General features: G+C 48.0%; 2 protein-coding genes and 1 long non-coding RNA gene across 3 annotated transcripts; all 3 read right to left on the bottom strand.

Annotated features, from left to right (window-relative positions):
* Positions 1-67,409: 67,409 nt before the first annotated feature.
* LOC138770918 (uncharacterized) lies at positions 67,410-70,043 on the bottom strand. The gene is made up of 2 exons (XR_011359526.1): positions 69,980-70,043; positions 67,410-67,913 (listed from the first exon to the last, which is right to left on the bottom strand). It is a non-coding gene; the product is annotated as an uncharacterized lncRNA (long non-coding RNA).
* A 1,596-nt stretch (positions 70,044-71,639) lies between these two features.
* LOC138786509 (phospholipid scramblase 2-like) lies at positions 71,640-136,686 on the bottom strand (the record flags this gene model as incomplete). The annotated part of the gene is made up of 8 exons (XM_069963494.1): positions 136,591-136,686; positions 133,553-133,598; positions 120,887-120,967; positions 112,981-113,144; positions 112,149-112,176; positions 107,645-107,829; positions 71,902-72,063; positions 71,640-71,771 (listed from the first exon to the last, which is right to left on the bottom strand). Coding segments are annotated over exons 1-8 (879 nt in total), but the record flags the coding sequence as incomplete, so codon positions are not given.
* On the bottom strand, positions 113,277-115,124 carry LOC138771162 (uncharacterized). The gene is made up of 3 exons (XM_069950687.1): positions 115,077-115,124; positions 114,805-114,931; positions 113,277-114,765 (listed from the first exon to the last, which is right to left on the bottom strand). Exons 1-3 carry the CDS (start codon positions 115,122-115,124, stop codon positions 113,720-113,722), a joined length of 1,221 nt encoding a protein of 406 aa, XP_069806788.1. The 3' UTR covers positions 113,277-113,719.
* Positions 136,687-144,179: the final 7,493 nt, after the last annotated feature.

The following is a 144,179-nucleotide window of genomic DNA, read 5'->3' as shown; positions in this document are numbered from 1 at the left end:
TAAAAGTTTAAAAGACCCCCTGGCCCAAACATATTACATATCGTAGCGTGCGGAATTGTCCGATCTATTAAAATATAACATTATTGTTCCCACATGGTGAATGGCGTAAACGGAAACAAAAGAAAAAACGCCCCGGGATTGCTGATTTTATCAAATAATACATCACAAAAAAATGAATAAAGAGCAAACAAAATTTTTCTGCTACACCAATATGATATTAATAAAAACTAGAGATCGTGGCGCAAAAAATGACACCTCAACCAGCCCTGTGGAAAAATAAAAGCGCTATAGCTCTTAGAAGGCGGGGAGGAACATTGCGTTAATTTGACCCGGACTTTTGTGCATTAAAGGGCTCGGGCTTGAAGGGGTTAATAATGTTCATAATGGCCAATCCCTTACATAAACTTTAATTTAAAAAAAAAAAAAGGAGAGGAACCATGGAGAGGAGAGAACGAGGAAGAAAGAAAGACAAAAAAAAGGAGGTTACATTCTGTACCGAGCACATCTGCTGTCTGAGGTTCGGCCTTCGCGCTCCTCTAAGCCTCCAAGCTTTTCCTATGGATGAGATAGGAAACCTGCCAAGGCCCCTCCTGCTTGGGTTTCTTCATCTACGGTAGATACGGCCATAGTGGATTCTCCAGAAGAACCCTTCTGCCTGCTGATGATGGTTCCAATTTAAAGGAGCCTGTGGATCGCAGATTAGATTCTTAACCCCTTAAGGACGGGGCCCATTTTCGTTTTTTTGCATTTTCGTTTTTCCTCCTTATGTATATACGGCCATACATACATACATAGCAGTTGCGTTTTCCACTTAGAGACCCACATGACCCTTATCCTTATTTTTTGCGTCACTAATTGTACTTTGCAATGACGGCTGAATTATACCATAAAGTCCCTGCGAAACCAGGAAAATTATATGTGTGGTGAAATTGGAAAAAAGAAAAACGCATTATGTTTATTTGGGGGGTATTTGTTTTTACGCCATTCACCCAGGGATAAAACTGACTTGTTATATATGTTCCTCAGGTCGTTACGATGACAGCGATATATAACACGTATAACTTATATCGTTACGATGACAGCGATATATAACACGTATAACTTATATCGTTACGATGACAGCGATATATAACCTGTATAACTTATATCGTTACGATGACAGCGATATATAACACGTATAACTTATATCGTTACGGTTACAGCGATATATAACACGTATAACTTATATCGTTACGGTTACAGCGATATATAACATGTATAACTTATATCGTTACGATGACAGCGATATATAACATGTATAACTTATATCGTTACGATGACAGCGATATATAACACGTATAACTTATATCGTTACGGTTACAGCGATATATAACATGTATAACTTATATCGTTACGGTTACAGCGATATATAACACGTATAACTTATATTGTTACGATGACAGCGATATATAACATGTATAACTTATATCGTTACGATGACAGCGATATATAACATGTATAACTTATATCGTTACGGTTACAGCGATATATAACATGTATAACTTATATCGTTACGGTTACAGCGATATATAACATGTATAACTTATATTGTATCTGATGGAAGACATTCTCACCAGTGTTACCAAATATATGTTCCTTACAATCGCTCCATTCCCAGGCTTATAGCGCTTTTATCCTTTGGTCTATGGCGCTGTGTCAGGTGTCATTCTTTGCGCCATGATGTGTTCTTTCTATCGGTACCTTGATTGCGCATATACGACTTTTTGATCGCTTTTTATTACAATTTTTCTGGATTTGATGCGACCAAAAATGCGCAATTTTGCACTTTGGTTTTTTTTTGCGCTGACGCCGTTTACCGTGCGAGATCAGGAATGTGATTAATTAATAGTTCAGGCGATTACGCACGCGGCGATAGCAAACATGTTTATTTATTTACTTTTATTTATAACCTGGGAAAAGGGGGGTGATTCAGACTTTTATTAGGGGAGGGGGGTTTTATTATTAATGACACTTTTATTTTTTTTCCTCACACTTATACTAGAAGCCCCCCTGGGGTTAGGGTTATTCCCCCTGGGGTTAGGGTTATTCCCCCTGGGGTTAGGGTTATTCCCCCCTGGGGTTAGGGTTATTCCCCCTGGGGTTAGGGTTATTCCCCCCTGGGGTTAGGGTTATTCCCCCCCTGGGGTTAGGGTTATTCCCCCCTGGGGTTAGGGTTATTCCCCCTGGGGTTAGGGTTATTCCCCCCCTGGGGTTAGGGTTATTCCCCCCTGGGGTTAGGGTTATTCCCCCCTGGGTTTAGGGTTATTCCCCCTGGGGTTAGGGTTATCCCCCTCTGGGGTTAGGGTTATTCCCCCCTGGGGTTAGGATTAATCCTCCCTGGGGTTAGGGTTATTCCCCCTGGGTTTAGGGTTATTCCCCCCTGGGGTTAGGATTAATCCTCCCTGGGGTTAGGGTTATTCCCCCCTGGGGTTAGGGTTATTCCCCCCCTGGGGTTAGGGTTATTCCCCCCTGGGGTTAGGGTTATTCCCCCCTGGGGTTAGGGTTATTCCCCCCTGGGTTTAGGGTTATTCCCCCTGGGGTTAGGGTTATCCCCCCCTGGGGTTAGGGTTATTCCCCCCTGGGGTTAGGATTAATCCTCCCTGGGGTTAGGGTTATTCCCCCTGGGTTTAGGGTTATTCCCCCCTGGGGTTAGGGTTATTCCCCCCTGGGGTTAGGGTTATTCCCCCCTGGGGTTAGGGTTATTCCTCCTTGGGGTTTGGGTTATTCCCCTCCTGGGGTTAGGGTTATTCCCCCCTGGGGTTAGGGTTATTCCCCCCTGGGGTTAGGGTTATTACCCCCTGGGGTTAGGGTTATTCCCCCCTGGGTTTAGGGTTATTCCCCCTGGGGTTAGGGTTATCCCCCCCTGGGGTTAGGGTTATTCCCCCCTGGGGTTAGGATTAATCCTCCCTGGGGTTAGGGTTATTCCCCCTGGGTTTAGGGTTATTCCCCCCTGGGGTTAGGGTTATTCCCCCCTGGGGTTAGGGTTATTCCCCCCTGGGGTTAGGGTTATTCCTCCTTGGGGTTAGGGTTATTCCCCTCCTGGGGTTAGGGTTATTCCCCCCTGGGGTTAGGGTTATTTCCCCCCTGGGGTTAGGGTTATTCCCCTTCTGGGGTTAGGGTTATTCCCCCCCTGGGGTTAGGGTTATTCCCCCTGAGGTTAGGGTTATTCCCCCCCTGGGGTTAGGGTTATTCTTCTTCTGGGGTTAGGGTTATTCCCCCCCTGGGGTTAGGGTTATTCCCCCTGGGGTTAGGGTTATTCCCCCCTGGGGTTAGGGTTATTCCCACTCGGGGTTAGGGTTATTCCCCCTGGGGTTAGGGTTATTCCCCCCTGGGGTTAGGGTTATTCCCCCTGGGGGACTTCTAGTATAAGCACACTGATCTCTCATTGAGATCTATGCTGTGTAGATATACAGCATAGATCAATGAGATAGGTACTGGATTTAGGGATGGTCCGAAAACTGCCGAGGTTCGGGTTCGTATGAACCTGAACGCTCGGCAATGATTCCTGCTGTCTGCCCACTCTGTGGAGCGGGTGGATACAGCGGGAGGACCGCCTGGAAAACTGGGATACAGCCTATGGCTATGGCTGTATCCCAGTTTTCCAGATGGTCCTCCCGCTGTATCCACCCTCTCCACGGAGTGGGCAGGTAGCGGGAATCATTACCAAGAGTTCGGGTTCGTATGAACCCGAACCGAACTCGGTTCGGACCATCCCTAACTGGATTGCTTTCGGCTGCTGCAGCCGAAAGCAACCGAGTGCTGACGTGGGATCAGCGGCATTACGGCGCAGACCCCAGCCGGCAGCAGACACAGGGATCGCTCCTCCGGGTCAACGTCCCAGGGGCCGATCTCCACCACTAGACACCAGGGAACGGCTGCATCAGGTAATCAGATGCAGCTTTCATCTTTGACAGCTGCATCTGATTACCTTATTAGCGGGTACGGAGATCGGACCGAGCCCGCTAATAGCCGTGGTCCTGGACTACATGCCGCACCCGGGACCCCAGCAGCAGTTCAGCACGGCCCAACTCTGAACACCCTTAACGACCGCAGGAGGTAAATATACACCTGCAGTCGTTAAGGGGTTAAAGACGGCCTATTCTACTGCTGCGGGGCAAACCTCTATTATTGCCTCATCTAATCATGAGGTTGTGCCCAAGATGATACAGAGTTAACTGAGATACTATCCTGTGGTGTCCTACCACTGGTGCTGTCTAGAGCACCTAAGTAAGTCACTCTCGCAGGTTCACAAGTGGGAGATGTAGTACTGTGTTATCTCCACTAGGTGTCAACACTATTTCGCTACACCTGTTGCACAGCTGAAGTACCAAGGGTTAATGTTATATATTATCTGTTGACCAATCACAGGTGCTTGTCTTTTTTTGTCCTATCCCCTCTTTTCTCTCTCACATGCACTCAGCCCCACCACTCACACGAGGGTTAAGTTTTAGCCCCTGTAGGAAGAGTAAGCTTTGGGGAGGAACTGACAGAGAGTTAGTAGTTTGAGGTCCAAACGGACAGATTTGTTCGGGACTAGCTTCTTCTAAAGTCTTCCTACTAGACACTAAAGTGAGTATGCAGTGCTAAGCTCCACTTAGGGGGAGAGATACCACCTAGGATAACCCTTTCCCATGCCAGGAACCAATCTAATCCATGCAGGGCAGTTTCCTGAAACAAGAGTAACTGACCCCAGTAGGACAAAGCTACCATGAAAAGGTGTATGTATCCTACTGCGCAGTGCAAGACAACTGGGAAACCTCGGAAGTCTGCTACACCCACATAACTGACAACTGGGGCTCGTGCTACCCACCTATGATGGGTACTTTGCAACTAGGGGGCATAAGGCGGTTCAGAGCCACTACTGGCATCCGTGAGTATGAGTATCTTCTTATGTCTACCTCTACACCTGTTCTGGCAGAGCACATTCACTACATTGGGCAGGGATCCTCTGGCAACTCCTCTCCTCTTCTTCTTCTCTCCCTACAAAGCACCTTCTATTTCTACAAGCACTGGTTACCTCTGTGTCAAGATTTGCACTACTGTATCTATCACATGTACTTTTTAACCTGAACCTTACCTCAGTAAAGTGTTCTATTTTTTGACTAAACGCACAAGACTCTGGTGTACTCTGTCGACCCCTGCACCAGGGCCGTTTTAATACATTGGTGGGCCCAGTGCACAGCCCTCAAGAGTGGGCCCCCCCCCCTTCCCTTTCGGCACATTGTATAATGTACTGAATTTGCCCCCACACTGTATCAGGAGCCCCAATACATACAGTAGTTACCTTATAACACTCCTACCACCATACAGTGATTACATATTACATAAAAACTGCACTAAACAAAACAGAAAGCTATCACCAATGATGCCATTACATAATACCGCCACACCATGACCCCTAACACTACAATCCTATAACAGAGTGCAGTTACATCCAGTGACTCACCGGGGGCGTCTTCTCTGATCAGAGTCTTTCACCTTTTCTTTTTCTCTCCATCCAGCCTGGGCCACCTTGAAGTCTTCTCCTGGCTGTGAATCTTCTCTCCAGAATCTGCCAGACAAATATTTTAGGCTCCAACACATACAGTAGTTACGTCCCTTGTACCCCTATACAGTAGTTACACCCCTCTGTACCCCTACATAGTTACACCCCTCTGTGCCTCCATAGTTTTAAGGTGTCCCTGTAGTATATAGCCCCTCATGTGCTCCTCCAGTTATATACAGCCCTCCTGTGCGCTCCCCCATTAGTATATAGCCCCCCTGTGCACTCTCCCCAGTAGTATATAGACCCTCTGTGCTCTCCCACAATAGTATATAGCCCCCCTGTGCTCTCCCCCAATAGTATATAGCCCCCCTGTGCTCTCCATAATATATAGCCCCCCTGTGCTCTCCCCCATAGTATATAGACCCCTGTGCTCCCTAATAGTATATAGCTCCCTGTGCTCACCAATAGTATATAGCCCCCTGTGCTCCCCAATAGTATATAGCTCCCCAATAGTATATAGCTCCCCTGTGCTCCCCAATAGTATATAGACCCCTGTGCTCCCCAGTAGTATATAGCTCCCCTGTGCTCCCCATAGTATATAGCCCCCTGTGCCCCCCATAGTATATAGCTCCCCTGTGCTCCCCTATAGTATATAGCTCCCCTGTGCTCCCCCATAGTATATAGCTCCCTGTGCTCCCCCATAGTATATAGCCCCCTGTGCTCCCCCATAGTATACAGCCCCCTGTGCTCCCCCATAGTATATAGCCCCCTGTACTCCCCCATAGTATATAGCTCCCCTGTGCTCCCCCATAGTATATAGCCCCCCTGTGCTCCCCCATAGTATACAGCCCCCTGTGCTCCCCCATAGTATATAGCCCCCTGTGCTCCCCCATAGTATATAGCTCCCCTGTGCTCCCCCATAGTATATAGCCCCCTGTGCTCCCCAATAGTATATAGAGCCCCTGTGCTCCCCCATAGTATATAGCCCCCTGTACTCCCCCATAGTATATAGCTCCCCTGTGCTCCCCCATAGTATATAGCCCCCTGTGCTCCCCCATAGTATATAGCCCCCTGTGCTCCCCTATAGTATACAGCCCCCTGTGCTCCCCCATAGTATATAGCTCCCCTGTGCTCCCCCATAGTATATAGCTCCCCTGTGCTCCCCCATAGTATACAGCCCCCTGTGCTCCCCCATAGTATATAGCCCCCTGTGCTCCCCCATAGTATATAGCTCCCCTGTGCTCCCCCATAGTATATAGCTCCCCCATAGTATATAGCTCCCCTGTGCTCCCCCATAGTATATAGCTCCCCTGTGCTCCCCAGTAGTATATAGCTCCACTGTGCTCCCCAGTAGTATATAGCCCCCTGTGCTTCCCCATAGTATATAGCTCCCCTGTGCTCCCCCATAGTATATAGCCCCCAGTGCTCCCCAATAGTATATAGCCCCCGTTCTCCCCCATAGTATATAGCCCCCCTGTGCTCCCCAATAGTATATAGCCCCCGTTCTCCCCCATAGTATAAAGCCCCCCTGTGCTCCCCAATAGTATATAGCCCCCGTTCTCCCCCATAGTATATAGCCCCCTGTGCTCCCCAATAGTATATAGCCCCCGTTCTCCCCCATAGTATATAGCCCCCCTGTGCTCCCCAATAGTATATAGCCCTCGTTCTCCCCCATAGTATATAGCCCCCTGTGCTCCCCCATAGTATATAGCCCCCTGTGCTCCCCAATAGTATATAGCCCCCTGTGCTCCCCAATAGTATATAGCTCCCCTGTGCTCCCCCATAGTATATAGCCCCCTGTTCTCCCCCATAGTATATAGCCCCCTGTGCTCCCCAATAGTATATAGCTCCCCTGTGCTCCCCCATAGTATATAGCTCCCCTGTGCTCCCCTATAGTATACAGCCCCCTGTGCTCCCCAATAGTATATAGCTCCCCCTCCCATAGTATATAGCTCCCCTGTGCTCCCCCATAGTATATAGCTCCCCTGTGCTCCCCAGTAGTATATAGCTCCACTGTGCTCCCCAGTAGTATATAGCCCCCTGTGCTTCCCCATAGTATATAGCTCCCCTGTGCTCCCCCATAGTATATAGCCCCCAGTGCTCCCCAATAGTATATAGCCCCCGTTCTCCCCCATAGTATATAGCTCCCCTGTGCTCCCCAGTAGTATATAGCCCCCTGTGCTCCCCCATAGTATATAGCTCCCCTGTGCTCCCCTCATAGTATATAGCCCCCGTTCTCCCCCATAGTATATAGCCCCCCTGTGCTCCCCAATAGTATATAGCCCCCGTTCTCCCCCATAGTATAAAGCCCCCCTGTGCTCCCCAATAGTATATAGCCCCCGTTCTCCCCCATAGTATATAGCCCCCTGTGCTCCCCAATAGTATATAGCCCCCGTTCTCCCCCATAGTATATAGCCCCCTGTGCTCCCCAATAGTATATAGCTCCCCTGTGCTCCCCCATAGTATATAGCTCCCCTGTGCTCCCCTATAGTATACAGCCCCCTGTGCTCCCCAATAGTATATAGCTCCCCCTCCCATAGTATATAGCTCCCCCTCCCATATAACATTGAAAAAAACAAACACTGTTACTCACCTAGGTCCTCGCGTTCCTCTTCTCTTCCCTCTTGAGGCCGCACTTCCTGCGGTCACAAGAGGCTGCACTCCCCTTACCCTCGCGCCGACCCTCCAGTGACGTCGGGCGCTAGAGGGAGAGTGCGGCCTCTTGTGACCGCAGGAAGTGCGGCCACAAGAGGGACTGACAGGGAGGGAGCCAATGGCTCTCTCTCTGTCAGTGTCGCTGCTGCTGCTGCAGCGCTGAAGCGCCGCAGCAGCAGCGGGCGGGGGCAGCGGCGAACGGAGGGGGGGCCCTGCAGGGGGTGCCATGGAGGGGTAAGTAGATTACCCATCCATGACGCTCCCCCCTGACAGGCTGGTGGCTGGAACCCTGTGCGACTGCATTGGTCGCACATAGCAACGGCCGGCCTGCTCGGGGGGGGGCCCCTTTAACCAGTGGGCCCGGTGCACGTGCACCATGTGCCCTCTGGTTAAAGCGGCCCTGCCCTGCACCCACACATACAAACACCATCGTCTACTTGGGTTATTTCTCCGTTCTGTGAGTGGCAGTACCAACTTCCCAGGTGGGTCTGCTACTCCTCTAGGTTACCGTGACAAGTGCCCAAGTGACCCTAAACACTCCCGGAGGTTACCGACCATTGGGGATAGTAGGTCAGCTAAAGCAGGTTACCGCATCACAACACCACTGGACCCATAACGGTCTACCAACCAGTCCATCACCGGTCTTTATGATTCGGCTTCTCATCGAGCTACATTAGCCTCTAGAGCTATGGCTCTTTCATCTGCTCCCGGAGAGCTCTATGGTCTGATGACAACCCCTCTAGAGTTATATCAGATGCTTGGGAGAGTTATATCAGATGCTTGGTAGAGCGTTATATCAGATGCTTGGGAGAGCGTTATATCAGATGCTTGGGAGAGAGGGATATCAGATGCTTGGGAGAGCGTTATATCAGATGCTTGGTAGAGCGTGATATCAGATGCTTGGTAGAGCGTTATATCAGATGCTTGGGAGAGCGTTATATCAGATGCTTGGGAGAGAGGGATATCAGATGCTTGGGAGAGCGTTATATCAGATGCTTGGGAGAGAGTTATATCAGATGCTTGGGAGAGCGTTATATCAGATGCTTGGGAGAGAGTGATATCAGATGCTTGGGAGAGTTATATCAGATGCTTGGGAGAGAGTGATATCAGATGCTTGGGAGAGCGTGATATCAGATGCTTGGGAGAGTGATATCAGATGCTTGGGAGAGAGTTATATCAGATGCTTGGGAGAGAGTTATATCAGATGCTTGGGAGAGCGTTATATCAGATGCTTGGGAGAGCGTTATATCAGATGCTTGGGAGAGCGGGATATCAGATGCTTGGGAGAGAGTTATATCAGATGCTTGGGAGAGCGTTATATCAGATGCTTGGGAGAGCGGGATATCAGATGCTTGGGAGAGAGTTATATCAGATGCTTGGGAGAGAGTGATATCAGATGCTTGGGAGAGAGTTATATCAGATGCTTGGGAGAGCGTTATATCAGATGCTTGGGAGAGCGTTATATCAGATGCTTGGGAGAGTTATATCAGATGCTTGGGAGAGAGTTATATCAGATGCTTGGGAGAGAGTTATATCAGATGCTTGGGAGAGAGTGATATCAGATGCTTGGGAGAGAGTTATATCAGATGCTTGGGAGAGAGGGATATCAGATGCTTGGGAGAGCGTTATATCAGATGCTTGGGAGAGAGTGATATCAGATGCTTGGTAGAGCGTTATATCAGATGCTTGGGAGAGTTATATCAGATGCTTGGTAGAGCGTTATATCAGATGCTTGGGAGAGCGTTATATCAGATGCTTGGGAAAGAGTTATATCAGATGCTTGGGAGAGCGTTATATCAGATGCTTGGGAGAGAGTTATATCAGATGCTTGGGAGAGCGTTATATCAGATGCTTGGGAGAGCGTTATATCAGATGCTTGGGAAAGAGTTATATCAGATGCTTGGGAAAGAGTTATATCAGATGCTTGGGAGAGCGTTATATCAGATGCTTGGGAGAGAGGGATATCAGATGCTTGGGAGAGAGTTATATCAGATGCTTGGGAGAGCGTTATATCAGATGCTTGGGAGAGTTATATCAGATGCTTGGGAGAGCGTTATATCAGATGCTTGGGAGAGCGTTATATCAGATGCTTGGGAGAGTTATATCAGATGCTTGGGAGAGAGTGATATCAGATGCTTGGGAGAGCGTTATATCAGATGCTTGGGAGAGAGTTATATCAGATGCTTGGGAGAGCGTTATATCAGATGCTCTGGAGAGAGTTATATCAGATGCTTGGGAGAGCGGAATATCAGATGCTTGGGAGAGCGTGATATCAGATGCTTGGGAGAGCGTTATATCAGATGCTTGGGAGAGAGTTATATCAGATGCTTGGGAGAGCGTTATATCAGATGCTTGGGAGAGTTATATCAGATGCTTGGGAGAGAGTGATATCAGATGCTTGGGAGAGAGTTATATCAGATGCTTGGGAGAGCGTTATATCAGATGCTTGGGAGAGCGTTATATCAGATGCTTGGGAGAGCGTTATATCAGATGCTCTGGAGAGTTATATCAGATGCTTGGGAGAGAGTTATATCAGATGCTTGGGAGAGCGTTATATCAGATGCTTGGGAGAGTGTTATATCAGATGCTTGGGAGAGTTATATCAGATGCTTGGGAGAGCGTGATATCAGATGCTTGGGAGAGCGTTATATCAGATGCTTGGGAGAGCGTTATATCAGATGCTTGGGAGAGCGGAATATCAGATGCTCTGGAGAGTTATATCAGATGCTTGGGAGAGAGGGATATCAGATGCTTGGGAGAGAGTTATATCAGATGCTTGGGAGAGCGTTATATCAGATGCTTGGGAGAGCGTTATATCAGATGCTTGGGAGAGCGTGATATCAGATGCTTGGGAGAGCGTAATATCAGATGCTTGGGAGAGCGTTATATCAGATGCTTGGGAGAGTTATATCAGATGCTTGGGAGAGCGTTATATCAGATGCTTGGGAGAGCGGAATATCAGATGCTCTGGAGAGTTATATCAGATGCTTGGGAGAGAGGGATATCAGATGCTTGGGAGAGAGTTATATCAGATGCTTGGGAGAGCGTTATATCAGATGCTTGGGAGAGCGTTATATCAGATGCTTGGGAGAGCGTGATATCAGATGCTTGGGAGAGCGTAATATCAGATGCTTGGGAGAGCGTTATATCAGATGCTTGGGAGAGTTATATCAGATGCTTGGGAGAGCGTTATATCAGATGCTTGGGAGAGCGTTATATCAGATGCTTGGGAGAGAGTGATATCAGATGCTTGGGAGAGCGTTATATCAGATGCTCTGGAGAGTTATATCAGATGCTTGGTAGAGCGTGATATCAGATGCTTGGGAGAGAGTTATATCAGATGCTTGGGAGAGCGTTATATCAGATGCTTGGGAGAGAGTTATATCAGATGCTTGGGAGAGCGTTATATCAGATGCTTGGGAGAGTTATATCAGATGCTTGGGAGAGAGTGATATCAGATGCTTGGGAGAGCGTAATATCAGATGCTTGGGAGAGTGATATCAGATGCTTGGGAGAGCGTTATATCAGATGCTTGGGAGAGCGTTATATCAGATGCTTGGGAGAGTTATATCAGATGCTTGGGAGAGCGTGATATCAGATGCTTGGGAAAGCGTGATATCAGATGCTTGGGAGAGCGGCATATCAGATGCTTGGGAGAGAGTGATATCAGATGCTTGGGAGAGCGTTATATCAGATGCTTGGGAGAGCGTTATATCAGATGCTTGGGAGAGCGTGATATCAGATGCTTGGGAGAGTTATATCAGATGCTTGGGAGAGCGTGATATCAGATGCTTGGGAGAGCGTGATATCAGATGCTTGGGAGAGCGTTCTATCAGATGCTTGGGAGAGTTATATCAGATGCTTGGGAGAGAGTTATATCAGATGCTTGGGAGAGCGTTCTATCAGATGCTTGGGAGAGTTATATCAGATGCTTGGGAGAGCGTGATATCAGATGCTTGGGAGAGCGTGATATCAGATGCTTGGGAGAGCGTTCTATCAGATGCTTGGGAGAGCGTGATATCAGATGCTTGGGAGAGCGTGATATCAGATGCTTGGGAGAGCGTGATATCAGATGCTTGGGAGAGCGTTATATCAGATGCTTGGGAGAGTTATATCAGATGCTTGGGAGAGCGTGATATCAGATGATTGGGAGAGAGTTATATGAGATGCTTGGGAGAGCGTTATATCAGATGCTTGGGAGAGCGTTATATCAGATGCTTGGGAGAGCGTTATATCAGATGCTTGGGAGAGCGTCATATCAGATGCTTGGTAGAGCGTTATATCAGATGCTTGGGAGAGTTATATCAGATGCTTGGGAGAGCGTTATATCAGATGCTTGGGAGAGCGTTATATCAGATGCTTTGGAGAGCGTGATATCAGATGCTTGCGAGACCGTTAATATCTTATGCTTTGGAGAGCGGGATATCAGATGCTTGGGAGAGAGGGATATCAGATGCTTGGGAGAGCGTGATATCAGATGCTTGGGAGAGCGTAATATGAGATGCTTGGGAGAGCGTTATATCAGATGCTTGGGAGAGCGTGATATCAGATGCTTGGGAGAGAGTCATATCAGATGCTTGGTAGAGCGTGATATCAGATGCTTGGGAGAGCGTGATATCAGATGCTTGGGAGAGCGTTATATCAGATGCTTGGGAGAGCGTTATATCAGATGCTTGGGAGAGCGTGATATCAGATGCTTGGGAGAGCGTGATATCAGATGCTTGGGAGAGCGTTATATCAGATGCTAGGGAGAGAGTTATATCAGATGCTTGGGAGAGCGTTCTATCAGATGCTTGGAAGAGCGTGATATCAGATGCTTGGAAGAGCGTTCTATCAGATGCTTGGGAGAGAGTTATATCAGATGCTTGGGAGAGAGTCATATCAGATGCTTGGGAGAGAGTTATATCAGATGCTTGGGAGAGTTATATCAGATGCTTGGGAGAGCGTTATATCAGATGCTTGGGAGAGCGTTATATCAGATGCTTGGGAGAGTTATATCAGATGCTTGGGAGAGCGTGATATCAGATGCTTGGTAGAGTGTGATATCAGATGCTTGGGAGAGCGTTATATCAGATGCTTGGGAGAGCGTTATATCAGATGCTTGGGAGAGTGATATCAGATGCTTGGTAGAGCGTTATATATGATGCTTGGTAGAGCGTTATATCAGATGCTTGGGAGAGCGTTATATCAGATGCTTGGGAGAGCGTTATATCAGATGCTTGGGAGAGCGTTATATCAGATGCTTGGGAGAGCGTTATATCAGATGCTTGGGAGAGCGTTATATCAGATGCTTGGGAGAGCGTTATATCAGATGCTTGGGAGAGCGTGATATCAGATGCTTGGTAGAGCGTGATATCAGATGCTTGGGAGAGCGTTATATCAGATGCTTGGGAGAGTGATATCAGATGCTTGGTAGAGCGTTATATATGATGCTTGGTAGAGCGTTATATCAGATGCTTGGGAGAGCGTTATATCAGATGCTTGGGAGAGCGTTATATCAGATGCTTGGGAGAGCGTTATATCAGATGCTTGGGAGAGCGTTATATCAGATGCTTGGGAGAGCGTTATATCAGATGCTTGGGAGAGCGTGATATCAGATGCTTGGGAGAGAGTTATATCAGATGCTTGGGAGAGAGTTATATCAGATGCTTGGGAGAGCGTTATATCAGATGCTTGGGAGAGTTATATCAGATGCTTGGGAGAGCGTTATATCAGATGCTTGGGAGAGCGTTATATCAGATGCTTGGGAGAGCGGAATATCAGATGCTTGGGATAGTTATATCAGATGCTTGGGAGAGCGTTATATCAGATGCTTGGGAGAGCGTGATATCAGATGCTTGGGAGAGCGGAATATCAGATGCTTGGGAGAGTTATATCAGATGCTTGGGAGAGCGTGATATCAGATGATTGGGAGAGCGTTATATCAGATGCTTGGGAGAGCGTTATATCAGATGCTTGGGAGAGCGTTATATCAGATGCTTGGGAGAGTTATATCAGATGCTTGCGAGAGCGTTATATCTTATGCTTTGGAAAGTTATATCAGATGCTTGGGAGAGCGTGATATCAGATGCTTGGTAGAGCGTTATATATGATGCTTGGTAGAGCGTTATATATGATGCTTGGTAGAGCGTTATATCAGATGCTTGGGAGAGCGTGATATCAGATGCTTGGGAGAGCGTGATATCAGATGCTTGGTAGAGCGTTCTATCAGATGCTTGGGAGAGCGTGATATCAGATGCTTGGGAGAGCGTTATATCAGATGCTTGGGAGAGCGTTATATCAGATGCTTGGGAGAGCGTTATATCAGATGCTTGGGACAGAGTTATATCAGATGCTTGGGAGAGCGTGATATCAGATGCTTGGTAGAGCATTATATCAGATGCTTGGGAGAGTGATATCAGATGCTTGGTAGAGCGTTATATATGATGCTTGGTAGAGCGTTATATCAGATGCTTGGGAGAGCGTGATATCAGATGCTTGGGAGAGAGTTATATCAGATGCTTGGGAGAGCGTGATATCAGATGCTTGGGAGAGTTATATCAGATGCTTGGGAGAGCGTTATATCAGATGCTTGGGAGAGCGTTATATCAGATGCTTGGGAGAGTTATATCAGATGCTTGGGAGAGAGTTATATCAGATGCTTGGGAGAGCGTTATATCAGATGCTTGGGAGAGCGTGATATCAGATGCTTGGGAGAGTTATATCAGATGCTTGGGAGAGCGTGATATCAGATGCTTGGGAGAGCGTTATATCAGATGCTTGGGAGAGCGTGATATCAGATGCTTGGGAGAGCGTGATATCAGATGCTTGGGAGAGAGTTATATCAGATGCTTGGGAGAGTTATATCAGATGCTTGGGAGAGTTATATCAGATGCTTGGGAGAGCGTGATATCAGATGATTGGGAGAGCGTTATATCAGATGCTTGGGAGAGCGTTATATCAGATGCTTGGGAGAGCGTGATATCAGATGCTTGGGAGAGCGTTATATCAGATGCTAGGGAGAGAGTTATATCAGATGCTTGGGAGAGCGTTCTATCAGATGCTTGGAAGAGCGTTATATCAGATGCTTGGGAGAGCGTGATATCAGATGCTTGGGAGAGCGTTCTATCAGATGCTTGGGAGAGTTATATCAGATGCTTGGGAGAGAGTCATATCAGATGCTTGGGAGAGAGTTATATCAGATGCTTGGGAGAGTTATATCAGATGCTTGGGAGAGCGTTATATCAGATGCTTGGGAGAGCGTTATATCAGATGCTTGGGAGAGTTATATCAGATGCTTGGGAGAGCGTGATATCAGATGCTTGGTAGAGTGTGATATCAGATGCTTGGGAGAGCGTTATATCAGATGCTTGGGAGAGCGGCATATCAGATGCTTGGGAGAGTGATATCAGATGCTTGGTAGAGCGTTATATATGATGCTTGGTAGAGCGTTATATCAGATGCTTGGGAGAGCGTTATATCAGATGCTTGGGAGAGCGTTATATCAGATGCTTGGGAGAGCGTTATATCAGATGCTTGGGAGAGCGTTATATCAGATGCTTGGGAGAGCGTTATATCAGATGCTTGGGAGAGCGTTATATCAGATGCTTGGGAGAGCGTGATATCAGATGCTTGGTAGAGCGTGATATCAGATGCTTGGGAGAGCGTTATATCAGATGCTTGGGAGAGTGATATCAGATGCTTGGTAGAGCGTTATATATGATGCTTGGTAAAGCGTTATATCAGATGCTTGGGAGAGCGTTATATCAGATGCTTGGGAGAGCGTTATATCAGATGCTTGGGAGAGCGTTATATCAGATGCTTGGGAGAGCGTTATATCAGATGCTTGGGAGAGCGTTATATCAGATGCTTGGGAGAGCGTGATATCAGATGCTTGGGAGAGAGTTATATCAGATGCTTGGGAGAGAGTTATATCAGATGCTTGCGAGAGCGTTATATCAGATGCTTGGGAGAGTTATATCAGATGCTTGGGAGAGCGTTATATCAGATGCTTGGGAGAGCGTGATATCAGATGCTTGGGAGAGCGTGATATCAGATGCTTGGGAGAGCGTTATATCAGATGCTAGGGAGAGAGTTATATCAGATGCTTGGGAGAGCGTTCTATCAGATGCTTGGAAGAGCGTGATATCAGATGCTTGGAAGAGCGTTCTATCAGATGCTTGGGAGAGAGTTATATCAGATGCTTGGGAGAGAGTCATATCAGATGCTTGGGAGAGAGTTATATCAGATGCTTGGGAGAGTTATATCAGATGCTTGGGAGAGCGTTATATCAGATGCTTGGGAGAGCGTTATATCAGATGCTTGGGAGAGTTATATCAGATGCTTGGGAGAGCGTGATATCAGATGCTTGGTAGAGTGTGATATCAGATGCTTGGGAGAGCGTTATATCAGATGCTTGGGAGAGCGGCATATCAGATGCTTGGGAGAGTGATATCAGATGCTTGGGAGAGCGTGATATCAGATGCTTGGGAGAGAGTTATATCAGATGCTTGGGAGAGCGTTATATCAGATGCTTGGGAGAGCGTTATATCAGATGCTTGGGAGAGCGTTATATATGATGCTTGGTAGAGCGTTATATCAGATGCTTGGGAGAGCGTTATATCAGATGCTTGGGAGAGCGTTATATCAGATGCTTGGGAGAGCGTTATATCAGATGCTTGGGAGAGCGTTATATCAGATGCTTGGGAGAGCGTTATATCAGATGCTTGGGAGAGCGTTATATCAGATGCTTGGGAGAGCGTGATATCAGATGCTTGGTAGAGCGTGATATCAGATGCTTGGGAGAGCGTTATATCAGATGCTTGGGAGAGTGATATCAGATGCTTGGTAGAGCGTTATATATGATGCTTGGTAGAGCGTTATATCAGATGCTTGGGAGAGCGTTATATCAGATGCTTGGGAGAGCGTTATATCAGATGCTTGGGAGAGCGTTATATCAGATGCTTGGGAGAGCGTTATATCAGATGCTTGGGAGAGCGTTATATCAGATGCTTGGGAGAGCGTGATATCAGATGCTTGGGAGAGAGTTATATCAGATGCTTGGGAGAGAGTTATATCAGATGCTTGCGAGAGCGTTATATCAGATGCTTGGGAGAGTTATATCAGATGCTTGGGAGAGCGTTATATCAGATGCTTGGGAGAGCGTGATATCAGATGCTTGGGAGAGCGGAATATCAGATGCTTGGGATAGTTATATCAGATGCTTGGGAGAGCGTTATATCAGATGCTTGGGAGAGCGTGATATCAGATGCTTGGGAGAGCGGAATATCAGATGCTTGGGAGAGTTATATCAGATGCTTGGGAGAGCGTGATATCAGATGATTGGGAGAGCGTTATATCAGATGCTTGGGAGAGCGTTATATCAGATGCTTGGGAGAGCGTTATATCAGATGCTTGGGAGAGTTATATCAGATGCTTGCGAGAGCGTTATATCTTATGCTTTGGAAAGTTATATCAGATGCTTGGGAGAGCGTGATATCAGATGCTTGGTAGAGCGTTATATATGATGCTTGGTAGAGCGTTATATATGATGCTTGGTAGAGCGTTATATCAGATGCTTGGGAGAGCGTGATATCAGATGCTTGGGAGAGCGTGATATCAGATGCTTGGTAGAGCGTTCTATCAGATGCTTGGGAGAGCGTGATATCAGATGCTTGGGAGAGCGTTATATCAGATGCTTGGGAGAGCGTTATATCAGATGCTTGGGAGAGCGTTATATCAGATGCTTGGGAGAGCGTTATATCAGATGCTTGGGACAGAGTTATATCAGATGCTTGGGAGAGCGTGATATCAGATGCTTGGTAGAGCGTTATATCAGATGCTTGGGAGAGTGATATCAGATGCTTGGTAGAGCGTTATATATGATGCTTGGTAGAGCGTTATATCAGATGCTTGGGAGAGCGTGATATCAGATGCTTGGGAGAGAGTTATATCAGATGCTTGGGAGAGCGTGATATCAGATGCTTGGGAGAGTTATATCAGATGCTTGGGAGAGCGTTATATCAGATGCTTGGGAGAGCGTTATATCAGATGCTTGGGAGAGTTATATCAGATGCTTGGGAGAGAGTTATATCAGATGCTTGGGAGAGCGTTATATCAGATGCTTGGGAGAGCGTGATATCAGATGCTTGGGAGAGTTATATCAGATGCTTGGGAGAGCGTGATATCAGATGCTTGGGAGAGCGTTATATCAGATGCTTGGGAGAGCGTGATATCAGATGCTTGGGAGAGCGTGATATCAGATGCTTGGGAGAGAGTTATATCAGATGCTTGGGAGAGTTATATCAGATGCTTGGGAGAGCGTGATATCAGATGATTGGGAGAGCGTTATATCAGATGCTTGGGAGAGCGTTATATCAGATGCTTGGGAGAGCGTGATATCAGATGCTTGGGAGAGCGTTATATCAGATGCTAGGGAGAGAGTTATATCAGATGCTTGGGAGAGCGTTCTATCAGATGCTTGGAAGAGCGTTATATCAGATGCTTGGGAGAGCGTGATATCAGATGCTTGGAAGAGCGTTCTATCAGATGCTTGGGAGAGAGTTATATCAGATGCTTGGGAGAGAGTCATATCAGATGCTTGGGAGAGAGTTATATCAGATGCTTGGGAGAGTTATATCAGATGCTTGGGAGAGCGTTATATCAGATGCTTGGGAGAGCGTTATATCAGATGCTTGGGAGAGTTATATCAGATGCTTGGGAGAGCGTGATATCAGATGCTTGGTAGAGCGTGATATCAGATGCTTGGGAGAGCGTTATATCAGATGCTTGGGAGAGCGGCATATCAGATGCTTGGGAGAGTGATATCAGATGCTTGGTAGAGCGTTATATATGATGCTTGGTAGAGCGTTATATCAGATGCTTGGGAGAGCGTTATATCAGATGCTTGGGAGAGCGTTATATCAGATGCTTGGGAGAGCGTTATATCAGATGCTTGGGAGAGCGTTATATCAGATGCTTGGGAGAGCGTTATATCAGATGCTTGGGAGAGCGTTATATCAGATGCTTGGGAGAGCGTGATATCAGATGCTTGGTAGAGCGTGATATCAGATGCTTGGGAGAGCGTTATATCAGATGCTTGGGAGAGTGATATCAGATGCTTGGTAGAGCGTTATATATGATGCTTGGTAAAGCGTTATATCAGATGCTTGGGAGAGCGTTATATCAGATGCTTGGGAGAGCGTTATATCAGATGCTTGGGAGAGCGTTATATCAGATGCTTGGGAGAGCGTTATATCAGATGCTTGGGAGAGCGTTATATCAGATGCTTGGGAGAGCGTGATATCAGATGCTTGGGAGAGAGTTATATCAGATGCTTGGGAGAGAGTTATATCAGATGCTTGCGAGAGCGTTATATCAGATGCTTGGGAGAGTTATATCAGATGCTTGGGAGAGCGTTATATCAGATGCTTGGGAGAGCGTGATATCAGATGCTTGGGAGAGCGTTATATCAGATGCTTGGGAGAGTTATATCAGATGCTTGCGAGAGCGTTATATCTTATGCTTTGGAAAGTTATATCAGATGCTTGGGAGAGCGTGATATCAGATGCTTGGTAGAGCGTTATATATGATGCTTGGTAGAGCGTTATATATGATGCTTGGTAGAGCGTTATATCAGATGCTTGGGAGAGCGTGATATCAGATGCTTGGGAGAGCGTGATATCAGATGCTTGGTAGAGCGTTCTATCAGATGCTTGGGAGAGCGTTATATCAGATGCTTGGGAGAGCGTTATATCAGATGCTTGGGAGAGCGTTATATCAGATGCTTGGGAGAGCGTTATATCAGATGCTTGGGACAGAGTTATATCAGATGCTTGGGAGAGCGTGATATCAGATGCTTGGTAGAGCGTTATATCAGATGCTTGGGAGAGTGATATCAGATGCTTGGTAGAGCGTTATATATGATGCTTGGTAGAGCGTTATATCAGATGCTTGGGAGAGCGTGATATCAGATGCTTGGGAGAGAGTTATATCAGATGCTTGGGAGAGCGTGATATCAGATGCTTGGGAGAGTTATATCAGATGCTTGGGAGAGCGTTATATCAGATGCTTGGGAGAGCGTTATATCAGATGCTTGGGAGAGAGTTATATCAGATGCTTGGGAGAGCGTTATATCAGATGCTTGGGAGAGCGTGATATCAGATGCTTGGGAGAGTTATATCAGATGCTTGGGAGAGCGTGATATCAGATGCTTGGGAGAGCGTTATATCAGATGCTTGGGAGAGCGTGATATCAGATGCTTGGGAGAGCGTGATATCAGATGCTTGGGAGAGCGTGATATCAGATGCTTGGGAGAGTTATATCAGATGATTGGGAGAGCGTTATATCAGATGCTTGGGAGAGCGTTATATCAGATGCTTGGGAGAGCGTTATATCAGATGCTTGGGAGAGCGTTATATCAGATGCTCTGGAGAGTTATATCAGATGCTTGCGAGAGCGTTATATCAGATGCTCTGGAGAGTTATATCAGATGCTTGCGAGAGCGTTATATCTTATGCTTTGGAAACTTATATCAGATGCTTGGGAGAGCGTGATATCAGATGCTTGGGAGAGCGTTATATCAGATGCTTGGGAGAGCGTTATATCAGATGCTTGGGAGAGTGATATCAGATGCTTGGTAGAGCGTTATATCAGATGCTTGGGAGAGCGGAATATCAGATGCTTGGGAGAGCGTTATATCAGATGCTTGGGAGAGTGATATCAGATGCTTGGTAGAGCGTTATATCAGATGCTTGGTAGAGCGTTATATCAGATGCTTGGGAGAGTGATATCAGATGCTTGGTAGAGCGTTATATATGATGCTTGGTAGAGCGTTATATCAGATGCTTGGGAGAGTGATATCAGATGCTTGGTAGAGCGTTATATATGATGCTTGGGAGAGAGTTATATCAGATGCTTGGGAGAGAGTTATATCAGATGCTTGCGAGAGCGTTATATCAGATGCTTGGGAGAGTTATATCAGATGCTTGGGAGAGAGTTATATCAGATGCTTGGGAGAGTGATATCAGATGCTTGGGAGAGCGTTATATCAGATGCTTGGGAGAGAGTTATATCAGATGCTTGGGAGAGAGTTATATCAGATGCTTGCGAGAGCGTTATATCAGATGCTTGGGAGAGTTATATCAGATGCTTGGGAGAGCGTTATATCAGATGCTTGGGAGAGCGTTATATCAGATGCTTGGGAGAGCGTTATATCAGATGCTTGGGAGAGCGTTATATCAGATGCTTGGGAGAGTGTGATATCAGATGCTTGGGAGAGTGTGATATCAGATGCTTGGGAGAGCGTTATATCAGATGCTTGGGAGAGCGTGATATCAGATGCTTGGGAGAGCGTGATATCAGATGCTTCGGAGAGTTATATCAGATGCTTGGGAGAGCGTGATATCAGATGATTGGGAGAGAGGGATATCAGATGCTTGGGAGAGTGTGATATCAGATGCTTGGGAGAGCGTTATATCAGATGCTTGGGAGAGCGTTATATCAGATGCTTGGGAGAGAGGGATATCAGATGCTTGGGAGAGCGTGATATCAGATGCTTGGGAGAGTTATATCAGATGCTTGGGAGAGCGTTATATTAGATGCTTGGGAGAGCGTTATATCAGATGCTTGGGAGAGCGTGATATCAGATGCTTGGGAGAGCGTTATATCAGATGCTTGGGAGAGAGTTATATCAGATGCTTGGGAGAGTTATATCAGATGCTTGGGAGAGTTATATCAGATGCTTGGGAGAGCGTGATATCAGATGATTGGGAGAGCGTTATATCAGATGCTTGGGAGAGCGTTATATCAGATGCTTGGGAGAGCGTTATATCAGATGCTTGGGAGAGTGTGATATCAGATGCTCTGGAGAGTTAAATCAGATGCTTGCGAGAGCGTGATATCAGATGCTTGGGAGAGCGTGATATCAGATGCTTGGTAGAGCGTTATATATGATGCTTGGGAGAGCGTGATATCAGATGCTTGGGAGAGCGTTATATCAGATGCTTGGGAGAGCGTTATATCAGATGCTTGGGAGAGCGTTATATCAGATGCTAGGGAGAGAGTGATATCAGATGCTTGGTAGAGCGGGATATCAGATGCTTGGGAGAGTTATATCAGATGCTTGGGAGAGCGTTATATCAGATGCTTGGGAGAGCGGGATATCAGATGCTTGGGAGAGAGTGATATCAGATGCTTGGGAGAGCGTTATATCAGATGCTTGGGAGAGCGTTATATCAGATGCTTGGGAGAGCGTGATATCAGATGCTTGGGAGAGAGTGATATCAGATGCTTGGGAGAGCGTTATATCAGATGCTTGGGAGAGCGTTCTATCAGATGCTTGGGAGAGCGTGATATCAGATGCTTGGTAGAGCGTTATATCAGATGCTTGGGAGAGCGTTATATCAGATGCTTGGGAGAGCGTTATATCAGATGCTTGGGAGAGAGTCATATCAGATGCTTGGGAGAGAGTCATATCAGATGCTTGGGAGAGAGTTATATCAGATGCTTGGGAGAGAGTTATATCAGATGCTTGGGAGAGAGTTATATCAGATGATTGGTAGAGCGTTATATATGATGCTTGGTAGAGCGTTATATCAGATGCTTGGGAGAGCGTGATATCAGATGCTTGGGAGAGAGTTATATCAGATGCTTGGGAGAGAGTTATATCAGATGCTTGGGAGAGCGTTATATCAGATGCTTGGGAGAGCGTGATATCAGATGCTTGGGAGAGTTATATCAGATGCTTGGGAGAGCGTGATATCAGATGCTTGGGAGAGCGTGATATCAGATGCTTGGGAGAGTGTGATATCAGATGCTTGGGAGAGCGTTATATCAGATGCTTGGGAGAGCGTTATATCAGATGCTTGGGAGAGGTATATCAGATGCTTGGGAGAGCGTGATATCAGATGATTGGGAGAGTTATATCAGATGCTTGGGAGAGCGTTATATCAGATGCTTGGGAGAGAGTTATATCAGATGCTTGGGAGAGAGTTATATCAGATGCTTGGGAGAGAGTTATATCAGATGCTTGGGAGAGCGTTATATCAGTGACTTGGGAGAGAGTTATATCAGATGCTTGGGAGAGTTATATCACATGCTTGGGAGAGCGTTATATCAGATGCTTGGGAGAGCGTTATATCAGATGCTTGGGAGAGCGTTATATCAGATGCTTGGGAGAGCGTTATATCAGTTGCTTGGGAGAGCGTTGTATCAGATGCTTGGAAGAGTTATATCAGTTGCTTGCGAGAGCGTTATATCTTATGCTTTGGAGAGTTATATCAGATGCTTGGGAGAGCGTTATATCAGATGCTTGGGAGAGCGTAATATGAGATGCTTGGGAGTGAGTCATATCAGATGCTTGGGAGAGTGATATCAGATGCTTGGTAAAGCGTTATATATGATGCTTGGTAGAGCGTTATATCAGATGCTTGGGAGAGAGTTATATCAGATGCTTGGGAGAGAGTTATATCAGATGCTTGGGAAAGCGTGATATCAGATGCTTGGGAGAGCGTTATATCAGATGCTTGGGAGAGCGTGATATCAGATGCTTGGGAGAGCGATATATCAGATGCTTGGGAGAGCGTGATATCAGATGCTTGGGAGAGTTATATCAGATGCTTGGGAGAGAGTTATATCAGATGCTTGGGAGAGTTATATCAGATGCTTGGGAGAGCGTTATATCAGATGCTTGGGAGAGAGTGATATCAGATGCTTGGGAGAGCGTGATATCAGATGCTTGGGAGAGAGTTATATCAGATGCTTGGGAGAGCGTGATATCAGATGCTTGGGAGAGCGTTATATCAGATGCTTGGGAGAGCGTGATATCAGATGCTTGGGAGAGTTATATCAGATGCTTGGGAGAGCGTTATATCAGATGATTGGGAGAGTTATATCAGATGCTTGGGAGAGAGTGATATCAGATGCTTGGGAGAGCGTTATATCAGATGCTTAGGAGAGCGTGATATCAGATGCTTGGGAGAGCGTTATATCAGATGCTTGGGAGAGCGTGATATCAGATGCTTGGGAGAGAGTTATATCAGATGCTTGGGAGAGTTATATCAGATGCTTGGGAGAGCGTTATATCTTATGCTTAAGAGAGAGGGATAGCAGATGCTTGGGAGAGCGTTATATCAGATGTTTGGGAGAGCGTGATATCAGATGCTTGGGAGAGCGTAATTTTAGATGCTTGGGAGAGCGTGATATCAGATGCTTGGGAGAGCGTTATATCAGATGCTTGGGAGAGAGTTATATCAGATGCTTGGGAGAGCGTTATATCAGATGCTTGGGAGAGCGTTATATCAGATGCTTGGGAGAGAGTCATATCAGATGCTTGGGAGAGTTATATCAGATGTTTGGGAGAGCGTTATATCAGATGCTTGGGAGAGCGTTATATCAGATGCTTGGGAGAGCGTAATATCAGATGCTTGGGAGAGCGTAATATCAGATGCTTGGGAGAGTTATATCAGATGTTTGGTAGAGAGTTATATCAGATGCTTGGGAGAGTTATATCAGATGCTTGGGAGAGCGTTATATCAGATGCTTGGGAGAGCGTGATATCAGATGCTTGGGAGAGCGTGATATCAGATGCTTGGGAGAGAGTTATATCAGATGCTTGGGAGAGCGTTATATCAGATGCTTAGGAGAGAGTTATATCAGATGCTTGGGAGAGCGTTATATCAGATGTTTGGGAGAGCGTGATATCAGATGCTTGGGAGAGCGTGATATCAGATGCTTGGGAGAGTTATATCAGATGCTTGGGAGAGCGTTATATCAGATGCTTGGGAGAGCGTTCTATCAGATGCTTGGGAGAGAGTGATATCAGATGCTTGGGAAAGAGTTATATCAGATGCTTGGGAGAGCGTTATATCAGATGCTTGGGAGAGTTATATCAGATGCTTGGGAGAGCGTTATATCAGATGCTTGGGAGAGCGTGATATCAGATGCTTGGGAGAGCGTTATATCAGATGCTTGGGAAAGAGTTATATCAGATGCTTTGGAGAGCGGAATATCAGATGTTTGGGAGAGAGTTATATCAGATGCTTGGTAGAGAGTTATATCAGATGCTTGGGAGAGTTATATCAGATGCTTGGGAGAGCGTCATATCAGATGCTTGGTAGAGTTATATCAGATGCTTGGGAGAGCGTCATATCAGATGCTTGGTAGAGCGTTATATCAGATGCTTGCGAGAGCGTTATATCTTATGCTTTGGAGAGTTATATCAGATGCTTGGGAGAGCGTTATATCAGATGCTTGGGAGAGCGTTATATCAGATGCTTGGGAGAGCGTTCTATCAGATGCTTGGGAGAGAGTCATATCAGATGCTTGGTAGAGCGTGATATCAGATGCTTGGGAGAGTGATATCAGATGCTTGGGAGAGTGATATCAGATGCTTGGGGGAGCGTGATATCAGATGCTTGGGAGAGCGTGATATCAGATGCTTGGGAGAGCGTGATATCAGATGCTTGGGAGAGCGTGATATCAGATGCTTGGGAGAGCGTGATATCAGATGCTTGGGAGAGCGTGATATCAGATGCTTGGGAGAGTGTTATATCAGATGCTTGGGAGAGCGTAATATCAGATGCTTGGGAGAGTGTTATATCAGATGCTTGGGAGAGCGTTATATCAGATGCTTGGGAGAGCGTTATATCAGATGCTTGGGAGAGCGTTATATCAGATGCTTGGGAGAGCGTTATATCAGATGCTTGTGAGAGCGTTATATCAGATGCTTGGGAGAGCGTTATATCAGATGCTTGGGAGAGCGTGATATCAGATGCTTGGTAGAGCGTGTATCAGATGCTTGGAGATGCGTTATATCAGATGCTTGGGAGAGTGATATCAGATGCTTGGTAGAGCGTTATATATGATGCTTGGTAGAGCGTTATATCAGATGCTTGGGAGAGCGTTATATCAGATGCTTGGGAGAGCGTTATATCAGATGCTTGGGAGAGCGTTATATCAGATGCTTGGGAGAGCGTGATATCAGATGCTTGGGAGAGCGTTATATCAGATGCTTGGGAGAGCGGAATATCAGATGCTTGGGAGAGCGTTATATCAGATGCTTGGGAGAGCGTTATATCAGATGCTTGGGAGAGCGTGATATCAGATGCTTGGGAGAGCGGAATATCAGATGCTTGGGAGAGTTATATCAGATGCTTGGGAGAGCGTGATATCAGATGATTGGGAGAGCGTTATATCAGATGCTTGGGAGAGCGTTATATCAGATGCTTGGGAGAGTTATATCAGATGCTTGCGAGAGCGTTATATCTTATGCTTTGGAAAGTTATATCAGATGCTTGGGAGAGCGTGATATCAGATGCTTGGTAGAGCGTTATATCAGATGCTTGGGAGAGAGTTATATCAGATGCTTGGGAGAGCGTTATATCAGATGCTTGGGAGAGCGTGATATCAGATGCTTGGGAGAGCGGAATATCAGATGCTTGGGAGAGTGATATCAGATGCTTGGTAGAGCGTTATATATGATGCTTGGTAGAGCGTTATATCAGATGCTTGGGAGAGTGATATCAGATGCTTGGGAGAGCGTTATATCAGATGCTTGGGAGAGCGTTATATCAGATGCTTGGGAGAGTTATATCAGATGCTTGGGAGAGCGTGATATCAGATGATTGGGAGAGTTATATCAGATGCTTGGGAGAGCGTTATATCAGATGCTTGGGAGAGAGTTATATCAGATGCTTGGGAGAGCGTTATATCAGATGCTTGGGAGAGCGTTATATCAGATGCTTGGGAGAGTTATATCAGATGCTTGGGAGAGCGTTATATCAGTTGCTTGGGAGAGCGTTGTATCAGATGCTTGGGAGAGCGTTATATCAGATGCTTGGGAGAGAGGGATATCAGATGCTTTGGAGAGCGTGATATCAGATGCTTGCGAGACCGTTAATATCTTATGCTTTGGAGAGCGGGATATCAGATGCTTGGGAGAGCGTTATATCAGATGCTTGGGAGAGCGTAATATGAGATGCTTGGGAGAGTGATATCAGATGCTTGGGAGAGCGTTATATCAGATGCTTGGTAGAGCGTTCTATCAGATGCTTGGGAGAGCTTGATATCAGATGCTTGGGAGAGAGTTATATCAGATGCTTGGGAGAGCGTGATATCAGATGCTTGGGAGAGAGTGATATCAGATGCTTGGTAGAGCGTGATATCAGATGCTTGGGAGAGCGTTATATCAGATGCTTGGGAGAGCGTGATATCAGATGCTTGGGAGAGTGATATCAGATGCTTGGTAAAGCGTTATATATGATGCTTGGTAGAGCGTTATATCAGATGCTTGGGAGAGAGTTATATCAGATGCTTGGGAGAGCGTGATATCAGATGCTTGGGAGATCGTTATATCAGATGCTTGGGAGAGTGTGATATCAGATGCTTGGGAGAGCGTGATATCAGATGCTTGGGAGAGCGTTATATCAGATGCTTGGGAGAGCGTGATATCAGATGCTTGGGAGAGCGTGATATCAGATGCTTGGGAGAGCGTTATATCAGATGCTTGGGAGAGCGTGATATCAGATGCTTGGGAGAGCGTTATATCAGATGCTTGGGAGAGAGTTATATCAGATGCTTGGGAGAGCGTGATATCAGATGCTTGGGAGAGCGTGATATCAGATGCTTGGGAGAGCGTGATATCAGATGCTTGGGAGAGCGTTATATCAGATGCTTGGGAGAGCGTGATATCAGATGCTTGGGAGAGCGTTATATCAGATGCTTGGGAGAGAGTTATATCAGATGCTTGGGAGAGTTATATCAGATGCTTGGGAGAGAGGGATATCAGATGCTTGGGAGAGCGTGATATCAGATGCTTGGGAGAGCGTGATATCAGATGCTTGGGAGAGCGTTATATCAGATGCTTGGGAGAGCGTTCTATCAGATGCTTGGGAGAGCGTGATATCAGATGCTTGGGAGAGCGTTCTATCAGATGCTTGGGAGAGCGTTCTATCAGATGCTTGGGAGAGAGTTATATCAGATGCTTGGGAGAGAGGGATATCTTATGCTTTGGAGAGTTATATCAGATGCTCTGAAGAGTTATATCAGATGCTTGCGAGAGCGTTATATCTTATGCTTTGGAGAGTTATATCAGATGCTTGGGAGAGCGTTATATCAGATGCTTGGGAGAGCGTGATATCAGATGCTTGGGAGAGAGGGATATCAGATGCTTGGGAGAGAGTTATATCAGATGCTTGGGAGAGCGTTATATCAGATGCTTGGGAGAGTGTTATATCAGATGCTTGGGAGAGAGGGATATCAGATGCTTGGGAGAGCGTTATATCAGATGTTTGGGAGAGCGTTATATCAGATGCTTGGTAGAGCGTGATATCAGATGTTTGGGAGAGCGTGATATCAGATGCTTGGGAGAGCGTGATATCAGATGCTTGGGAGAGCGTTATATCAGATGATTGGGAGAGTTATATCAGATGCTTGGGAGAGCGTGATATCAGATGCTTGGGAGAGCGTTATATCAGATGCTTAGGAGAGCGTTATATCAGATGCTTGGGAGAGAGTTATATCAGATGCTTGGGAGAGAGTTATATCAGATGCTTGGGAGAGCGTTATATCAGATGCTTGGGAGAGAGTTATATCAGATGCTTGGGAGAGCGTGATATCAGATGCTTGGAAGAGTTATATCAGATGCTTGGGAGAGCGTTATATCAGATGCTTGGGAGAGCGTTATATCAGATGCTTGGGAGAGTTATATCAGATGCTTGGGAGAGCGTGATATCAGATGCTTGGGAGAGAGTGATATCAGATGCTCTGGAGAGTTATATCAGATGCTTGCGAGAGCGTTATATCTTATGCTTGGGAGAGAGGGATAGCAGATGCTTGGGAGAGCGTGATATCAGATGCTTGGGAGAGCGTTATATCAGATGCTTGGGAGAGCGTTATATCAGATGCTTGGGAGAGCGTGATATCAGATGCTTGGGAGAGCGTAATTTTAGATGCTTGGGAGAGCGTTATATCAGATGCTTGGGAGAGCGTTATATCAGATGCTTGGGAGAGCGTTATATCAGATGCTTGGGAGAGCGTTATATCAGATGCTTGGGAGAGAGTCATATCAGATGCTTGGGAGAGTTATATCAGATGTTTGGGAGAGCGTTATATCAGATGCTTGGGAGAGCGTGATATCAGATGCTTGGGAGATAGTTATATCAGATGCTTGGGAGAGCGTTATATCAGATGCTTGGGAGAGTTATATCAGATGCTTGGGAGAGTTATATCAGATGCTTGGGAGAGAGTTATATCAGATGCTTGGGAGAGTTATATCAGATGCTTGGGAGAGAGTTATATCAGATGCTTGGGAGAGCGTTATATCAGATGCTTGGGAGAGCGTGATATCAGATGCTTGGGAGAGAGTGATATCAGATGCTTGGGAGAGTTATATCAGATGCTTGGGAGAGTTATATCAGATGCTTGGGAGAGAGTTATATCAGATGCTTGGGAGAGCGTAATATCAGATGCTTGGTAGAGCGTTATATCAGATGCTTGGGAGAGCGTTATATCAGATGCTTGGGAAAGAGTTATATCAGATGCTTGGGAGAGTTATATCAGATGCTTGGGAGAGCGTAATATCAGATGCTTGGTAGAGCGTTATATCAGATGCTTGGGAGAGCGTTATATCAGATGCTTGGGAGAGTTATATCAGATGCTTGGGAGAGCGTAATATCAGATGCTTGGTAGAGCGTTATATCAGATGCTTGGGAGAGCGTTATATCAGATGATTGGGAGAGAGTCATATCAGATGCTTGGGAGAGCGTTATATCAGATGCTTGGGAGAGCGTGATATCAGATGCTTGGGAGAGCGTTATATCAGATGCTTGGGAGAGTTATATCAGATGCTTTGGAGAGCGGAATATCAGATGCTTGGGAGAGAGTTATATCAGATGCTTGGGAGAGAGTTATATCAGATGCTTGGGAGAGCGTGATATCAGATGCTTGGGAGAGCGTTATATCAGATGTTTGGTAGAGTTATATCAGATGCTTGGGAGAGAGTTATATCAGATGCTTGGGAGAGTTATATCAGATGCTTGGGAGAGCGTGATATCAGATGCTTGGGAGAGCGTTATATCAGATGCTTGGGAAAGAGTTATATCAGATGCTTGGGAGAGCGTTATATCAGATGCTTGGGAAAGAGTTATATCAGATGCTTGGGAGAGAGTTATATCAGATGCTTGGGAGAGCGTGATATCAGATGCTTGGGAGAGCGTTATATCAGATGTTTGGTAGAGTTATATCAGATGCTTGGGAGAGAGTTATATCAGATGCTTGGGAGAGTTATATCAGATGCTTGGGAGAGCGTTATATCAGATGCTTGGGAGAGAGTTATATCAGATGCTTGGGAGAGCGTTATATCAGATGTTTGGCAGAGCGTGATATCAGATGCTTGGGAGAGAGTTAGGGCCCTATTCCACCGGACGATTATCGTTCAGATTATCGTTAAATCGTTTGAATCTAAACGATAATCGTTAGCTTGAAATGCAGTTAACGATTAACGACCGAACGAGAAATCGTTGATCGCTTTATAAGACCTGGACCTATTTTTATCGTTGCTTGGTCGCAAAACGTTCGTAAATCGTTCGCATTGAATAAGACATCGTTTGGTCGTTCGCAATAGATACGAACGCAATTGCGGAGGAATAGTGAATAAAAACTATCGCAATTAGGATCATAAGTAACGACTATCGTTCCATGGAAATGAGTGAACGTTTTCAGGTCTTTCTCAATAGCGGTCGTTTGAGAACGTTAATCGTTAACTAATATGCAAATGATAATCGTCCGGTGGAATAGGGCCCTTATATCAGATGCTTAGGAGAGAGTTATATCAGATGCTTGGGAGAGAGTGATATCAGATGCTTGGGAGAGCGTCATATCAGATGCTTGGGAGAGAGTTATATCAGATGCTTGGGAGAGAGTGATATCAGATGCTTGGGAGAGAGTTATATCAGATGCTTGGGAGAGCGTTATATCAGATGCTTGGGAGAGTTATATCAGATGCTTGGGAGAGCGTGATATCAGATGCTCTGGAGAGTTATATCAGATGCTTGGGAGAGCGTTATATCAGATGCTTGGGAGAGAGGGATATCAGATGCTTGGGAGAGAGTTATATCAGATGCTTGGGAGAGTTATATCAGATGCTTGGGAGAGCGTTATATCAGATGCTTGGGAGAGCGTTATATCAGATGCTTCGGAGAGCGTTATATCAGATGCTTGGGAGAGTTATATCAGATGCTTGGGAGAGCGTGATATCAGATGCTTGGGAGAGAGTTATATCAGATGCTTGGGAGAGCGTTATATCAGATGCTTGGGAGAGTTATATCAGATGCTTGGGAGAGCGTTATATCAGATGCTTGGGAGAGTTATATCAGATGCTTGGGAGAGCGTCATATCAGATGCTTGGGAGAGCGTTATATCAGATGCTTGGGAGAGCGTAATATGAGATGCTTGGGAGAGTGATATCAGATGCTTGGGAGAGCGTTATATCAGATGCTTGGTAGAGCGTTCTATCAGATGCTTGGGAGAGCTTGATATCAGATGCTTGGGAGAGAGTTATATCAGATGCTTGGGAGAGCGTGATATCAGATGCTTGGGAGAGAGTGATATCAGATGCTTGGTAGAGCGTGATATCAGATGCTTGGGAGAGCGTTATATCAGATGCTTGGGAGAGCGTGATATCAGATGCTTGGGAGAGTGATATCAGATGCTTGGTAAAGCGTTATATATGATGCTTGGTAGAGCGTTATATCAGATGCTTGGGAGAGAGTTATATCAGATGCTTGGGAGAGCGTGATATCAGATGCTTGGGAGATCGTTATATCAGATGCTTGGGAGAGTGTGATATCAGATGCTTGGGAGAGCGTGATATCAGATGCTTGGGAGATCGTTATATCAGATGCTTGGGAGAGCGTGATATCAGATGCTTGGGAGAGCGTCATATCAGATGCTTGGGAGAGCGTTATATCAGATGCTTGGGAGAGCGTAATATGAGATGCTTGGGAGAGTGATATCAGATGCTTGGGAGAGCGTTATATCAGATGCTTGGTAGAGCGTTCTATCAGATGCTTGGGAGAGCTTGATATCAGATGCTTGGGAGAGAGTTATATCAGATGCTTGGGAGAGCGTGATATCAGATGCTTGGGAGAGAGTGATATCAGATGCTTGGTAGAGCGTGATATCAGATGCTTGGGAGAGCGTTATATCAGATGCTTGGGAGAGCGTGATATCAGATGCTTGGGAGAGTGATATCAGATGCTTGGTAAAGCGTTATATATGATGCTTGGTAGAGCGTTATATCAGATGCTTGGGAGAGAGTTATATCAGATGCTTGGGAGAGCGTGATATCAGATGCTTGGGAGATCGTTATATCAGATGCTTGGGAGAGTGTGATATCAGATGCTTGGGAGAGCGTGATATCAGATGCTTGGGAGATCGTTATATCAGATGCTTGGGAGAGCGTGATATCAGATGCTTGGGAGAGCGTGATATCAGATGCTTGGGAGAGCGTTATATCAGATGCTTGGGAGAGCGTGATATCAGATGCTTGGGAGAGCGTTATATCAGATGCTTGGGAGAGAGTTATATCAGATGCTTGGGAGAGCGTGATATCAGATGCTTGGGAGAGCGTGATATCAGATGCTTGGGAGAGCGTGATATCAGATGCTTGGGAGAGCGTGATATCAGATGCTTGGGAGAGCGTGATATCAGATGCTTGGGAGAGCGTGATATCAGATGCTTGGGAGAGAGTTATATCAGATGCTTGGGAGAGTTATATCAGATGCTTGGGAGAGAGGGATATCAGATGCTTGGGAGAGCGTGATATCAGATGCTTGGGAGAGCGTGATATCAGATGCTTGGGAGAGCGTTATATCAGATGCTTGGGAGAGCGTTCTATCAGATGCTTGGGAGAGCGTGATATCAGATGCTTGGGAGAGCGTTCTATCAGATGCTTGGGAGAGCGTTCTATCAGATGCTTGGGAGAGAGTTATATCAGATGCTTGGGAGAGAGGGATATCTTATGCTTTGGAGAGTTATATCAGATGCTCTGAAGAGTTATATCAGATGCTTGCGAGAGCGTTATATCTTATGCTTTGGAGAGTTATATCAGATGCTTGGGAGAGCGTTATATCAGATGCTTGGGAGAGCGTGATATCAGATGCTTGGGAGAGAGGGATATCAGATGCTTGGGAGAGAGTTATATCAGATGCTTGGGAGAGCGTTATATCAGATGCTTGGGAGAGTGTTATATCAGATGCTTGGGAGAGAGGGATATCAGATGCTTGGGAGAGCGTTATATCAGATGTTTGGGAGAGCGTTATATCAGATGCTTGGTAGAGCGTGATATCAGATGTTTGGGAGAGCGTGATATCAGATGCTTGGGAGAGCGTGATATCAGATGCTTGGGAGAGCGTTATATCAGATGATTGGGAGAGTTATATCAGATGCTTGGGAGAGCGTGATATCAGATGCTTGGGAGAGCGTTATATCAGATGCTTGGGAGAGCGTTATATCAGATGCTTGGGAGAGAGTTATATCAGATGCTTGGGAGAGAGTTATATCAGATGCTTGGGAGAGCGTTATATCAGATGCTTGGGAGAGAGTTATATCAGATGCTTGGGAGAGCGTGATATCAGATGCTTGGAAGAGTTATATCAGATGCTTGGGAGAGCGTTATATCAGATGCTTGGGAGAGCGTTATATCAGATGCTTGGGAGAGTTATATCAGATGCTAGGGAGAGAGTGATATCAGATGCTCTGGAGAGTTATATCAGATGCTTGCGAGAGCGTTATATCTTATGCTTGGGAGAGAGGGATAGCAGATGCTTGGGAGAGCGTGATATCAGATGCTTGGGAGAGCGTTATATCAGATGCTTGGGAGAGCGTTATATCAGATGCTTGGGAGAGCGTGATATCAGATGCTTGGGAGAGCGTAATTTTAGATGCTTGGGAGAGCGTTATATCAGATGCTTGGGAGAGCGTTATATCAGATGCTTGGGAGAGCGTTATATCAGATGCTTGGGAGAGCGTTATATCAGATGCTTGGGAGAGAGTCATATCAGATGCTTGGGAGAGTTATATCAGATGTTTGGGAGAGCGTTATATCAGATGCTTGGGAGAGCGTGATATCAGATGCTTGGGAGATAGTTATATCAGATGCTTGGGAGAGCGTTATATCAGATGCTTGGGAGAGTTATATCAGATGCTTGGGAGAGTTATATCAGATGCTTGGGAGAGAGTTATATCAGATGCTTGGGAGAGTTATATCAGATGCTTGGGAGAGAGTTATATCAGATGCTTGGGAGAGCGTTATATCAGATGCTTGGGAGAGCGTGATATCAGATGCTTGGGAGAGAGTGATATCAGATGCTTGGGAGAGTTATATCAGATGCTTGGGAGAGTTATATCAGATGCTTGGGAGAGAGTTATATCAGATGCTTGGGAGAGCGTAATATCAGATGCTTGGTAGAGCGTTATATCAGATGCTTGGGAGAGCGTTATATCAGATGCTTGGGAAAGAGTTATATCAGATGCTTGGGAGAGTTATATCAGATGCTTGGGAGAGCGTAATATCAGATGCTTGGTAGAGCGTTATATCAGATGCTTGGGAGAGCGTTATATCAGATGCTTGGGAGAGTTATATCAGATGCTTGGGAGAGCGTAATATCAGATGCTTGGTAGAGCGTTATATCAGATGCTTGGGAGAGCGTTATATCAGATGATTGGGAGAGAGTCATATCAGATGCTTGGGAGAGCGTTATATCAGATGCTTGGGAGAGCGTGATATCAGATGCTTGGGAGAGCGTTATATCAGATGCTTGGGAGAGTTATATCAGATGCTTTGGAGAGCGGAATATCAGATGCTTGGGAGAGAGTTATATCAGATGCTTGGGAGAGAGTTATATCAGATGCTTGGGAGAGCGTGATATCAGATGCTTGGGAGAGCGTTATATCAGATGTTTGGTAGAGTTATATCAGATGCTTGGGAGAGAGTTATATCAGATGCTTGGGAGAGTTATATCAGATGCTTGGGAGAGCGTGATATCAGATGCTTGGGAGAGCGTTATATCAGATGCTTGGGAAAGAGTTATATCAGATGCTTGGGAGAGCGTTATATCAGATGCTTGGGAAAGAGTTATATCAGATGCTTGGGAGAGAGTTATATCAGATGCTTGGGAGAGCGTGATATCAGATGCTTGGGAGAGCGTTATATCAGATGTTTGGTAGAGTTATATCAGATGCTTGGGAGAGAGTTATATCAGATGCTTGGGAGAGTTATATCAGATGCTTGGGAGAGCGTTATATCAGATGCTTGGGAAAGAGTTATATCAGATGCTTGGGAGAGCGTTATATCAGATGTTTGGGAGAGCGTGATATCAGATGCTTGGGAGAGAGTTAGGGCCCTATTCCACCGGACGATTATCGTTCAGATTATCGTTAAATCGTTTGAATCTAAACGATAATCGTTAGCTTGAAATGCAGTTAACGATTAACGACCGAACGAGAAATCGTTGATCGCTTTATAAGACCTGGACCTATTTTTATCGTTGCTTGGTCGCAAAACGTTCGTAAATCGTTCGCATTGAATAAGACATCGTTTGGTCGTTCGCAATAGATACGAACGCAATTGCGGAGGAATAGTGAATAAAAACTATCGCAATTAGGATCATAAGTAACGACTATCGTTCCATGGAAATGAGTGAACGTTTTCAGGTCTTTCTCAATAGCGGTCGTTTGAGAACGTTAATCGTTAACTAATATGCAAATGATAATCGTCCGGTGGAATAGGGCCCTTATATCAGATGCTTAGGAGAGAGTTATATCAGATGCTTGGGAGAGAGTGATATCAGATGCTTGGGAGAGCGTCATATCAGATGCTTGGGAGAGAGTTATATCAGATGCTTGGGAGAGAGTGATATCAGATGCTTGGGAGAGAGTCATATCAGATGCTTGGGAGAGCGTTATATCAGATGCTTGGGAGAGTTATATCAGATGCTTGGGAGAGCGTGATATCAGATGCTCTGGAGAGTTATATCAGATGCTTGGGAGAGCGTTATATCAGATGCTTGGGAGAGAGGGATATCAGATGCTTGGGAGAGAGTTATATCAGATGCTTGGGAGAGTTATATCAGATGCTTGGGAGAGCGTTATATCAGATGCTTGGGAGAGCGTTATATCAGATGCTTCGGAGAGCGTTATATCAGATGCTTGGGAGAGTTATATCAGATGCTTGGGAGAGCGTGATATCAGATGCTTGGGAGAGAGTTATATCAGATGCTTGGGAGAGCGTTATATCAGATGCTTGGGAGAGTTATATCAGATGCTTGGGAGAGCGTTATATCAGATGCTTGGGAGAGTTATATCAGATGCTTGGGAGAGCGTCATATCAGATGCTTGGGAGAGCGTTATATCAGATGCTTGGTAGAGCGTTATATCAGATGCTTGGGAGAGCGTTATATCAGATGCTTGGGAGAGCGTTATATCAGATGCTTGGGAGAGAGTTATATCAGATGCTTGGGAGAGTTATATCAGATGCTTGGGAGAGAGTCATATCAGATGCTTGGTAGAGCGTTATATCAGATGCTTGGGAGAGAGTTATAGCAGATGCTTGGGAGAGAGTTATATCAGATGCTTGGGAGAGAGTTATATCAGATGCTTGGGAGAGCGTTATATCAGATGCTTGGGAGAGCGTTATATCAGATGCTTGGGAGAGAGTTATATCAGATGCTTGGGAGAGAGTCATATCAGATGCTTGGGAGAGCGTTATATCAGATGCTTGGGAGAGAGTTATATCAGATGCTTGGGAGAGCGTTATATCAGATGCTTGGGAGAGTTATATCAGATGCTTGGGAGAGCGTTATATCAGATGCTTGGGAGAGCGTTATATCAGATGCTTGGGAGAGCGGAATATCAGATGCTTGGGAGAGTTATATCAGATGCTTGGGAGAGTTATATCAGATGCTTGGGAAAGAGTTATATCAGATGCTTGGGAGAGTTATATCAGATGCTTGGGAGAGCGTTATATCAGATGCTTGGGAGAGAGTTATATCAGATGCTTGGGAGAGCGTTATATCAGATGCTTGGGAGAGTTATATCAGATGCTTGGGAGAGCGTTATATCAGATGCTTGGGAGAGCGTAATTTTAGATGCTTGGGAAAGAGTTATATCAGATGCTTGGGAAAGAGTTATATCAGATGCTTGGGAGAGTTATATCAGATGCTTGGGAGAGCGTTATATCAGATGCTTGGGAGAGCGTTATATCAGATGCTTGGGAGAGCGTGATATCAGATGCTTGGGAGAGCGTTATAGCAGATGCTTGGGAGAGCGGAATATCAGATGCTTGGGAGAGCGTGATATCAGATGCTAGGGAGAGCGGCATATCAGATGCTTGGGAGACAGTTATATCAGATGCTTGGGAGAGCGTTATATCAGATGCTTGGGAGAGCGGCATATCAGATGCTTGGGAGACAGTTATATCAGATGCTTGGGAGAGCGTTATATCAGATGCTTGGGAGAGTTATATCAGATGCTTGGGAGAGCGTGATATCAGATGCTTGGGAGAGCGTTATATCAGATGCTTGGGAGAGCGTTATATCAGATGCTTGGGAGAGAGTTATATCAGATGCTTGGGAGAGCGTTATATCAGATGCTTGGGAGAGCGTGATATCAGATGATTGGGAGAGCGTTATATCAGATGCTTGGGAGAGCGTGATATCAGATGCTTGGGAGAGCGTTATATCAGATGCTTGGGAGAGCGTTATATCAGATGCTTGGGAGAGTTATATCAGATGCTTGGGAGAGCGTTATATCAGATGCTTGGGAGAGAGTTATATCAGATGCTTGGGAGAGCGTTATATCAGATGCTTGGGAGAGTTATATCAGATGCTTGGGAGAGTGTAATTTTAGATGCTTGGGAAAGAGTTATATCAGATGCTTGGGAGAGAGTTATATCAGATGCTTGGGAGAGCGTGATATCAGATGCTTGGGAGAGCGTTATATCAGATGCTTGGGAGAGAGTTATATCAGATGCTTGGGAGAGTTATAGCAGATGCTTGGGAGAGCGTTATATCAGATGCTTGGGAGAGCGTTCTATCAGATGCTTGGGAGAGCGTAATATCAGATGCTTGGGAGAGCGTGATATCAGATGCTTGGGAGAGCGTTATATCAGATGCTTGGGAGAGCGTAATATCAGATGCTTGGGAGAGCGTTATATCAGATGCTTGGGAAAGAGTTATATCAGATGCTTGGGAGAGCGTTATATCAGATGCTTGGGAGAGCGTGATATCATATGCTTGGGAGAGCGTTATATCAGATGCTTGGGAGAGCGTAATTTTAGATGCTTGGGAGAGCGTTATATCAGATGCTTGGGAAAGAGTTATATCAGATGCTTGGGAGAGTTATATCAGATGTTTGGGAGAGCGTTATATCAGATGCTTGGGAAAGAGTTATATCAGATGTTTGGGAGAGCGTGATATCAGATGCTTGGGAGAGCGTTATATCAGATGCTTGGGAGAGAGTTATATCAGATGCTTGGGAGAGCGTGATATCAGATGCTTGGGAGAGAGGGATATCAGATGCTTGGGAGAGCGTTATATCAGATGCTTGGGAGAGCGTTATATCAGATGCTTGGTAGAGCGTTATATCAGATGCTTGGGAGAGCGTTATATCAGATGCTAGGGAGAGAGTTATATCAGATGCTTGGGAGAGAGTTATATCAGATGCTTGGGAGAGCGTGATATCAGATGCTTGGTAGAACGTTATATCAGATGCTTGGGAGAGAGTTATATCAGATGCTTGGGAGAGCGTCATATCAGATGCTTGGGAGAGTTATATCAGATGTTTGGGAGAGCGTTATATCAGATGCTTGGGAGAGCGTGATATCAGATGCTTGGGAGAGCGTGATATCAGATGCTTGGGAAAGAGTTATATCAGATGTTTGGGAGAGCGTTATATCAGATGCTTGGGAGAGTTATATCAGATGTTTGGGAGAGCGTTATATCAGATACTTGGGAGAGCGTTATATCAGATGCTTGGGAGAGCGTTATATCAGATGCTTGGGAAAGAGTTATATCAGATGCTTGGGAGAGTTATATCAGATGCTTGGGAGAGTTATATCAGATGTTTGGGAGAGCGTTATATCAGATGCTTGGGAAAGAGTTATATCAAATGTTTGGGAGAGCGTTATATCAGATGCTTGGGAGAGCGTTATATCAGATGCTAGGGAGAGAGTTATATCAGATGCTTGGGAGAGCGTTATATCAGATGCTTGGGAGAGAGTTATATCAGATGCTTGGGAGAGAGTCATATCAGATGCTTGGGAGAGCGTTATATCAGATGCTTGGGAGAGAGTGATATCAGATGCTTGGGAGAGCGTTATATCAGATGCTTGGGAGAGAGTCATATCAGATGCTTGCGAGAGCGGGATATCAGATGCTTGGGAGAGCGTTATATCAGATGCTTGGGAGAGAGTTATATCAGATGCTTGGGAGAGAGTTATATCAGATGCTTGGGAGAGAGGGATATCAGATGCTTGGGAGAGAGTTATATCAGATGCTTGGGAGAGTTATATCAGATGCTTGGGAGAGCGTAATATCAGATGCTTGGGAGAGAGTTATATCAGATGCTTGGGAGAGAGTTATATCAGATGCTTGGGAGAGAGTTATATCAGATGCTTGGGAGAGTTATATCAGATGCTTGGGAGAGAGTTATATCAGATGCTTGGGAGAGCGTGATATCAGATGCTTGGGAGAGTTATATCAGATGCTTGGGAGAGAGTTATATCAGATGCTTGGGAGAGAGTTATATCAGATGCTTGGGAGAGTTATATCAGATGCTTGGGAGAGCGTAATATCAGATGCTTGGGAGAGCGTGATATCAGATGCTTGGGAGAGCGTGATATCAGATGCTTGGGAGAGAGTTATATCAGATGCTTGGGAGAGTTATATCAGATGTTTGGGAGAGCGTTATATCAGATGCTTGGGAGAGTTATATCAGATGTTTGGGAGAGCGTTATATCAGATACTTGGGAGAGCGTTATATCAGATGCTTGGGAAAGAGTTATATCAGATGCTTGGGAGAGCGTTATATCAGATGCTTGGGAGAGTTATATCAGATGTTTGGGAGAGTTATATCAGATGCTTGGGAGAGCGTTATATCAGATGCTTGGGAAAGAGTTATATCAGATGCTTGGGAGAGCGTTATATCAGATGCTTGGGAAAGAGTTATATCAAATGTTTGGGAGAGCGTGATATCAGATGCTTGGGAGAGAGTCATATCAGATGCTTGGGAGAGCGTTATATCAGATGCTTGGGAGAGCGTGATATCAGATGCTTGGGAGAGAGTTATATCAGATGCTTGGGAGAGTGATATCAGATGCTTGGGAAAGAGTTATATCAGATGCTTGGGAGAGCGTAATATCAGATGCTTGGGAGAGCGTTATATCAGATGCTTGGGAGAGCGTTATATCAGATTCTTGGTAGAGAGTTATATCAGATGCTTGGGAGAGCGTTATATCAGATGCTTGGGAGAGCGTTATATCAGATGCTTGGGAGAGCGTGATATCAGATGCTTGGGAGAGAGTTATATCAGATGCTTGGGAGAGCGTTATATCAGATGCTTGGGAGAGCGTAATATCAGATGCTTGGGAGAGCGTTATATCAGATGCTTGGGAGAGCGTAATATCAGATGCTTGGGAGAGCGTTATATCAGATGCTTGGGAAAGAGTTATATCAGATGCTTGGGAGAGCGTTATATTAGATGCTTGGGAGAGCGTGATATCATATGCTTGGGAGAGCGTTATATCAGATGCTTGGGAGAGCGTTATATCAGATGCTTGGGAGAGCGTTATATCAGATGCTTGGGAGAGCGTGATATCAGATGCTTGGGAGAGAGTTATATCAGATGTTTGGGAGAGCGTTATATCAGATGCTTGGGAGAGCGTTATATCAGATGCTTGGGAGAGCGTGATATCAGATGCTTGGGAGAGCGTTATATCAGATGCTCTGGAGAGTTATATCAGATGCTTGCGAGAGCGTTATATCTTATGCTTTGGAGAGTTATATCAGATGCTTGGGAGAGCGTTATATCAGATGCTTGGGAGAGAGGGATATCAGATGCTTGGGAGAGCGTTATATCAGATGCTTGGGAGAGCGTGATATCAGATGCTTGGGAGAGCGTGATATCAGATGCTTGGGAGAGCGTGATATCAGATGCTTGGGAGAGAGTTATATCAGATGCTTGGGAGAGCGTTATATCAGATGCTTGGGAGAGCGTTATATCAGATGCTTGGGAGAGCGTTATATCAGATGCTTGGGAGAGCGTTATATCAGATGCTTGGGAGAGCGTTATATCAAAAGCTTGGGAGAGAGGGATATCAGATGCTTGGGAGAGCGTTATATCAGATGCTTGGGAGAGCGTGATATCAGATGCTTGGGAGAGCGTGATATCAGATGCTTGGGAAAGAGTTATATCAGATGCTTGGGAGAGAGTCATATCAGATGCTTGGGAGAGTTATATCAGATGCTTGGGAGAGAGGGATATCAGATGCTTGGGAGAGCGTTATATCAGATGCTTGGGAGAGCGTCATATCAGATGCTTGGGAGAGCGTTATATCAGATGCTTGGGAGAGAGTTATATCAGATGCTTGGGAGAGCGTTATATCAGATGCTTGGGAGAGCGTAATTTTAGATGCTTGGGAGAGTGTTATATCAGATGCTTGGGAGAGAGTGATATCAGATGCTTGGGAGAGCGTGATATCAGATGCTTGGGAGAGCGTGATATCAGATGCTTGGGAGAGAGTTATATCAGATGCTTGGGAGAGCGTTATATCAGATGCTTGGGAGAGCGTGATATCAGATGCTTGGGAAAGAGTTATATCAGATGCTTGGGAAAGAGTTATATCAGATGCTTGGGAGAGCGTGATATCAGATGCTTGGGAGAGAGTTATATCAGATGCTTGGGAAAGAGTTATATCAGATGCTTGGGAGAGTTATATCAGATGCTTGCGAGAGCGTTATATCAGATGCTTGGGAGAGTGATATCAGATGCTTGGGAGAGCGTTATATCAGATGCTTGGGAGAGAGTTATATCAGATGCTTGGGAGAGCGTTATATCAGATGCTTGGGAGAGCGTCATATCAGATGCTTGGGAGAGAGTTATATCAGATGCTTGGGAGAGCGTTATATCAGATGCTTGGGAGAGAGTTATATCAGATGCTTGGGAGAGAGTCATATCAGATGCTTGGGAGAGAGGGATATCAGATGCTTGGGAGAGCTTTATTTTAGATGCTTGGGAGAGCGTCATATCAGATGCTTGGGAGAGTTATATCAGATGCTTGGGAGAGCGTTATATCAGATGCTTGGGAGAGCGTGATATCAGATGCTTGGGAGAGCGTTATATCAGATGCTTGGGAGAGCGTTATATCAGATGCTTGGGAGAGAGTTATATCAGATGCTTGGGAGAGAGTCATATCAGATGCTTGGGAGAGAGGGATATCAGATGCTTGGGAGAGCGTGATATCAGATGCTTGGGAGAGCGTTATATCAGATGCTTGGGAGAGCGTTATATCAGATGCTTGGGAGAGTTATATCAGATGCTTGGGAAAGAGTTATATCAGATGCTTGGGAGAGCGTTATATCAGATGTTTGGTAGAGTTATATCAGATGCTTGGGAGAGAGTTATATCAGATGCTTGGGAGAGTTATATCAGATGCTTGGGAGAGCGTTATATCAGATGCTTGGGAAAGAGTTATATCAGATGCTTGGGAGAGCGTTATATCAGATGTTTGGCAGAGCGTGATATCAGATGCTTGGGAGAGAGTTAGGGCCCTATTCCACCGGACGATTATCGTTCAGATTATCGTTAAATCGTTTGAATCTAAACGATAATCGTTCGCTTGAAATGCAGTTAACGATTAACGACCGAACGAGAAATCGTTGATCGCTTTATAAGACCTGGACCTATTTTTATCGTTGCTTGGTCGCAAAACGTTCGTAAATCGTTCGCATTGAATAAGACATCGTTTGGTCGTTCGCAATAGATACGAACGCAATTGCGGAGGAATAGTGAATAAAAACTATCGCAATTAGGATCATAAGTAACGACTATCGTTCCATGGAAATGAGTGAACGTTTTCAGGTCTTTCGCAATAGCGGTCGTTTGAGAACGTTAATCGTTAACTAATATGCAAATGATAATCGTCCGGTGGAATAGGGCCCTTATATCAGATGCTTGGGAGAGAGTTAATATCTTATAGAAACATAGAAGATTGTCGGCAGAAAAAGACCACTGGGTCCATCTAGTCGCCCTTTTAGTATTTTCTTCCTTATTATCTTAGGATAGATATATGTCTATCCCAGGCGTGTTTAAATTCTGTTATTGTAGATTTACCAACCACCTCTGCTGGAAGTTTGTTCCAGGTATCTACTACTCTTTCAGTAAAATAATATTTTCTTACATTGCTTCTGATCTTTCCCCCAACTAACCTCTCACTGTGTCCTCTTGTTCTTGAGCTCAGTTTTTTACTAAAAACACTCCCCTCTTGAACCTTATTTAGTCCCTTAACATACTTAAAGGTTTCCATCATGTCCCCCTCTTATGCTTTGGAGAGCGTGATATCAGATGATTGGGAGAGAGTCATATCAGATGCTTGGGAGAGCGTGATATCAGATGCTTGGGAGAGCGTTATATCAGATGCTTGGGAGAGCGTTATATCAGATGCTTGGGAGAGAGTTATATCAGATGCTTGGGAGAGCGTTATATCAGATGCTTGGGAGAGCGTTATATCAGATGCTTGGGAGAGCGTTATATCAGATGCTTGGGAGAGCGTTATATCAGATGCTTGGGAGAGCGTTATATCAGATGCTTGGGAGAGCGTTATATCAGATGCTAGGGAGAGAGTTATATCAGATGCTTGGGAGAGCGTTATATCAGATGCTTGGGAGAGCGTTATATCAGATGCTTGGGAAAGAGTTATATCAGATGCTTGGGAGAGAGTGATATCAGATGATTGGGAGAGAGTCATATCAGATGCTTGGGAGAGCGTTATATCAGATGCTTGGGAGAGCGTTATATCAGATGCTTGGGAGAGAGTTATATCAGATGCTTGGGAGAGAGTGATATCAGATGCTTGGGAGAGAGTCATATCAGATGCTTGGGAGAGCGTGATATCAGATGCTTGGGAGAGAGTTATATCAGATGCTTGGGAGAGCGTTATATCAGATGCTTGGGAGAGAGTTATATCAGATGCTTGGGAGAGCGTTATATCAGATGCTTGGGAGAGAGTTATATCAGATGCTTGGGAGAGAGTTATATCAGATGCTTGGGAGAGAGTTATATCAGATGCTTGGGAGAGCGTTATATCAGATGCTTGGGAGAGAGTTATATCAGATGCTTGGGAGAGAGTGATATCAGATGCTTGGGAGAGAGTCATATCAGATGCTTGGGAGAGCGTTATATCAGATGCTTGGGAGAGCGTTATATCAGATGCTTGGGAGAGAGTTATATCAGATGCTTGGGAAAGAGTTATATCAGATGCTTGGGCGAGCGTTATATCAGATGCTTGGGAGAGTGATATCAGATGCTTGGGAGAGAGTTATATCAGATGCTTGGGAGAGCGTGATATCAGATGCTTGGGAGAGCGTGATATCAGATGCTTGGGAGAGAGTGATATCAGATGCTTGGGAGAGCGTTATATCAGATGCTTGGGAGAGCGTGATATCAGATGCTAGGGAGAGAGTTATATCAGATGCTTGGGAGAGCGTTCTATCAGATGCTTGGAAGAGCGTTATATCAGATGCTTGGGAGAGAGTGATATCAGATGCTTGGGAGAGCGTTATATCAGATGCTTGGGAGAGCGTGATATCAGATGCTTGGGAGAGCGTTATATCAGATGCTTGGGAGAGCGTGATATCAGATGCTAGGGAGAGAGTTATATCAGATGCTTGGGAGAGCGTTCTATCAGATGCTTGGAAGAGCGTTATATCAGATGCTTGGGAGAGAGTTATATCAGATGCTTGGGAGAGCGTGATATCAGATGATTGGGAGAGTTATATCAGATGCTTGGGAGAGAGTTATATCAGATGCTTGGTAGAGCGTTATATCAGATGCTTGGGAGAGCGTTATATCAGATGCTAGGGAGAGAGTTATATCAGATGCTTGGGAGAGCGTTCTATCAGATGCTTGGAAGAGCGTGATATCAGATGCTTGGGAGAGCGTGATATCAGATGCTTGGGAGAGAGTTATATCAGATGCTTGGGAGAGAGTTATATCAGATGCTTCGGAGAGCGTTATATCAGATGCTTGGGAGAGCGTTATATCAGATGCTTGGGAGAGCGTTATATCAGATGCTTGGGAGAGAGTTATATCAGATGCTTGGGAGAGCGTTATATCAGATGCTTGGGAGAGCGTTATATCAGATGCTTGGGAGAGAGTTATATCAGATGCTTGGGAGAGCGGGATATCAGATGCTTGGGAGAGCGTTATATCAGATGCTTGGGAGAGCGTGATATCAGATGCTTGGGAGAGAGTTATATCAGATGCTTGGGAGAGCGTTATATCAGATGCTTGGGAGAGCGTTATATCAGATGCTTGGGAGAGCGTGATATCAGATGCTTGGGAGAGAGTTATATCAGATGCTTGGGAGAGAGTTATATCAGATGCTTGGGAGAGTTATATCAGATGCTTGGGAGAGTTATATCAGATGCTTGGGAGAGTTATATCAGATGCTTGGGAGAGCGTTATATCAGATGCTTGGGAGAGCGTGATATCAGATGCTTGGGAGAGCGTTATATCAGATGCTTGGGAGAGCGTTATATCAGATGCTTGGGAGAGCGTTATATCAGATGCTTGGGAGAGCGTGATATCAGATGCTTTGGAGAGAGTTATATCAGATGCTTGGGAGAGAGGGATATCAGATGCTTGGGAGAGAGTTATATCAGATGCTTGGGAGAGAGTGATATCAGATGCTTGGGAGAGCGTTATATCAGATGCTTGGGAGAGTTATATCAGATGCTTGGGAGAGCGTGATATCAGATGCTTGGGAGAGCGTGATATCAGATGCTTGGGAGAGCGTGATATCAGATGCTTGGGAGAGAGTGATATCAGATGCTTGGGAGAGTTATATCAGATGCTTGGGAGAGCGTTATATCAGATGCTTGGGAGAGCGTGATATCAGATGCTTGGGAGAGCGTTATATCAGATGCTTGGGAGAGCGTTATATCAGATGCTTGGTAGAGCGTTATATCAGATGCTTGGGAGAGTTATATCAGATGCTTGGGAGAGAGTTATATCAGATGCTTGGGAGAGCGTTATATCAGATGCTTGGGAGAGCGTTATATCAGATGCTTGGGAGAGCGTTATATCAGATGCTTGGGAGAGCGTAATATCAGATGCTTGGGAGAGCGTGATATCAGATGCTTGGGAGAGCGTTATATCAGATGCTTGGGAGAGCGTGATATCAGATGCTTGGGAGAGCGTTATATCAGATGCTTGGGAGAGCGTTATATCAGATGCTTGGGAGAGTTATATCAGATGCTTGGGAGAGTTATATCAGATGCTTGGGAGAGCGGGATATCAGATGCTTGGGAGAGAGTTATATCAGATGCTTGGGAGAGCGTTATATCAGATGCTTGGGAGAGTTATATCAGATGCTTGGGAGAGCGTGATATCAGATGCTTGGGAGAGCGTTATATCAGATGCTTGGGAGAGCGTGATATCAGATGCTTGGGAGAGTGATATCTGATGCTTGGGAGAGTGATATCAGATGCTTGGGAGAGCGTTATATCAGATGCTTGGGAGAGCGGAATATCAGATTCTTGGTAGAGAGGGATATCAGATGCTTGGGAGAGCGTGATATCAGATGCTTGGTAGAGCGTTCTATCAGATGCTTGGGAGAGCGTTATATCAGATGCTTGGGAGAGCGTTATATCAGATGCTTGGGAGAGCGTTATATCAGATGCTTGGGAGAGAGTTATATCAGATGCTTGGGAGAGCGTGATATCAGATGCTTTGGAGAGTTATATCAGATGCTTGGGAGAGCGGGATATCAGATGCTTGGGAGAGCGTTATATCAGATGCTTGGGAGAGAGTTATATCAGATGCTTGGGAGAGAGTTATATCAGATGCTTGGGAGAGAGTGATATCAGATGCTTGGGAGAGCGTTATATCAGATGCTTGGGAGAGCGTGATATCAGATGCTTGGGAGAGCGTGATATCAGATGCTTTGGAGAGTTATATCAGATGCTTGGGAGAGCGGGATATCAGATGCTTGGGAGAGCGTTATATCAGATGCTTGGGAGAGAGTTATATCAGATGCTTGGGAGAGAGTTATATCAGATGCTTGGGAGAGAGTGATATCAGATGCTTGGGAGAGCGTGATATCAGATGCTTGGGAGAGCGTTATATCAGATGCTAGGGAGAGAGTTATATCAGATGCTTGGGAGAGTTCTATCAGATGCTTGGGAGAGCGTTATATCAGATGCTTGGGAGAGCGGGATATCAGATGCTTGGGAGAGAGTGATATCAGATGCTTGGGAGAGCGTGATATCAGATGCTTGGGAGAGAGTTATATCAGATGCTTGGTAGAGCGTTATATCAGATGCTTGGGAGAGAGTTATATCAGATGCTTGGGAGAGAGTTATATCAGATGCTTGGGAAAGAGTTATATCAGATGCTTGGGAGAGCGTGATATCAGATGCTTGGGAGAGTGATATCTGATGCTTGGGAGAGTGATATCAGATGCTTGGGAGAGCGTTATATCAGATGCTTGGGAGAGCGGAATATCAGATTCTTGGTAGAGAGTGATATCAGATGCTTGGTAGAGCGTTCTATCAAATGCTTGGGAGAGCGTTATATCAGATGCTTGGGAGAGCGTTATATCAGATGCTTGGGAGAGCGTTATATCAGATGCTTGGGAGAGAGTTATATCAGATGCTTGGGAGAGCGTGATATCAGATGCTTTGGAGAGTTATATCAGATGCTTGGGAGAGCGGGATATCAGATGCTTGGGAGAGCGTTATATCAGATGCTTGGGAGAGAGTTATATCAGATGCTTGGGAGAGAGTTATATCAGATGCTTGGGAGAGAGTGATATCAGATGCTTGGGAGAGCGTTATATCAGATGCTTGGGAGAGCGTGATATCAGATGCTTGGGAGAGAGTGATATCAGATGCTTGGGAGAGAGTTATATCAGATGCTTGGGAGAGTTATATCAGATGCTTGGGAGAGAGTTATATCAGATGCTTGGGAGAGCGTTATATCAGATGCTTGGGAGAGAGTTATATCAGATGCTTGGGAGAGTTATATCAGATGCTTGGGAGAGAGTGATATCAGATGCTTGGGAGAGCGTTATATCAGATGCTTGGGAGAGAGTGATATCAGATGCTTGGGAGAGCGTGATATCAGATGCTTGGGAGAGAGTTATATCAGATGCTTGGGAGAGAGTTATATCAGATGCTTGGGAGAGCGTTATATCAGATGCTTGGGAGAGAGTTATATCAGATGCTTGGGAGAGAGTGATATCAGATGCTTGGGAGAGAGTGATATCAGATGCTTGGGAGAGCGTTATATCAGATGCTTGGGAGAGCGTTATATCAGATGTTTGGGAGAGCGTGATATCAGATGCTTGGGAGAGCGTTATATCAGATGCTTGGGAGAGAGTCATATCAGATGCTTGGGAGAGAGTGATATCAGATGCTTGGGAGAGCGTGATATCAGATGCTTGGGAGAGAGTGATATCAGATGCTTGGGAGAGAGTGATATCAGATGCTTGGGAGAGCGTGATATCAGATGCTTGGGAGAGAGTGATATCAGATGCTTGGGAGAGTTATATCAGATGCTTGGGAGAGCGTTCTATCAGATGCTTGGGAGAGTTATATCAGATGCTTGGGAGAGCGTTCTATCAGATGCTTGGGAGAGAGTTATATCAGATGCTTGGGAGAGCGTTATATCAGATGCTTGGGAGAGAGTTATATCAGATGCTTGGGAGAGCGTGATATCAGATGCTTGGGAGAGAGTGATATCAGATGCTTGGGAGAGCGTTATATCAGATGCTAGGGAGAGAGTTATATCAGATGCTTGGGAGAGTTCTATCAGATGCTTGGGAGAGCGTTATATCAGATGCTTGGGAGAGCGGGATATCAGATGCTTGGGAGAGAGTGATATCAGATGCTTGGGAGAGCGTGATATCAGATGCTTGGGAGAGAGTTATATCAGATGCTTGGTAGAGCGTTCTATCAGATGCTTGGGAGAGCGTTATATCAGATGCTTGGGAGAGCGTGATATCAGATGCTTGGGAGAGTTATATCAGATGCTTGGGAGAGCGTTATATCAGATGCTTGGGAGAGCGTTCTATCAGATGCTTGGGAGAGTGATATCAGATGCTTGGGAGAGTGGAATTTCAGATGCTTGGGAGAGAGTTATATCAGATGCTTGGGAGAGTTATATCAGATGCTTGGGAGAGCGTTATATCAGATGCTTGGGAGAGTGGAATTTCAGATGCTTGGGAGAGCGTTATATCAGATGCTTGGGAGAGCGTTCTATCAGATGCTTGGGAGAGCATTCTATCAGATGCTTGGGAGAGCGTTATATCAGATGCTTGGGAGAGCGTTCTATCAGATGCTTGGGAGAGCGTGATATCAGATGCTTGGGAGAGCGTTCTATCAGATGCTTGGGAGAGCGTTATATCAGATGCTTGGGAGAGCATTCTATCAGATGCTTGGGAGAGCGTTATATCAGATGCTTGGGAGAGAGTTATATCAGATGATTGGGAGAGTTATATCAGATGCTTGGGAGAGCGTTATATCAGATGCTTGGGAGAGAGTTATATCAGATGCTTGGGAGAGCGTGATATCAGATGCTTTGGAGAGTTATATCAGATGCTTGGGAGAGCGGGATATCAGATGCTTGGGAGAGCGTTATATCAGATGCTTGGGAGAGAGTTATATCAGATGCTTGGGAGAGAGTTATATCAGATGCTTGGGAGAGAGTGATATCAGATGCTTGGGAGAGCGTTATATCAGATGCTTGGGAGAGCGTGATATCAGATGCTTGGGAGAGAGGGATATCAGATGCTTGGGAGAGCGTTATATCAGATGCTTGGGAGAGAGTTATATCAGATGCTTGGGAGAGTTATATCAGATGCTTGGGAGAGAGTTATATCAGATGCTTGGGAGAGCGTTATATCAGATGCTTGGGAGAGAGTTATATCAGATGCTTGGGAGAGTTATATCAGATGCTTGGGAGAGAGTGATATCAGATGCTTGGGAGAGCGTTATATCAGATGCTTGGGAGAGAGTGATATCAGATGCTTGGGAGAGCGTGATATCAGATGCTTGGGAGAGAGTTATATCAGATGCTTGGGAGAGAGTTATATCAGATGCTTGGGAGAGCGTTATATCAGATGCTTGGGAGAGAGTTATATCAGATGCTTGGGAGAGAGTGATATCAGATGCTTGGGAGAGAGTGATATCAGATGCTTGGGAGAGCGTTATATCAGATGCTTGGGAGAGCGTTATATCAGATGTTTGGGAGAGCGTGATATCAGATGCTTGGGAGAGCGTTATATCAGATGCTTGGGAGAGAGTCATATCAGATGCTTGGGAGAGAGTGATATCAGATGCTTGGGAGAGCGTGATATCAGATGCTTGGGAGAGAGTGATATCAGATGCTTGGGAGAGTTATATCAGATGCTTGGGAGAGCGTTCTATCAGATGCTTGGGAGAGAGTGATATCAGATGCTTGGGAGAGAGTTATATCAGATGCTTGGGAGAGCGTTATATCAGATGCTTGGGAGAGAGTTATATCAGATGCTTGGGAGAGCGTGATATCAGATGCTTGGGAGAGCGTGATATCAGATGCTTGGGAGAGTTATATCAGATGCTTGGGAGAGCGTTATATCAGATGCTAGGGAGAGAGTTATATCAGATGCTTGGGAGAGTTCTATCAGATGCTTGGGAGAGCGTTATATCAGATGCTTGGGAGAGCGGGATATCAGATGCTTGGGAGAGAGTGATATCAGATGCTTGGGAGAGCGTGATATCAGATGCTTGGGAGAGCGTTCTATCAGATGCTTGGGAGAGCGTTATATCAGATGCTTGGGAGAGCGTGATATCAGATGCTTGGGAGAGTTATATCAGATGCTTGGGAGAGCGTTATATCAGATGCTTGGGAGAGCGTTCTATCAGATGCTTGGGAGAGTGATATCAGATGCTTGGGAGAGTGGAATTTCAGATGCTTGGGAGAGAGTTATATCAGATGCTTGGGAGAGCGTGATATCAGATGCTTGGGAGAGTTATATCAGATGCTTGGGAGAGCGTTATATCAGATGCTTGGGAGAGTGGAATTTCAGATGCTTGGGAGAGCGTTATATCAGATGCTTGGGAGAGCGTTCTATCAGATGCTTGGGAGAGCATTCTATCAGATGCTTGGGAGAGCGTTATATCAGATGCTTGGGAGAGCGTTCTATCAGATGCTTGGGAGAGCGTGATATCAGATGCTTGGGAGAGCGTTCTATCAGATGCTTGGGAGAGCGTTATATCAGATGCTTGGGAGAGCATTCTATCAGATGCTTGGGAGAGCGTTATATCAGATGCTTGGGAGAGCGTGATATCAGATGCTTGGGAGAGCGTTCTATCAGATGCTTGGGAGAGTGATATCAGATGCTTGGGAGAGCGGGATATCAGATGCTTGGGAGAGTGGAATTTCAGATGCTTGGGAGAGTGATATCAGATGCTTGGGAGAGCGGGATATCAGATGCTTGGGAGAGTGGAATTTCAGATGCTTGGCTTCTAAACATAATAAAGAGAGGTTATGTTTTTCTTCAGTAGCGGCACCACCTTATTCACACCCAGCTGCAGGTATGGCACCACCTTATTCACACCCAGCGGCAGGAGCGGCACCACCTTATTCACACCCAGCGGCAGGAGCGGCACCACCTTATTCACACCCAGCAGCAGGACCGGCACCACCTTATTCACACCCAGCAGCAGGAGCGGCACCACCTTATTCACACCCAGCGGCAGGAGCGGCACCACCTTATTCACACCCAGCGGCAGGAGCGGCACCACCTTATTCACACCCAGCGGCAGGACCGACACCACCTTATTCACACCCAGCAGCAGGACCGACACCACCTTTTTCACACCCAGCGGCAGGATCGGCACCACCTTATTCACACCCAGCGGCAGGACCGACACCACCTTATTCACACCCAGCGGCAGGACCGACACCACCTTATTCACACCCAGCGGCAGGACCGGCACCACCTTTTTCACACCCAGCAGCAGGACCGACACCACCTTATTCACACCCAGCAGCAGGTATGGCACCACTTTATTCACACCCAGCGGCAGGACCGGCACCACCTTATTCACACCCAGCGGCAGGAGCGGCACCACCTTATTCACACCCAGCGGCAGGAGCGCCCCCAATCTCTAACTACAACGGAAGGCGGAGCAACAGATGAAGATGATAGTGGTTCTCAGCATATAAAGTAGCAGCTCATAGATAACAATCAAGTATAAGAGTTGAATAGAGTAGCGGCACTCACCCGGCCTTCTCTTCAGGCTTTATTGTAGTATAACTACCATAAAAGTCATGCTGAATAACAAACAGGTGACTGAGGACAAACAGCCACGGCGTGCACTTGCGCACAAAACATCTCATCTGTTAGTTCATAATTTTTTTAATTTTATGTATGTGGTGTCCCATCATGGTGGTTCTTTTTCTTTTCTTTTTGTGTTTTATACACCCGTCCAAAAAGTTCTTTCGTCAGGTTAAGTAATGCTGGAGTATTTAGAAGTTATTTTATTGTCCACCACTAGATGTCAGTATTGTACATGTCTGAGTATTGCACAGCCAAAGTTACTAATGGGTTACTGTTTTTTCTCTTGTACCACATGGATCTGTGAAGCAATGGGAATATTTTCTCTTCTCTTCTCCTATCCTATCTCTCTTTTTTTTTTTTTTTTTTTTTTTTTTTTAAATTTAATATTTTTATTTTGCCACAAAAAAAAAGAAAAAAAAACCGCGACAGAAAAAACTACATAGGTACATAGTAAAACAGGCAGGAGGGCAATATACTCTCCTACCCTACCAGGGAATCGAACATGTTAGTAAAGCTCCACATGATCAGATATAAATCTCATAACAGTACATAACACTACCATGGCTAGCAAAATATAAAAAAAGTATCTATAAATACAGCATAATATACCATATAAAAGAACCCAAGGTGCTGCAGTGCAAACGTACAAACAAGTCCTTGACTCATTATAAACACCCATATAAACCTCCAACAGGACATACCAAAAAAAAAAAAAAAAAGAAAAAACCCATCCAAACGTGCCATATTGAATGAACTACATGGGAGCACCTTCCCTGGCACAGACCCAACGCCAGACCCAACATTACTAATATATTTACAATAAAAGTACCACAAAAACCACTCAAACCTCAAACCCCCCCCCCCCACCCCCAACTGAGCCGGCGGACCACGGGGGAAAAGGAAAAAAAAAAAAAAATCATCAAAACCAATTAAAATATAAAAAGTGAAATGACGGAGTGCAGAACCAAGTAAGACCTTAAATGCCCATCTATATGGTCACCCATCCCACCCAACGACGCCTAAATATGGCATCTCCTTTTCTACCCCGTTTCTTAAACCAAACTTCCTCATATTTATTTATCAGTTCAGTAAGATTAGTCCATTCCTTAACGGAGGGTGCCAGGGCCGCACCCCAGTTACGCAGTATCACTAACCTCGCCAGAAACAAGCACACACCTACAACAGTTCTATACTTGGTCTCTGTCACCTGCCCCAAGTCCCCGAGGATCGCAAGAATGGGGAGAAAGGGCAGCGAGTAATTCAGACTCCCCTGCAGAACTCCAAAAACATCCTCCCAATATCGTACTATCTTCGGGCAACTCCAAAAAACATGAGCCAAATCCGCATCCCCCAGTCCACAACGGGAACATTTAGAATCCTCCCTTATCCTCATATTCCAGAGAGAGAGGGGAGAGTAATAACTCCTTTGAATAATTCTAAACTGGGTCACTTTATGTGACTCTGCCAAAGAGACCAGGCTCATACCCTCCAATATATCTTGCCACGAGGAGTTCTCAATAGGACCCCAGTCCCTTTCCCATCTTTCTCTAGCTTTCACCGCCACCAGCTGCGTGTCACTCGAGCCTAACAACCTATAGATAAAGGAAATCCCCTTCTTAATAATGCCCATATTTTGAAGAGTCATAATCACTCTATTACGCGTGCCCACCCATAATTCTGTGGCTACAGTGCTCCTTGCTGCGTGTCTTAACTGGTAATAAAAAAAATTGTGTTTATCCGTTAACAAAAATTCCTTACATAAGTCCCCAAATTCTCTGATAATTCCTTTATTAAACAACTGTGATACATACACTAAACCCCTAGTGATCCAGAACTGCTTATTAACCAATTTATCAAATTCTGGCAATTTCCTATTACCCCATAAGGGGGTCTGATCCAAATGCCCATATACCCCAAAACGAACTTTTACCGTTTCCCATACCTTATGTATTAAGTGAGATATTGTGAAATTATTATTGGCATCCCCCAGTGCTCCTGATTCAACTAATTCAAAAATATTACTCCTATTGTGTTCACGCATCAGACAAAATAAAACTGGATCAAGTGGCCCACGTACCATCCGAGCTAAGTGAGTTGCAAGAAAATATAGCCTAAAATTAGGCAAAGAAAATCCGCCACGTGCAGACTGAGCACTAAAAATGTTATATTTAATTCGGACTCGTTTCCTCCCCCAGATCAAACCACCCAACAAGACCTCAAGTTTTTTTAACCAATTATTACTTATCCAAACTGGAGAAGCCGGAAAAAAAAACAAGATCTGGGGGAGGATAACCATTCTAATGATGGCAATACGATCTGCCATTCCAATTGGGAGTTTCTTCCATATATTAATCTGGCTCTTTAGACCCTGGAGAAGGGGATATAAGTTCACTCTGCCGTACGCTTTACAATCTGCCGTGACTCTAATTCCCAAATATTCCATTGAGTCAGATCTACGTAAAATATGTAAGGACTCTATTGGAATGACAATTTCCTCATCTAACGGAAGGAGTGAAGATTTACTCCAATTTACTCGAAGGCCAGAGAGTTTTTCATAATAGCTGAGAGAGTTAATTATTTCAGGAATCGCTTTAACCGGATCCGTTACAAACAATAGCACATCATCTGCGTAGAGCAATATTTTGTTATTCTGCCCTCCTGGGCCATACCCACTAAATCCCGGATGCCGTCGTGCCCACACCGCTAGAGGCTCAATATACAAAGCAAATAAAAGCGGGGAGAGCGGACAGCCCTGCCGTGTTCCTCTACTCAGGGGGAAGGGGCAGGAGATGGAATCATTAACACGAATTCTGGCAATCGGGAGGTTATACAGGACCTTAACAGAATTCGCAAACTGCAGACCCAGACCCATTTTATCGATTATGCACCAAAGGAAATCCCACTCTACCCTGTCGAACGCCTTTGTGGCGTCCAAAGACAGGATAGAGCGGGATCCCGGAACACTATACTGAATATTAGCAAAAACTCGTATCAGGTTGTCATGAACTGTACGTCCTGGAATAAACCCCCCCTGTTCCTCCCCTACCAGGTCCTTTATTACCCTACCCAATCTCCCAGCCATAACCTTCGCGAAAATTTTCACGTCGGTATTAAGCAAAGAGATGGGGCGGTACGAATCCAACTCATTCGGGGCCTTGTCTTTTTTCTTAATCAAAATTATATGAGCCTCCCTCATAGACTGCGGCAAAATCCCCCGCTCACAGGATTCATTCAGAACCTCCCTCAGCATGGGCAGAACGGCATCCGAGAAATTTCTATATACCTGAAATGGGAGACCATCCCCACCAGGAGAAGAGTTTCCCGAGAAGGACTTAAGAGCCTCCTCAATCTCCTGCAGGGAAATTTCTTGATTAAGCACACTTCTTTTTCCTTCTGGAAGGATCGGGAGACCCAATGAGTCCAAAAAGGAATCCATCTCCTCCACAGTTGCTCCACCCTCAGAACTATAAAGCTTCTGAAAATAATTAACAAACTCCAACTCAATAAGTTGCTTTTCATAAATGGGACCACCATCCATCCCCTTTAGCACCCTAATCTCCGGCCTACTGTGTTGACCCCGAAGTACTCTAGCTAATATTTTATTAGGCTTCCCACCTCCCGTATATTTATTCTGACCACTAAAGAAGGCTTTATGTTGCGCTTTTTCTTTCAAGAACATTTCATATTCCTTATGGGCCTGCTTCAACCTCTCCCATTCCACCTGCGACTTCCCCTGACCATACCCCCGGGATGCCATTTCAATTTCTTGACTTAGTTCAGCTTCCTTCCGGGCAAAGATCTTTTTCTTATACGAAATATGCTTAAGGAGGATGCCCCGGAGAAATGCCTTCAGGGTATCCCAGACTATTAATAAATCAGCGGATCCCTTATTAATGGACCAAAATTCTTTTATGTCTTTCATAATATTCTCGTCCATGTTCAGAATCGTAAGCCAATAAGGATTAATTCTGAACACGGAGGAGCGCTCCTTCTTCCCTGCACCCTGTACACGTATTAGCAAAGGAGTATGGTCAGAGACAGTCTTAGGCTCGATCTTAATACACTTTATATTTTTCATCGCGGAGTGATTACAAAGCACTAAATCAATTCTCGATGCTGCGTTATGAGACGTGCTATAGCACGTAAAAGCTACTCTCTCAGGATTCAGTCTACGCCAGGCATCTATCCACCCCATTTCCAAACAAATTCTATTTAGCGGAGTAATACCGGGGCGTACACTCAGTCCCGAAGATCTTCTGTCTAAATCCCTGTCCATCACACAGTTAAAATCACCCAGAATATATAGATCCTCATATTGTTTGTTCTTAATAAAACGGGTCAGTGTGACTAGAACTTCATCATTATAAGGGGGGGGGGGATGTAAACACAGGCCAAAATAGTATCAACACCCTCCAAAATCACGTGTAGAAAGATAAATCTACCTCTTACATCCTTCTTAACCTCTTTTACCTGCATACTAATCCGGTTGTGGACTAATACAGAAATACCAGAGGAATAAGCAGAACAGGTCGAATGGAACTCCACCTGTGCCCAAGTTCTTCTAAGGTACACCAGAGTCTCAGGAGTACAGTGGGTCTCAATTAATACTACTACTGCCGGGAGATGCTTATTAATTACATCAGATATTATCACCCGCTTCAGCCTGTCCGCCATCCCCCTGACATTCCAGACAAGGAACTTCACATCAGACATTCAACAAAAAGAGAAAAAAAAAAAAAAAAAAACCCGTGGTCCACCAAGCCCTTCCACCCCCCCTCCCCATTCCCACCCCGACCCCCATGACCCCCCCAACCCTATCCCCCCCTCAACTGTGGTGCATGTCTTCATGCACTACCCTACTCAAGGCTGCGCAACGCTCCCCCCCCGCTCCCTTACATAATTCATTTTCAGATTCATGACTAAAAAACTGCCCCATTGCTAACCCAGTAGTGATTAAATCCCGATACCTTCACCGTCCAACCACTTACTAATTTCGTCCGCATTCTCAAAAAATCTAACCACATTGTTATAAACTATTCGTAATTTTGCCGGGAATAGTAACGAAAAGGAAATCCCCGCTCTGGCCAACCGCCTCTTTACTTCTCTGAAAGAGCTCCTTTTAATCTGAGTCTCTCTAGAGTAGTCTGGAAAAAAGGATATCCTTACACCATTATATTGAATTTCTCCGAGTTCTCTAGTTTTCCTCAGAATGAGATCCCGGTCGCTAGAACACAAGACCTTGACAATCAACGTTCTAGGATTACCACCGACCGGGGGTCGCCTAGTAGGAATACGGTGCGCCCTCTCTAAGCCGAACAATTGGGAAAGAGGCGGCTGACCAAAGGTCTCCATCAGCCACTCACGGCAAAACTTAATGGGATCCTCTCCCTCCACCCCCTCCCCCAGGCCAATAATGCGGATATTTCCGCGGCGGGTACGATCCTCTATATCTGTTAGTTTGTTACGTATCTGAACATTTTCTTTTTTTAACTCCTTCATCTCTTTAGACATATGCTGGGTATTTTCTAGTAACACTGGTAGCTCCTTTTCAATTACGCTCATGCGATCACGCATATTCTGAAAGTCTTGTCTAATCAGAAGAATATCTGTGGACACTGATCCCACTTGCGTAGATAAATCAGCTACCGCCTTATTGCATTTTACGATCTCAGCTAGGATCTCCTCCAAACCCACCGGAGGGGATGGAGGAGTCCCCCCAAAAGAATCACGATCTCCACCCTCTGCCTCAATTGCTGCCAAACCTGATCCCGCCACCTGAGCGAATGAGGGGGAGGGAGCAGGGGTGCGAGCAACCGAAGGAGCCGGAGACTGCATATACTTATCAATCTTAGGGGAAGGAGACAGTTCTCTATTCGGGCCGCTGCCCGCTATCTTGCGGGTGTTTACCTTGGGAGGCTTTTTGCTGTTCATAGTTTATCTAACCCAAACCTCTTTATAGCATACAATAAAAGTGGATTGAGAAACAACACACAAAATGTAAGTTCAGAGAAAGAGAAGTCCAACGAGCCTGTCCACGCTTCAGAGGCTAAACGGCAGCTTTCCTCATCTTCTCTCCTGTGTGCCTTCTCTGATTGTGAATTCACAAGGAAATCCTCTCACTTTCAGCAGAGCAGAAGCTGTCCAGCTGACTGTAGGGGAGACATAGTCATATAAACATATATATATGCGCAAAGTGTAAGCGTTCCATCAGGCCCTAAGCTTGTCCGCCATGTATTAGGAAGACAATACTATGGCCATGAAATCCTCCATTTCAGTATCAGCTCTTTCGCCAGATTACTTCTTAGTGCCAAAAGTCATCTTAAACAGAAAGTCAGTGCCAGGTCGAACAATTCACTCACCCCGCCTTTATCTTTAGCGATTCGCCCCCTAAGTCACAGTGAATCCCCACATACAGGAGGAGATGGCCGCGACTTCACGGCACAACCTGGAGCCCGACTCCTTAGCATACAACGCACCCCCAGTAGCATAGTATGACCGGCATGGCCCGCCGCCTCCTCCGCAATCAGCTGCCAGCTAAATATGTGTCTCCAGCCTCACGTGGTATGGGAGGCGGAGGATCGCGCTCCCGGCTACGCCGCCTCCATCCCCACGCCACTGCTCGTCCACCGCCTGCTCGGCACCCATACATACGCCAAGCGCCCTCCGGAGCGACAGGCCACCACACGACCTCCATCCCTCGGAACCCAGCAATAGGCGTGTAGGTCCGGTTCTTCCCACCTCCTCTTACACTAGGGGAGGCATCCTAGACGGGACAAGGCATCAGAATTTCCCGGCGGTTAGCAAGGCAGCATCAGGTCCTCCGGGAGCGAGGAGAAGGAACGGTGCGTGCGGCTACTCCGTCATGCCGCTAGCCACACCCCCCTCATTCCAATCCAGCATCCTATCTCTCTTTACTTCTGCATGCACACTCCTCACCCACTCACAGCACACTTTAGATATGCTGGGGATAGGAAGTCACATGAGTAGAGGAAGTGTAGCTCAGTCTAGTTGGGTTCCTGTGCAGAGAGGACACAAGACAGGACAGTCCCTGATGCAGTCAGGGACAGCAGAACCAGTCCAGAGAGGCTTTTGTAGCTAGACTCTGCAGAGACAGGATGCAATTTACAGTTTCTCCTCAGTTTACTCTACACAACACTATGCAGTGTTAAACTCTTACAGGAGAGGACAAGTCAGAGATCATCTCAACCCAAGCCGTGGACTGGGAGAGTCACAGAGCAGGACAGTATCCACAGACAGCAGTAAGCTAGGAACTGATCCGGACAGAGCAAAGTTGCTAAGAGCCTAGGAGCTCTATCTCACAGCGCGATTGTCAGCAGGAAATCCTCAGCATTTCACTCATCCCAGGTAACAAGACCTGGGTCTTGTGTCACCCTCATCGGACAGGTCACCCGACACTGGTGAGCATTATGTGGTGCGAAGACCCAAAGATCAATACACGGGCACAGGTATTCTCTTCTTCTTCTACCTCATCCTCCAACATCCCGGCAGAGCACAGTACTACTTGGGTTGAGACATCCTCCTCTCTGCTCCTCTGATTCTTTGTATCCTTCAACACTGTACTCCTCGCTATACTCCTCTTACAGAACTGGATCATGTACTACCAAGTGTATTATCAAGTGTTTTATCAAGAGAAATGTATCCTGTCAAGGCACAGCTGTATGCTCTGCTGTACACTAGAACTTTCCGAGTAAACCAGAGATTATTTATGATAAAGAGACTCTGTGATTCTTCGCCCCGCACCGGCACAGTGTACACTACATACTTGGGACATTTCCCCTTTCTGTGGGTGGCAGTTCCGATAGTCTGGGAGGATCACTACACCACTCTGGCCCACCGTAATAACAACCCAAGGGACCCCGCAGGACACTGACCACAGGGGAACAAGGCCCTTTAAAATAAAAGCAGGTGTGCCACCATACCTGTGTGCCCAACCGTCTCTGGCGTCACTACATAACACCCTAGGGTCCGGTTACATCTCGGCCAACCACCACTGGAGTGGCATCACACCTTATCATGTAGCAAGTGAGCGGCCGTTCCTCTGCCATAGCACCGCGGGGGCATGTAACATTTATACTACAATAAAGCCTGAAGAGAAGACTGGGTGAGTGCCGCTACTCTATTCCCTCGAACCAGTACCATTCAAGGACAGGTGATCAGGAGTAAACTCTCCCGTTTTTCTAGTTCCAAAACCTTCGGAGAAATGGAGAGTGATCATTGACTGAAAGGGGTTGTCCAGCAAAAATCTTTTTCTTTCAAATCAAGTGGTGTCAGAAAGTTATATAAATTTTTAATTTACCTCTATTAAAAAATCTCAAGTCTTCCCAAACTTATCAGCTGCTGTATGTCCCGCAGGAAGTGGTGTTTTATTTACATTCAGACACAGTGCTCTCTGCTGACATCTCTGTCCGAAACAGGAACTCTCTAGAGAAGGAGAGGCTTTCTATGGGAATCCCCATAGAAAACTTCTCCTGCTCTGGACAGTTCCTGTTTCATTGTATACCTGTGGTGATGAAGGTAGTGATAAAGTTTTGCCACTAGATGTCGCTATTATAGATGTGTATATTCAGATGCTGCACGGCTGAAGTATGTAAAGGGTTATTGTTTATTTGTGTGTCACATGGATCTGTGAACCTATGGGAATCTGTCCTTCTCTCCCATCACCTCTCTCTTTACTTCTTCTGTTGCACTCTTCACCCACTCACAGCGCACCTTAGATACAAAGAAGTAAGTCACATGGGTGTGGGAGGTGCGTGGTTCTTTCGTGTTGGACATTGTAGAGGAAGGACACAGGCTAGACAGCTCTCTACAGTGCCCCTCTCTGGGCCCCGGCCCTCTGCCAGGTCCCCTACCCTAATCAGTCTCAGTCAGATCCCTGTATGGGTAGGACGCAAGACAGAACACAGCTAACAGTTTTCTTCTCAGTAACGCTACACAACACTATGCAGTGTTAAACCCTTTACAGGAGAGGACAAGTCAGAGACAACTCCAACCCACGCCGAGGACTAGGAGAGTCACAGTGCAGGACAGTATCCACAGACAGCAGTAAGTTAGGAACTGATCTCTATCTCGCAGCGCGGTTGTCAGCAGAGAACCCTCAGCATTCAGCTCATCCCAGGTAATAAGGTCTGGGCCCTGTGTCACCCTCTAGGACGGTTCAGCCAAATCTAGTAGGCATTAGGTGGTGTGAAGACCCAAAGGTCAATACACGGGCACAAGTATTCTCTTCTTCTTCTCAGTATTCTTCCACCTCATCCTCCATCATCCCAGCAGAGCACAGTATTATTTGGGTTGGGTCTCTCACAACATCCTCCTCTCTGCTCCTCTGATTCTTTGTCTCTCAGCACCCAGCGGGGGAAGCTGGAGGGGTTCTGCCTTCCATAATAATGAAGGGAATCCCCTCTGTAAATGGGTGTTCCCTGCAGCAGCAAGCGGCTGTTTGAACTTCCCAGGACACCCTTCCTTCTCTCAGCTGTGGGGAGCCCCCTGTAAAGGATCGGGGGTTCCTGTTAGAATGATAGGAGTCCCTGCTCCTTTACAGTAGTGGTTAAAGATGTGCTAGTCCTTACACTCTGTGCAGGGCTAGGACAAGGAGTTTTGGTGCCCTAGGCAGAGAAGGCAAATGACTAACACCCCCCACCCCGCCTTTGAACCCAGTGTTATCAGAATCGGTGCTCCCCACACAGTATAATGCCCTGAAAGTGCCCGCACACTGTAATAAGAGCCCCAATACATACAGTAGTTACCTTATAACACTATTTCCACCATACAGTCATTACATATTGGGGGGGGGGGGGGGGGCAGGATGGATGGGTAAGTTAATTACTTTGGGCACCCTTAGCCATCGCCTCCCCCTGCCTACTCCTTGTCCCGGCCCTGCTCTGTGCACCTGAGACCTGGAGGGTAAAGACCAATTACAGACATTTCCATTGTTCCCTATGGGGAGACACAGCTCGGTTCTAGAACAGCCTTCCAAAAGTGATTGGGTTGGAGAATGGAGGTATTACTGTAGCAGGCTCCCAAGATAGCAAATTCTCCCAGATAGTAGGGGAAAACAATGGGGGACATTTATTAGGTTTGGTGGTTCTTGCGCTGAGGCTTATGTGGGGGTGCTCTGCCAACCAACCCCCCCCCCCCCAGCTCAGAGTTGCAGAGTTCTCACTGACATTTACCGCATGTAGAGGCCGCCCTACCTCTGCGCACTGCTGTCTCACCTCCCCCCCGCCCCTCTGTGTACTGCCACACCCCCCTTTACACCCCCTCCCCGCCCCTCTGTGTACTGCCACACCGCCGTTACGCCCCTCCCCGCCCCTCTGTGTACTGCCACACCCCCGTTACACCCCCTCCCCGCCCCTCTGTGTACTGCCACACCCCCGTTACACCCCCTCCCCTCTGTGTACTGCCACACCCCCCATTACTCCTCCTCCCCGCCCCTCTGTGTACTGCCACACCCCCCGTTACTCCCCCTCCCCGCCCCTCTGTGTACTGCCACACCCCCCGTTACACCCCTCCCCGCCCCTCTGTGTACTGCCACACCCCCCGTTACACCCCTCCCCGCCCCTCTGTGTACTGCCACACCCCCCGTTACACCCCTCCCCGCCCCTGTGTACTGCCACACCCCTCCCCGCCCCTCTGTGTACTGCCACACCCCCGTTACACCCCCTCCCCACCCCTCTGTGTACTGCCACACCCCCGTTACACCCCCTCATCGCCCCTCTGTGTACTGCCACACCCCCGTTTTACCCCAGAGGGGTGGGGAGGGGGTGTGAGGCGCACATGTCCCCGCTGTAAATAAAATAATCACCAGAACACTGTTTGTGAATATTTTTCCGTGCGTTTGGCCCATCTGCGCCTTGTGGCGGCTTCTTAGCTGTGTAATAATATTACATCCACTGATATAATCTCCCCCATGTATATAACAGGAATAAAGGTATAATATATAATCCACTGTAATGTGATCATTATAGGGTCCAATGCACCAGGATGCATTCTGTATCTGGCTGGTATCCACAAAAACAAATCTACTAAACTCCACCCACTGTAACATCCAATAAATTGAATATTAAAGAGGAACTCCGATCAAATGTATACTTACCCCTGCCCGTGCCCCTGCAGCACAGCATCATCTGCTCACTGACTGCCACCGGGGAGAACCTGCCCAGCCAGTCAGTGACTGCAGCGCTATCCCACCCCAGTCACTGTCGGGACATGACTTCATAGGAGTGGGAGCTTGGTATGGGTCCATGAGCAGTGGCGCGGCGAAGCACAGGGACAGGTATAGACACTTTGGGCCACATGTATCATCCGGCGAACGGATGACTTTCGGCGGAAAGTGCCGATTTGCGTATTTTTTTATTCGCAAATGGCCGATTTGCGAATAAAATATTCGCAAATCGGCACTTTCCGCCGAGTACGCCAGGGGGGCGGAAAGGGGGCGTGTAGTGGGCGGAATGGAGGGCGCGGACTCAGAGTCCGCGCGATTTACCATCCGTTCCGCCCAAATGTACGCCGAAAACCTACTCCAGTCCTCAGCTGGCGTAGGTTTTCGGCGGTGCGCACCGGCGCGCAGGGGATTTATGTAGAGGCAGTCCGCCTCTACATAAATCTCCGTAGCGCCGGAGCTGCGGGGGCATTTATAAGTCCGGCGTAAAAACGGCCGGACTTAATAAATGCCACCCTTTGTTGTTTCCCCACCCCCTGCCGGCCCTGGATTTCCCCAGAGTTCTTCTTTAAGCTCCGCTCGACATCAGGACCTTACTGCCCTGGCAATGGTGGCAGGACGGAGTCCCTTTATATAAGTGTAGCTAAGCAAGGATTGGGGGGAAGTAAAGTATGAAGCGTGCCGACCTTTTACATCTATAAGAGTGTGCGACATTAGGGACAGGGAAATCTTTAGAGAGAAGCTGTCACTCCGAGTGGAGACTAGATTCCTAAGGATTGGTCACATGATTGGGCCCTCATGACAAAGAAACAGAAGAGAGCTGCATTAGTAATAGAGAGACAGCCTTCTACATGAGCTGCTTTACAGAGACAGCCTGCTACAGGAGCCGCTCTACAGAGAGGAGACAGCCCGCTACAGGAGCCGCTCTACAGAGAGGACACAGCCCGCTACAGGAGCCGCTCTACAGAGAGGAGACAGCCCGATATAGGAGCCGCTCTACAGAGAGGAGACAGCCTGCTACAGGAGCCGCTCTACAGAGAGGAGACAGCCTGCTACAGGAGCCGCTCTACAGAGAGGAGACAGCCCGCTACAGGAGCCGCTCTACAGAGAGGAGACAGCCCGCTACAGGAGCCGCTCTACAGAGAGGACACAGCCCGCTACAGGAGCCGCTCTACAGAGAGGAGACAGCCCGATACAGGAGCCGCTATACAGAGAGGAGACAGCCTGCTACAGGAGCCGCTCTACAGAGAGGACACAGCCCGCTACAGGAGCCACTCTACAGAGAGGAGACAGCCCGATACAGGAGCCGCTATACAGAGAGGAGACAGCCTGCTACAGGAGCCGCTCTACAGAGAGGAGACAGCCCGCTACAGGAGCCGCTCTACAGAGAGGAGACAGTCTGCTATAGGAGCCGCTCTACAGAGAGGAGACAGCCTGCTACAGGAGCCGCTATACAGAGAGGACACAGCCCGCTACAGGAGCCGCTATACAGAGAGGAGACAGCACGATACAGGAGCCGCTATACAGAGAGGGGACAGCCCGATACAGGAGCCGCTCTACAGAGAGGAGACAGCCTGCTACAAGAGCCGCTCTACAGAGAGGAGACAGCCCGCTACAGGAGCCGCTCTACAGAGAGGAGACAGCCTGTTACAGGAGCCGCTGTACAGAGAGGATACAGCCCGATACAGGAGCCGCTATACAGAGAGGAGTCAGCCTGCTACCGGAGCCACTCTACAGTGAGGAGACAGCCCGATACAGGAGCTGCTCTACAGAGAGGAGACAGCCTGCTACAGGAGCCGCTATACAGAGAGGAGACAGCCCGCTACAGGAGCCGCTCTACAGAGAGGAGACAGCCCGCTACAGGAGCCGCTCTACAGACAGGAGACAGCCTGCTACAGGAGCCGCTATACAGAGAGGAGTCAGCCTGCTACAGGAGCCGCTCTACAGAGAAGAGACAGCCCGCTACAGGAGCCTCTCTACAGAGAGGAGACAGCCTGCTACAGGAGCCGCTATACAGAGAGGAGACAGCCCGATACAGGAGCCGCTATACAGAGAGGAGACAGCCCGATACAGGAGCCGCTCTACAGAGAGGAGACAGCCCGATACAGGAGCCGCTCTACAGAGAGGAGACAACCTGCTACAGGAGCCGCTATACAGAGAGGAGACAGCCCGCTACATGAGCCGCTATACAGAGAGGAGACAGCCCGATACAGGAGCCGCTATACAGAGAGGAGACAGCCCGATACAGGAGCCGCTATACAGAGAGGACACAGCCCGCTACAGGAGCCGCTACACAGAGAGGAGACAGCCTGCTACAGGAGCCGCTCTACAAAGAAGAGACAGCCCGCTACATGAGCCGCTCTGCAGAGAGGAGACAGCCGGCTACAGGAGCCGCTCTACAGAGAGGAGACAGCCCGATACAGGAGCTTCTATACAGAGAGGAGACAGCCTGCTACAGGAGCTTCTATACAGAGAGGAGACAGCCTGCTACAGGAGCCGCTCTACAGAGAAGAGACAGCCTGCTACAGGAGCCGCTATACAGAGAGGAGACAGCCCGCTACAGGAGCCGCTATACAGAGAGGAGACAGCCCGCTACAGGAGCCGCTCCCCCTCTATGTACAGTACAGTCCTGTGCCCTCCTAAGTGTCCGCTACCCCCCTCTATGTACAGCCCTGTGCCCCCATATTCTTTACCTAGCAGGGCAAGGCATCGGCCATACAGAGCCTGGTACTTGTAGTGCACACACTTCGGACACAGCGTGTATTCCCATGTGCTGGGTAATCTGTGACACAGCACATACAGTGTTTATTCAGCTTGAGGATACAAGATTATATATATATATATATATATATATATATATATATATATAGTTCATCATAACATCCCAAGATACATGCCAGGCCCCGTACTAAGGCACTGCTCCTCATGTGGACTGTGGGGGCAATACTTCTCATCATTTGCTTTAAAGGGGAACTCCAGGTAGAGGTAAAAAATGAAACTTCTGCAGAAGCATAAAGCATTACTTACCTGTCTATCCCAGCTTTGAAACTACCAAAAATAAATTTGTTTGGATTTTTTTTTTGCTGTTTTGTGTTTCTGTTCTTCCTGGTTTGGCATTTACCAGAATGCAATGCTTTCCCTCAGCTGATCATCACAGGCCCCACCCATCACAATCAGTAAAATTAGTGCAGCAGTTGCTTCTGTTCGGTCAGAGATGGGGATTGGGTTATCCAGCCCCGCCTCCTGTGACATCACGCCCTGCCCCCTGTCTGCATCATCAGCCTGTGCTCAGCAAACACACACAATGTGAGACAGAGGCCTGGAAGATTTGTCTCCTAAGGTGGGAGCAGAAGGAGCAGGAGACAATGTGGATTGGCGCAGAGGCCTTTTTTTGCCACTTTCTGGATTTCTATCAGCTACCAGTGTGGCAGAACCGCACAGATACGGTAATACATTGTATAGACACATCTATAGAACTTTTAATGTACTTTTAATAGAAAACAAGTTTTTCTTATTCGGAGTTCCCTTTTAAGACATTAGGTGAGATGTTCTGCAGTGCGAAGATTTGATATGGTGAGACCTGTGAGATGCTCTGCAGTGCTGGCACTCTGTATGGAACAACTAGTGATGTGCCCTATAAAGCGCTGTATGAGATGCTCTGCGGGCACTTATTCCATACAAAGCGATGCATGAGATGCTCTGCGAGCACTCTGTATGGAATAACTAGTGATCTGCCCTACAAAACACTAAGTGAAATGTTCTGCGGTATAAGGGGTATTGTCCTACGAAAGCGATGTTCTGCAGTGTGAGGATAATGTGCACTGGGATGTCAAGCTCTGTAAAAAGGCACTGATACATATTGCTGCATACATGTGGTAATAGTGAGATATGCTGCAGGCGGAGTAGTCAGGGGAGACTTAGGATTTGCGTTGAGCGTTTGACTGCAGAGCCCTTCTCTTCTGTTTAATCATACTGTTCTGAAAGACAAGAGTAAAAGTCTGATTTAGAGAGAGTACAAGGAGGGAGGAAGGAGAGAAGAAGAGGAGGAGAAAGGGGCAACATGAGGACTAGGAGAGGAGGAGGAGGAAGGGGGAGGAGGTGCAGGAAGACAAGGAGGAGGAAGAGGATGGAGAGAATGGAAAGAAGGAGAAAGGGGCAACATGAGGACTAGGAGAGGATGAGGAAGGGGGAGGAGGTGTAGAAAGAAGAGGAGGAGGGAGGTGCAGGAAGAAAAGGAGGAGGAAGAACGAGGTGCAGGAAGAAGAGGAGGAGGAGGAAGAAGAGGATGGATAGAAGGAGAAAAGGGCAACACGTGGACTAGGAGAGGAGGAAGGGGCAACATGAGGACAAGGAGAGGAAGGGGGAGGAGGTGCAGAAAAAAGAGGAGGGAGGTGCAGGAAGAAGAGGAGGAGGAATAGCGAGGTGCAGGGGAGAAGGGGGGAGAAGGGGAGAGGCTCAGGAAGAAGGGGAGGAGAGAGCACAGGTGGGAGAAGAGCAGAGACTCAGGAAGAAGGGTGGGAGGACAGAGGCTCAGGAAGAAGTGGAGGAGACTGCGCAGGTAGGAGAAGGACAGAAACTCAGGAAGAAGGGGAGGAGAGAGCACAGAGGGTTCGGAAGAAAGGAAAGGGGTGTAAAGTAGCTAAAAAAGATTGGAGAAAGTGCAGAGTGTGCAATGATACGGGAAGGAGAAAGAAAAGGGGGAGAAGGAATGTGGAGGAGAGAGTAATGGAAGGAGGGGGCAGGAAGAAGAGGCAGGGTATGAAGGGGAGGAGGAAGGTACAGGAAGAAGGGGAGGAGGGAGGCGGAGGAAGAAGGGGAGGAGGGAGGCGCAGGAAGAAGGGGAGGAGGGCGGCGCAGGAGGGCGGCGCAGGAATAAGGGGAGGAGGGAGGCGCAGAAAGAAGGGGAGGAGGGAGGCGGAGGAAGAAGGGGAGGAGGAAGGCGGAGGAAGAAGGGAAGGAGGGAGGCGGAGGAAGAAGGGGAGGAGGGAGGCGCAGGAATAAGGGGAGGAGGGAGGCGGAGGAAGAAGGGGAGGAGGGAGGCGCAGGAATAAGGGGAGGAGGGAGGCGGAGGAATAAGGGGAGGAGGGAGGCGCAGAAAGAAGGGGAGGAGGGAGGCGCAGGAATAAGGGGAAGAGGGAGGCGCAGGAAGAAGGGAAGGAGGGAGGCGCAGGAAGAAGGGGAGGAGGGAGGCGGAGGAAGAAGGGGAGGAGGGAGGCGGAGGAAGAAGGGGAGGAGGGAGGCGCAGAAAGAAGGGGAGGAGGGAGGCGGAGGAAGAAGGGGAGGAGGAAGGCGGAAGAAGAAGGGAAGGAGGGAGGCGGAGGAAGAAGGGGAGGAGGGAGGCGCAGGAAGAAGGGAAGGAGGGAGGCGCAGGAAGGAGGGAGGCGGAGGAAGAAGGGGAGGAGGGATGCGGAGGAAGAAGGGGAGGAGGGAGGCGCAGGAATAAGGGGAGGAGGGAGGCGGAGGAAGAAGGGGAGGAGGGAGGCGCAGGAAGAAGGGAAGGAGGGAGGCGCAGGAAGAAGGGGAGGAGGGAGGCGGAGGAAGAAGGGGAGGAGGAAGGCGGAGGAAGAAGGGAAGGAGGGAGGCGGAGGAAGAAGGGGAGGAGGGAGGCGCAGGAAGAAGGGAAGGAGAGAGGCGCAGGAAGGAGGGAGGCGGAGGAAGAAGGGGAGGAGGGATGCGGAGGAAGAAGGGGAGGAGGGAGGCGCAGGAAGAAGGGGAGGAGGGAGGCGGAGGAAGAAGGGGAGGAGGGAGGCGCAGGAAGAAGGGGAGGAGGGAGGCGGAGGAAGAAGGGGAGGAGGGAGGCGCAGGAAGAAGGGAAGGAGGGAGGCGCAGGAAGAAGGGGAGGAGGGAGGCGGAGGAAGAAGGGGAGGAGGGAGGTGGAGGAAGAAGGGGAGGAGGGAGGCGCAGGAAGAAGGGGAGGAGGGAGGCGGAGGAAGAAGGGGAGGAGTAGGAGGGGTAAAGGAAGGGCAAAGAGATCTGCTACTGGAGACATCACTGACCCATCCCCCAGAAATAACCATAATCCAACATGGAGACAACTACTCACCAGATACAGGGAGGCGCCCAACAACAACGCCTTCACCGTCACCTCCAGGTCCAATGGGAAGGTAGGGAAGTGCAGAGTGTGCAATGATACGGGAAGGAGAAAGAAAAGGGGGAGAAGGAATGTGGAGGAGAGAGTAATGGAAGGAGGGGGCAGGAAGAAGAGGCAGGGTATGAAGGGGAGGAGGAAGGTACAGGAAGAAGGGGAGGAGGGAGGCGGAGGAAGAAGGGGAGGAGGGAGGCGCAGGAAGAAGGGGAGGAGGGCGGCGCAGGAATAAGGGGAGGAGGGAGGCGGAGGAATAAGGGGAGGAGGGAGGCGCAGAAAGAAGGGGAGGAGGGAGGCGCAGGAATAAGGGGAGGAGGGAGGCGCAGGAATAAGGGGAGGAGGGAGGCGCAGGAAGAAGGGAAGGAGGGAGGCGCAGGAAGAAGGGGAGGAGGGAGGCGGAGGAAGAAGGGGAGGAGGGAGGCGGAGGAAGAAGGGGAGGAGGGAGGCGCAGAAAGAAGGGGAGGAGGGAGGCGGAGGAAGAAGGGGAGGAGGAAGGCGGAAGAAGAAGGGAAGGAGGGAGGCGGAGGAAGAAGGGGAGGAGGGAGGCGCAGGAAGAAGGGAAGGAGGGAGGCGCAGGAAGGAGGGAGGCGGAGGAAGAAGGGGAGGAGGGATGCGGAGGAGGGAGGCGCAGGAATAAGGGGAGGAGGGAGGCGCAGGAAGAAGGGAAGGAGGGAGGCGCAGGAAGAAGGGGAGGAGGGAGGCGGAGGAAGAAGGGGAGGAGGAAGGCGAAGGAAGAAGGGAAGGAGGGAGGCGGAGGAAGAAGGGGAGGAGGGAGGCGCAGGAATAAGGGGAGGAGGGAGGCGGAGGAAGAAGGGGAGGAGGGAGGCGCAGGAAGAAGGGAAGGAGGGAGGCGCAGGAAGAAGGGGAGGAGGGAGGCGGAGGAAGAAGGGGAGGAGGAAGGTGGAGGAAGAAGGGAAGGAGGGAGGCGGAGGAAGAAGGGGAGGAGGGAGGCGCAGGAAGAAGGGAAGGAGGGAGGCGCAGGAAGGAGGGAGGCGGAGGAAGAAGGGGAGGAGGGAGGCGCAGGAATAAGGGGAGGAGGGAGGCGGAGGAAGAAGGGGAGGAGGAAGGCGCAGGAAGAAGGGAAGGAGGGAGGCGCAGGAAGAAGGGGAGGAGGGAGGCGGAGGAAGAAGGGGAGGAGGAAGGCGGAGGAAGAAGGGAAGGAGGGAGGCGGAGGAAGAAGGGGAGGAGGGAGGCGGAGGAAGAAGGGGAGGAGGAAGGCGGAGGAAGAAGGGAAGGAGGGAGGCGGAGGAAGAAGGGGAGGAGGGAGGCGCAGGAAGAAGGGAAGGAGGGAGGCGCAGGAAGGAGGGAGGCGGAGGAAGAAGGGGAGGAGGGATGCGGAGGAAGAAGGGGAGGAGGGAGGCGCAGGAAGAAGGGGAGGAGGGAGGCGGAGGAAGAAGGGAAGCGCAGGAAGAAGGGGAGGAGGGAGGCGGAGGAAGAAGGGGAGGAGGGAGGTGGAGGAAGAAGGGGAGGAGGGAGGCGCAGGAAGAAGGGGAGGAGGGAGGCGGAGGAAGAAGGGGAGGAGTAGGAGGGGTAAAGGAAGGGCAAAGAGATCTGCTACTGGAGACATCACTGACCCATCCCCCAGAAATAACCATAATCCAACATGGAGACAACTACTCACCAGATACAGGGAGGCGCCCAACAACAACGCCTTCACCGTCACCTCCAGGTCCAACGGGAAGGTAACCAGAAGTTGATCAGTCTCTGTCTTGATCATCCCAACCACATGCTGCTCATCCTGAGACTTCACCTGAGAGACGGAGAGGATGAGATGGGGTGTCTTACCAGATCATAGTGTCACCCTACAGGGGGTGGGGCAGGATCATAGTGTCACCCTGTAGGGGGAGGGGCACAGAACCTTTATATAGTACTTTATTTACCTCAAAGGTGTTGTTGCCAAAAATACTGTCCTGAAAGCTGGGCCCCAGGATGAGAAGAACCACCTCCTTGGAGAAATTCATCACTGACATGTGGGTGACCAGATTGCTCCAGTACCACTTGACAAATCCAATGGGAGTCCCGAGGGGAGAGCGCACCTCCATCTGAAACAGACGGTTGTAGCTAGTAAGTAATTTTTGCTTGTCCTTATACAAAAAAGTGATCTGAAAACGTAACATTTAATCTAAATATCTAAAATTCACCTAAAGATGAGTTAGTGATACGTAGACCATAGGTTTAAGCCCACGCACAAGAAAGCAAAAAGTCAGACGCCCCCATTCCGACCACAGGAAAAGAAACTCCTGTGGGGGATGGAGGGGAAGTGATGTAGTCGTAGTCACTAAGCACCTCTGGAGAAAATGTGATGGAGTCGTAGTCGCTCAGCACCTAGAGGGAATGTGATGTTGTCGTAGTCGCTCAGCACCTAGAGAGGATGTGATGTTGTCGTAGTCGCTCAGCACCTAGAGGGATGTGATGTAGTTGTAGTCGCTCAGCACCTAGAGGGGATGTGATGTAGTTGTAGTCGCTCAGCACCTAGAGGGGATGTGATGTAGTTGTAGTCGCTCAGCACCTAGAGGGGATGTGATGTAGTTGTAGTCGCTCAGCACCTTAGGGGGAATTGTGATGTAGTTGTAGTTGTTCAGAACCTCGGGGGGATGTGATGTAGTCGTAGTCACACCAATCCCCAGGGTATGCGGTCTGGTTAGACTTGCCCTGGATCGGATACATGTAGATAAAGGTGATACTCGGGAATAGATCAAGGAACTGTTGAGGGACCCAGGTCGCTCTTAAAGGGACCCAGGTCGCTCTTAAAGGGCCATATTTTGCTCTTAAATGGACCCAGGTAGCTCCTAAAGGGACCCATTTCACTCTTACAGGGACCCAGATCGCTCTTAAAGGGACCCAGGTTGCTCTTAAAGGGACCAATTTCACTCTTAAAGGGACCAATTTCACTCTTAAAGGGACCCATTTCGCTCTTAAAGAGACCCAGGTCGCTCTTAAAGGGACCAAGGTCGCTTTTAAAAGGACCCATTTTGTTCTTAAAGGGACATATTTCGCTCTTACAGGGACCCATTTTGCTCTTAAAGGGACCCAGGTCACTCTTAAAGGGACCCATTTCACTCTTAAATGGACCCAGTTCGCTGTTAAAGGGACCCAGGTCGCTCTTAAAGTGACTCAGGTCGCTCTTAAAGGGACCCAGATCGCACTTAAAGGGACCAATTTTACTCTTAAAGGGACCCATTTTGCTCTTAAAGGGACCCAGGTTGCTCTTAAAGGGGCCAAAATGCTCTTAAAGGGACCCAGGTTGCTCTTAAAGGGACCCGGGTCGCTCTTAAAGGGACCCATTTTGCTCTTAAAGGGACCCAGGTCACTCTTAAAGGGACCCATTTCACTCTTAAATGGACCCAGTTCGCTGTTAAAGGGACCCAGGTCGCTCTTAAAGTGACTCAGGTCGCTCTTAAAGGGACCCAGATCGCACTTAAAGGGACCAATTTTACTCTTAAAGGGACCCATTTTGCTCTTAAAGGGACCCAGGTTGCTCTTAAAGGGGCCAAAATGCTCTTAAAGGGACCCAGGTTGCTCTTAAAGGGACCCGGGTCGCTCTTAAAGGGACCCATTTTGCTCTTAAAGGGACCCAGGTCGCTCTTAAAGGCACCCATTTCGCTCTTAAAGGGACCCAGATGGCTGTTAAAGGGATCCAGATAGCTCTTAATGGGACCCATTTCACTCTTAAAGGGACTCAGGTCGCATTTAAAGGGACCCATTTGGCTCTTAAAGGGACCCAGGTTGCTCTTAAAGGGACCCAGGTCGCTCTTAAAAGCACCCATTTTGCTCTTAAAGGGACATATTTCACTCTTAAAGGGACCCAGGTCGCTCATAAAGGGACCCAGGTCACTCTTAAAACAACCCAGGTCGCTCTTGAAGGAACATATTTCGCTCTAAAAGGGACCCAGGTCAATTTTAAAGGGACCCAGGTCGCTCTTAAAGGGACCCAGGTCGCTCTTAAAGCGACCCAGGTCGCTCTTAAAGGGACCCATTTTGCTCTTAAAGGGACCCAGGTCGCTCTTAAAGGCACCCATTTCACTCTTAAAGGGACCCAGATGGCTGTTAAAGGGATCCAGATAGCTCTTAAAGGGACCCAGGTTGCTCTTAAAGGGACCCAGGTCGCTCTTAAAAGCACCCATTTTGCTCTTAAAGGGACATATTTCACTCTTAACCCCTTGCCGCAAAATGACGTTTGGGGAACGTCATGTAAAGTAGGTAGTTAATGCAACATGACGTTCCCCAAACGTCATGTTGTTCCTGCCTCCCCCCGCAGCCCGTAAGTGAGATCGGGCAGCGGGAGGAGGCAGTATCACACCACATCCTCCCGCTGCCTCTGCCCGGAGGGGAGCCGCGCTCCCCCCGGGCATTTAACCCCATAAACGCCGCGGTCGATGCGACCGCAGCGTCTATGGGGGAGATGTGGTGTTTGCCGCCGATTGGGCGGCGGGAGGAGGCTGCAGGACGTTGCCTCCTCCCACCGCCACTGTCACTGTGTCCCCCGGCCCCCCTTCCACTGCCGCCGATACCGGAGATCGCCGATATCAACATTATACCGGCAATCTCCGGTACCGGCGCCGCCGACAGCTTTCATCTCCCCCCACCGTGAATCCACGGTGGGGGGAGATGAAAATGTAATAATCAGACCCCAGATCAGCCCCCCTAGTGCCCCGATCACTAACCCGCTCCCTCCCCGGGCGGCCATCAGATCCAAGATGGCCGCCCCCATCCCTGCGAACAAACGATGTTTGTTCGCAGGGATGGAAATGAAAGAATGATCAAAGCCCCATGCTCTCCGCCACCGGAGGTAGCGGAGAGCATGGGGCAGTGATCGGGGACCCCCCCGTGTGGTCCCGGAGCAGGCGATCGGCGGTATATACTATATACCGCCGATCGCCTGTTCCCAGTGCTGCCGACACTTTTTATCCCCTGTCACCATAAATCATTGGTGACAGGGGATAAAAAGTGTTACAGTGTCGCCCCCCACCCCCCCAGTCACCCCCGTCCCCCAGTCACCCCCCCTTCCCATTATACGTTACCTGATCCTGGAGCTCCTTCCTCTTCGGTGTCCTGGCTGCTTCTGATGTGCGCATGTGCGCCAGAAGCGTCCAGCTCTGAAAATTTAAAGTGACAGAGACCAATTTGGTCTCTGTCACTGAACTATGATTACTGTGATAGAAAATATCACAGTAATCATAGTAATAGAGTTAAAATGAATGGATAAAGTACAAAAAGTGAAAAACACACAAAAAAATAAAACACACACTTTTTATTATAGTAATAATTGCAGTTTACTCCCAAATTACCCCTAACCCCCCCAGATTACCCGTAACCACCGCACGTTGCCCATAACTGCCCCAGGTTGGCCGAAATCACGCCAGATTGCACGTAACCACCACACGTTGCCCGTAACAACCGCACATTGCCCGTAACCACCGCACGTTGCCCGGAACCACCGCACGTTGCCTGTAATCATGCCAGATTGCCCGTAACCACCGCATGTTGCCCCTAACCACTCCAGGTTGCATGTAATCACAACAGATTACCCATAACCACCCCAGGTTGCCCGTAATCACGCCAGATTACACTTAACCACCGCACGTTGCCCGTAACCACCGCACGTTGCCCGTAACCACCGCACATTGCCCGTAAACACCGCACGTTGCCCGTAATCACGCCAGATTGCACGTAACCACCGCACGTTGCCCCTAACCACCCCAGGTTGCCTGTAATCACACCAGATTACCCGTAACCACTGCACGTTGCCCCTAATCGCCCCAGGTTGCCCGTAATCACGCCAGATTACACGTAACCACCGCACGTTGCCACTGACGGCCGCACGTTGCCACTGACGGCCGCACGTTGCCTCTAACCACCCCAGGTTGCATGTAATCACAACAGATTACCCGTAACCACCCCAGGTTGCCCATAATCACGCCAGATTACACTTAACCACCGCACGTTGCCCGTAACCACCGCACGTTGCCCGTAACCACCGCACATTGCCCGTAACCACCGCACATTGCCCGTAATCACGCCAGATTGCACATAACCACCGCACGTTGCCCCTAACCGCCCCAGGTTGCCTGTAATCACGCCAGATTACACGTAACCACCGCACGTTGCCACTGACGGCCGCATGTTGCCACTGACGGCCGCACGTTGCCACTGACGGCCGCACTTTGCCACTGACGGCCGCACGTTGCCACTGACCACCGCACACTGCCTCTAACCACCGCACACTGCCTCTAACCACCCCAAATTGCCAAAGACCCCCTCCAGATTGCCGTAACCAACCCAAATTACATATAAGCACTTCAGTTTATCCGTAACCAACCCAGATTGTCCGTAACCACCCCACGTTGGCCGTAACCACAGCAGGTTACCTGTAACCACCCCAGATTGTCTGTAACCACCGCAGATTACCCATAACCACCTCCAGATTACCCGTAACCACCCCACATTACCTGTAATCTAATTTTTTTATTGTATTTTAGTAACTGCGCTATTCTAATAACTGTTTCTAGCTGCGGTTTTGCTCCAGCAAATTGGCGCTCCTTCCCTTCTGAGCCCTGCTGTGTGCCCATACAGTGGTTTATGCCCACATATGGGGTACCGTTCTACTCAGGAGAACCTGCGTTACAGATTTTGGGGTACATTTTCTTTCCTGTTCCTCGTGAAATTTAGAAATTTCCAACTAAAGGAACATAGTAAAAATGAAAAACTCGAATTTTTCCAGTAATATGTTCCTTTAGTTGGAAATTTCTAAATTTCACGAGGAACAGGAAAGAAAATGTACCCCAAAATCTGTAACGCAGGTTCTCGTGAGTAGAACGGTACCCCATATGTGGGCATAAACCACTCTATGGGCACACAGCAGGGATCAGAAGGAAGGGAGCGCCAATGAGCATTTTTAGTGCAGATTTTGCTGAAGAAGTTTCTGAGCGCCAGGTGCATTTTTTAGTGCCCCTGTAGTGCCAGCGGAGTAAAATCCCGCCATAAGTCATCCCATTTTGGAAAGTACACCCCTCAAAGAATTCATCTTGGGGTGTGGTGACCATTTTGACCCCACAGGTATTAGAGGAAAGTATTCAAAAGTAGACAGTAAAAATGAAAAACTCGAATTTTTCCAGTAATGTCTACTTTTGAATACTTTCCTCTAATACCTGTGGGGTCAAAATGGTCACCACACCCCAAGATGAATACTTTGAGGGGTGCACTTTCCAAAATGGGATAACTTATGGCGGGATTTTACTCCGCTGGCACTACAGGGGCACTAAAAAATGCACCTGGCGCTCAGAAACTTCTTCAGCAAAATCTGCACTAAAAATGCTCATTGGCGCTCCCTTCCTTCTGATCCCTGCTGTGTGCCCATAGAGTGGTTTATGCCCACATATGGGGTACCGTTCTACTTACGAGAACCTGCGTTATAAATTTTTGGGTACATTTTCTCTCCTGTTCCTCGTGAAATTGAGAAATTTCAAACTAAACAAACATATTATTGGAAAAATTTGAGTTTTTCTTTTTTACTCTATACTTTAAAATACTTTCCTCTAATACCTGTGGGGTCAAAATGCTCACCACACCCCAAGATTAATTCTTTGAGGGGTGCACTTTCCTAAATGGGGTGACTTTTGGGGGGGTTCTATTCTGCTGACACTACAGGGGCTCTGCAAACGCACCTGGCGCTCAGAAACTTCTTCGGAAAAATCTGCACTGAAAATGCTAATTGGCGCTCCTTCCCTTCTGAGCCCTCCTGTGTGCCCATACAGTGGTTTATGCCCACATATGGGGTACCGTTCTACTCAGGAGAACCTGCGTTACAGATTTTGGCATGCAGCTTCTCCCCTGTTCCTCATGAAATTGAGAAATTTCAAACTACACGAACATATTATTGGAAAAATTCTAGTTTTTCAATTTTACTGTCTTATTTTGAATACTTTCCTCTAATACCTGTGGGGTCAAAATGGTCACCAAACCCAAAGATGAATTCCTTGAGGGGTGTACTTTCCAAAATGGGGTGACTTTTGGGGGGTTTCTTGTCTGCGGACACTACAGGGGCTCTGCAAACGCACCTGGCGCTCAGAAACTTCTTCAGAAAAATCTGCATTGAAAAAGCGAATTGGCGCTCCTTCCCTTCTGAGCCCGGCCACACATATGGGGTACCGTTGTATTCAGGAGAACCTGCGTTACAGATTTTGGGGTACTTTTTTTCTCTTGTTCCTCGTGAAATTGAGAAATTTCAAACTAAACAAACATATTATTGGAAAAATTCGTGTTTTTCATTTTTACTGTCTAATTCTGAATACTTTCCTCTAATACTTGTGGGGTCAAAATGCTCATCCTACCCAAAGATGAAATCTTTGAGGGGTGTACTTTCGAAAATGGGGTGACTTTTGGGGGGATTCTATTCTGCGGACACTACAGGGGCTCTGCAAACGCACCTGGCGCTCAGAAACTTCTTCAGCAAAATCTGCATTAAAAAAGCTAATTGGCGCTCCTTCCCTTCTGAGACCGGCTGTGTGCCCATACAGTGGTTTACGCCCACATATGAGGTACCATTGTACTCAGGAGAACCTGCGTTACAGATTTTGGCATGCTTTTTTTCCCATGTTCCTTTTGAAAATGAGAAACTTTAATCTAAACATTTATATTATTTGAAAATTTAAATTTTCGATTTTTTTACGGCCTAATTGTGAATACTTTCCTCCAGCCCCTGTAGGGTTAAAATGCTCATTATACCCCTAGATTAATTCTTTAAGGTGTCTAGTTTCCAAAATGGGGTCACTTATGGGGGTTTCCAGTATACAAGCCTCCTAAATCCATTTAAAAAAAGAACTGGTCCCTAAAAAAAATCAGTTTTGGAAATTTTCACAAAATGTGATAATTTGCTAATAAATTTCTAAGCCCCGTAACACCCTAAAAAAGTAAAATATGTTTCCAAAATTATGCCAGAATAAAGAGGACATATTGGTAATGTGACTTAGTAACTAATTTATGTGCTATGGCTTGCTTTTTTAGAAGCAGAGAATTTCAGAAGTTCATAAAATGCAAAATTTTCAAATTTTTCATGATATTTTGATGTTTTTCACAAAAAATACACAAAGTAGTGACCAAATTTTGCTACTAATATAAAGTGCCATATGTGACGAAAAAACAATCTCAGAATCGCTAGCATACGTTACAGCATCACTGAGCTATGAGCGCATAATGTGAGACAGGTCAGATTTTGAAAAATGAGCCTGGTCATTAAGGCCAAAACAGGCTGCGGAGGCAAGGGGTTAAAGGGACCCAGGTCGCTCATAAAGGGACCCAGGTCGCTCATAAAGGGACCCAGGTCACTCTTGAAGGAACATATTTCGCTCTAAAAGGGACCCAGGTCAATTTTAAAGGGACCCAGGTCGCTCTTAAAGGGACCCAGGTCACTCTTAAAGCGACCCAGGTCGCTCTTGAAGGAACATATTTCGCTCTTAATGGGACTTGGGTCGCTCTTAAAGGGACCCATTTAGAGCGACTTGGGTCCCTTTAAGAGTGACTTGGATACCGTCCCTTTAAGAGTGACTTGGGTACCGTCCCTTTAAGAGCAACTTGGGTACCGTCCCTTTAAGAGCGACTTAGATACTGTTCTTTTAAGAGCGGCTTGGTTACCGTCCCTTTAATAGCTGCTAGGGTACCACCCCTTCAAGAGCAGCTTGGGTACTGTCCCTTTAAGAGTGGCTTGGGGACCGTCCCTTTAAAAGCGGCTTGGGTACTGTCCCTGCTACACGGCTGCCTCAGCTCTGCTATTTTACTGGCTGAACTCTGCTACTTATAATGGTAAAGATCATTGCTCGGTTACCATGACAACCTTACTCATGTCAGGGAGACAAAATCGTTAAGGACCTTCCATGTATTACATCTTCTATTGGCCAATAGTGGACATGTGACTGTGGATGGTGTGATACAATGCATGACGAGACCTTAGAGTTCCTATTGGCTGCTATATTTCAGCTATTTGCATATGTGCTGTGATTGGCTGTTAGCGGTTAGAGTGTGGCCATTATTTCCAAAGGGCCATTATTTTCTATGGGAAATTCGGGGTCTTTAAACGTAAATTTCCTAAAAACGACAAATCTGATTGAAAATAGATAGCAAACCTCACACCGCCGAGGGCTTTGAAACACAGTTTGAACGGAGTCTGTGCGCAAAGCGGTTCGGGCTGTATTACGCGTAGAAAAATGGCTGGAAGAAGAAGAAGAAGAAGAAGCAGAAGAAGAAGAAGAAGAAGAATACGGATTACAATATGGGGATTTTCAAGCACTATAAATAAATAAACATGTTTGCTATCCCCGCGTGTGTAATCGCCCGAACTATTAATTAATCACATTCCTGATCTCGCACGGTAAGCAGTGTAAGCGCAAAAAAATCCCAAAGTGCAAAATTGCGCATATGAACAATCAAGGTACCGATAGAAAGAACAGATCATGGCACAAAAACTGACACCTGACACAGCGCCATAGGCCCAAGGATAAAAGCGCTATAACCCCGGGAATGGAGCGATTGTAAGGAACGTATATTTGGTAACAATGGTGTGAATTTTTTACCGGCCATCAGATACAATATAAGTTATACATGTTATATATCGCTGTAATCGTAACGACTTGAGGAACATGTATAACAAGTCAGTTTTACCCTGAATTACGTAAAAACAAATACCCCCCAAATAAACAAAATGCGTTTGTTTTTTTTCAATTTCACCACACATTTATTTTTTTCTGGTTTCGCAGTGACTTTATGGTATAATTCAGCCGTCATTGGGAAGTACAATTAGTGACGCAAAAATAAGCATGTATGTATGGCCTTATATACACAAGGAGGGAAAAACCGAAAATGCAAAAATTGAAATTGTCCCGGTCCTCTAAGGGTTAAGGCCGGGCTGCAATGATGGCGAAATGTGTTTTGGGGGATAAAGTTCATTTTCTAGGCAAATATTGAGTGTGTTTATACACAACAAGGCTATGATTAAAAAATATTTATACAGGTTTATTGGCATGATTTAAAATCTACAAAAAATATACATATAGTGCAAGAATAATCCAGTAGAAAAAAGGATCTCATTGCCACAGAGCTTAGTAAGTCCTATTAGTATGTATCCATAGTAGTAAGCATGGAGATCACTCATGTAGCGTAGCCACATGGCCTCCCAGGCATAAATATACCTATAAGCCTTAATCAGAAGCATGCTTACCCATGGCAATGATGTCGCTAACCCCCACGTACGTTTCGCCTACTTCCGCTTTCTCATTGCAATGGGTAAGCATGCTTCTGATTAAGGCTTAGAACCAATCTAGGTATATTTATGCCTGGGAGGCCATGTGGCTACGCTACATGAGTGATAACAGTGATCTCCATGCTTACTACTATGGATACATACTAATAGGACTTACTAAGTTCTGTGGCAATGAGATCCTTTTTTCTACGGGATTATTCTTGCACTATATGTATATTTTTTGTAGATTTTAAATCATGCCAATAAACCTGTTGAAATCTTTTTAAACCATAGCCTTGTTGTGTATAAATGGTAGTATTTATGGGCGATCAGTGTTATTACTGTATGGACTAAAATATTAAGGGTTATGAATTCTGTTAGACGGAAACCGTAATATATCGTTCAGTGTCCATTGGAACTATTGTGTATAAAATATTGACTGTGCAAGTAATTGCTGTTAAGCTGATCGCTCTGTATAACATTCTGGAGTATATGATGCACATTGACATTTTATAAACTGAAGCAGAAGACTTTGTAATAATTAATATTTCTATCATTCTCAAAACTTTTGGCCGTGAGTGTACAGTGGTGTGGTTGTCATCGAAACCATGTAAGAGATCATGTAATTTGAATGTTCACACTTTAAATCCTTTAACCCCTTAAGGACGGGGCCCATTTTCGTTTTTACGTTTTCGGTTTTTCCTCCTTGTGTTTAAAAGGTCATAGCACTTGCATTTTTCCACCTAGAAACCCACATGACCCCTTATTTTTTGCGTCACTAATTGTACTTTGCAATGACGGCTGAATTTTTGCATAAAGTCACTACGAAACCAGAAAAAAATTCATAGTGTGGTGAAATTGAAAAAAAAAACGCATTTCTTTTATTTGGGGGGAATGTGTTTTTACGCCATTCGCCCTGGGGCAAAACTGTCTTGTTATGCACGTTCCTCAAGTTGTTACGATTACTATGATATATAACATGTATAACTTATATTGTATCTGATGGCCTATAAAAAATTCAAACCATTGTTAACAAATATACGTTCCTTAAAATCGCCCCATTCCCCGGCTTATAGCGCTTTTATCCTTTGGTCTATGGGGCTGTGTCAGGTGTCATTTTTTGCGCCATGATGTGTTCTTTCTATCGCTACCTTGATTGCGCATATACAACTTTTTGATCACTTTTTATTACATTTTTTCTGGATTTGATGCGACCAAAAATGCGCAATTTTGCACTTTAGGATTTTTTTGCGCTGACGCCGTTTACCGTGCGAGATCAGGAATGTGATTAATTATTAGTTCGGGCGGTTACGCACGCGGCGATACTAAATATGTTTATTTATTTGTTTAATTTTATTTAAAACCTGGGAAAAGGGGGGTGATTCAGACTTTTATTGGGGGAGGGGGCTTTTTACTATAAACAACACTTTTTTTTTTTTACACATATACTAGAAGCCGCCCTGGGGTTAGGGTTATTCCCCCTAGGGGACTTCTAGTATATACACTTTGATCTCTCATAGAGATCTCTGCAGCGTAGATATGCTGCAGAGATCAATGAGATAGGCACTCGTTTACTTCCGGCTGCTGCAGCCGGAAGTAAACGAGTGGCGAGTCGGGGACGGCGCCATCTTGGATGAGTCCCCGGCCGGCAGCACACACGGAGATCGCTCCTCCGGGACAACGTCCCGGAGGAGCGATCTCCCCCACTAGACACCAGGGAAAGGTTGCCTCCGGTAATCGGAGGCAGCTGTCAACTTTGACAGCTGTCTCCGATTAGCTAATTAGCGGGCACGGCGATCAGACCGTGCCCGCTAATAGCGGCGTCCCGGGCTACACGCGGCACCCGGGACCGTGGCACTTCAAAGCGGGGCCGCCGCGCGGCCCCGCTTTGAAGTGCTAATGAGGACATATGACGTACCGGTACGTCATATGTCCTTAAGTATCTAAGGGCCCTATTCCACCGGACGATTATCGTTCAGATTATCGTTAAATCGTTCGAATCTAAACGATAATCGTTCGGTTGAAATGTAGTTAATGATTAACGACCGAACGAGAAATCTCTGATCGCTTTATAAAGGGCCTATTACACGGGTCGTTAGAGGAGCAAACGAGCGCTCTCAGCGCTCGCTTGCTTCTCGTTCACCGCTTGCTGCCGCCGCTATTCAACGCGGCTGCAGCGAGCGCGTGAGTGCGGGAGGGGTGGCGGGGAGCTGCGGGGGGGCTGCCCGGGGGATCGCTGATCGTCCGGGCAGCCCATAGGATACAGCAGCGTCTGCTGCCGATTCTCCTATTCAACGGAGCGACTGCAGCAGATCGCTGCTATATCAGTCGCTTGTTTTTCAACATGTTGAAAAACAAGCAACTGCAATGATCAGCCGACATGAACGATGTTGGCTGATCAGTGCACTCTATTCCACGGGACGATTATCGTCCGTAGCGGCCGATATCGGCCGAATACAGACGATAATCGTTCCGTGGAATTGGGCCTTAAGACCTGGACCTATTTTTATCGTTGCCCGTTCGCTAATCGTTCGCATTGAATAACATTGAATTGTTCGGTCGTTCGCAATAGATACAAACGCAATAGCGAATAAATAGCGAAGAAAAACGATCGCAATTATGATCATAAGTAACGATTATCGTTCCATGGAAATGAGTGAACGTTTTCAGGTCTTTCACAATAGCGGTCGTTTGAGATCGTTAATCATTAACAATTATGCAAACGATAATCGTCCGGTAGGATAGGGCCCTTAGAGAAGGCAAATTTAAATTGAATTAGATGGAAAAACAACCCACTACTACCGCCTCTACCCACCTGATTGATCCCGCCGGCTAAACAGGGACTTTTTCCACCTAAAAACACAAATGGATTTTGTGGCCCTTGGGAGTATTCAATGTGCAAACCAGCAATCACTGAGCTCAGGGAGATCAGAGAAAAAATTCCAATGAAGTATCAAGAGTCTCCACCGATGCCCCCAAAATGTCAAAATGCAAAAAGGGAGTTACCACCGGGCGCCTCAAGAATTCAAGTAAAAAAAAAATTATTAAAAAAATAAATAAAAAAAATAAATGAAAGATTTAATTGAATCTGATGAGTCATTAAGCACGCTATACAATCATTATACTTAAAGTGACACTGTCACCTCCTTTTTGTGAGTGGGCGGGGCCTCGCGCCATTAGCGCCCCCCGCGCCACCATTGGCTCTGCCCCCTCGTCGGCCATTGGAACAGGCTGGCCTAAAAGCCTAGGCCCCACCCCCTCTAGGTCGGCCCACCAATGGGCGTCAAGGGGGGGCGGACCAACGGTGGTGCGGTGGGCGGGGTTAAGTGGTGCTATTGCCACAAGGCCCCGCCCACTTAACACAGTCTGTAGTTGATAAAAGATGACTTTTTACTTGAGCAAGCACCACGACGTACGATATAAAATAAGGTATGAAAACGTCAGAATGTACAAAGGGGGGGACAGTGTCACTTTAAGGGTCCATTTACACAGAAAGATTATCTGACAGATTATCTGCCAAAGATTTGAAGCCAAAGCCAGGAATGGATTTGAAAAGAGGAGTAATCTCAGGCTTTCCTTTATGACCTAATCTCTGTTTATGGTCTGCTTCTGGTTTTGGCTTCAAATCTTTGTCCGATAATCTTTCTGTGTAAATGGCCCCTAATGCTAAGTTTACACAGAGCGATAATTCGCCCGATCATACGATTAACGTTTTCGAAGTAACGATTTTTTTTTTATAACGATCAGCGTTTAGATGGAACGATATATCGTACAGAAAATTCGTTTTGCGATCGCTTTAGCCTATCTCACACATAGGTAAAATCAGTGAACGACTGTGTACACGGAACGATCAGCGATTTTTTTGCGAACGACAAACGACGATTTATGAACATGTTAAAAGATCAAAATGAACGATTTTTCGATTGTTCGCCGCGTTTACACTGTACGATTATCGTTCGAATTCGATCGTTATCGTGAAAATTCGCCCGATAATCGCTCAGTGTAAACGTAGCATAACTCTCTGACTTTCTACAGGAAATTAATGGATAGCTGCTACTATGTGTACCTGAAATACAGAAGAGAACTGTGAGGATGTGAAGATGTTCTAAAGCATTACTATGACCATGCATTACTATGACCATGCATTACTATGACCATGCATTACTATGACCATGCATTACTATGACCATGCATTACTATGACCATGCTGCATTTTCACTGTCTGTTCTTTGGATTTGATTTAAAAGATTAAAAAAGCCGATAAAGTGTCCGTTACTGAGCTGCTGGCTTTTGCCTTTGAAACAGCTACAAAATGAAAGGAAGGCAGAGGACACCCCTCAATGGGAGATGTTTGGGTTAATTGTGACACCTATATGTAGGAGAAACTGTTATTATCCTCCAGAACAGTAAACTGGAAAGATGGAAGAACTCATAGCCTAAAATGTGGCTTTAAGAACATACATCTAACAGATGAAGAGATTATCGAAAAAAGAGTGGCTCTGCAATGCAGACTGTCACAAATGGGCTCCGTCAGGGCCGGCCTTTGGGGTGTGCCACCTGTGCGCTTGCACTGGGCACCTTACTCCTGGCCAGCTGGGGGCGCTCCGGCAGGAAGAGAGCTAGTCGGGACTGCAACTGCTGCCAGACGCCACTGTCACACACTGAAGGGGGCCATAGTCACTGACAAACACTGAAGGGGGGGGGGCGTCCCTGAATCCACCTGGTACTGTCAGTGGCCGCTGACAGTGTCAGATGGCTTCAGAAACGCTCTGTCCCTTTCAGAGCCAGCCTCCCACACAGCTCAGCTCCTATCCCCCAGCCCTGCCCCACCTGCACTCTCTTCTCTCCTGGTGCTGAAGTCACATGTCAGAGACAGGCAGGATAGAAGAGAGTGCAGGCGCCGCCGGGCTGGGGATAGGAGCTTCGGGGGAAGGGAGCTGAGCTGTGTGTGAGGCGGCTGCTCTGGAAGATCCTTGTGGAAATAGCCGCTACCGGGACCAGAACCTCAGGAGGAGAAAGCTGCTGCTGAGTAGAGATGATCGAACAGCAGAAAATCTTAGGTTCTATAGACCTCGAAGCTTGTTAAACCTTCCGCATTTGATTCCCGGTCCGTGGGGAAGGAGGAGACAACCTATTACCTAGGCTGAATCCCAGAATTCCAGGCGGTTCCCAGTCTCCTCCTTCCCCATGGACTGGAAATCAAATGCGGAAGGTTCAACAAGCTTCGAGGTCTATAGAACCTAAGATTGTTCGATCATCTCTACTGCTGAGGAGCCATGTGAGAGGTGAGTATCCTGTTTTTTTTTCTGCTACATGGGGGGGCTGGGGGTGGTAGCTGTGTGGGGAGCTGGGGGTGGTAGTTATGTGGGGAGCTGGGGCTGGTAGTTATGTGGGGAGCTGGGGGTGGTAGTTGTGTGGGGGGCTGGGGGTGGTAGTTATGTGGGGAGCTGGGGGTGGTAGTTATGTGGGGAGCTGGGGGTGGTAGTTATGTGGGGAGCTGGGGGTGGTAGTTATGTGGGGAGCTGGGGGTGGTAGTTGTGTGGGGAGCTGGGGGTGATAGTTATGTGGGGAGCTGGGGGTGGTAGTTGTGTGGGGAGCTGGGGGTGATAGTTGTGTGGGGAGCTGGGGGTGGTAGTTGTGTGGGGAGCTGGGGGTGATAGTTGTGTGGGGAGCTGGGGGTGATAGTTGTGTGGGGAGCTGGGGGTGGTAGTTGTGTGGGGAGCTGGGGGTGGTAGCTGTGTGGGGAGCTGGGGGTGATAGTTGTGTGGGTAGCTGGGGGTGGTAGTTGTGTGGGGAGCTGGGGGTGGTAGCTGTGTGGGGAGCTGGGGGTGATAGTTGTGTGGGGAGCTGGGGGTGGTAGTTATGTGGGTAGCTGGGGGTGGTAGTTGTGTGGGGAGCTGGGGGTGATAGTTGTGTGGGGAGCTGGGGGTGGTAGCTGTGTGGGGAGCTGGGGGTGGTAGTTATGTGGGGAGCTGGGGGTGGTAGTTATGTGGGGAGCTGGGGGTGGTAGCTGTGTGGGGAGCTGGGGGTGGTAGTTGTGTGGGGAGCCGGGGGTGGTAGTTATGTGGGGAGCCGGGGGTGGTAGTTGTGTGGAGAGCTGGGGGTGGTAGTTGTGTGGGGAGCTGGGGGTGGTAGTTGTGTGGGGAGCTGGGGGTGGTAGTTGTGTGGGGAGCTGGGGGTGGTAGTTGTGTGGGGAGCTGGGGGTGGTAGTTGCGTGGGGAGCTGGGGGTGGTAGTTGTGTGGGGAGCTGGGGGTGGTAGTTGTGTGGGGAGCTGGGGGTGGTAGTTGTGTGGGGAGCTGGGGGTGGTAGTTATGTGGGGAGCTGGGGGTGGTAGTTGTGTGGGGAGCTGGGGGTGGTAGTTGTGTGGGGAGCTGGGGGTGGTAGTTGCGTGGGGAGCTGGGGGTGGTAGTTGTGTGGGGAGCTGGGGGTGGTAGTTGTGTGGGGAGCTGGGGGTGGTAGTTGTGTGGGTAGTTGTGTGGGGGGCCGGGTAGGTGATGGGTGTTATATGGAGGGGTGGGAGGCTGAAGGAGCTTTATGTTACCTTAAGGGGGTGGGCACTGCATGAAAGGTTTCGCATAGGGCGCCATTTACCCTAGGGCCGGCCCTGGGCTCTGTACACACTGAGGATAAATTGGTACCATTGGTGGCAGCAAGAACTGCCCAGCAGAAAATACGGAGGTTGTGGTTCAACTAAATCAGGTAGCAAGAGAGAAAGAGGCATTTAAAAAATAACCATTTTGAGGCCTACAAAGAGGATAAGGAGAAAGAGGCTGTATGTAGTGCGCATCAAGCTCATACAGCTGTATTTTTCAAAAATATATTAAGTTAAACTACTTGGGACGCTAACTGTGACCTTGACCGTGCTTAGTGGTCCATGTGTCTGTAGTCAGATGGACCCTGGTGGACACGGATGCAGCCAACGCGCTTGAGATATTTTCTGCAACGTGCTGGGCCAGGGCAGGGACAGCCTGCTAGGCATCTGATACTGGGGACATGCCAGGGCCAGAACATGGCAGAAGCCATCTGTGTCCACCAGGCGGAAAGCCAACAGCCTGGCAACGCCGACATTGAGTTTTTTGGCTTTGGGATGGTTGGGGTGAAAGCGTTTCTTATGCTCCCACACCTGGTACACAGAAGGCTGGCGGCTGGACTGGCAGCTGTATGGCGTGCAGGCTACACTGGTGGTAGGAGAAGGTGTCAGCTGTGTTGGTGGCAGTGGGGAGCGGCCAACAGGATCTTTAAGTGGAGATGGTGCTTGGTCGTGCTGCAGCGGCACATCGGCATTAGAGGGACGCTTTGGCTTGGACGTGGAGGAGGCAGTAGATGTGACGGTAGTGCCAGGGCCAGAACGTGGCGGAAACACTACCTGGTGCACTACCTCTATCTCCCCTTCCTATGTCTGATATTGCTCGCCTACCACCTCTGGTTCTAACCATGTTCACAAGATAGATATGAAATCTTAGATAGAAGATAAAAAAAAAATATCAAAATTGGTATTAGGGGAAAGATGTTAATAACAACCCCCCACCCAACAGATAGATGCAAGACCAAATAGAAGAAAATGACTGTCCTTTATTAACCCCTTGCCCCAATATGACGTTCTGGGACGTCATGAAAAGCCAGTACTTAACGCATTATGACGTCCCAGGACGTCATGAATGTAAACATGCACCACGCGAAATCGCGCGGTGATGTGTACTGCTCCCGGCCGCCTACAGGACCTAGGGTCTCCTGGCAACAGCCAGGAGACAAACCCAAGCCCCGCCAGTCTGTTTAACCCTATAGATGCCGTGGTCAGTACTGACCACAGAATCTATAAGGTTGACAGGAGGAGAGGGATCCCCTGTCACTCATCGGGACCCTCGCAGTGCGATCGCGGGGTCCCGATGTGTTCCTGAGCTTGGTATGTACTAAATCATGCCGCCCTTTGCCCCCCCCCCATCCGGTCTCCTTATGCCAAACATTTACCCCCATACAGTATGTGGCCCCCGTTGTGTGTGCAATCAGGTTAAGAAAAGAAGGGGCTCCCCCTGTCACTCATCGGGACCCCTGCAGTGCGATCGCGGGGTCTCGATGTGTCCCTGAGCCTCCTGATTCATGGCACAAGCAACTGCTGCTACAGAAGCCTGTGAGATCGCGCCGCAGGATTTGTCTCACAGGCTAAGTGTCAGTGTAAAACCGACAGCCTGCCAGAGCCTGCGGCGCGATCTCACAGGCTTCTGTAGCAGCAGTTGCTTGTGCCATGAATCAGGAGGCTCAGGGACACATCGAGACCCCGCGATCGCACTGCAGGGGTCCCGATGAGTGACAGGGGGAGCCCCTTCTTTTCTTAACCTGATTGCACACACAACGGGGGCCACATACTGTATGAGGGTAAATGTTTGGCATAAGTAGAATGGGGGCCATGATTGAACAGGAGCACATCGGGACCCCGCAATCGCACTGCGGGGGTCCCGATGGGTGACAGGGGAAGCTCCCTCCTCCTGTCAACTCTAATGCACACATCAGGACCCTCCGATCCCTAGTATGACACATAGCAGTACATCAGCACTGCTATGTGCTATACCTGTCAGTGCAGGTATAGTACATAGCAGTACTGATGTACTGCTATGTGTCATACTAGGAATTGCAGGGTCCTGATGTGTGCCTGAGCTGTGCACTTGGCCCCCAGCACCTCCAGTATGGAACCCTCCTCAGAGAGGGAGCTGCAGGCTCCCTCTCACAGGCTGTCAGTGTAGAACTGACAGGTATAGCACATAACAGTACTGATGTACTGCTATGTGCTATACTAGCGATCTAACAATGGCAGTGTTAAGTCCCCTAGAAGAACAAAAAAATAAAGTGAAAAAAAAATCAAATAAAATAAAGTGTAAAAATAAAAAAAAATAAAGTGTTAGAACATAAAAAGTGATCATTTGATCCTTCCCCAATAAAGGCATGTATTATTATAAAAAAAAAAAAACGGGAAAAAAATACATATTTGGTATTGCCGCATTCGTAGCGACCTGTTCTATAAAACCGTATTAAGTTTTTTGATGGCTTATTTCCCTGTCTTTCTTGTGAAAATTAAATTCCAAGCCAAAAATGAATGTTACTGGGAAAAAAAATTAAATGTTCATTTTCATTGTCCACTGCTAGATACTTTCCTCAAACAGTGGAGTCCTTATACTTACTACACCCCTTGATGATTACATTGAGGGGTGTAATTTACAAAATGGGGTCACATGTGGGGGTGAACTCGGCAAGCGCATGTTGCACCCAGAAATGGCTCCATGAAAATCTGCACTGAAAATGCAAAAGGACGCTCCTTCCCTTCCGAGCCCTGCCATGGACCAAACAGCGGTTTACGCCCACATATGGGGTGTTGTTGTACTCAGGAGAACTTGTGTTACAAATTTCGGGGTTCATTTTTGCCTTTGTTCTTTGTGAAAATATGAAATTTTAAACTAAAAGAAAATACTAATGGAAAAAGAAATTTTTTTTTCATTTTTATGTCCTAATAAGAAACGCTTTTCTCAAACACCTGTGAGGTCAAAATGCTCACTATACCTCTCGATAAAATCTTTAAGGGGTGCAGTTTTTAATATGGGGTGACATTTTAGGGTTCATACCAAACAGGCTGCTCCAATTCACTTCACAAATGAAGTGGTCCCTAAAAAAAATAGATTTTGGAAATTTTCACGAAAATTTTAAAATTGCTCATAAACTTGTAAGCTTTGTAACATCCTAAGAAAGTAAAAAATGTTTACCAAATCATGCCAGCACATACTAGACAAATTACTAATGTGACATGGTAACTAATATTTGTGGTATGACTAACTTTTTTAGAAGTAGAAAATTTCAAAGTCATACTAATGCAAATTTTTTTTAAATTTTTTTACATTTTGCATTTTTTCCTCAACAAACACTAAATATATTGGGCAATCAAATACAATAACATTAATTACAATGTGTCACGAGAAAACAATCCAAGAATCGCAAGCATATGTTGAAGCATTGCAGAGTTATAATGATATAAAGAGAGACTGGTCAGATTATAAAAAATTAGCTTGGTCATTAGGGCCAAAACAAGCTGCGGAGGCAAGGGGTTAAATATATTTCAAAAAAATCACCAATAATAAAATAGATATAATGGGAGCTGGAGCCGATACAAATCCCCAACAACAGGGGGGATAGGAGGGAATAATGGGAGCTGGAGCCGATACAAATCCCCAACAACAGGGGGGATAGGAGGGAATAATGGGAGCTGGAGCCGATACAAATCCCCAACAACAGGGGGGATAGGAGGGAATAATGGGAGCTGGAGCCGATACAAATCCCCAACAACAGGGGGGATAGGAGGGAATAATGGGAGCTGGAGCCGATACAAATCCCCAACAACAGGGGGGATAGGAGGGAATAATGGGAGCTGGAGCCGATACAAATCCCCAACAACAGGGGGGATAGGAGGGAATAATGGGAGCTGGAGCCGATACAAATCCCCAACAACAGGGGGGATAGGAGGGAATAATGGGAGCTGGAGCCGATACAAATCCCCAACAACAGGGGGGATAGGAGGGAATAATGGGAGCTGGAGCCGATACAAATCCCCAACAACAGGGGGGATAGGAGGGAATAATGGGAGCTGGAGCCGATACAAATCCCCAACAACAGGGGGGATAGGAGGGAATAATGGGAGCTGGAGCCGATACAAATCCCCAACAACAGGGGGGATAGGAGGGAATAATGGGAGCTGGAGCCGATACAAATCCCCAACAACAGGGGGGATAGGAGGGAATTACGTTACATGATACACAAGAAAATAAATACAGGAATCAATATACATTGCAGCACATGTAACCACCGCACCACTCACCCGACGGGCGTTATGCGTATTGCTTTATGGAGGGTGATGTCACAAGTACTGAGCTCTCTCTTTATATCCCATTAGACCAATCAGGTATATACCCCCACACGTGTGCCGCTGCAGGCTTGTAATTATAAGCCGTCCTGTGTATCCCTGACGGAACCGGAAATGATGTCACCGGATCACCGCGTCATTTGTATCGGCTCCAGCTCCCATTATATCTATTTTATGATTGTCGATTTTTTTAATATATATTTAATAAAGAACAATGATTTCCTTCTATGTGGTCTTGCATCTATCTGTTGGATGGGGGGGTTCCTTTTAACATCTTTCCCCTCATAACATTTTTGGTTTTGTTTAAAGGGACTCTGTACCCACAATCTGCCCCCCCCCCCCCCCCCCCCCCCAAACCACTCGTACCTTTGGATAGCTGCTTTTAATCCAAGATCTTTCCTGGGGTCCGTTCGGGAGGTGATGCAGTTATTGTCCTAAAAAAATCATTTTAAAATTGTAGCCCCGTGCCCTACGGGCGTATCTGTTCCCTAACTTTGCACCACCCCTCCGTCCCTCCTCCCCACCCTCTTCAGCATTAGGAATGCGCCACTGGAACATTTACTGCTGTTTGAACATTGCACGGGTGTCTTAATGATCCAACCCATGTGCCATGCTCACACAGGTGGTGAATAGGAGGCAATCTGCCTGGAGCATTCCTAATGATGATGAGGAGGACAGAGGGGTGGTGCAAAATTAGGGCACAGATACGCCTGTATGGCACGGGGCTGCAATTTTAAAAGTATTTTTTTAGGGCAATAACTGCATCACCTGCCGAACGGACCGCAGGACAGATCTTGGATAAAAAGCAGCTACCCGAAGGTCAGATTGTGGGTACAGAGTCACTTTAAAGAGTGCAGTGTGCATATAGACCTTGCATATTAGAGACGTTTGTAGGACTAAAAATCAACAGATCTACCCACTCTCGATAAATCCACGTACACAAATCAGATGTATGATTAACCCCTTCACGTCAGTAACATATATATATAAGTTCCTGTAACTGACGGGGGCTTTCTGATGTGAGCGGGATCGCTTCAGGGATAGCGATCCCCGTCTCATCTGTGTCTGGGGCCGGAAGTGATGAGAGTCAGCTGCGATCCCGCAGCCAACTCTCATTAACCCCTTAAACGCTGTGATCAAGCATCTGTCACTGAGTGATCTGGACCCCCGCAGCCGTGCTGCGGGGTCCTAATCTCATGTGCCGACAGGTGGGGGTAAGCTCCTTACCGCTGTCCTGTCGGATCCGCGATCTATGTATAGGGTCTGCTCTCAGGCAGGCTCTATTCATAGATTGCGCTATTCATATTGTTCCCGCACGGTGAATGGCGTAAACGGAAACAAAAGAAAACACACCAGGATTGCTGATTTTATTAAATCAAAAAAATTCATAAAGAGCAATCAAAATTTTTCTGCGACACCAATATGATATTAATAAAAACTAGAGATCATGGCGCAAAAAATGACACCTCAACCAGCCCTGTAGGTAGAAAAATAAAAGCGCTATGGCTCTTAAAAGGCGGGGAGGAACATTGCATTAATTTGACCCGGCGCTGTCTTGAAGGGGTTAATTACTGGGTATAACAGATGTGAGGTATTCCGTATTTTTTTATGACAGACAAGGAACGTATGCCAGCTCATAGAAATATAGTTGTAATCACTGAACAAATGCACATACACAAACAAGGTGTACGTTTAATCACTGTATAACAGAGGTCTACACTATTTCGTTATTTTCCTGACGGACAGAGGACCTTTTTTAGCCTATAGGAATACAGCTGTAATAACTCAAGAAATGCACATACACAAAGGAGATGTACGTTTAAGTAATGTATAACAGATGTAAGCAGACCAAAATACACTTTTAGGCACTATGTAAAAATTGGCTTGTTGAAAATGCTTGTTGCAAATATGCTAGTGTAACCTTGATGAACACCCTATTAATCTCTCTAATCTCACTGCCTATCTGTAATATCACTAATCTCACTGCCTATCTGTGTAATATCACTAATCTCACTACCTATCTGTAATATCACTAATCTCACTGCCTATCTGTGTAATATCACTAATCTCACTACCTATCTGTAATATCACTAATCTCACTGCCTATCTGTAATATCACTAATCTCACTGCCTGTCTGTGTAATATCACTAATCTCACTACCTATCTGTGTAATATCACTAATCTCACTGCCTATCTGTAATATCACTAATCTCACTGCCTATCTGTGTAATATCACTAATCTCACTGCCTATCTGTAATATCACTAATCTCACTGCCTGTCTGTAATATCACTAATCTCACTGCCTATCTGTGTAATATCACTAATCTCACTGCCTATCTGTGTAATATCACTAATCTCACTGCCTATCTGTAATATCACTAATCTCACTGCCTATCTGTAATATCACTAATCTCACTGCCTATCTGTAATATCACTAATCTCACTGCCTATCTGTGTAATATCACTAATCTCACTACCTATCTGTGTAATATCACTAATCTCACTGCCTATCTGTGTAATATCACTAATCTCACTGCCTGTCTGTAATATCACTAATCTCACTGCCTATCTGTATAATCTCACTAATCTCACTGCCTATCTGTAATATCACTAATCTCACTACCTATCTGTGTAATATCACTAATCTCACTGCCTATCTGTGTAATATCACTAATCTCACTGCCTATCTGTGTAATCTCACTGCCTATCTGTGTAATATCACTAATCTCACTGCCTATCTGTAATATCACTAATCTCACTGCCTATCTGTAATCTCACTAATCTCACTGCCTATCTGTGTAATATCACTAATCTCACTGCCTATCTGTGTAATATCACTAATCTCACTGCCTATCTGTAATATCACTAATCTCACTACCTATCTGTAATATCACTAATCTCACTGCCTATCTGTGTAATATCACTAATCTCACTGCCTATCTGTGTAATATCACTAATCTCACTACCTATCTGTAATATCACTAATCTCACTGCCTATCTGTGTAATATCACTAATCTCACTGCCTATCTGTGTAATATCACTAATCTCACTGCCTATCTGTGTAATATCACTAATCTCACTACCTATCTGTAATATCACTAATCTCACTACCTATCTGTAATATCACTAATCTCACTGCCTATCTGTAATATCACTAATCTCACTGCCTGTCTGTAATATCACTAATCTCACTGCCTATCTGTGTAATATCACTAATCTCACTGCCTATCTGTAATATCACTAATCTCACTACCTATCTGTAATATCACTAATCTCACTGCCTATCTGTGTAATATCACTAATCTCACTACCTATCTGTAATATCACTAATCTCACTGCCTATCTGTGTAATATCACTAATCTCACTGCCTATCTGTAATATCACTAATCTCACTGCCTATCTGTGTAATATCACTAATCTCACTGCCTATCTGTGTAATATCACTAATCTCACTGCCTATCTGTGTAATATCACTAATCTCACTGCCTATCTGTGTAATCTCACTGCCTATCTGTGTAATATCACTAATCTCACTGCCTATCTGTAATATCACTAATCTCACTGCCTATCTGTAATATCACTAATCTCACTGCCTATCTGTGTAATATCACTAATCTCACTGCCTATCTGTGTAATATCACTAATCTCACTGCCTATCTGTAATATCACTAATCTCACTGCCTATCTGTGTAATATCACTAATCTCACTGCCTATCTGTGTAATATCACTAATCTCACTGCCTATCTGTAATATCACTAATCTCACTGCCTATCTGTAATATCACTAATCTCACTACCTATCTGTAATATCACTAATCTCACTGCCTATCTGTGTAATATCACTAATCTCACTACCTATCTGTGTAATATCACTAATCTCACTGCCTATCTGTAATATCACTAATCTCACTACCTATCTGTAATATCACTAATCTCACTACCTATCTGTAATATCACTAATCTCACTGCCTATCTGTGTAATATCACTAATCTCACTGCCTATCTGTGTAATATCACTAATCTCACTGCCTATCTGTGTAATATCACTAATCTCACTGCCTATCTGTAATATCACTAATCTCACTGCCTGTCTGTAATATCACTAATCTCACTGCCTATCTGTGTAATATCACTAATCTCACTGCCTATCTGTAATATCACTAATCTCACTGCCTATCTGTAATATCACTAATCTCACTACCTATCTGTAATATCACTAATCTCACTGCCTATCTGTGTAATATCACTAATCTCACTGCCTATCTGTGTAATATCACTAATCTCACTGCCTATCTGTAATCTCACTAATCTCACTGCCTATCTGTAATCTCACTAATCTCACTGCCTATCTGTAATCTCACTAATCTCACTGCCTGTCTGTGTAATATCACTAATCTCACTGCCTATCTGTAATATCACTAATCTCACTGCCTATCTGTAATATCACTAATCTCACTGCCTATCTGTGTAATATCACTAATCTCACTGCCTATCTGTGTAATATCACTAATCTCACTGCCTATCTGTAATATCACTAATCTCACTGCCTATCTGTGTAATATCACTAATCTCACTGCCTATCTGTGTAATATCACTAATCTCACTACCTATCTGTGTAATATCACTAATCTCACTGCCTATCTGTAATATCACTAATCTCACTGCCTATGTGTAATATCACTAATCTCACTGCCTATCTGTAATATCACTAATCTCACTGCCTATCTGTAATATCACTAATCTCACTGCCTATCTGTGTAATATCACTAATCTCACTGCCTATCTGTAATATCACTAATCTCACTGCCTATCTGTAATATCACTAATCTCACTGCCTGTCTGTGTAATATCACTAATCTCACTGCCTATCTGTGTAATATCACTAATCTCACTGCCTATCTGTGTAATATCACTAATCTCACTGCCTATCTGTGTAATATCACTAATCTCACTGCCTGTCTGTGTAATATCACTAATCTCACTGCCTATCTGTGTAATATCACTAATCTCACTGCCTATCTGTAATATCACTAATCTCACTGCCTATCTGTGTAATATCACTAATCTCACTGCCTATCTGTGTAATATCACTAATCTCACTGCCTATCTGTGTAATATCACTAATCTCACTACCTATCTGTAACATCACTAATCTCACTGCCTATCTGTGTAATATCACTAATCTCACTACCTATCTGTGTAATATCACTAATCTCACTGCCTATCTGTAATATCACTAATCTCACTGCCTATCTGTGTAATATCACTAATCTCACTGCCTATCTGTGTAATATCACTAATCTCACTGCCTATCTGTAATATCACTAATCTCACTGCCTATCTGTGTAATATCACTAATCTCACTGCCTATCTGTAATATCACTAATCTCACTGCCTATGTGTAATATCACTAATCTCACTGCCTATCTGTGTAATATCACTAATCTCACTGCCTATCTGTGTAATATCACTAATCTCACTGCCTATCTGTGTAATATCACTAATCTCACTGCCTATCTGTGTAATATCACTAATCTCACTGCCTGTCTGTAATATCACTAATCTCACTACCTATCTGTAATATCACTAATCTCACTGCCTATCTGTGTAATATCACTAATCTCACTGCCTGTCTGTAATATCACTAATCTCACTACCTATCTGTAATATCACTAATCTCACTGCCTATCTGTGTAATATCACTAATCTCACTGCCTATCTGTGTAATATCACTAATCTCACTGCCTATCTGTAATATCACTAATCTCACTGCCTATCTGTGTAATATCACTAATCTCACTGCCTATCTGTAATATCACTAATCTCACTGCCTATCTGTGTAATATCACTAATCTCACTGCCTATCTGTGTAATATCACTAATCTCACTGCCTATCTGTGTAATATCACTAATCTCACTGCCTATATGTAATATCACTAATCTCACTGCCTATCTGTGTAATATCACTAATCTCACTGTCTGTCTGTGTAATATCACTAATCTCACTGCCTATCTGTAATATCACTAATCTCACTGCCTATCTGTGTAATATCACTAATCTCACTGCCTATCTGTGTAATCTCACTGCCTATCTGTAATCTCACTAATCTCACTGCCTATCTGTATAATATCACTAATCTCACTGCCTATCTGTGTAATATCACTAATCTCACTGCCTATCTGTAATATCACTAATCTCACTGCCTATCTGTAATATCACTAATCTCACTGCCTATCTGTAATATCACTAATCTCACTGCCTATCTGTGTAATATCACTAATCTCACTGCCTATCTGTGTAATATCACTAATCTCACTGCCTATCTGTGTAATATCACTAATCTCACTGCCTATCTGTGTAATCTCACTGCCTATCTGTAATCTCACTAATCTCACTGCCTATCTGTATAATATCACTAATCTCACTGCCTATCTGTGTAATATCACTAATCTCACTGCCTATCTGTAATATCACTAATCTCACTGCCTATCTGTAATATCACTAATCTCACTGCCTATCTGTAATATCACTAATCTCACTGCCTATCTGTAATATCACTAATCTCACTGCCTATCTGTAATATCACTAATCTCACTGCCTATCTGTAATATCACTAATCTCACTGCCTATCTGTGTAATATCACTAATCTCACTGCCTATCTGTAATATCACTAATCTCACTGCCTATCTGTGTAATATCACTAATCTCACTGCCTATCTGTGTAATATCACTAATCTCACTACCTATCTGTGTAATATCACTAATCTCACTGCCTATCTGTAATATCACTAATCTCACTGCCTATCTGTGTAATATCACTAATCTCACTGCCTATCTGTAATATCACTAATCTCACTGCCTATCTGTAATATCACTAATCTCACTGCCTATCTGTGTAATATCACTAATCTCACTGCCTATCTGTAATATCACTAATCTCACTGCCTATCTGTAATATCACTAATCTCACTGCCTGTCTGTGTAATATCACTAATCTCACTGCCTATCTGTGTAATATCACTAATCTCACTGCCTATCTGTGTAATATCACTAATCTCACTGCCTATCTGTGTAATATCACTAATCTCACTGCCTGTCTGTGTAATATCACTAATCTCACTGCTTATCTGTGTAATATCACTAATCTCACTGCCTATCTGTAATATCACTAATCTCACTGCCTATCTGTGTAATATCACTAATCTCACTGCCTATCTGTGTAATATCACTAATCTCACTACCTATCTGTAACATCACTAATCTCACTGCCTATCTGTGTAATATCACTAATCTCACTACCTATCTGTGTAATATCACTAATCTCACTGCCTATCTGTAATATCACTAATCTCACTGCCTATCTGTGTAATATCACTAATCTCACTGCCTATCTGTGTAATATCACTAATCTCACTGCCTATCTGTAATATCACTAATCTCACTGCCTATCTGTGTAATATCACTAATCTCACTGCCTATCTGTAATATCACTAATCTCACTGCCTGTCTGTGTAATATCACTAATCTCACTGCCTATCTGTGTAATATCACTAATCTCACTGCCTATCTGTGTAATATCACTAATCTCACTGCCTATCTGTGTAATATCACTAATCTCACTGCCTATCTGTGTAATATCACTAATCTCACTGCCTGTCTGTAATATCACTAATCTCACTACCTATCTGTAATATCACTAATCTCACTACCTATCTGTGTAATATCACTAATCTCACTGCCTGTCTGTAATATCACTAATCTCACTACCTATCTGTAATATCACTAATCTCACTGCCTATCTGTGTAATATCACTAATCTCACTGCCTATCTGTGTAATATCACTAATCTCACTGCCTGTCTGTAATATCACTAATCTCACTGCCTATCTGTGTAATATCACTAATCTCACTGCCTATCTGTAATATCACTAATCTCACTGCCTATCTGTGTAATATCACTTATCTCACTGCCTATCTGTGTAATATCACTAATCTCACTGCCTATCTGTGTAATATCACTAATCTCACTGCCTATATGTAATATCACTAATCTCACTGCCTATCTGTGTAATATCACTAATCTCACTGTCTGTCTGTGTAATATCACTAATCTCACTGCCTATCTGTAATATCACTAATCTCACTGCCTATCTGTGTAATCTCACTGCCTATCTGTAATCTCACTAATCTCACTGCCTATCTGTATAATCTCACTAATCTCACTGCCTATCTGTATAATATCACTAATCTCACTGCCTATCTGTGTAATATCACTAATCTCACTGCCTATCTGTAATATCACTAATCTCACTGCCTATCTGTAATATCACTAATCTCACTGCCTATCTGTAAAATCACTAATTCTTCACTGCCTATCTGTGTAATATCACTAATCTCACTGCCTATCTGTGTAATATCACTAATCTCACTGCCTATCTGTGTAATATCACTAATCTCACTGCCTATCTGTGTAATCTCACTGCCTATCTGTAATCTCACTAATCTCACTGCCTATCTGTATAATATCACTAATCTCACTGCCTATCTGTGTAATATCACTAATCTCACTGCCTATCTGTAATATCACTAATCTCACTGCCTATCTGTAATATCACTAATCTCACTGCTATCTGTAATATCACTAATCTCACTGCCTATCTGTAATATCACTAATCTCACTGCCTATCTGTAATATCACTAATCTCACTGCCTATCTGTGTAATATCACTAATCTCACTGCCTATCTGTAATATCACTAATCTCACTGCCTATCTGTAATATCACTAATCTCACTGCCTATCTGTGTAATATCACTAATCTCACTGCCTATCTGTGTAATATCACTAATCTCACTGCCTATCTGTGTAATATCACTAATCTCACTGCCTATCTGTGTAATATCACTAATCTCACTGCCTATCTGTGTAATATCACTAATCTCACTGCCTATCTGTGTAATATCACTAATCTCACTACCTATCTGTAATATCACTAATCTCACTGCCTATCTGTAATATCACTAATCTCACTGCCTATCTGTGTAATATCACTAATCTCACTGCCTGTCTGTGTAATATCACTAATCTCACTGCCTATCTGTAATATCACTAATCTCACTGCCTATCTGTGTAATATCACTAATCTCACTGCCTATCTGTAATCTCACTAATCTCACTGCCTATCTGTAATATCACTAATCTCACTGCCTATCTGTGTAATCTCACTAATCTCACTGCCTATCTGTGTAATCTCACTAATCTCACTGCCTATCTGTGTAATATCACTAATCTCACTGCCTATCTGTAATATCACTAATCTCACTGCCTATCTGTGTAATATCACTAATCTCACTGCCTATCTGTGTAATATCACTAATCTCACTGCCTATCTGTGTAATATCACTAATCTCACTGCCTATCTGTAATCTCACTAATCTCACTGCCTATCTGTAATATCACTAATCTCACTGCCTATCTGTGTAATATCACTAATCTCACTGCCTATCTGTAATATCACTAATCTCACTGCCTGTCTGTAATATCACTAATCTCACTGCCTATCTGTGTAATATCACTAATCTCACTGCCTATCTGTAATATCACTAATCTCACTGCCTATCTGTGTAATATCACTAATCTCACTGCCTATCTGTGTAATATCACTAATCTCACTGCCTATCTGTGTAATATCACTAATCTCACTGCCTATCTGTAATATCACTAATCTCACTGCCTATCTGTAATATCACTAATCTCACTGCCTATCTGTGTAATATCACTAATCTCACTGCCTATCTGTAACATCACTAATCTCACTGCCTATCTGTATAATATCACTAATCTCACTACCTATCTGTGTAATATCACTAATCTCACTGCCTATCTGTAATATCACTAATCTCACTGCCTATCTGTGTAATATCACTAATCTCACTGCCTATCTGTAATATCACTAATCTCACTGCCTATCTGTAATCTCACTAATCTCACTGCCTATCTGTAATATCACTAATCTCACTGCCTATCTGTAATCTCACTAATCTCACTGCCTATCTGTAATATCACTAATCTCACTGCCTATCTGTAATATCACTAATCTCACTGCCTATCTGTGTAATATCACTAATCTCACTGCCTATCTGTAATATCACTAATCTCACTGCCTATCTGTAATATCACTAATCTCACTGCTATCTGTGTAATATCACTAATCTCACTGCCTATCTGTGTAATATCACTAATCTCACTGCCTATCTGTGTAATATCACTAATCTCACTGCCTATCTGTGTAATATCACTAATCTCACTGCCTATCTGTGTAATATCACTAATCTCACTGCCTATCTGTGTAATATCACTAATCTCACTGCCTATCTGTATAATATCACTAATCTCACTGCCTATCTGTAATATCACTAATCTCACTGCCTATCTGTGTAATATCACTAATCTCACTGCCTATCTGTAACATCACTAATCTCACTGCCTATCTGTGTAATATCACTAATCTCCCTACCTATCTGTGTAATATCACTAATCTCACTGCCTATCTGTAATATCACTAATCTCACTACCTATCTGTGTAATATCACTAATCTCACTGCCTGTCTGTAATCTCACTGCCTATCTGTATAATATCACTAATCTCACTGCCTATCTGTGTAATATCACTAATCTCACTGCCTGTCTGTTTAATATCACTAATCTCACTGCCTATCTGTGTAATATCACTAATCTCACTACCTATCTGTAATATCACTAATCTCACTGCCTATCTGTATAATATCACTAATCTCACTACCTATCTGTAATATCACTAATCTCACTGCCTATCTGTGTAATATCACTAATCTCACTGCCTGTCTGTTTAATATCACTAATCTCACTGCCTATCTGTATAATATCACTAATCTCACTACCTATCTGTGTAATATCACTAATCTCACTGCCTATCTGTAATATCACTAATCTCACTGCCTATCTGTGTAATATCACTAATCTCACTGCCTGTGTAATATCACTAATCTCACTACCTATCTGTGTAATATCACTAATCTCACTGCCTATCTGTAATATCACTAATCTCACTGTCTGTCTGTGAGATAGCTGTCTGTACAGAAAAGTGAGTGAGGAGACAATGGCGTCCAGAAAGCAGCATAGGGACTACTCGAAATGGCTGCATTCAGGGAGATGATACACTGCGATAGCCGTCTGTACAGCAGAGTGAGTGAGTAAGGAGACAATGGCGTCCAGAAAGCAGCACAGCAACTAATTAAACTGGCAGCGTACAGGCAGACGATAGTACACTGAGACAGCCGCCCATGCACCACACTGAATGAGGAGAAAATGGCGCCCAGAACGCAGCACAGTGACTTTTATGTGACATGGGCAGGGCCGGATTATAAGGAGGGCACCCGGGGTACGTGCCCTAGGGCCTTCACCACAAAGGGGCCCCCACCAGCCTGAACCCCGAAGTAGGGTTCTGGGTTAAGGCTGGTGTATCTATGGTGGGGAAACTCCATCCAGCACCGCTCTGCCTCACATGAGCTGTCAGGCACAGCACTCTCCTGTGTACAGTAGCCGCTAGACACAGGAGAGCGCGGTGCCTGACAGCTCCTGTGAGGCAGAGCGGCGCACGTCTTCTCTCTTGGGCGGACGTCATTTCATCGCGCGCCGCCTGCCAAAAAAGACGTGCGCTGCAGGAGATGGCAGAGGACCTGGCTACTGCTGGAGCGAGGAAAGGTGAGTGGAGTGTTTGTTGTTTTTTTTTACCACCATCACTGGGTCACCACTGGGGCGAAGGGGTGGGGGGCTGGAAGTGAACTACAGCTACCAGGACACCATTGGCGGGACTACAGCTACCAGGACACCACTGGGGGGGGGGGCTACAGCTACTAGGACACCTCGGGGGGGGGGGGACTACAGCTACCAGGACACCACTGGGGGGGACTACAGCTACCAGGACACCACTGGGGGGGAGTACAGCTACCAGGACACCACTGGGGGGGGGAGTACAGCTACCAGGACACCACTGGGAGTGTGTGTGGGGGGGGGGGTACTACAGCTACCAGGACACCGCTGGGAGTGTGTGGGGGAGGGGGGCGTACTACAGCTACCAGGACACCACTGGGAGTGGGGGGGGGGACTACAGCTATCAGGACACCACTGAGGAGAGGGGAAGGTAATTACAGCTACCAGGGCACTACTGGGGGTGGGAGGGGTTAACTACAGCTACCAGGACACCACTGAGGAGGGGGAAGGGTAATTACAGCTACCAGGACACTACTGGGGATGGAGGGGTTAACTACAGCAACCAGGACACCACTAGGGGTTGACTACAGCCACCATGGGGCATCACTGGGGTTTAACTCCAGCTACAAGAGCACCACTAAAGGGTTAACGATAATGCTTGCTTAATCGGGGAACAGCAGGGGCTTTATTACTATATGGATGGTACAGCCGGGGACATTATTACTATATGGAGGGCACAGCAGGAGGCATTATTACTATATGGAGGGCACAGCAGGAGGCATTATTACTATATGGAGGGCACAGCAGGAGGCATTATTACTATATGGAGGGGCACCGCAGGGGGCATTATTACTATATGGATGGCACAGCCGGGGACATTATTACTATATGGAGGGCACAGCAGGAGGAATTATTATTATATGGAGGGAACAGCAGGAGGCATTATTACTATATGGAGGTACAGAAGGGGTTGTTATTACTATATGGAGGGGCACAGCAGGGGGCAATAGTACTATATGTGAGGGCACAGCAGGGGGCATTATTACTATATGGGGGTACAGCAGGAGGCATTAGTACTATATGGGGCACAGCAGGAGGCACTATTACTATATGGAGGGCACAGCAGGAGGCATTATTACCATATGGGCACAGCAGGGTCATTATTACTATATGGAGGTACAGCAGGGTGCATTATTACTATATGGAAGCACAGCAGGAGGCATTATTACTATATGGAGGTACAGCAGGGTGCATTATTACTATATGGGGCACAGCAGGAGGCATTATTAATATATGGGCACAGCAGGGACATTATTACTATATGGAGGTACAGCAGGGACATTATTACTACATGGAGGTACAGCAGGGGGTATTATTACTATATGGAGGGGCACCGCAGGGGGCAATAGTACTGTATGTAAGGGCACATTAGGGGGTAATATTACTATATGGGGGCACCGCAGGAGGCATTATTACTTTATTGGGGCACAGCAGGAGGCATTATTACTATATGGGCACAGCAGGGTACATTATTACTATATGGAGGCACGGCAGGATGCATTATAACTTTATGGAGGTACAGCAGGGTGCATTATTACTATATAGAGGCACAGCAGGAGTCATTATTACTATATAGAGGCACAGCAGAAGGCATTATTACTATACGAGCACAGCAGGGACATTATTACTATATGGAGGCACAGCAGGGTGCATTATTACTATAAATAGGCACAGTAGGGGACATTATTACTATATGAAGGCACAGCAGCGTGCATTATTACTATATGGGGGCACAGCAGGTACATTATTACTATATGGAGGCACGGCAGAGTGCATTATTACTATATGGAGGCACAGTAGGGAACATTATTACTATATGGGGGCACAGCAGGTGGCATTATTATTTTATGGAGGCACAGCAGGGGGCAGTATTAGTATATGGAGGGCACAGCAGAAGGGGACATTACTACTATATGGTGACATAGGGACTTTATAACTATTTGGGGGCACAGCAAGGGATCCTACATACAGGGGGCAACCCACATACCTACTCACTTTACTGGAAATCACACCAAAAAGTGGCATTACTACTGTTTGGGACATTATGGGTTGGAATAAGGGAAGGAAGTTGCTGAAAAAGTGTGGAGCCTAAGCCTGTCTGGCAGGTTCTGAAGAGATGAATTGTAGCTGCAAGAAATCATCATGGTGGTCCGGGCCGGATGGAGAGGAAAAGGAAAGTGACACTTCAGATCAAAGAAGACGTCACCTGTGAGTCATGTTTCTTTTGTACTTTTTAGAAAATGATTCGGTAGGGGTGCCCCGGGGTGAAATAAAAGGTTTAGGCCATATTGCTCTAAGCCATAATACGCACACTGCTTCTACCTAGCAAAATCCCCCCATTAACTGATCAATGTCTTTCCACATGTTCAAAATCATTGATCTCTATGTTTAATAGTGATGTGCGACCAATGGCTGATCCAGCCTTATCATAAGCTCTGTAAGCGAGCGCCAATCTAGTAGAACAGCGCTACTTACCCAGGAGATCTGGCTATGTTATATGTCACTAACACAGTGGGGAAGAGCGCACAGAAAGTGCTGGGCTCTCACAGTGCGTTATTAACACAAAGACAATGTGAGAACACTAAGCCCCCCCGCTCCTGTCTCTAGGGCCTGGCATCTTCCTCTGCACTGCAGCCTCTAGTGACCATCACGTGCACAACAGAGGAGGATGCTGAGCCATACAGCCAGGAGTGAGGAGGGGTCTGTGCTAAGTCGCCTACAGTAAGCAGCTATCTGTATAGATCGCAGTATAGTTAAAAAAAAATTTTTTGGGGGGGGGGGGGGGGGGGGGGGGTCCAACAAAATTGTCACCCGGGGCCTCCACCAACCTTAATCCGGCCCTGGACATGGTCATGTGATTTTAGCAGCCAATGAGACCCCCTACCCCTCAGCAATGACATTTCTGCTCTGCACTGATTGACTGGCAAAAAAGGCGCTCGAACACAAACTCGAACGCTAACTCGAACGAACAGTAAAATGTTCGGTTCGGTTCGAGAAAATTGAGATGGTCGAACAGTTTGATCAACACTAGTTTTCATGACTTGATGGTCACCAGCGTAATTCCAATGTCATATGGATACTATAAAGCATGACTACACTGACCCTTCTACAGAGCACTCACCCTAAAAAGGTTGGCTGTGTGCCCCTTCCCCTGCAATGTCCCTAATGATCTAACAACAAGAAGCAGACGTGTTTACGCTGGGGTAACCCAGCTTCATCAGGAGAGATCGTAGCCAAAATACAAAAGTATCAAAAGAAAAGTCTCCACTGATGAAGCTGGGTTTACTACAGTGGACATTGCAGGAAAGGGGGCACAGTGTCACACTTTTTAGTGCTCCATCGTTTCTCACAGGCGAAAATCCATATAGCACTGGGGCTACACTGCTAACCATCATCTCATATGATAATCCCTCAAAATTCCCGAGGATCTAGTCCCCTAGATCTACAATATCTGGAAAAACAACATACCCTGAGAACTGGCCTGACTACGACTACATTGCATCCCCTCAAGTTGCCGATTGTGCAGTTTATTTCTTCTCTGTGGTCAAAATTGGGGAGTTGGCTATCAGCAGCTAGCAGTGTGTGTGATACACAAAACAAAGCTTCATAGGCTTCAATATGGCTGCCATGACACTCTGGTCCCAGCCCAGGCCATAGCTGACCATACAGTCCTTACCAGCCGGGTACAGGAGCAGCAGTCGCAGGGCTCATGCAGGTGCAGGACCTCATTGCCACCATTGTCCTTAATGCTGACGTCATAGATTGGACCACAGCACCCAACACTATGATCTGCCTGGAATAGTCGCTGACCAAGGTGATTCAACACATCATAGTGGGAGTCCAAGCCCTGCGACACTGTGACTGGAAAGAAGAAACATGGAGGACAGTTCACACTAGGCACATAGGATTGTATTCAAGGACAGCACGCAGAGGATAAGACTCACACAGACATATCAGGGAGACTGGGACACCTTACCATTGTACAGAGGAGACTGGGACACCTAGCCACCGTACACAGGAGACTGGGACACCTAACCATTGTACAAAGGAGACTGGGACACCTAGCAACCGTACACAGGAGACTGGGACACCTAGCCACCGTACACAGGAGACTGGGAAACCTAACCACCGTACTCAGGAGACTGGGACACCTTACCATTGTACAGAAGAGACTGGGACACCTAGCCACCGCACACAGGAGACTGGGACACCTAACCACCGTACTCAGGAGACTGGGACACCTAACCATTGTACAGAGGAGACTGGGACACCTAACCATTGTACGGAGGAGCCTGGGACACCTAACCATTGTACAGAGGAGACTGGGACACCTAACCATTGTACAGAAGAGACTGGGACACCTAGCCACCGCACACAGGAGACTGGGACACCTAGCCACCGTACCCAGGAGACTGGGACACCTAGCCACCGTACACAGCAGACTGGGACACCTAACAATTGTACAGAGGAGACTGGGACACCTAACCATTGTACAGAGGAGACTGGGACTCCTAACCACCGTACACAGGAGACTGGGACACCTAACCACCGTACACAGGAGACTGGGACACCTAACCACCGTACACAGGAGACTGGGACACCTAACCATTGTAAAGAGGAGACTGGGACACCTAGCCACCGTACACAGGATACTGGGACACCTAACCATTGTACAGAGGAGACTGGGACACCTAGCCACCGTACACAGGAGACTGGGACCCCTAGCCACCGTACACAGGAGACTGGGACCCCTAGCCACCGCACACAGGAGGCTAGGACAACTAACCACCATACACAGGAGACTGGGACACCTAACCACCGTACACAGGAGACTGGGACACCTAGCCACCGTACACAGGAGACTGGGACACCTAGCCACCGTACACAGGAGACTGGGACACCTAACCACCGTACACAGGAGACTGGGACACCTAACCACCGTACACAAGAGACTGGGACACCTAACCACTACACACAGGAGACTGGGACCCCTAGCCACCGCACACAGGAGACTAGGAAAACTAACCACCGCACACAGGAGACTGGGACACCTAGCTACCGCACACAGGAGACTAGGACAGCTAACCACCGCACACAGGAGACTGGGACACCTAACCACCGCACACAGGAGACTGGGACACCTAACCATTGTACAGAGGAGTCTGAGACCCCTAACCATTGTACAGAGGAGACTAGGACACCTAACCACCATACACAGGAGACTAGGACAACTAACCACCGTACACAGGAGACTGGGACACATAACCACCGCACACAGGAGACTGGGACACCTAACCACCGTACACAGGAGACTAGGACAACTAACCACCGTACACAGGAGACTAGGACAACTAACCACCGCACACAGGAGACTGGGACACATAACCACCGCACACAGGAGACTGGGACACCTAACCACCGTACACAGGAGACTGGGACACCTAGCCACCGTACACAGGAGACTGGGACACCTAACCACCGTACACAGGAGACTGGGACACCTAACCACTGCACACAGGAGACTGGGACCCCTAGCCACCGCACACATGGGACTAGGACAACTAACCACCGCACACAGGAGACTGGGACACCTAACCACCGCACACAGGAGACTGGGACACCCAACCACCGCACAGAGAAGACTGGGACACCTAACCACTGCACACAGGAGACTGGGACACCTAACCACCGCACACAGGAGACTGGGACACCTAACCACCGCACACAGGAGACTGGGACACCCAACCACCGCACAGAGAAGACTGGGACACCTAACCACTGCACACAGGAGACTGGGACACCTAGCCACCGTACACAGGAGACTGGGACACCTAACCACCGCACACAGGAGACTGGGACACCTAACCACTGTACCCAGGAGACTGGGACACCTAACCACCGTACACAGGAGACTGGGACACCTAACCACCGTACACAGGAGACTGGGACACCTAACCACCGTACACAGGAGACTAGGACACCTAACCATTGTACAGAGGAGACTAGGACACCTAACCACCGTACACAGGAGACTGGGACACCTAGCCACCGTACACAGGAGACTGGGACACCTAACCACCGTACACAGGTGACTAGGACACCTAACCACCGCACACAGGAGACTAGGACACCTAACCACCATACACAGGAGACTGGGACACCTAACCACCGCACACAGGAGACTGGGACACTTAACGACCGTACACAGGAGACTGGGACACCTAACCACCGCACACAGGAGACTGGGACACCTAACCATTGTACAGAGGAGTCTGGGATCCCTAACCATTGTACAGAGGAGACTAGGACACCTAACCACCGCACACAGGAGACTGGGACACCTAACCACCGTACACAGGAGACTGGGACACCTAACCACCGCACACAGGAGACTGCGACACCTAACCATTGTACAGAGGAGTCTGAGACCCCTAACCATTGTACAGAGGAGACTAGGACACCTAAGCACCATACACAGGAGACTGAGACACATAACCATTGTACACAGGAGACTGGGACAACTAACCACCGTACACAGGAGACTCAGACACATAACCATTGTACACAGGAGACTGGGACAACTAACCACCGTACACAGGAGACTAGGACAACTAACCACCTTACACAGGAGACTGGGACACCTAGCTACCGTACACAGGAGACTGGGACACCTAACCACCGTACACAGGAGACTAGGACAACTAACCACCGTACACAGGAGACTAGGACAACTAACCACCGCACACAGGAGACTGGGACACATAACCACCGCACACAGGAGACTGGGACACCTAACCACCGTACACAGGAGACTGGGACACCTAGCCACCGTACACAGGAGACTGGGACACCTAACCACCATACACAGGAGACTGGGACACCTAACCACTGTACAGAGGAGACTGGGGAACCTAACCACCGTACACAGGAGACTGGGGAACCTAACCACCATACACAGGAGACTAGGACCACTAACCACCGCACAGAGGAGACTGGGGCACCTAACCACCGCACACAGGAGACTGGGGCACCTAACCACCGCACACAGGAGACTGGGACACCTAACCATTGTACAGAGGAGACTGGGGAACCTAACCACCATACACAGGAGACTAGGACCACTAACCACCGTACAGAGGAGACTGGGGCACCTAACCACCGCACACAGGAGACTGGGGCACCTAACCACCGCACACAGGAGACTGGGACACCTAACCATTGTACAGAGGAGACTAGGACACCTAACCACCGTACAGAGGAGACTGGGACACCTAACCACCGTACAGAGGAGACTGGGACACCTAACCACCGTACAGAGGAGACTGGGACACCTAATCACCGTACAGAGGAGACTGGGACACCTAGCCACCGTACACAGGAGACTGGGACACCTAACCACTGCACACAGGAGACTGGGACACAGCGGAGCAGTATGCCTTTGTATCATAGGGTGTTCAGTTGTATAGGTGGAGCAGTATGTATTGGTGCAGTGTGGTTTTGGGTTACTACAGGGGAAGGTTTTTTTTCCAATTTTTTTTCCTGCTGCACTTCCCACTGGGTTCACACTGCTTTTTTTCTATCCGTTTACGGTAATACAAAAGGAACGGCAATACAAAACCACTATACATCATGGATTATACCACCAAACCACTAGGAAATATAATACCAGACCACTAGATACCAGGGACTATTATACCAAACCACCAGACACCAAGGACTATAATCAAAAGACACCTGGGACTACCATACCAAACCACCAGACACCAAGGACTATAATCGACAGACACCTGGGACTACCATACCAAACCACCAGACACCAAGGACTATAATCGACAGACACCTGGGACTACCATACCAAACCACCAGACACCAAGGACTATAATCGACAGACACCTGGGACTACCATACCAAACCACCAGACACCAAGGACTATAGTCGACAGACACCTGGGACTACTATACCAAACCACCAGACACCAAGGACTATAATCGACAGACACCTGGGACTACTATACCAAACCACCAGACACCAAGGACTATAATCGACAGACACCTGGGACTACTATACCAAACCACCAGACACCAGGGAATATGGTACTATCCCATGTGACAGCAGGGACCGAGGACTATGGGACACATGATGAATTAAAGACACAGAAAATATATTTTTTTTTTTCTTACATTTCTCTTTCACTGATAACTGGTTAATCTGAAAGAGAAAACTCATCATTAGTGACAAATGCAAATAATACAGAAAGGACACTACTACAGGGAGGACAGGCAGGGGGCACTACTACAGGGAGGACAGGTGGGGGGCACTACTACACGGAGGACAGGCAGGAGGCACTACTACAGGGAGGACAGGCGGGGGGCACTACTACAGGGAGGACAGGTGGGGGATACTACTACACGGAGGACAGGCAGGAGGCACTACTACAGGGAGGACAGGCGGGGGGCACTACTACACGCAGGACAGGCAGGAGGCACTACTACAGGGAGGACAGGCGGGGGGCACTACTACACGGAGGACAGGCAGGAGGCACTACTACAGGGAGGACAGGCGGGGGGCACTACTACAGGGAGAACAGGCAGGAGGCACTACTACATGGAGGACAGGCAGGGAAGGCTCTACTACTGGCAGGAAGTACACTACTATAGGGAGAACAGGCAGGGGAACACTACTACAGGGAGGACAGGCGGGGGACACTACTACAGGGAGGACAGGCGGGGGACACTACTACAGGGAGGACAGGCGGGGGGGCACTACTACAGGGAGGACAGGCAGAGTGGATAGTAATCTGAGGAACATAGAGAACCCCAGGGATCTACAGCTGATAAATCCAGGACAATGATACTGGACACTACGAGAAGGACACACAAGACACTGGACAGGTGACATCTTGGGACACGTGATAGATGATGGACATTAATGGGTAGATGAAGATGGGAGATCAGAAGTTGGGTAACACGTCTAGAACATAGAATATCCGGTTGTGTGAAGAGGATGGCTCACCTGGAGGAGGTGCTCCATGCCAGGGGGGAGGCCTTTCAATAGTGCGCTGTCTATTTCACAACTTGGTGGAGCAGACGGAGTGCATGTATCCGGGGGGGCATAAGGTGCAATAAGGTTGTAGCTTGGGGGCTCATCCTGAGGACCTTTCATCTGGAGTGATGTATCTGCAAAAAGTAGAAGAACTAACTGACAAGTTATAAAACTGGAGAGGACAAGAAAAACAGAAGAGTCAGGATTGGTTACTCTTGTGGTTGGGACCTCTGCAGGTTCTTCTATTAGATGGACATCTCCAGGTTACACTATTAGGCTATGTGCACACTGAGGAAAAGACCAGGAATTGAAGAGGAAATTCAGCTTGAAATCCCTCACATAAAATATGTACAGAGTCCCATTGTGTTCAATGGGTTTTCTGCTCTGTTGTTCACACTGCAGAATTTCTGAGCAGAATTTTCTGCTGTAGATCTGCTAGAGGAATCCTATAGAAGTCAATGGGGGCTTAAATTCTGCCTGAAAACTTTCTGCTTCAATTCCTCGCCTTTTGCTCAGTGTGCACATACCCCTAATTCCTTGAGAATTGCTCAGTGTGCACATACCCCAATTCCTCGTCTTTTGCTCAGTGTGCACATACCCCAATTCCTCGTCTTTTGCTCAGTGTGCACATACCCCAATTCCTCGTCTTTTGCTCAGTGTGCATGAGCCCTTTGATGCACATTCGCAGGTTGCTCTATTCCAGTGCTTCTCAATTCCAGTAGGTCCAGTCCTCAGGCCTCACCAACAGGTCATGCTTTGAGCATATCCCATACGAAGGACACCTGTGACTATACCTGATGTACTGACTAATTATATCACTTGTGACTATACCTGATGTACTGAGTATAATTATATCACCTGTGACTATACCTGATGTACTGAGTATAATGATATCACCTGTGACTATACCTGATGTACTGAGTATAATTATATCACCTGTGACTACACCTGATGTACTGACTATAATTATATCACCTGTGACTATACCTGATGTACTGACTATAATTATATCACCTGTGACTATACCTGATGTACTGAGTATAATTATATCACCTGTGACTATACCTGATGTACTGAGTATAATTATATCACCTGTGACTACACCTGATGTACTGACTATAATTATATCACCTGTGACTATACCTGATGCACTGAGTATAATTATATCACCTGTGACTATACCTGATGTACTGACTATAATTATATCACCTGTGACTATACCTGATGCACTGAGTATAATGATATCACCTGTGACTATACCTGATGTACTGAGTATAATTATATCACCTGTGACTATACCTGATGTACTGAGTATAATTATATCACCTGTGACTACACCTGATGTACTGACTATAATTATATCACCTGTGACTATACCTGATGCACTGAGTATAATTATATCACCTGTGACTATACCTGATGTACTGACTATAATTATATCACCTGTGACTATACCTGATGCACTGAGTATAATGATATCACCTGTGACTATACCTGATGTACTGAGTATAATTATATCACCTGTGACTATACCTGATGCACGGAGTATAATTATATCACCTGTGACTATACCTGATGTACTGAGTATAATTATATCACCTGCGACTATACCTGATGCACTGAGTATAATTATATCACCTGTGACTATACCTGATGCACGGAGTATAATTATATCACCTGTGACTATACCTGATGTACTGACTATAATTATATCACCTGTGACTATACCTGATGTACTGAGTATAATGATATCACCTGTGACTATACCTGATGTACTGAGTATAATTATATCACCTGTGACTACACCTGATGTACTGACTATAATTATATCACCTGTGACTATACCTGATGTACTGAGTATAATTATATCACCTGTGACTATACCTGATGCACTGAGTATAATTATATCACATGTAAAATACTAAGGAAATCCTCAAAGCACAACCTGTTGGTGAGGCCTGAGGACTGGGACTGAGAAGCTCTGTTAGATGAGAACCTTTCAGGATCCTCTATAAGATGGACATCTCCAGGCTCCTTAGTTACAGATACACACTGAGGGGACTTGCCAAACTGTTTGGGGTTGGCAGCATTCTCCAGAGCTGAACTCTTGGCATTTGACTCCCAGATAGGCTGTATCCATGTATCCTGGCAGCATCCAACTTCTCCAACCACCAGGAGTCAAACGCTATGGGGTAGAAATTTAGACTGGTGCAAACTACCCACAGCAACCAATCACAGCTCACCTCCCATAGCAACCAATCACAGCTCTGGTGAAAGGAAAGAGGAGCTGTGATTGGCTGCTGTGAGAGCTGAGCTGTGATTGGCTGCTGTGAGAGCTGTGATTGGTTGCTGTGAGAGCTGAGCTGTGATTGGCTGTTGTGAGAGCTGTGATTGGTTGCTGAGCGCTGAGCTGTGATTGGTTGCTGTGAGCGCTGAGCTGTGATTGGTTGCTGTGAGCGCTGAGCTGTGATTGGCTGCTGTGAGAGCTGTGATTGGCTGCTGTGAGAGCTGAGCTGTGATTGGCTGCTGTGAGAGCTGTGATTGGTTGCTGTGAGCGCTGAGCTGTGATTGGTTGCTGTGAGCGCTGAGCTGTGATTGGTTGCTGTGAGAGCTGAGCTGTGATTGGCTGCTGTGAGAGCTGAGCTGTGATTGGTTGCTGTGAGCGCTGAGCTGTGATTGGTTGCTGTGAGCGCTGAGCTGTGATTGGTTGCTGTGAGAGCTGAGCTGTGATTGGTTGCTGTGAGAGCTGAGCTGTGATTGGCTGCTGTGAGAGCTGTGATTGGTTGCTGTGAGAGCTGAGCTGTGATTGGCTGCTGTGAATATTTACTCCCTTTGATAAATCTCCCCCTTAGCGTACAGGTTTGGAGAACATTACTGAACCTGAACAGTTCTCTAGGTTTCTCTACAAGATGGACATTTCAGGTTCTACTATGAGGAGGGCATCTCCACTTTCCTCTATAAGATGTCTGAGTGTATGCGTCCTATCGCAGCGTCCCGGTGTAGCCGGCCAGATTAACCCCCGTCCAGACTATACCCCGGGGTGTAACATAGCCTAGACCAAACTATACCCCGGGGTGTAACATAGCCTAGGCCAGACTATACCCCGGGGTGTAACATAGCCTAGACCAGACTATACCCCGGGGTGTAACATAGCCTAGACCAAACTATACCCCGGGGTGTAACATAGCCTAGGCCAGACTATACCCCGGGGTGTAACATAGCCTAGACCAAACTATACCCCGGGGTGTAACATAGCCTAGGCCAGACTATACCCCGGGGTGTAACATAGCCTAGGCCAGACTATACCCCAGGGTGTAACATAGCCTAGGCCAGACTATACCCCGGGGTGTAACATAGCCTAGACCAGAGTATACCCCAGGGTGTAACATAGCCTAGACCAGAGTATACCCCAGGGTGTAACATAGCCTAGGCCAGACTATACCCCGGGGTGTAACATAGCCTAGGCCAGACTATACCCCAGGGTGTAACATAGCCTAGGCCAGACTATACCCCGGGGTGTAACATAGCCTAGGCCAGACTATACCCCGGGGTGTAACATAGCCTAGGCCAGACTATACCCCGGGGTGTAACATAGCCTAGGCCAGACTATACCCCGGGGTGTAACATAGCCTAGGCCAGACTATACCCCGGGGTGTAACATAGCCTAGGCCAGACTATACCCCGGGGTGTAACATAGCCTAGGCCAGACTATACCCCGGGGTGTAACATAGCCTAGGCCAGACTATACCCCGGGGTGTAACATAGCCTAGGCCAGACTATACCCGGGGTGTAACATAGCCTAGGCCAGACTATACCCCGGGGTGTAACATAGCCTAGGCCAGACTATACCCCGGGGTGTAACATAGCCTAGGCCAGACTATACCCCGGGGTGTAACATAGCCTAGGCCAGACTATACCCCGGGGTGTAACATAGCCTAGGCCAGACTATACCCCGGGGTGTAACATAGCCTAGGCCAGACTATACCCCGGGGTGTAACATAGCCTAGGCCAGACTATACCCCGGGGTGTAACATAGCCTAGGCCAGACTATACCCCGGGGTGTAACATAGCCTAGGCCAGACTATACCCCGGGGTGTAACATAGCCTAGGCCAGACTATACCCCGGGGTGTAACATAGCCTAGGCCAGACTATACCCCGGGGTGTAACATAGCCTAGGCCAGACTATACCCCGGGGTGTAACATAGCCTAGGCCAGACTATACCCCGGGGTGTAACATAGCCTAGGCCAGACTATACCCCGGGGTGTAACATAGCCTAGGCCAGACTATACCCCGGGGTGTAACATAGCCTAGGCCACACTATACCCCGGGGTGTAACATAGCCTAGGCCACACTATACCCCGGGGTGTAACATAGCCTAGGCCAGAGTATACCCCAGGGTGTAACATAGCCTAGGCCACACTATACCCCAGGGTGTAACATAGCCTAGGCCAGACTATACCCCGGGGTGTAACATAGCCTAGGCCACACTATACCCCGGGGTGTAACATAGCCTAGGCCAGAGTATACCCCGGGGTGTAACATAGCCTAGGCAAGACTATAGCCCGGGGTGTAACATAGCCTAGGCCAGACTATACCCCGGGGTGTAACATAGCCTAGGCCAGAGTATACCCCGGGGTGTAACATAGCCTAGGCCAAACTATACCCCAGGGTGTAACATAGCCTAGGCCAGACTATACCCCGGGGGTGTAACATAGCCTAGGCCAGACTATATCCCAAGGTGTAACATAGCCTAGGCCAAACTATACCCTGGGGTGTAACATAGCCTAGGCCACACTATACCCCGGGGTGTAACATAGCCTAGGCCAGAGTATACCCCAGGGTGTAACATAGCCTAGGCCAGAGTATACCCCAGGGTGTAACATAGCCTAGGCCAGAGTATACCCATCCAGGTCAGAATATATCCATCTAATGTCATACCAGACCACAGTATACCCGGGGGGATAAACTATATACCTGGGGGTGCTGACAGTAGGTGGCGCTGTCCCATCAGGTTACATTATACTGACAGTAGGTGGCGCTGTCCCATCAGCTTACATTGCACTGACAGTAGGTGGCGCTGTCCCATCAGCTTCCATTATACTGACAGTAGGTGGCGCTGTCCCATCAGCTTACATTGCACTGACAGTAGGTGGCGCTGTCCCATCAGCTTCCATTATACTGACAGTAGGTGGCGCTGTCCCATCAGCTTACATTGTACTGACAGTAGGTGGCGCTGTCCCATCAGCTTACATTGTACTGACAGTAGGTGGCGCTGTCCCATCACATTACATTATACTGACGGTAGGTGGCGCTGTCCCATCAGCTTACATTATACTGACAGTAGGTGGCGCTGTCCCATCAGCTTACATTATACTGACAGTAGGTGGCGCTGTCCCATCAGCTTACATTGTACTGACAGTAGGTGGCGCTGTCCCATCAGCTTACATTATACTGACAGTAGGTGGCGCTGTCCCATCAGCTAACATTGCACTGACAGTAGGTGGCGCTGTCCCATCAGCTTACATTATACTGACAGTAGGTGGCGCTGTCCCATCAGCTTACATTGCACTGACAGTAGGTGGCGCTGTCCCATCAGCTTACATTGTACTGACAGTAGGTGGCGCTGTCCCATCAGCTTACATTATACTGACAGTAGGTGGCGCTGTCCCATCAGCTTACATTGCACTGACAGTAGGTGGCGCTGTCCCATCAGCTTACATTGTACTGACAGTAGGTGGCGCTGTCCTATCAGCTTACATTGCACTGACAGTAGGTGGCGCTGTCCCATCAGCTTACATTGTACTGACAGTAGGTGGCGCTGTCCCATCAGGTTACATTGTACTGACAGTAGGTGGCGCTGTCCCATCAGGTTACATTGCACTGACAGTAGGTGGCGCTGTCCCATCAGCTTACATTGTACTGACAGTAGGTGGCGCTGTCCAATCAGCTTACATTGCACTGACAGTAGGTGGCGCTGTCCCATCAGCTTACATTATACTGACAGTAGGTGGCGCTGTCCAATCACCTTACATTGTACTGACAGTAGGTGGCGCTGTCCCATCAGCTTACATTGTACTGACAGTAGGTGGCGCTGTCCCATCAGCTTACATTGCACTGACAGTAGGTGGCGCTGTCCCATCAGCTTACATTATACTGACAGTAGGTGGCGCTGTCCTATCAGCTTACATTACACTGACAGTAGGTGGCGCTGTCCCATCAGCTTACATTATACTGACAGTAGGTGGCGCTGTCCCATCAGCTTACATTATACTGACAGTAGGTGGCGCTGTCCCATCAGCTTACATTATACTGACAGTAGGTGGCGCTGTCCCATCAGCTTACATTGTACTGACAGTAGGTGGCGCTGTCCCATCAGCTTACATTATACTGACAGTAGGTGGCGCTGTCCCATCAGGTTACATTACACTGACAGTAGGTGGCGCTGTCCCATCAGCTTACATTATACTGACAGTAGGTGGCGCTGTCCCATCAGCTTACATTGCACTGACAGTAGGTGGCGCTGTCCCATCAGCTTACATTGTACTGACAGTAGGTGGCGCTGTCCAATCAGCTTACATTGTACTGACAGTAGGTGGCGCTGTCCTATCAGGTTACATTATACTGACAGTAGGTGGCGCTGTCCCATCAGCTTACATTATACTGACAGTAGGTGGCGCTGTCCCATCAGGTTACATTACACTGACAGTAGGTGGCGCTGTCCCATCAGCTTACATTATACTGACAGTAGGTGGCGCTGTCCCATCAGCTTACATTGCACTGACAGTAGGTGGCGCTGTCCCATCAGCTTACATTGTACTGACAGTAGGTGGCGCTGTCCCATCAGCTTACATTGTACTGACAGTAGGTGGCGCTGTCCCATCAGCTTACATTGTACTGACAGTAGGTGGCGCTGTCCAATCAGCTTACATTGCACTGACAGTAGGTGGCGCTGTCCCATCAGCTTACATTATACTGACAGTAGGTGGCGCTGTCCCATCAGCTTACATTGCACTGACAGTAGGTGGCGCTGTCCCATCAGCTTACATTATACTGACAGTAGGTGGCGCTGTCCCATCAGCTTACATTATACTGACAGTAGGTGGCGCTGTCCCATCAGCTTACATTATACTGACAGTAGGTGGCGCTGTCCCATCAGCTTACATTGTACTGACAGTAGGTGGCGCTGTCCCATCAGCTTACATTATACTGACAGTAGGTGGCGCTGTCCCATCAGCTTACATTGCACTGACAGTAGGTGGCGCTGTCCCATCAGCTTGGGAAAAAAATGGACTGCAATAACACAGTGTGAACCCAGTCTAAAACAGCTTGGCTACAAAGCTACGATAGGGGAGGATTATGCGCAAAAAAATGAAAATTTGCACTTGACAAATCTAATGAAAACTAGTTAATAGAACAACCCCCCCTCCCCCCTCCCCGCCCCCCCCCCCCCCTCACATACATTGAAAAAAGGTGCAGGCAATAAAAACTGATGTAAAATAGCGCAAAACCCGTAATAAGTCTTGGACAGGTATTTATGAAGTCACAAAATCTCCTTATTAGCCAAAAAAACCCATAATGATAAATGTCCCCTATGGCCCTGTTCACACTGAGCAAGAATGTCAGAATCCCGCCGTGCTCAGTCTGCTGCTGTGAGTGAAGGAGACGGCGCGACATGTCATTTCTTTGAGCGGAGAGGGGAGGAAGCGGACATGCGCACGCCCAGGGGCGTAACTAGAAATGGCTGGGCCCCATAGCAAACTTTTGATTGGGCCCCCCCCCCCCCCCGCCCGCCCCCTCTCGATCGACCACTACGCCATCAACACACTCAGCTCTACACCATATAAATTACAGTACAGTTATATCAGGTGACTTACAGGGGACGTCTTCTCTGATCGGAGTTCTTCCCTTTTCATTTTCTTCTCCATCTCCTTCTCCGAGCCACAAATCCACAGAATCTGCCAGAAAAACATATTAGTCTCCTCACACTGGCACCATCCTCATCTCTCTATACTGCACATCTGTATTGGCCCCTTTACACCCTCATTTAGTGGGCAGGCTGACTCTATGTGATCCCATTTTAGTATATGGCCCTCCTCTCTGTCGCCCCTCCTTATAAATAGCCCCCTTATGTTGCCCCCCTTATAGAAGCCCCCCATGCTGTCCCCCTTATAGATGCCCCCCATGTTGTCCCCTAATAGATGGTCCCCTATGTTGCCCCCCCTATAGATGGCCCCTCCTATGTTGTCCTCTTATAGATGGCCCCCTCTCCCCCTATATTGTCCCTTTATAGATGTTCCCCTCTCCCCCAATGTTATCCCTTTATAATATCCCTCTCCCCTATGTTGTGCTCCTCTCCCCTATGTTGTCCCCTTATAGATGGCCCCCTCTCCCCCTATATTGTCCCCTTATAGATGGCCCCCTCTCCCCCTATATTGTCCCCTTATAGATGGCCCACTCTCCCCCTATGTTGCCCCCCCCCCTTATAGATGTCCCTCTCCCCCCTTCCTTATAGATGTCCCCTTCTCCCTCCCTTATAGATGTCCCCCTCTCCCCCCTCCCTTATAGATGCCCCCTTCTCCCTCCCTTATAGATGTCCCCCTCTCCCCCCTCCCTTATAGATGCCCCCTTCTCCCTCCCTTATAGATGTCCCCCTCTCTCCCCCCTCCCTTATAGATGCCCCCTTCTCCATCCCTTATAGATGGCCCCCTCTCCCCCTATGTTGCCCCCCCTTATAGATGTCCCCCTCTCCCCCCTTCCTTATAGATGTCTCCCTCCCCCCCCCCTTCCTTATAGATGTCCCCCACTCCTCCCCCTTCCTTATAGATGTCCCCTCTCCCCCCTCCCTTATAGATGCCCCCTTCTCCCTCCCTTATAGATGCCCCCTCTCCCCCCCCTTCCTTATAGATGTCCCCTCTCCCCCTTCCTTATAGATGCCCTCTTCTCCCCATCCCCCTTATAGATGCCCCCTTCTCCCTCCCTTATAGATGTCCCCCTCTCCCCCCTACCTTATAGATGCCCCCCTCTCCCCCCTCCCTTATAGATGCCCTCTTCTCCCCATCCCCTTATAGATGCCCCCTTCTCCCTCCCTTATAGATGTCTCCCTCTCCCCCCCCCTCCCTTATAGATGTCTCCCTCTCCCTCCCTTATAGATGTCCCCCTCTCCCCCCTTCCTTATAGATGTCTCCCTCTCCCCCCCCCTCCCTTATAGATGTCCCCCTCTCCCTCCCTTATAGATGTCCCCCTCTCCCCCTTCCTTATAGATGTCTCCCTCTCCCCCCTCCCTTATAGATGCCCTCATCTCCCCCCCTTCCTTATAGATGTCCCCCTCTCCCCCCTTCCTTATAGATGTCCCCTTCTCCCTCCCTTATAGATGTCTCCCTCTCTCCCCTCCCTTATAGATGTCCCCCTCTCCCCCCCTTCCTTATAGATGTCCCCCTCTCCCCCCTCCCTTATAGATGCCCCCTTCTCCCTCCCTTATAGATGTCTCCCTCTCTCCCCTCCCTTATAGATGCCCTCCTCTCCCCCCTCCCTTATAGATGCCCTCCTCTCCCCCTCCCTTATAGATGTCCCCCTCTCCCCCCTTCCTTATAGATGTCTCCCTCTCCCCCTCCCTTATAGATGCCCCCTCTCCCCCCTTCCTTATAGATGCCCCCTCTCCCCCCTTCCTTATAGATGTCTCCCTCTCCCCCCCTTCCTTATAGATGTCCCCCTCCCCTCCCCTTCCTTATAGATGTCCCCCTCTCCCCCCCTTCCTTATAGATGCCCTCCTCTCCCCTTCCTTATAGATGTCCTCCTCTCCCCCCCTCCTTTATAGATGTCCTCCTCTCCCCCCCTCCCTTATAGATGTCCCCCTCTCCCCCCCTCCCTTATAGATGTCCTCCTCTCCCCCCCCCTTCCTTATAGATGTCCCCCTCTCCCCCCCTCCCTTATAGATGTCTCCCTCTCCCCCCTTCCTTATAGATGTCCCCTTCTCCCCTTCCTTATAGATGTCTCCCTCTCCCCCCCTTCCTTATAGATGTCCCCCTCTCCCCCCCTCCCTTATAGATTTCTCCCTCTCCCCCCTTCCTTATAGATGTCCCCCTCTCCCCTTCCTTATAGATGTCTCCCTCTCCCCCCCTTCCTTATAGATGTCCCCTTCTCCCTCCCTTATAGATGTCCCTCCTCTCCCCCCTTCCTTATAGATGTCTCCCTCTCCCCCCCTTCCTTATAGATGTCTCCCTCTCCCCCCTTCCTTATAGATGTCCCCTATCCCCCCTCCCTTATAGATGTCCCCTATCCCCCCTCCCTTATAGATGTCCCCCTCTCCCCCCTCCCTTATAGATGTCCCCTATCCCCCCTCCCTTATAGATGCCCCCTTCTCCCTCCCTTATAGATGTCCCCCTCTCTCCCCCCTCCCTTATAGATGCCCCCTTCTCCCTCCCTTATAGATGGCCCCCTCTCCCCCTATGTTGCCCCCCCTTATAGATGGTCCCTCTCTCCCCCTTCCTTATAGATGTCCCCCTCTCCCCCCTTCCTTATAGATGCCCTCTTCTCCCCATCCCCCTTATAGATGTCCCCCTGTCCCCCCCCCTCCCTTATAGATGCCCCCCTCTCCCCCCCTTTCTTATAGATGCCCTCTTCTCCCCATCCCCCTTATAGATGCCCCCTTCTCCCTCCCTTATAGATGTCTCCCTCTCCCCCCTCCCTTATAGATGTCCCCCTCTCCCCCCTTCCTTATAGATGTCCCCCTCTCCCCCCTTCCTTATAGATGTCTCCCTCTGCCCCCTCCCTTATAGATGTCCCCCTCTCCCCCCTTCCTTATAGATGTCTCCCTCTGCCCCCTCCCTTATAGATGTCCCCCTCTCCCCCCTCCCTTATAGATGCCCTCTTCTCCCTCCCTTATAGATGGCCCCCTCTCCCCCTATGTTGCCCCCCCTTATAGATGGTCCCCCTCTCCCCCTTCCTTATAGATGTCCCCCTCTCCCCCCTCCCTTATAGATGCCCCCTTCTCCCTCCCTTATAGATGTCCCCCTCTCTCCCCCCTCCCTTATAGATGCCCCCTTCTCCCTCCCTTATAGATGGCCCCCTCTCCCCCTATGTTGCCCCCCCTTATAGATGGTCCCCCTCTCCCCCTTCCTTATAGATGTCCCCCTCTCCCCCCTTCCTTATAGATGCCCTCTTCTCCCCATCCCCCTTATAGATGTCCCCCTCTCCCCCCCTTCCTTATAGATGCCCTCTTCTCCCCATCCCCCTTATAGATGTCCCCCTGTCCCCCCCCTCCCTTATAGATGCCCCCCTGTCCCCCCCCTCCCTTATAGATGCCCCCCTCTCCCCCCCTTTCTTATAGATGCCCTCTTCTCCCCATCCCCCTTATAGATGCCCCCTTCTCCCTCCCTTATAGATGTCTCCCTCTCCCCCCTCCCTTATAGATGTCCCCCTCTCCCCCCTTCCTTATAGATGTCCCCCTCTCCCCCCTTCCTTATAGATGTCTCCCTCTGCCCCCTCCCTTATAGATGTCCCCCTCTCCCCCCTCCCTTATAGATGCCCTCTTCTCCCTCCCTTATAGATGGCCCCCTCTCCCCCTATGTTGCCCCCCCTTATAGATGGTCCCCCTCTCCCCCTTCCTTATAGATGTCCCCCTCTCCCCCCTCCCTTATAGAAGCCCCCTTCTCCCTCCCTTATAGATGTCCCCCTCTCTCCCCCCTCCCTTATAGATGCCCCCTTCTCCCTCCCTTATAGATGGCCCCCTCTCCCCCTATGTTGCCCCCCCTTATAGATGGTCCCCCTCTCCCCCTTCCTTATAGATGTCCCCCTCTCCCCCCTTCCTTATAGATGCCCTCTTCTCCCCATCCCCCTTATAGATGTCCCCCTCTCCCCCCCTTCCTTATAGATGTCCTCTCCCCCCTCCCTTATAGATGTTCCTCTCTCCCCCCTCCCTTATAGATGTCTCCCTCTCCCCCCCTTCCTTATAGATGCCCTCTTCTCCCCATCCCCCTTATAGATGCCCCCTTCTCTCTCCCCCCTCCCTTATAGATGTCCCCCTCTCCCCCCCTTCCTTATAGATGCCCCCCTCTCCCCCCTTCCTTATAGATGTCCCCCTCTCCCTCCCTTATAGATGTCTCCCTCTCCCCCTCCCTTATAGATGTCTCCCTCCCCCCTTCCTTATAGATGTCCCCCTGTCCCCCCTTCCTTATAGATGTCCCCCTCTCCCCCCTCCCTTATAGATGCCCTCCTCTCCCCCCCTTCCTTATAGATGCCCCCTTCTCCCTCCCTTATAGATGTCCTCCTCTCCCCCCCTTCCTTATAGATGCCTCCTCTCCCCCCTCCCTTATAGATGTCCCCCTCTCCCCCCTCCCTTATAGATGCCCTCCTCTCCCCCCCTTCCTTATAGATGCCCCCTTCTCCCTCCCTTATAGATGTCCTCCTCTCCCCCCCTTCCTTATAGATGCCTCCTCTCCCCCCTTCCTTATAGATGTCTCCTCTCCCCCCTTCCTTATAGATGTCTCCTCTCCCCCCTTCCTTATAGATGTCCCCCTCTCCCCCCTTCCTTATAGATGCCTCCTCTCCCCCCTTCCTTATAGATGTCCCCCTCTCCCCCCTTCCTTATAGATGCCCCCTTCTCCCTCCTTTATAGATGCCCTCCTCTCCCCCCTCCCTTATAGGTGTCTCCCTCTCCCCCCCTCCCCCCCTTCCTTATAGATGCCCTCTTCTCCCCATCCCCCTTATAGATGCCCCCTTCTCCCTCCCTTATAGATGTCTCCCTCTCCCCCTCCCTTATAGATGCCCCCTTCTCCCTCCTTTATAGATGCCCTCCTCTCCCCCCCCCTTATAGATGTCCCCCTCTCCCCCCTTCCTTATAGATGTCCCCCTCTCCGCCCTTCCTTATAGATGTCCCCCTCTCCCCCCCTCCCTTATAGATGCCCTCCTCTCCCCCCTCCCTTATAGATGTCCCTCTCTCCCCCCCTTCCTTATAGATGTCGCCCTCTCCCCCTCCCTTATAGATGCCCCCTTCTCCCCCCCTCCCTTATAGATGTCTCCCTCTCCCCCCCTTCCTTATAGATGTCCCCCTCTCCCCCCTTCCTTATAGATGTCCCCCTCTCCCCCCCTTCCTTATAGATGTCCCCCTCCCCCCCCTTCCTTATAGATGTCTCCCTCTCCCCCCCTCCCTTATAGATGTCTCCCTCTCCCCCCCTTCCTTATAGATGTCTCCCTCTCCCCCCCTCCCTTATAGATGTCTCCCTCTCCCCCCCCTTCCTTATAGATGTCCCCCTCTCCCCCCCTTCCTTATAGATGTCCCCCTCTCCCCCCTTCCTTATAGATGTCCCCCTCTCCCCCCCTTCCTTATAGATGTCCCCCTCTCCCCCCCTTCCTTATAGATGTCCCCCTCCCCCCCCTTCCTTATAGATGTCCCCCTCTCCCCCCCTTCCTTATAGATGTCCCCCTCTCCCCCCCTCCCTTATAGATGTCTCCCTCTCCCCCCCTTCCTTATAGATGTCTCCCTCTCCCCCCCTCCCTTATAGATGTCTCCCTCTCCCCCCCTTCCTTATAGATGTCCCCCTCTCCCCCCCTTCCTTATAGATGTCCCCCTCTCCCCCCTTCCTTATAGATGTCCCCCTCTACCCCCCTTCCTTATAGATGTCCCCCTCCCCCCCCTTCCTTATAGATGTCCCCCTCTCCCCCCCTTCCTTATAGATGTCCCCCTCTCCCCCCTCCCTTATAGATGCCCCCTTCTCCCTCCCTTATAGATGTCTCCCTCTCCCTCCTTCCTTATAGATGTCCCCTTCTCTCTCCTCTCCCTTATAGATGTCCCCCTCTCCCCCCCTTCCTTATAGATGTCCCCCTCTCCCCCCTCCCTTATAGATGCCCCCTTCTCCCTCCCTTATAGATGTCCCCCTCTCTCCCCCCTCCCTTATAGATGCCCCCTTCTCCCTCCCTTATAGATGGCCCCCTCTCCCCTATGTTGCCCCCCCTTATAGATGGTCCCCCTCTCCCCCTTCCTTATGGATGTCCCCCTCTCCCCCCTCCCTTATAGATGCCCCCTTCTCCCTCCCTTATAGATGTCTCCCTCTCCCCCCCTTCCTTATAGATGTCTCCCTCTCTCCCCTTCCTTATAGATGTCTCCCTCTCCCCCCCTTCCTTATAGATGTCCCCCTCTCCCCCCTTCCTTATAGATGTCCTCTCCCCCCTCCCTTATAGATGTCCCTCTCCCCCCCCCTTCCTTATAGATGCCCTCTTCTCCCCATCCCCCTTATAGATGCCCCCTTCTCTCTCCCCCCTCCCTTATAGATGTCCCCCTCTCCCCCCCTTCCTTATAGATGTCTCCCTCTCTCCCCCCTCCCTTATAGATGTCCCCCTCTCCCCCCTTCCTTATAGATGTCGCCCTCTCCCCCCCCTTCCTTATAGATGTCCCCCTCTCCCCCTCCCTTATAGATGTCCCCCTCTCCCCCCTCCCTTATAGATGCCCTCTTCTCCCTCCCTTATAGATGTCTCCCTCTCCCCCCTCCCTTATAGATGTCCCACTCTCCCCCCCTTCCTTATAGATGTCCCCCTCTCCCCCCTCCCTTATAGATGTCCTCCTCTCCCCCCTCCCTTATAGATGTCCCCCTCTCCCCCCTTCCTTATAGATGTCCCCCTCTCCCCCCTTCCTTATAGATGTCCCCCTCTCCCCCCTCCCTTATAGATGCCCTCCTCTCCCCCCTTCCTTATAGATGTCCCCCTCTCCCCCCTTCCTTATAGATGTCCCCCTCTCCCCCCTTCCTTATAGATGTCCCCCTCTCCCCCCTCCCTTATAGATGCCCTCCTCTCCCCCCTTCCTTATAGATGTCCCCCTCTCCCCCCTTCCTTATAGATGCCCTCCTCTCCCCCCTTTCCTTATAGATGCCCTCCTCCCCCCCCCTTCCTTATAGATGCCCCCTTCTCCCTCCCTTATAGATGTCTCCCTCTCCCCCCCCCTTCCTTATAGATGCCCTCCTCTCCCCCCTTCCTTATAGATGTCTCCCTCTCCCCCCCTTCCTTATAGATGCCTCCTCTCCCCCCTCCGTTATAGATGTCTCCCTCTCCCCCCCCCCTTATAGATGTCCCCTCTCCCCCCTTCCTTATAGATGCCCCCTTCTCCCTCCCTTATAGATGTCTCCCTCTCCCCCTCCCTTATAGATGTCCCCCTCTCCCCCCTTCCTTATAGATGCCCCCTTCTCCCTCCTTTATAGATGCCCTCCTCTCCCCCCTCCCTTATAGATGTCTCCCTCTCCCCCCCTCCCCCCCTTCCTTATAGATGCCCTCTTCTCCCCATCCCCCTTATAGATGCCCCCTTCTCCCTCCCTTATAGATGTCTCCCTCTCCCCCTCCCTTATAGATGCCCCCTTCTCCCTCCTTTATAGATGCCCTCCTCTCCCCCCTCCCTTATAGATGTCCCCCTCTCCCCCCCCTTCCTTATAGATGTCCCCCTCTCCCCCCTTCCTTATAGATGTCCCCCTCTCCCCCCTTCCTTATAGATGTCCCCCTCTCCCCCCCTCCCTTATAGATGCCCTCCTCTCCCCCCTCCCTTATAGATGTCCCCCTCTCCCCCCCTTCCTTATAGATGTCCCCCTCTCCCCCCCTTCCTTATAGATGTCCCCCTCTCCCCCCTCCCTTATAGATGTCCCCCTCTCCCCTTCCTTATAGATGTCCCCCTCTCCCCCCTCCCTTATAGATGTCCCCCTCTCCCCCCTTCCTTATAGATGTCCCCCTCTCCCCCCTCCCTTATAGATGCCCTCCTCTCCCCCCTCCCTTATAGATGTCCCCCTCTCCCCCCCTTCCTTATAGATGTCTCCCTCTCCCCCTCCCTTATAGATGCCCCCTTCTCCCCCCCTCCCTTATAGATGCCCTCCTCTCCCCCCTTCCTTATAGATGTCCCCCTCTCCCCCCCCCTCCCTTATAGATGTCCCCCTCTCCCCCCCTTCCTTATAGATGTCCCCCTCTCCCCCCCTTCCTTATAGATGTCCCCCTCTCCCCCCTCCCTTATAGATGTCCCCCTCTCCCCTTCCTTATAGATGTCCCCCTCTCCCCCCTCCCTTATAGATGTCCCCCTCTCCCCCCTTCCTTATAGATGTCCCCCTCTCCCCCCTCCCTTATAGATGCCCTCCTCTCCCCCCTCCCTTATAGATGTCCCCCTCTCCCCCCTCCCTTATAGATGCCCTCCTCTCCCCCCTCCCTTATAGATGTCCCCCTCTCCCCCCTTCCTTATAGATGTCCCCCTCTCCCCCCTTCCTTATAGATGCCCTCCTCTCCCCCCTTCCTTATAGATGTCCCCCTCTCCCCCCCTCCCTTATAGATGTCCCCCTCTCCCCCCCCTTCCTTATAGATGTCCCCCTCTCCCCCCCTTCCTTATAGATGTCCCCCTCTCCCCCCCTCCCTTATAGATGCCCTCCTCTCCCCCCTTCCTTATAGATGTCCCCCTCTCCCCCCCTTCCTTATAGATGTCCCCCTCTCCCCCCCTTCCTTATAGATGTCCCCCTCTCCCCCCCTCCCTTATAGATGCCCTCCTCTCCCCCCTTCCTTATAGATGTCCCCCTCTCCCCCCCCTCCCTTATAGATGTCCCCCTCTCCCCCCCTTCCTTATAGATGTCCCCCTCTCCCCCCCTTCCTTATAGATGTCCCCCTCTCCCCCCTCCCTTAAAGATGTCTCCCTCTCGCCCCTTCCTTATAGATGTCTCCCTCTCTCCCCCCTCCCTTATAGATGTCTCCCTCTCCCCCCCCCTTATAGATGTCCCCTTCTCTCTCCCTCCCTTAAAGATGTCTCCCTCTCGCCCCTTCCTTATAGATGTCCCCCTCTCTCCCCCCCTCCCTTATAGATGTCTCCCTCTCCCCCCCCCTTCCTTATAGATGTCCCCCTCTCCCCCCTTCCTTATAGATGTCCCCCTCTCTCCCCCCTCCCTTATAGATGTCTCCCTCTCTCCCCCCTCCCTTATAGATGTCTCCCTCTCTCCCCCCTCCCTTATAGATGTCCCCTTCTCTCTCCCTCCCTTATAGATGTCCCCCTCTCCCCCCCTTCCTTATAGATGCCCTCTTCTCCCCATCCCCCTTATAGATGCCCCCTTCTCTCTCCTCTCCCCCCCCCCCCCCCCCCCGGAAAGCAGGTTTTAAAAAAAAAAAACACACACTCACCTTACAACGCGCTCCCCCGTCGAGCCGTTTTCCTGTCAGTCCCCCGTCTGACGCGCGGCTGCCGGGGGTGTCGCATCCTATCCCCGACAGCGCGCGTATCATAGAGCTCTCTGTGGGCTTGTGCTGCGGCCGCGACTTCCGGTACACAGAGAGCTCTATGATACGCGCGCTGCCGGGGATAGGACGCGACACCCCCAGCAGCCGCGCATCAGACGGGGGACTGACAGGAGCGCTGTCGGTCGGTCTCGTGCTCCTCCTGGCCCAGTGACTCCTTTTCCCTATGGTTGGGGAAAGGAGTCGCCGGGTCAGGAGGAGCACGGGACCCGCGTCACGGACCCCTGATGCGGCGGGGCCCCGTAGACACTGCGCACGGCGGGATTCCGCTGCGGAGCGCTTCGCTACGGAATTCCAACGATCTTGCTCAGTGTGAACGGGGCATATGGGGGAGGCAACCAATCAGATTACACCTTTCATTCCTCATAGACTCTTTGGAAAATGAAAGGTGAATTGGTTGCTAGGGGCAACTGAGCCAGTGTCACTTACCACCATGAGGGAGAGTTATCAGACATGGTGTAAAGTGAAACTGGCTCAGTTGCACCTAGCAACCAATTCACCTTTCATTTTCCAAAGAGTCTATGAGGAATGAAAGGTGGAATCTGATTGGTTGCCGGGGGCGACTGAGCCAGTTTCACTGTACACATGTCTGATAAATCTCCTATGTGATTAGATGTATAAGATTTCCATCAGTATCTTCTCACTTATCTCCCAGACAAACCGAATCCCCAATAACATCTATCACTCACTGCTACTGATATCATGGGGTATAAAATGGCCTGAGGGGGGAGGAATTGGCCTAGGCCGAAATATACCCGGGGTGTAATCTAGCCTAGGCCATTTTAACCCCGGGTATAGTCTGGGCTGGGGGTATATACTCTGTTACACTGGGTATAGTCTGGGCTGGGGGTATATACTCTGTTACACCGGGTATAGTCTGGCCTGGGGGTATATACTCTGTTACACCGGGTATAGTCTGGGCTGGGGGTATATACTCTGTTACACCGGGTATAGTCTGGGCTGGGGGTATATACTCTGTTACACAGGGTATAGTCTGGGCTGGGGGTATATACACCGGGTATAGTCTGGGCTGGGGGTATATACTCTGTTACACCGGGTATAGTCTGGGCTGGGGGTATATACTCTGTTACACCGGGTATAGTCTGGGCTGGGGGTATATACTCTGTTACACCGGTATAGTGTGGGCTGGGGGTATATACTCTGTTACACCGGTATAGTGTGGGCTGGGGGTATATACTCTGTTACACCGGGTATAGTCTGGATATACTCTGTTACACCGGGTATAGTCTGGGCTGGGGGTATATACTCTGTTACACCGGGTATAGTCTGGGCTGGGGGTATATACTCTGTTACACCGGGTATAGTCTGGGCTGGGGGTATATACTCTGTTACACCGGTTATAGTCTGGGCTGGGGGTATATACTCTGTTACACCGGGTATAGTCTGGGCTGGGGGTATATACTCTGTTACACCGGGTATAGTCTGGGCTGGGGGTATATACTCTGTTACACTGGGTATAGTCTGGGCTGGGGGTATATACTCTGTTACACCGGGTATAGTCTGGGCTGGGGGTATATACTCTGTTACACCGGGTATAGTCTGGGCTGGGGGTATATACTCTGTTACACCGGGTATAGTCTGGGCCGGGGGTATATACTGTTACACCAGGTATAGTCTGGGCTGGGGGTATATACTCTGTTACACCGGGTATAGTCTGGGCTGGGGGTATATACTCTGTTACACCGGGTATAGTCTGGGCTGGGGGTATATACTCTGTTACACCGGGTATAGTCTGGGCTGGGGGTATATACTCTGTTACCCCGGGTATAGTCTGGGCTGGGGGTATATACTCTGTTACACCGGGTATAGTCTGGGCTGGGGGTATATACACCGGGTATAGTCTGGGCTGGGGGTATATACTCTGTTACACCGGGTATAGTCTGGGCTGGGGGTATATACTCTGTTACACCGGGTATAGTCTGGGCTGGGGGTATATACTCTGTTACACCGGGTATAGTCTGGGCTGGGGGTATATACTCTGTTACACCGGGTATAGTCTGGGCTGGGGGTATATACACCGGGTATAGTCTGGGCTGGGGGTATATACTCTGTTACACCGGGTATAGTCTGGGCTGGGGGTATATACTCTGTTACACCGGGTATAGTCTGGGCTGGGGGTATATACTCTGTTACACCGGTATAGTGTGGGCTGGGGGTATATACTCTGTTACACCGGGTATAGTCTGGGCTGGGGGTATATACACCGGGTATAGTCTGGGCTGGGGGTATATACTCTGTTACACCGGGTATAGTCTGGGCTGGGGGTATATACTCTGTTACACCGGGTATAGTCTGGGCTGGGGGTATATACTCTGTTACACCGGTATAGTGTGGGCTGGGGGTATATACTCTGTTACACCGGTATAGTGTGGGCTGGGGGTATATACTCTGTTACACCGGGTATAGTCTGGGCTGGGGGTATATACTCTGTTACACCGGGTATAGTCTGGGCTGGGGGTATATACTCTGTTACACCAGGTATAGTCTGGGCTGGGGGTATATACTCTGTTACACCGGGTATAGTCTGGGCTGGGGGTATATACTCTGTTACACCGGGTATAGTCTGGGCTGGGGGTATATACTCTGTTACACTGGGTATAGTCTGGGCTGGGGGTATATACTCTGTTACACCGGGTATAGTCTGGGCTGGGGGTATATACTCTGTTACACCGGGTATAGTCTGGGCTGAGGGTATATACTCTGTTACATCTGGTATAGTCTGGGCTGGGGATATATACTCTGTTACACCGGGTATAGTCTGGGCTGGGGGTATATACATCGGGTATAGCCTGGACTGGGGGTATATACTCTGTTGAGGGGCAAGGTTCCTCTATTAGGGTCTGTGCACACAGAGGACGGGTATGCTCTTTGGGCGGAGGGCAGACTCTGCCTGACCATATAATGGAGTCTATGGCACAGGCGGAGAGGTGAAGCGGGGGGGGGGGGGGTGCAGGGACGAGTGGTGGAATCTGCTGGAAGTCCTCTGCGTGTTTTCCTCAGTGTGCACAGACCCTAAGATGGATATTCCAGGCGTCACTATTAGGATGACATCTTTAGCTTTGTCTATGATCAGGGACCATTCCACGTTCCTCTTGGGGATGGGCTACTTACAGTTCTTTTGGTGGACATGTCCAGTCTCTTCTTCTATGACATCACTTGGTTCCTCTCGGAGAAATGTCGGCGATACTATAAACTAATACTGGTGGTCTTGTATAGACTTGTCATGCTGCTGCATGGACACTAGGTGGAGTATGATGGATCAGGAGGTTTGGGTAACAATTTACCTGTGTAGGACATGATGCCGAGGCCCGGGATCCCAGATCCAAATATCTAAGAAACACAAAACATCAGAATATTAGGTGTGACGAGCTGCCCGAAAGGGGTCTCCCAGCGAGGACCATAAGGGGGGTCTCTTCAACCATGATGAGCTAGTTGTTGGGAGTATTATTAATGTGGGGAGTGGGGGCCAGTGCAGGATGGAAAAATGGTTTACAGGTAAGAGGTAAGGGCTAGGCCAAAATGGTGAGAGGGAGGGGGTAGGAGGGCCAGTGAGGGCTTTGTGTGGGGACAAAGAGGGATGCGGAGGCAATCCCTGGGGTGGGGGATCCAGGCAGAACAGGGGGTGGGGTCATGGGCATAAAGGGGGTGGGGTCATGGGCATAAAGGGGGTGGGGTCATGGGCATAAAGGGCGGGCTTTGTATTCATTGAGGTTTGTATCATGCAGGTTTGGAGTTGTTGCAGGAGTGGGGTCAGCAGGTTCACCCCTCATACACTATGGCAAGGCGTAGGGCAGGAGGCTCCTTTATTAGACGGGAGGAGGTCGGAATAAGTGGCGATGGTCTGCATTTAAAGGGTTGTCTCATGTCTTCTAGTCCCTGGAGCTTCCTCCTACTCTGCCACCTCAACCACATTATGCAGCTATTGGACATGTGGTGCAGAGATGAGACATAGGAAGAGCAGGCATAAGTGCTAAGGAGTAGAAGACATCTCCTCCCCCCTCCGGCCATCACCTCCCCCCTCCGGCCATCTCCTCCCCCCTCCGGCCATCACCTCCCCCCTCCGGCCATCACCTCCCCCCTCCGGCCATCTCCTCCCCCCTCCGGCCATCACCTCCCCCCTCCGGCCATCACCTCCCCCCTCCGGCCATCTCCTCCCCCCTCCGGCAATCACATCCCCCCTCCGGCCATCACATCCCCCCTCCGGCCATCACCTCCCCCCTCCGGCCATCACCTCCCCCCTCCGGCCATCACCTCCCCCCTCCGGTCATCTCCTCCCCCTATGGCCATCACATCCCCCCTCCGGTCATCTCCTCCCCCTATGGCCATCACATCCCCCCTCCAGCCATCTCCCCCCCCCCCCCCCTCCAGCCATTACCTCCCCCCTCCGGCCATCACATCCCCCCTCCGGCCATCTCCTCCCCCCTCCGGCCATCACATCCCCCCTCCGGCCATCACCTCCCCCCTCCGGCCATCACCTCCCCCCTCCGGCCATCACATCCCCCCTCCGGCCATCACATCCCCCCTCCGGCCATCACCTCCCCCCTCCGGCCATCACCTCCCCCCTCCGGTCATCTCCTCCCCCTATGGCCATCACATCCCCCCTCCGGTCATCTCCTCCCCCTATGGCCATCACATCCCCCCTCCAGCCATCTCCCCCCCCCCCCCCTCCAGCCATTACCTCCCCGCTCCGGTCATCTCCTACCCCCTCCGGCCATCACATCCCCCCTCCGGCCATCACATCCCCCCTCCGGCCATCTCCTCCCCCCTCCAGCCATCTCCCCCCCCCCCTCCGGTCATCACCTCCCCCCCCCCCTCCGGTCATCACCTCCCCCCCCCCCCCCCCTCCGGTCATCACCTCCCCCCCCCCCCTCCGGTCATCACCTCCCCCCCCCCCCTCCGGTCATCACCTCCCCCCCCCCCCCCCTCCGGTCATCACCTCCCCGCTCTGGTCATCTCCTCCCCCCTCCGGCCATCACATCCCCCCTCCAGCCATCTCCTCCCCCCTCCGGTCATCTCCTCCCCCTCCGGCCATCACATCCCCCCTCCAGCCATCTCCCCCCCCCCCCCCCTCCAGCCATTACCTCCCCGCTCTGGTCATATCCTCCCCCCTCCGGCCATCTCCTCCCCCCTCCGGCCATCACATCTCCCCTCCGGCCATCACCTCTCCGCATTGGTTATCTCCTCCCTTCTCCGGCAATCACCTCCCTGCTCCGGTCATCTCCCCCCCTCCGGCCATCACCTCCCCTCTGGCCATCACCTCTCCGCATTGGTTATCTCCTCCCTGCTCCGGCCATCAACCCCCATCCCCCTTGCCATCTCCTCCCTGCTCCGTCCATCACCTCCTTGGCCACCACCTCCCTACTGAGGCCATCTCCTCCCCCTCTGGCCATCTCCTACCTGCTCCTGTCACCTCCCCCCTGGCCATCACCTCCCCCCTCCGGCCATCACCTCCCCCCTCCGGCCATCACCTTCCCACACTGGCCATCACCTACCTGCTCTTTCACCTCCTCACTCTGGTCATCTCCTCCCTGCTCTATCACCTCCTTACTCTGGCCACCACCTACTTGATCTATCACCTCCTCGCTCCGGCAATCACCTCCCTGCTCCGGCCATCACCTCCCTGCTCCGGCCATCACCTCCCTGCTCCGGCCATCACCTCCCTGCTCCGGCCATCACCTCCCTGCTCCGGCAATCACCTCCCTGCTCCGGCAATCACCTCCCTGCTCCGGCCATCACCTCCCTGCTCCGGCCATCACCTCCCTGCTCCGGCCATCACCTCCCTGCTCCGGCCATCACCTCCCTGCTCCGGCAATCACCTCCCTGCTCCGGCAATCACCTCCCTGCTCCGGCCATCACCTCCCTGCTCCGGCCATCACCTCCCTGCTCCGGCCATCACCTCCCCTCCTCCGGCCATCACCTCCCCTCCTCCGGCCATCACCTTCCCCCTCCGACCATCACCTCCCCCCTCCGGCCATCACCTCCCTGCTACGGTCATCTCACCCCCGCTCTGGCCATCACCTCCCCTCCTCCCGTAATCACCTTCCCCCTCCGGCCATCACCACCTCCCGTCATCACCTTCCCCCTCCGGCCATCACCTCTCCCCCTCCTCCCGCCATCACCTTCCCCCTCCGGCCATCACCTCCCCCCTCCTCCCGTCATCTCCTCCCCCCTCCAGCCATCACCTCCCCGCTCTTGTCATCTCCTCCCCCCTCCGGCCATCACCTTCCCCCTCCGGCCATCACCTCCCTGCTCTGGTCATCTCCCCCCCCCCCCCCCCCCCCCCCGCTTCGGCCATTTCCTTATTGCTCCGGCTATCACCTACCTGCTTACTATTGAGGAGGCTGGGCCTCCGTTTGGTTTGGATCAGTGCTGTGAGTTGTTTCAGTGACTCCAGTGTCTCCATCCAGCACCTGAACACCACAGCCTGGGTACTATACAGGGCGTGTCCCAACAGTGCCACCTCCTCACTGTGCCAGCCTTCCAAGCATGGAAAGTCCCTGCAGATGCCCTCCAGCTATTGTGAACAGTGTGACACAGCTCGTTAGTTCCGTGAGGACCACAAATACCAGCCGTCCCATAGGCCTCCCTAGGTTCTAGTAGTATATGGAGTAATGGGAAGGATTGTGGTAGTATATGGAGTAATGTGAAGGGTTGTGGTAGTATATGGAGTAATGGGAAGGGTTGTGGTAGTGCATGGAGTATGGGGGGGTTGTGGTAGTATATGGAGTATGGGGGGGTTCTGGTAGTATATGGAGTATGGGGGGGTTCTGGTAGTATATGGAGTATGGGGGGGTTGTGGTAGTATATGGAGTATGGGGGGGTTCTGGTAGTATATGGAGTAATGGGAAGGGCTCTGGTAGTGCATGGAGTAATGGGAAGGGTTGTGGTAGTGCATGGAGTATGGGGGGGTTCTGGTAGTATATGGAGTATGGGGGGGTTCTGGTAGTGCATGGAGTATGGGGGGGTTGTGGTAGTATATGGAGTATGGGGGGGTTCTGGTAGTGTATGGAGTAATGGGAAGGGTTGTGGTAGTGCATGGAGTAATGGGAAGGGTTCTGGTAGTGCATGGAGTATGGGGGGGGGGTTCTGGTAGTGCATGGAGTAATGGGAAGGGTTGTGGTAGTATATGGAGTATGGGGGGGGGGGGTTCTGGTAGTGCATGGAGTAATGGGAAGGGTTGTGGTAGTATATGGAGTATGGGGGGTTCTGGTAGTATATGAAGTAATGGGAAGGGTTGTGGTAGTGCATGGAGTATGGGGGGGTTCTGGTAGTGTATGGAGTAATGGGAAGGCTTGTGGTAGTGCATGGAGTAATGGGAAGGGTTGTGGTAGTGCATGGAGTATGGGGGGTTGTGGTAGTATATGGAGTATGGGGGGGTTCTGGTAGTGCATTGAGTATGAGGGGGTTGTGGTAGTATATGGAGTATGGGGGGGTTCTGGTAGTGCATGGAGTAATGGGAAGGGTTGTGGTACTATATGGAGTATGGGGGGGGGGTTCTGGTAGTGCATGGAGTAATGGGAAGGGTTGTGGTAGTATATGGAGTAATGGGAAGGGTTGTGGTAGTATATGGAGTAATGGGAAGGGTTCTGGTAGTGCATGGAGTAATGGGAAGGGTTGTGGTAGTGCATGGAGTAATGGGAAGGGTTGTGGTAGTGTATGGAGCATGGGGGGGTTGTGGTAGTATATGGAGTATGGGGGGGGGGGGTTCTGGTAGTGCATGGAGTATGGGGGGTTGTGGTAGTATATGGAGTATGGGGGGGGTTCTGGTAGTGCATGGAGTAATGGGAAGGGTTGTGGTAGTATATGGAGTAATGGGAAGGGTTCTGGTAGTATATGGAGTATGGGAAGGGTTGTGGTAGTATATGGAGTATGGGGGGGGGTTCTGGTAGGGCATGGTGTATGGGAAGGGTTGTGGTAGTATATGGAGTAATGGGAAGGGTTGTGGTAGTGCATGGAGTATGGGGGGTTCTGGTAGTGCATGGAGTATGGGGGGGTTGTGGTAGTATATGGAGTATGGGGGGGTTCTGGTAGTGCATGGAGTATGGGAAGGGTTGTGGTAGTATATGGAGTAATGGGAAGGGTTGTGGTAGTGCATGGAGTATGGGGGGTTCTGGTAGTGCATGGAGTATGGGGGGGTTGTGGTAGTATATGGAGTATGGGGGGGTTCTGGTAGTATATGGAGTATGGGGGGGTTCTGGTAGTATATGGAGTATGGGGGGGTTGTGGTAGTATATGGAGTATGGGGGGGTTGTGGTAGTATATGGAGTATGGGGGGGTTCTGGTAGTATATGGAGTAATGGGAAGGGCTCTGGTAGTGCATGGAGTAATGGGAAGGGTTGTGGTAGTGCATGGAGTATGGGGGGGTTCTGGTAGTATATGGAGTATGGGGGGGTTCTGGTAGTGCATGGAGTATGGGGGGGTTGTGGTAGTATATGGAGTATGGGGGGGTTCTGGTAGTGTATGGAGTAATGGGAAGGGTTGTGGTAGTGCATGGAGTAATGGGAAGGGTTCTGGTAGTGCATGGAGTATGGGGGGTTCTGGTAGTGCATGGAGTATGGGGGGGTTGTGGTAGTATATGGAGTATGGGGGGGGGTTCTGGTAGTGCATGGAGTAATGGGAAGGGTTGTGGTAGTATATGGAGTATGGGGGGTTCTGGTAGTATATGAAGTAATGGGAAGGGTTGTGGTAGTGCATGGAGTATGGGGGGGTTCTGGTAGTGTATGGAGTAATGGGAAGGCTTGTGGTAGTGCATGGAGTAATGGGAAGGGTTGTGGTAGTGCATGGAGTATGGGGGGTTGTGGTAGTATATGGAGTATGGGGGGGTTCTGGTAGTGCATTGAGTATGAGGGGGTTGTGGTAGTATATGGAGTATGGGGGGGTTCTGGTAGTGCATGGAGTAATGGGAAGGGTTGTGGTACTATATGGAGTATGGGGGGGGGGGTTCTGGTAGTGCATGGAGTAATGGGAAGGGTTGTGGTAGTATATGGAGTAATGGGAAGGGTTGTGGTAGTATATGGAGTAATGGGAAGGGTTCTGGTAGTGCATGGAGTAATGGGAAGGGTTGTGGTAGTGCATGGAGTAATGGGAAGGGTTGTGGTAGTGTATGGAGCATGGGGGGGTTGTGGTAGTATATGGAGTATTTGGGGGGGTTCTGGTAGTGCATGGAGTATGGGGGGGTTGTGGTAGTATATGGAGTATGGGGGGGGTTCTGGTAGTGCATGGAGTAATGGGAAGGGTTGTGGTAGTATATGGAGTAATGGGAAGGGTTCTGGTAGTATATGGAGTATGGGAAGGGTTGTGGTAGTATATGGAGTATGGGGGGGGGTTCTGGTAGGGCATGGTGTATGGGAAGGGTTGTGGTAGTATATGGAGTAATGGGAAGGGTTGTGGTAGTGCATGGAGTATGGGGGGTTCTGGTAGTGCATGGAGTATGGGGGGGTTGTGGTAGTATATGGAGTATGGGGGGGTTCTGGTAGTGCATGGAGTATGGGAAGGGTTGTGGTAGTATATGGAGTAATGGGAAGGGTTGTGGTAGTGCATGGAGTATGGGGGGTTCTGGTAGTGCATGGAGTATGGGGGGGTTGTGGTAGTATATGGAGTATGGGGGGGGGGTTCTGGTAGTGCATGGAGTAATGGGAAGGGTTGTGGTAGTGCATGGAGTAATGGGAAGGGTTGTGGTAGTGCATGGAGTAATGGGAAGGGTTGTGGTAGTGCATGGAGTATGGGAAGGGTTGTGGTAGTATATGGAGTAATGGGAAGGGTTGTGGTAGTGCATGGAGTAATGGGAAGGGTTGTGGTAGTATATGGAGTATTGGGAAGAGTTGTGGTAGTATATGGAGTAATGGGAAGGGTTGTGGTAGTATATGGAGTAATAGGAAGGGTTGTGGTAGTGCATGGAGTAATGGGAAGGGTTCTGGTAGTGCATGGAGTAATGGGAAGGGTTGTGGTAGTATATGGAGTATTGGGGGGGCGGGTTCTGGTAGTGCATGGAGTATGGGGGGGTTGTGGTAGTATATGGAGTATGGGGGGGTTGTGGTAGTGCATGGAGTAATGGGAAGGGTTGTGGTAGTGCATGGAGTATGGGAAGGGTTGTGGTAGTATATGGAGTAATGGGAAGGGTTGTGGTAGTGCATGGAGTATTGGGAAGAGTTGTGGTAGTATATGGAGTAATGGGAAGGGTTGTGGTAGTATATGGAGTAATAGGAAGGGTTGTGGTAGTGCATGGAGTAATGGGAAGGGTTCTGGTAGTGCATGGAGTAATGGGAAGGGTTGTGGTAGTATATGGAGTATTGGGGGGGCGGGTTCTGGTAGTGCATGGAGTATGGGAAGGGTTGTGGTAGTATATGGAGTAATGGGAAGGGTTGTGGTAGTGCATGGAGTATGGGGGGGTTCTGGTAGTGCATGGAGTATGGGGGGGTTGTGGTAGTATATGGAGTATGGGGGGGTTCTGGTAGTGCATGGAGTAATGGGAAGGGTTGTGGTAGTGCATGGAGTATGGGGGGTTGTGGTAGTATATGGAGTATGGGGGGGGGGGGTTCTGGTAGTGCATGGAGTATGAGGGGTTTGTGGTAGTATATGAAGTATGGGGGGGGGTTCTGGTAGTGCATGGAGTAATGGGAAGGGTTGTGGTAGTATATGGAGTATTGGGGGGAAGGGGTTGTGGTAGTATATGGAGTATGGGGGGGGGTTCTGGTAGTGCATGGAGTAATGGGAAGGGTTGTGGTAGTGCATGGAGTAATGGGAAGGGTTGTGCTAGTATATGGAGTAATGGGAAGGGTTGTGGTAGTATATGGAGTAATGGGAAGGGTTGTGGTAGTATATGAAGTAATGGGAAGGGTTGTGGTAGTATATGGAGTAATAGGAAGGGTTGTGGTAGTATATGAAGTAATGGGAAGGGTTGTGGTAGTATATGGAGTAATAGGAAGGGTTGTGGTAGTGCATGGAGTATGGGAAGGGTTGTGGTAGTATATGGAGTAATGGGAAGGGTTGTGGTAGTACATGGAGTAATGGGAAGGGTTGTGGTAGTATATGGAGTAATGGGAAGGGTTGTGGTAGTGCATGGAGTAATGGGAAGGGTTGTGGTAGTGCATGGAGTAATGGGAAGAGTTGTGGTAGTATATGGAGTAATGGGAAGGGTTGTGGTAGTGCATGGAGTATGGGAAGGGTTGTGGTAGTATATGGAGTAATGGGAAGGGTTGTGGTAGTGCATGGAGTAATGGGAAGGGTTGTGGTAGTATATGGAGTATTGGGAAGAGTTGTGGTAGTATATGGAGTAATGGGAAGGGTTGTGGTAGTATATGGAGTAATAGGAAGGGTTGTGGTAGTATATGGAGTATTGGGGGGGCGGGTTCTGGTAGTGCATGGAGTATGGGAAGGGTTGTGGTAGTATATGGAGTAATGGGAAGGGTTGTGGTAGTGCATGGAGTATGGGGGGGTTCTGGTAGTGCATGGAGTATGGGGGGGTTGTGGTAGTATATGGAGTATGGGGGGGTTCTGCTAGTGCATGGAGTATGGGGGGGTTCTGGTAGTGCATGGAGTAATGGGAAGGGTTGTGGTAGTATATGGAGTATGGGAAGGGTTGTGGTAGTGCATGGAGTAATGGGAAGGGTTGTGGTAGTATATGGAGTAATGGGAAGGGTTGTGGTAGTATATGGAGTAATGGGAAGGGTTGTGGTAGTGCATGGAGTAATGGGAAGGGTTGTGGTAGTATATGGAGTAATGGGAAGGGTTGTGGTAGTGCATGGAGTATGGGAAGGGTTGTGGTAGTATATGGAGTAATGGGAAGGGTTGTGGTAGTGCATGGAGTAATGGGAAGGGTTGTGGTAGTTTATGGAGTATGGGGGGGTTGTGGTAGTTTATGGAGTATGGGGGGGGGTTTCTGGTAGTGCATGGAGTATGGGAAGGGTTGTGGTAGTATATGGAGTATGGGGGGGTTGTGGTAGTATATGGAGTAATGGGAAGGGTTGTGGTAGTATATGGAGTATGGGAGGGGGGGGGGGGTTCTGGTAGTATATGGAGTATGGGGGGGTTGTGGTAGTGCATGGAGTATGGGAAGGGTTGTGGTAGTATATGGAGTATGGGAAGGGTTGTGGTAGTGCATGGAGTAATGGGAAGGGTTGTGGTAGTATATGGAGTAATGGGAAGGGTTGTGGTAGTATATGGAGTATGGGGGGGTTGTGGTAGTTTATGGAGTATGGGGGGGGGTTTCTGGTAGTGCATGGAGTATGGGGGGGTTGTGGTAGTATATGGAGTATGGGGGGGTTGTGGTAGTTTATGGAGTATGGGGGGGGGTTTCTGGTAGTGCATGGAGTATGGGGGGGTTGTGGTAGTATATGGAGTAATATGGGGGGAAGGGGTTATATACATGTGCCCGTCTTTTTCAGTACACGCTGCCCCCTGCTGTCACCACCCGTACCCCCTGTGGGCTATTAGTGTTGTAAGTTTGGGAGATACCACTGGGGGCACCACAAGTCCCAGGCGGTCTATGTGCAGGAGTTGTGGACAGAGGGAGAAGCCCCGGCCCCCACTTACCCGTCTCCGCAGGACTTGTTATGATACAGAGAAGCAGACACAAGGGTGGGAAGGGAGGAAACCATGGGGGGAGGAGGAAGAGCAGTCACGGGGTACAGATCAGGACACGACCAGCTGTGACACACCTCAATATACAGTATATACAGGGAGGATAGTACAGCATACAGTATATACAGGGAGGATAGTACAGTATACAGTATATACAGGGAATATAGTACAGTATACAGTATATACAGGGAGGATAGTACAGCATACAGTATATACAGGGAGGATAGCACAGTATATACAGGGAGGATAGTACAGTATACAGTATATACAGGGAGGATAGTACAGCATACAGTATATACAGGGAGGATAGTACAGTATATACAGGGAAGATAGTACAGTATATACAGGGAAGATAGTACAGCATACAGTATATACAGGGAGGATAGTACAGTATATACAGGGAGGATAGTACAGTATATACAGGGAAGATAGTACAGTATATACAGGAAAGATAGTACAGTATATAGTGTATACAGGGAGGATAGTACAGCATACAGTATATACAGGGAGGATAGCACATTATACAGTATATACAGGGAGGATAGCACAGTATACAGTATATACAGGGAGGATAGTACAGTATATACAGTATATACAGGGAGGATAGGACAGTATATACAGTATATAAAGGCAAGATAGTACAGTATATACAGGGAGGATAGCACATTATACAGTATATACAGGGAGGATAATACAGTATACAGTATACAATGGGAGGATAGTACAGTATATACAGGCAAGATAGTACAGTATATACAGGGAATATAGTACAGTATACAGTATATACAGGGAGGGTAGCACATTATACAGTATATACAGGGAGGATAGCACAGTATATACAGGGAGGATAGTACAGTATACAGTATATACAGGGAGGATAGCACAGTATACAGTATATACAGGGAGGATAGCACAGTATATACAGGGAGGATAGTACAGTATACAGTATATACAGGGAGGATAGTACAGTATACAGTATATACAGGGAGGATAGCACAGTATATACAGGGAGGATAGTACTGCATACAGTATATACAGGGAGGATAGCACAGTATACAGTATATACAGGGAGGATAGTACAGCATACAGTATATACAGGGAGGATAGCACAGTATATACAGTATATACAGGGAGGATAGTACAGTATATACAGGGAGAATAGCACAGTATACAGTATATACAGGGAGGATAGCACAGTATATACAGTATATACAGGGAGGATAGCACAGTATATACAGTATATACAGGGAGGATAGCACAGTATATACAGGGAGGATAGCACAGTATACAGTATATACAGGGAGGATAGTACAGTATACAGTATATACAGGG

The sequence above is a fragment of the Dendropsophus ebraccatus genome, chromosome 1, assembly GCF_027789765.1.
Source record: "Dendropsophus ebraccatus isolate aDenEbr1 chromosome 1, aDenEbr1.pat, whole genome shotgun sequence".
Classification (NCBI taxonomy): Eukaryota; Metazoa; Chordata; class Amphibia; order Anura; family Hylidae; genus Dendropsophus; species Dendropsophus ebraccatus.
Note: the sequence above shows the minus strand (reverse complement) of the source record. Positions and strands in the feature narration are given on the sequence as shown.

What these genes read in the sequence shown, in the direction of transcription:
- LOC138771162 (XM_069950687.1), bottom strand. Translation starts at nt 115,124, where the DNA reads ATGCCAAGAGTTCAGCTCTGGAGAATGCTGCCAACCCCAAACAGTTTG. An exon ending in TGCCAACCCCAAACAGTTTG is followed by an intron (nt 114,932 to 115,076) that starts GCAAGTCCCCTC and finishes GGATTTCCTTAG; the next exon opens with TATTTTACATGTGATATAAT. An exon ending in TACATCAGGTGTAGTCACAG is followed by an intron (nt 114,766 to 114,804) that starts GTGATATAATTA and finishes GTATAGTCACAG; the next exon opens with GTGATATCATTATACTCAGT.